This window comes from Amphibalanus amphitrite, unplaced genomic scaffold, assembly GCF_019059575.1.
Source record: "Amphibalanus amphitrite isolate SeventyFive unplaced genomic scaffold, NRLGWU_Aamphi_draft 000246F_arrow, whole genome shotgun sequence".
NCBI lineage: Eukaryota > Metazoa > Arthropoda > Thecostraca > Balanomorpha > Balanidae > Amphibalanus > Amphibalanus amphitrite.
In genome coordinates this window covers 529232-671455 of record NW_024881741.1, presented here as the reverse complement: position 1 = coordinate 671455, position 142224 = coordinate 529232, and the positions used below count along the sequence as shown (strand labels likewise).

The 142224-nt window shown below is 58.0% G+C and overlaps 1 protein-coding gene across 6 annotated transcripts; it reads left to right on the top strand.

Moving 5' to 3' along the window:
• The first annotated feature begins 25183 nt into the window (after nucleotides 1-25183).
• On the top strand, nucleotides 25184-141845 carry LOC122386293 (rho GTPase-activating protein 23-like). Of its 6 annotated transcripts, XM_043375356.1 has the most exons (28): nucleotides 25184-25480; nucleotides 61089-61226; nucleotides 63424-63514; nucleotides 80737-80870; nucleotides 84032-85004; nucleotides 85489-85647; nucleotides 87985-88104; nucleotides 88578-88771; nucleotides 89196-89319; nucleotides 101084-101308; nucleotides 101998-102108; nucleotides 118573-118675; nucleotides 120147-120278; nucleotides 121694-121913; nucleotides 123161-123355; nucleotides 123704-123842; nucleotides 124222-124376; nucleotides 125795-125959; nucleotides 126905-127066; nucleotides 127338-127553; nucleotides 128035-128188; nucleotides 128720-128826; nucleotides 129477-129724; nucleotides 130148-130294; nucleotides 130706-130836; nucleotides 132313-132836; nucleotides 133152-133427; nucleotides 141152-141845. In XM_043375356.1, the coding sequence occupies exons 1-28, from the start codon at nucleotides 25409-25411 to the stop codon at nucleotides 141518-141520; spliced, it is 5784 nt and encodes a 1927-aa protein (XP_043231291.1). In that variant the 5' UTR covers nucleotides 25184-25408; the 3' UTR covers nucleotides 141521-141845. The 6 variants fall into 6 exon arrangements, with proteins under 6 accessions (XP_043231291.1, XP_043231294.1, XP_043231295.1 ...); XM_043375359.1 differs by lacking the exon at nucleotides 85489-85647; XM_043375360.1 differs by lacking the exon at nucleotides 101084-101308.
• Nucleotides 141846-142224: the final 379 nt, after the last annotated feature.

The following is a 142224-nucleotide window of genomic DNA, read 5'->3' as shown; positions in this document are numbered from 1 at the left end:
ACATGCTAACTGTCCACATATATTCTGAAACGGCTGTTACCTGGTTGGAAATATATTCAGATCAGAGTCTAGTGTATTCAGGAATCCTATCATAAACTTTGATCCGTTCCACCTGACCGCCTTCTGGTGGTCTTGTACCAAACTGATCGGGGTGTCCTGAATCTGTTTGACTTCGTTGGAACATCTAACAGCGGGCCATTGCATCGACTTTAGAAAATCTGGGGCTTTTCATTATTCCTATCTTTTTGTCCATAATGTTTTATAACGTTGCCTTGAATGTACCTAAAGGCAGTCAGTTCCGAGAGATATTACGCATTGAACAAATTGATGAAAATCGGAATCTTTATTCTAGTCAAGGTAGAGCCGCACGTAAGACCCAAAACCGGCCGTTTCTCATGCTGAGACGCTATGCTCGCTACACTGACATATAGCTAGTGATATTTATACGGCGTCCGTCCTATTCCTGTTGAAATTCCCACGGCCTTCTGATAAAATCGACATGGACAGGATAAAAGTTAGCCTTAGCTGACCATAACGTGTAAGCTGACCAGGACAAAATGGACATTTAGCGGGACTATTACCGGTCATGAAGCGCTGGTTTTAGGCCACAGAACTGAGGGCCTTCTTGTTCCGTCCGTCCCGATGGCTCTGCTAGCTCCTGTGAGCGACTGTCCAGTGGGCCCAGTGCCCGGTGGTTAGAGCGGGGATATAGGCGATACAGCATACTCCGTGCTAGAATTGACATTGCATACAGGGGAAGGTTTCACTATGAATACGGATTATTATTATAGTAGCATATAATTTATCCGTCGATCGTGGCCGGTGCTGACATGTTGGTGCTGCAAGTAGGTACTTTTGACTGAATGCTTACAGAAATGCGCTGTTATTCATACACGGCTTCGATATTTCTCAACTTTCTGCATATTTGAGCTCGATGTCGATGTTTGCACATTTCAACACCCGATGATCGGTGAGTGTGTCGATTGGGGATTGCATCACTCGGCTGTTGACGGCAGTACGCGACATTCGGCGACACCCTGCGACACTGTACTCGGCGACATTCGGCGACATTCGGTGACACTAGGCGACAGTTGGCGACGGTCGGGCTGGTGCCATTACTGGGGCGACCTTGGCTCGGTTCAACCCCGGACACCGGTTCTTCAGCGGGCTCTCCCTCGCAGCCCGCTGCCGATCCGCAAAAACTGCGACCGAGCAGCGCGGCGCGACCGACCGGCCGACAGGCCAGGGTCGGGTTTGACAGGCGGGGCTGCCGTGTCCGGGCTGGCAGCGGGACGGACAGCCCCAAACGGACACCCCTGGGCTTGAGGTGACGGCTCGTCACCAACCTGGACTGTCCTGCACTCCCGTTACTGTCCTCAATTTTTTTCCTGTCGGCTGTCCTGACTGCCATTGCTGTCACGAGACGGCAGCGGCGACACGCTGTCCTTCCTGTCATAACGGTCACTAGCTGAAAGTGACTCCACGCTGTCGCCCCTGTCACTGGGCGGTATGGGACGGCTAGCTGAGCTCCGTACCGACTAGGTGTACCGCAGCGGCCGCGTCTTCCAGCCGGCCTGTCCAGTTGGCCGCGTCTCCGGGTACTGCCGACCGTCCACCGAGCCATGGTTCTCGGTACGCGCCGTGTTCCCGTTTCCCGGAATATCCCCGGGATTTGCGGATAGTTTGAAGGATTTGTGCTCGTCCCTGTCAGGCCGTGCCGTTGCGCCGCCTTGGAGTCGTGTCAGGGCTGATACTGTTTGGAGGATGACACTGATACTGCAGTGGTGTTTTGCACCGAAGCGCCAGCTTTTTAGAGCGTTGATGCTCGATGATGTCATCATTTTTCAGTGCGGTTTGCACTCAGTGAGTGCATCACTGGTGACATTTCCTGAACCAGTCTCCAGCGTAACACCTCTACCGAACACGCGGCGGCATCTGTAACACCTCTCGCGGTGAACACTCAACAGGGCGTCAGCCGGCGCTCGACTACCGCTGATAGGGCCGCCTGTCTGCGCCGGTCAGAGTGGGGCCGCGGTGCCGATTGGGGCTGTCAGAGTGGGGCCGCGGTGCCGAGCGGAGCGCTAAGAGGAGGCGCGGGGCAGTGGCCGCGGTGTCCCAGGGCCAGCCGGTCGACCCGGCGTCGGCGGCTCACTTCAAATGGCACCGGACGCCGGACCGGGTCCGCCTCCTCTCCGATCGACCGAGCTGGACGGCTGTACACAGGTCGCCGCCCCGTCCGATTCTAGACGATTGACGCGGCTCCACTGCAGTGTACGGATGGGGCGGCTTCCCTGTCTGTCCCGCTGCATGTCCGGAGTGCGAGCGGGCCAGCGGCAGTGCAGAAGGTGCTCAGAGTGGCGGCTTTTTAGCCGACTCCAGCTCCACTTCTGCTCCTAGTCAGGTGGTGACTCAGTTGCTTGCTCCATTTTGCGCGCTCGACAAGACTTTAGGTCTCTGTCTTACGGGCATGCGATAATTGAAAGTTGAAAAGACGATGAGTTGAGCTCTGCTTTTATAATGCACTTTGATGTGCTATTCTAAGCCCTGCTGTGTTATCCTGTGCTGTGCCCTGCCTATAGCCGTACTGTGCTGTGCTGTGCCGGTCCGTGCCTGCCGACTCGGCCGGGCCATGTTGCAGCGGCGGCCTGACGCGACACATTCCAGCGCCGCGCTGGGGCCGGCCGAGTCAGCCGAGTCAGCCGAGTCAGCGACTGGGCCGTCCGCCGGACGCTGCTGACCGCTGACGGGGCGCGGACGGGGCCGGCTGACCGCTGACGGGGCACGGACGGGGCCGGCTGACCGCTGACGGACGCTGCTGACTGCTGACTGCGTTCGGCTGACCGCTGACTGACGCTGTTGGACGCTGCCCCGGCGCTGACTGGGCCCAGCCGCCCGCGGGTCCGACTTGAGGGGACGAGGCGGAACACTCCGAGTTTCGATTCCAATGCTTCCTCTCGGCGAGCCTGAATTCATTACGAAGTTTTTTTAGGATGAGTAGCACCGCCCACCAGTGGAAAACGAAATTCTTAAATAGAGGAATGTCTCTGATATGGCTGTTTACTGGCGTTATTGTCTCAGTGAGCGTGCGACCAAGCGGTGGCCGTTGTGACACTGTGCCGTGTGGCCTCGCACCACGTCACACAGCCGCGACACGGCCGCGGCGGGCTGCGTGTGACACGCGCGTGACGCCTGTGACACGCGTGTCACTCGCGGGACGGCGGACCCTGACACAGTTGGTGTGTGTCCCCCTTTGTGTCCCCGCGCTCACTACTGACCCTGTGGTCGACAGCAGGTGCTAGTCAAGGAAGTAAAACCGGACAATAGCTCATTTACGAAGAACATTACATGTTAACAAAAGGAAACTTACGTCAAATCGTGATGTTCCTTCCCATATGCGGCTCAGTGATTATTATAATTAAAATTCAGTGTGATGTTGGTGGTGTGGACTGTAGTGCGATTCCCGGCTGTGACGCCGGCTCATGTGGCAGACCGGTTTAATCTGTGCCGTCCAGCTGGGCCGATTAGGACGGGATCAGGGTGGGGACAGGTTTATCCCTCCGGCCCAGCGGTCCCGGTGGCCGGTCGGGGCCCAGACCCGCTGTGGCCGACGGTGTTTCATCAGCCTCCAGCACTGCCGGGATAGCCGGCCTTGTCCTGGTGCTCGGCGCTTTCGTTAGCATTCGCTGTGTCACCCTACTTCGCTCAAATTTCCGCCTTTCACGGGTTTGAAAATTTATGATTATTCATTGGTTTTTAAAGAAGAATAGCAGCTCAATGGATGTATGACAGATATAGGTCAGATGTATTTATTCATTTATTCCTCATTTCACAAAAAGCCGTGATGTCACTTTATGGTTGAAGGATGGAACTGAAACAATTGTTTCATCAGCTTCGACATAATAAACACTTTTTACCGTTGTCCATTACTGCCTGAATCTGTCAATTCTTGACAAAAGGCAGTGTCGAACCATTGCCAATTGTTCAATGGCCGGTTTCAATTTCTGATCAATGCTTTTTGTACCTCTACCGTGAACTCTGGAACTAGTGCATCGCTTTTGTTGTCGTTTTTTCCTGCATAGACGCTGGGAATTTATCGTAGTTTGATGTGGTGTTTTTATCCGCCTGGTAGTCGCTGTGATAGCCAACAGCAAACCTACCAAGGCCGCGCCGCTGACTGCCTTTCCCAGCTGACAGGAAAAATACCCAGTTTAGTCTGGACGAGCCGGTTTGACATGCTCGCTATCGCCGAAAGCAGAATAGGCACTAGATTATTGTGTTTAGCCTTCGTTTCTTTTGCCGTGCTGCCGGCCGCATAAGGAGCTGCTCAGCTGCGTAAAAGTGGCCGTGTCGATAATTGCTCTCGCCATGCGAGCGGGGCGCTTTGTTTTCGGACGGTGCACGCACGCCGCGGCATACCTTCGTGACAAAGAGAGCAGCCCGACGACGGCCTTGGTCATGCACGGCCCGCGGAGAGAAAACAGCGCGCACCAACAACAAGGAACTGTCCTTGGTGGCGACTCCTTTCCGTGGTCGGCGTCGCTCTAATGACTCGGGCACGGGATGCGACCGAGTCCGCTACCGGTCCGTTCCGCGACCCGTCGTAAAGCGTTTTTATTCGCTGGTCTCCCTCTGACAGAAGCCGAGGTCGGTATTTTATTGGCCTCCGAGAGTTCGAGTTGCCCATTTACGGCCTCTGAACCGGTGGGAGCGCCCGCTGTTTTCGGAACGGTCCTTCTTGGGAAGTCATTTGGCCACCCGCCGGTCAACAAACAGCTTTATCTTCAGCACTGGAGTGTGTGGTTTTATCACAGTCCAGCAAAGAAGGGGCAGTGGCAGCGGCGGCGGGCACAGGTGTGCACCAAAACATTCCCGGAACGAGGTGCCTGTAAACCCGCCGCGGCCGTCTGTGGTTTACTGGACGCTCTTGTTGGTTCGTGGAGCGCCGCTGCGGTCGAGCAGTGCCCGTTTTCCGACCGCCACGCGAGGGAGTAGTGTTGATGGGAGATCACCATAGCCTGCGGCTACAGAGTGCTGCCGGTGGGCGGCACACACGCCAATTCTCACAGTCGAATCGATAGGATATATCGATAGGATATATGAAGACTCGGCAGTTGCCTCCAGGCTCCAGTGTGCTGGAGGTTTTACCCTAACGTTGACGTATCCAAAGCATGCCGAGTTCAGATACCTCAGACACGGGCTCAGGGACGACCATTGCAGTCGATGCACCCTAGAAGGCTAATTAGTGCCAATACAATCGATTAACGATGGGCAGATAAGCGGACGAGTCATTCCTGGCATACGAATGTGCAGCCAACCGGCGGCGTTCATTAATGGTGCATTGTCGCGTGCATTGCATCAGTGCGATTTGTCCAGTAATGGTGATGAGGGAAATGGCATCACAACCTCAAAACCTCGCCGGTGCAGTTTCGCGGTTGTTTTCGCCGGTGGTGCCGGTGGTGGTCTAATCACCACTCTCCACTAGCCACCAGTTTGTTGGGATAAACTGCACCATTCCGCGTCCGTTCCGATAGAAGTGGTGAGGCGGAACCATGCTGTTCTAATAGGAGTGGCCAGGCGGGTCCCGCCGCTCGTCTCTGGCTAGGTCGGTGACCTGGAGGGTCCGGCCGCGGTGAGGCCGAACCGGAGCTACCGCGACCCACACACGGACCCACGCAGCATCGGTGGCGGTGGCTGGCCGCCGCCTCCGGGGCTCAGACGGCCACCGGGCTCAGACGGCCACCAGGCTCAGACGGCCACCGGGCTCAGACGGCCACCAGGCTCAGACTGCCACCAGGCTCAGACGGCCACCAGGCTCAGACGGCCACCAGGCTCAGACGGCCACCAGGCTCAGACACATTAGGCTACTCGCTCGGGTTGGGGTGTCCCCGTACGAGAGACCTCTCCGACCATTTTGGGTTGATGGCGCCGTGCTTGCAGCTTTGCCGATCTGCAACGATTTCTTCAGTCTAAAATCGGATCTATAATAGACCACGTTTCCCGTTGACAGATTAATACTTAGGTTCTTCGGAATGAAATGTGGCTATGACAGTCGGAAAAAGCCAGCGACAGAACAGAGAGACAGAGACAGACGGCGGATAATAGTTACATCGAAATAACGGTGAACGACAACCAGGAAAATACGGGACGAGTCGAGCTCATATTTTTTAAACAGCGGAGCGCTGGGACGGTGGGCAGATAGCAGAACGTTGTCGGCTGTCGGCGCCGCGGCAGCCCCAGCTCAGAGCCGGCCATACGGAGCCGGTGCGCAGCGGCCGCAGCCGAGCCGGCGTGGCGCCCTCCCGACTTATACGGCAGTCCCGCGGCTGAGGTGACGGACGGACCGCTGTCGTACACGTCCCCCGCCGCTGTCCTCCTGCGGGGGAAGTGTGGACGCTGCCCGTTATGGGCCGCGCTCCGCCGCCGCCCGGTAAGGCAGTGTGACCCGGATCTGAACCGAGCGGGCGGCCGGCCGGAGATTTGTGGGCCGCGCGGCGACTGAGGCGGTTATCTGGAGCCTGGAGGTGATGAAGGGTCCACCGGTGATAGAGCGCCTCCGCTGCACCGAATGACACCAGCGATGGTGGCACAGGGTACAGAGACAGAGATAAGGGGATGAGGGAGTAGACAGAGTCGAGGTGCCTTTTAACTGCCCTTCCTCAGTAGGTATCCTGTAGTCGGCACTGAGTACGAAACCGTTTTAAGAACGTGCAGAGACGGACTAACAATGTGAGCTTATGGTAGTGTAGTGAGTCAGGTAGCTTTGGGCAGTATGGCAGCTTTGGGTATGGCAGCTTTGGGCTCTCGACACCAGCCAAAGTTCCTCCCATGACGGCGTGCCCCCCCCCCCCCCCTCCCCGCCCGGTAATTCCCGTGTCGCCGGTCCGGCCTCCAATGATGCCATCGTGGATGTGGTAATTACCGATTCGCCGGTCTAACTCGGCCGGTGACGCTTTCGCCGGCGGCGGCGATCAGACTGCGTGTCGCCGAAGGTCGTCGTCTCGCTCCGCCGCCGCCGCGCCGCTCGGCTCCGCTCTGCTCGGCTCTGCTCGGCTCCGCTCTGTTCTGTGGACCCCATCCGTCACCGGCCGGACGGCAGAACGCGTGATTTGTCAGACGACACTCACGCCAGTCAGGTTCGGCTGCCTGCATTTGAACAATAGCACGCCATTTTTTTTTTTCTAGATGTGTGACGATTTTATACGGCGCATTGAACAGAAAGCTGGAACCTTTCACTAGTTTTTCTAACTCGTGTATTGCGCAGTCTCGCACAAGAAATGAATAGAAATGAATAGCTTTTTTCTCCGGCGTTCGGATTTTATGGATGTCATTGTACGAGTTTCGCGATTGAATGAGCTCGGGAATCTATCCTCGCTCCCCGATGGGGAGATATGATCGAGCACCTCACTTTCCATTGTCTGGGAAACCTCTGCTGCCCGGCAGGCCGACTGCAAATGTGTCTATTCGCCCCAGCCGCATGATACAATCTGCAATGTTGCAACATTCGGGTCCCCTAATCGCGCCGAATGTAGCTGTGATGCCGGCTCCGCCCGCAGTGCAAACATTGGATGATGTGTGGTCCGCAGTAAATGGTCCACCCCGGGCGATAGGGCGGCCGGCCGGAATTTACGGTCCGGCGCCGGCATCAGCCGCCATAAACCGAGCCCGCATATTATCACACCGCTCTGGTAACCTAGCCGAGACTGGTGTATTACTCAGGGAGGAATTGATAGAGACGTGAGACGTGGAAATAATACATCGAATTAGTCCTTCGATGTTAAATCCACTCCCGGAGATGGCCAGTGATAATTATTTTGTCGCCGTGCGCGATCGTTCGCTGATTTCAGTGGGAACGCCGGGTGCGCTACGGGGCGGGCCGTGCGAACGGACCTGTTTCGCAACATTAGGGCCGTGTCACGCGCCGGCGCTCCGCTGCGGCCGGCCGGTCCGCGCGGCTACTGACCTGGCGGGGACGGTGGGGACGTCAGTGATGTCACGTCACCAGTGATGTGCCGCCAGTGTTTGCAGGGGACAGTCTGTAACGTTAGTGATGTTACTTCAACAGGCAACTTAGCGTCTGCGAACTGTGAGACATCAAATATTGACATCAGACGGGCTTAGTGTGACGTCACTCGTCTGATGACATCACACCTGGTGGCCGGACGTGACGTCACCAGGCAGGATGTGGCACGGCAGTGAGAACGGTGGCACGTTTCGCACCTCGTTAACTTTCCTGTTCTGCGTAACCGGCAGGTTCTGCTGCTGCCTGAGCGCGGGTTTAATACCGGCCGGGACGACTTCATCAGAAAGTCCGCTCTGCGGACAATGAGCTGCGTGGCTGATGGTCCGATTTGTGCCGCGTGATTAATCTGTCCGGTCAGGCGCTGAAAATATCTCCGTGATCTTCTACTTTATGCGAGAGCGGTGTCCGTGTAACCTGTGTGAGCGCTCGCGAAATGACAGGCACCTGTCAGCGGCCTCGAATCTCTGGCTATCTGACCTCGATTGGACTGGGTGCTGGTGCTGCACCTTCGATGGTCGGCGTTTATAATCTCTTCTCGGCTGTCATTTCTGATGACGGGCTACATGGGTTACCTGCGGGGCCGCACCTCGAGCCCCGGTCTCCCGGGTGGCCACCTTTCGCCTTAGTGGGACTTTCTACACGCCATCACCTCTTGCAGAGCTTATCAGCTCAGCTCGCACAGCCGACAGAGGGGTGCGTCAGGATCGTCACGGTTCGGCGCCTCGGCGCAGTCACGGCCGCTGCGCCGGTTAATGTCCCGCCCGCTCCGCGAACGGCCCGCTACCGTGCTACGGCCGTTTGTTGCGTGAGCCGGCGCAAGGTGACTTTGAGGCCGTTACCACTCCGGGGTTTGGTCGTAAGGACGGCGCGTGGTGTGGTTGTTAGCGCCCAGACCAGTCACCACACCTGCCCGGCACTACCGGAGCCCGCCCGCTTCCCCCGGTACGTGCCGGCCAGCGCACGGCGCCGCCACACTCAGTTTGCTTAGCGTTAATGCCCCAGCTAATGTGACGTTAGAGACTCGAGGCGAACGCACAGTCTCAGCCAAATTAATGGCACTGTGAATGATTTATCGGTGAGGAGTTGGACGTGAGCGACACGCTAAGCGGCTGCGTGTTTGCGTTAGCGCAGCTGAGCCGGGGAGGTAAAACTCGGGACGTGAGTGTGTTTGGAGACGATAAACGCAACAGTGCTGCTACTTCCATGGGTATGTGATCCTTTTTTATCAGTCTGATGAATCAATAAATTATATGGTGATTGCCTGTGAGATTTACTTAACAGAAGCGTGGGTGCGGAACATCGTGAGCACTGAACAGTCAACACCCAATTCGTCTTTACTGCCTTAGCCTTCCTTCCAACTCCTTCCGTTTAACCCGTCCCCTGTGACCCATGACCGGTGATCTCGTGACCTGGGCGTCGCTGCTGTCTCGGCTATCGGCACCGTTTGTTTGACGTGAGTCATGTCCGCGTTATCCGCCCGCCCCACCCCTCTCCGGGCCCTCGCCCCTCCTCAGTTCCGCGGCCCGATAGTGGAGGAACGTACCGATGACATCGCTCCGTCCGGCCCACTCGAGTCCGTCGCAGCGGCCGCATTGATTCCGCCGAACTGTGATAGCCCCGAACGGTGATAGGGTCGTCGAGCCTCGATGCCCAAGGTGACGTGGTCAGGTGCTGGGTCGCGAGGACGGACAGACATCCTGGCTGTCCGACGTGATTACTGTTGAACCCACCGCAGGATCCTTCTTTCCTTTTCCAGGCTTCGGTAGTCGGCATGCATTCCACCTTGCGAAGTAGAACTCCTCCTGGCCTTTGCCCACTCGGGCCGATGCTCCAGGTGCAAGCAATCTGTAGTTTGAATATTTTTTTTCTGGTTACTTTTCGTCAGTTAGTGACCTTTGGCAATCACATGTCATTTGTTACCTTCAAATTTATCTCCCTGTTTGGTCGTCCCCCCATTCACTCGACTTCTGCAAGCCGCGGTGCAACCTGCGTCCGTTCATTCAGTAGCCTCGTTCCTCGCCCCGTCTTCCTCCAGTTGTCCTTATATCTAAAGCGGCCCTCAGAGACCAGCGCTCAGCGGCTGGTCCCGCCCCCTGCCCCTTCTGTTCGGGGTCCAGACACCGCCTGTCTGACATCCAGGGCCGCCGGGACGCGGTCAGGGTCGACTGACGGTCCCCCGGCACCGCCGCGCGCCCAACCCGTCATCACACCGTCATCAGACGTCATCAGACGTCATTGCGTGTCGGCGTCCGCCGGTGGACCGTCATTAGCCGTCTGAGCCACCGCCTCCGACTCTGGGCCGCTATTACGGTGGAATTGTTACACAACTCGGGCTGGGGATTCCGAGGAGATGTGAAAATATATCGCTCCGTCATTTGGTGAACTGAGGTGGGGATATTTTGGCAGATCTGATAGGGCGAACGGGGTTTCGGCTGCAAGGTAGTGATAGCTCGAACCAGTCTAGGTCGATAGCAGTAAAGAAATAGGCTAGATTGAGCCGATCCGTAGGGATATGATGGACTAAATTGAGCTGATCTAACTATGTGGGAGAGTTGAGCTGAACTGATGGAACAATAAGCTTGAGGATGTCTGATGAAGATTGGTGGTCGCTGTCCGGCTTCCGATAGTTCTTATGATCAGTTTCATCACCCGCTATTTTTAGACTGACCCGACCTAGCAGGCAGCACGTGACACTTTGGGTTGGTCCGTGTCACCTCACGTCACACTGGGGTCACGTAGGTCAGTCTGGTGGCTGTGGGAGGTGCTGTCTGTCACGTCAGCACCTTACCTTTCTCTCTACTGATCGCAGACCTGGGGCCGTATTCACGTCGATCATTTTCGTAAGAATTTTCTTAAGTTTGACCTACTTCTTAAGTAATTTTTTTTATTCACGTGAACTCCGTCGATAAAAACTTAAGAAGTGTCGACGTGAATACCAAATTATACTTACGAAAGAAAATCGACTTACGAAGTCGACGTGAATACGGCCCCTGGGCACTTACATTGCGCTCTGCAGATTTTGCGGGTCAGCATTTGTGCAGAACTGCTGATTACACAGATGTGTCGTTACGGTACTCTGCTCCGCTCTCCTTTCCTCTCCTCTCCTCTCTGCTCCCTTCTCCGCTCCTCTCCTTTCTCTGCTCTTCTCTCCTCTCTCTTCTCTGCTCCTCACTTCTCTCCTCTCCTCTCCCCTCCTCTCCCCCTCTCCTCCCCTCCTCTCCTCCTGTCCTCTCCTCTCGTCTCCTCTCGTCTCCTGTCCTCTGTTATTTTCTCCCCTCCTCACTAACCCTTTTCTCACCTTCGGGTGTGTATTTGGTCGACGGTTTCGGACCAACATGGCCACCTGTCCGCACCAGACCACCGGCCGGCGACACTCGCTCCGGTCGCTCTGTCCGCTCCAGACCAGTGCGGCGGCCGATACTCACTCCGGTCGGCTCTGTCCGCACCAGACCAGTGCGACGGCCGATACTTGCTCCGGTCGGCCCTGTCCGCAGCGGACCAGTGCGGCCCTGTCCGCAGCGGACCAGTGTGGAGGCCGACACTCGCTCCGGTCGGCTGGCCGGTGCGTTTTTCAGTCGGGACACGCCATCGGCTAAGTGGCGCCATCCTGGACAACCGGTCATTACGCCGGCTAATGGCATCATCGTCACCGGCGCCACCATCGACGCCGACACCGCTGCCGCCGCCGCCGCCGCCATCGCCGCGCTCCGCGTCCTTGGTACCTCTTTTTGCCCGCCTGTTGAGCCTTTTTGCGCTCTATTGCCGCGAATTAGTTCAGGTTCATGAAGGGTAGGCGTCAAATGCTAATCACCGCTCAGCTCCTCTGCTCATCACTCACAGCGCTTGGTGATCGCTCATCGCCGTACCACGGATGGCCGTCTCCCCGCCCACCGCCGCGCCTCGGCGGACGAGCGGCACGGCGCGGTTTTTTTTCCGGCGTGTCGGCCGTTTTTGCGGCTGGGATGACACGCTGTTTCGCGCGCGTCGCACCTGCGGCGTCTGTCCGCCTGTCGCTGGAAGGCGATAACATCGCCCGTCGCGGCGAACTGTGCGTGCGCTGCGCCATGTTCGGCCGGTTATCGCGCACCGTGTGGCGAGCAGGTGACGGGCCCAGTCGGTTGTCACGTGTGCGGCTCCGACACGACCCGAGCCGGCGAATTACCAATGCTGATACGTATCGGACCGACGGAGACAAGCTGGACGGACGGACGGACGGACGGGCAGACGGACGGACGTACGGACGGACGTACGGACGGGTGGACGGACGGCCCGCGCCGTACGGACAGACACTATGCCAAACTGACTACATGCTGCCCCCGTATCGCTGCGCTGCTCCTGGATGCTTTACTACGCACCAGTCGACAGCGGTGGTTTACAACAAACCGCTGCATAAGAAGGGACTGGGTGACGGTGTTGGAGCTGGGCCCTGGTGCGGACGGGCGCACTGCACCTCTGCTGAGTGTTGACCATACTCTGTGTCAGGAGGAGTACCATTGCAGGAGCGTTCACTCGCCACCACCTACGGCATGGTGCGAAGTGCATTGAGCCAAGCCACCACCATACCTATCACAACGGGAGTGGCCAAACACGTCTGAGTGAAGCCACTCCACCACAGCCGAGCGTTACAGAGTGAAACCATGCCTCTAATGGAGTGTTCATTTGTTCAACCAACCATTACTTATTAGCACTACTGCTCAGTGAAGCCACGCCTTCAAAGTGAGTGATCAAGCGCTACTGATTTGACTTAGAACTGCGCTTCCACCCGTTGGCGACGGATGGTCCGTACTCGCACGTTCACTCACGGCTGACGTAGGTACAGCCAAATACACAGACTTGGTGTCGATGAACGCGTCATGGTGTCATGCTGTCGCTGAAACACTTCGCTGACACTCGCCGACACGCCGATGTGACACTCGACATGTCGATGTAATACTCGTGGGCACCTCAGTATGACACTGGGTGACAGTGACACGCCGTGCCAAATCTGTCTCTGAATATCCGTGTTGCTTCATTCAAATCAATTACCTGGCATTATTTTCAGCCAGCGCCGGCAATAATGCAACACGTTTAAATGCTAATTGCCGGTCTATGCTCATGTTGACGTCATTGTGGCGTCATCCTGACGTCACGCTAGCTGAAGCGCGGCGGGTCGTGGAGGCAGTGGCGCACCGGACAGTCTGGGAGTGTCGTATTTCCCCATTGTGATTCACGGACCGTGGCCGGCGCACCTTTCCATTGGTGGGGCATATGAGTGGACTTATAACTGCTGTCGGTATGTGGTCGAGTGTCCAGGTGGGATCGCTCGGTTATGTGAACTGATGGTAAGGGTGCGTAGTTTCCGTGATGAATGTCCTTATCTTTTTCACCGTATCAATGCGTGTTGATGCGTGTTGATTTATCCTTGTTGATTCTCCTTGAGCTGGTGTGTCAGCTCGCACAAGTGATCACCAGCAATAGGTATTGGCTGTTGATGTCGGTGTTCCACCCTGCAGGCTCCGTTGCCGTCCATCCGTTCGGTCTCCGCCCTGGGCCGTGTCACTGGGTTGTGAGAGAGTGGCGTGCAGACGCTCCCAGCGGACGGCTGGGCGGGGGCGGGGGCGGGGGCGGCCTTCACACGGTGTGGCAAGGCTGCCAGTGCCGCCGACGCCTTTGCTGCACCGCGGCGGCGGCGGCTGGGAGCGGCTCCCACCCTCATCAGCAGCTCCTCTGGGCTCCGGTGGCGGCTCGCGGTGGTCCCAGTAGTGGACAGGTGGACGCCGGTGGACGCGGCGCTCCCAGTGGACAGGTGGACGCCGGTGGACAGGTGGACAGGTGGAAGCCGCAGTGTTTGCTAAACGGTGAACCGAAGCTCACCGCGCCACACATGCACACTGCACAGGTGCGCCAACACGTGCAGCGCTACTGCGCATTGCACGGCGCTGCAGGTTAACCGTGTGTGTATGGGCAGCCCAGCCATGCGGATGTCCCGAGGTGTGGCGAGTTCAGATTTTTTTCTGCTGCGGTGATAACGCCAACGGAAGGGACAAAATTCCGTTGACTCCACCCCTCTTTTTAGATTTGTTTGCATTTAAATACGTCGGTAGCTGGCATTGGCATTTCATTTTGAGCTAGTTTTTTATTATTTTATTGAAAATATTATAAATTTAGCTTGAGTATTTAATCTATGTGTGGCTTAGTGCGTATACCTATTGGTGTGATATGAATTCCGACTGGATGATGTCACTCCCAGTATCTGTCGCGTGCACGGGACCCATACCGGACTGATACCGGGCTAATACCGGACTGATACCGGACTGATACCGGGCTAATACCGGACTGATACCGGTGGAATGTTCAGCTGATGGGTGCCCGCGGCACTGTTGATGCTGCACTCCGCACAGCGCCCGGGGGGGGGGGGGGGAACTGTCGGGGTCGCTCCGCCCATGGCAGGGGTCGCTTCCTCCTTTTAGGCGCCTTCAGTGTAATGTTGGATGGGCAGCTAACGATAAACGCCAAGTCGGCACTAAACAGCCCGGTGAATCGACCTTCGCATGACGGGCTCGGCTGAATCCCCGCCCCGCCCTTTGTTCCGGTTTTCCGCCGCTCCCGCCGGCGGTGGTGACCGTCTGTCCGGCGGTGGTGACCGTCTGTCCGGTGACACGCTCTGTATCGGCGCACCGCTGCCGTGTCCTCGCGCACACAGCCCAGTCTGCCCTGTTTGTGGGCATTGTGCTGTCACCGTGTGACACCGCCCTGACCTCCCACGGCGCGCCGACCGGCCGTGCTCATCCCGCCGATACCATCGCTCTCTGAGCGCGACAACGGAGCCTCGTCACCCGACAGCGGGCCACGCCTGGCGCGGACCGAACAGGCGATACGGACCCGCTGGCGTCTGAACTGCGCTGGTCTTTGGAGCGTCTGAGAGGAGCTGGTTTGGTCTATGGAGGGGCCAAGTGAACCTGATCTGCACTGTGGACGGGATGAGAGGGGCTTGTCTGGTCTGTGGAAGATCTGATAGATGGTCCAGCTCGTGGAGGTTTTGAAATGTGCTTCCCTGACTGCGATAAGCTAGTATCTGATTTCTACGGTGGCCTGTAATTTCCCAAGGAAGGCTAAACAAACCGTCAGCGCTGAAATGCCGCCTAGTGCTCGCTGATTTTGCTGAATGCTGATGTGATGCCATCACCCATAACAATCGCCAGACCATATTGGGAAGATAAACGATGAGTTGGGTACTTTATCAGGCCATGCGGATACGGATATAATCCTGACTCCTTATGTGTTTAACCCCATCAAACTCGTTCAGATTGTTGACCTATCGCTAGTCGATGAACTTCCGCAGCATACCGGAGGCTTACCGTATTTGAGGCGGCAGAAGATACTAGATAGGCACTGAATGTTTCTCGACGACTCGTGACTCAGGGAGAAGTGAGTCACTGCCCACCGCCCAGCGGCCTTCAGTGCGCTAACGCTGTCCACTTACACGATAAATCGGTGTTTGTTGATCGGCGCCAGTTGACGCATCAGCTCCCTGATCTAAGCAGTAAGCACCCTATGGTGGTATATCAGCGGTCAGAGCCGCTCATAACCAGCGTGTTCATATCCTTATCGCCAATATTCACTTCAGCTGAGGATCAGAGACAGACGTTTATTGTTGACATGTCTATTTTTGTTCAAACAAACTGCTGTTTGTTTTCCTAATGTCGTGTTATCATCCTTCAGTGCTCCTTTTTAGAAGAATAAGTTCTTCAGTTCCTATATATAGCGGGCGCAGCCGGAGTTTATTCGAGCAACTCTTCGACACCGGCTGATTCACGGTTCAGTTACAGTTCATCTCGTTGATCCGTCTGTGTTCTGGTCTATTTCCGTGACCCTCTCGCACACGCTGGGGGTGCGGCTGCCGGTCTGAGGATGATCTCGGGGTGACCCGGGAAGGAGGCCGGAACCGGCGCGCTCGGGCCGCCGCGCCGCTCGGGTCGGGGACGGCTCGGCGGCCTCCCGCCGGGCAGGGCCGGACGTCCCGGGCAGCCTCCCAGCGGGGCTCCGGCTCCGGCTTCGGCTCCGGCACAGCGCGGCTGATGTGTGGCGGCCCGATGAGACGCCCAGTTAGGCCCCCGTTGCCCGCGCCACTATCACCAAGCGTTCGCCTCAGTTGGCTGTCAGCGGCCGAAACCACTCGCGTCGGTTCGTTTGTAGGGTAGGACGGCCCCTAAAAAACGCACCGACGGAGTGATAACGACGAGGTATATGGTCAGGATTAAGGATATGCAGGTTTGACGAATCTCGAGCATCTGTTAAATAGGTGAGGGTGGGTGGGAAACTTCTCGCCCACTCTCTGCTCCACTCGCCGTCCGTCACAGTCGACGACTGCCGTTCGCGCCTCTCGGCTCTCCTGCCAGCGGCGCGCCCGTTCCTACACTCCCCTTCGCACCACCCCTAGTCAGGGTCTGCCCCGCGTCTGTCGGCGGGGTGATTTATCTGTCTCCGACCCCCGTCTCCCTTTGCTCCGGTCACGTTCAGTGGCGCCCGGGCAGGGTCCTAACCTTCCATAGCCGCGTCGCCGCTATGAGTTGATTAGGCCCCCGTTGCCCGCGCCACTATCACCAAGCGTTCGCCTCAGTTGGCTGTCAGCGGCCGAAACCACTCGCGTCGGCTCGTTTGTAGGGTAGGACGGCCCCTAAAAAACGCCAAATACACCCAATGGAATGAAAAAGTCTTAGGCTAAGCGTCCGCTGCCCACACCTTTCTCGATCTATGCTGAGCAGTTAATGGTTTGACCACAAATCCGGGCACATGCGGAAAGGTTCCCAGTGTGTTCCGCTGGCGATGCCCGGTCTGTTATTGCGGCATGGCTCTTGGTGGTGAGTTTGGGTCGAACCATTAGTTAGTGTGAACCGGGGCGGCGAGGGACTCCCTCCCCCCAAGGTCGGCTCCCGTCCTGAGTCAGCTGTGACTGGACCCCATACTCCCCGCACAGTGCCGCCAGTGACTCACCGTCGACCGGCGTGGGGGCGCCGTGACCCACTAATGGAACGTGACCGTGTTCGGGGTGTTCGTTAGTCGTCTGCCTCTCGTGGCCGCCGGGGGACCAGCGGGGGAGCCGGGTCGTGCGGCGTCGGCTGGTATCAGGTTGCGGCGGGCGGCCCGTCCCGCCGCTGTCGCCTGGTCTGGGATCGTGGCGGCCCCACTGCATGGGCCTCTGTGGCCCCGCGGACAGTACCGGCTGGCGGGCCCGCGGCTGCCCCGGCGTTGACTGTCTCATCAGCCGGTCCGGTGTCGTGGCGGTGCCGGGGCTGTGCCAGCGGCCGGCGGCCGGCTCTGGCTCAACCGATGGCTGTCTTTTCTGACTGGCGGTCGGCGCGGGCGGCCTTGGGAGGGGGGGGGGGGGGGGGAGGGGCGACTGTGGTTCCCGGCGGCCCTGCCGTGTCGTTCGCTGATATTCCGGTGTGTGTGAAGCCATGCCTAGACACACTGCGATCAGGGGGGGGGGGGGGTCCGATCCGATGGTTTTGTCCCCGTGTCGGTCTTGGACCCCCGTGTTCGCGGCCTCGGGGTTGTGATGTTTATAGCCCGGCACGCTTCCCGGCGCCTAAACCGACGTCATCGGTGCTGGCTAAAATGGAATGCCGCGAATCTGGGATCAGTGGCCTGGTTCGCCTTGATATCGTGCTGCAGATTATCTAGTCGTCGGCAGCGGTCCCGTAGACCTATGTTGCGCGCAACTTAGCCGCGGCGTCGGCGGCGGACCCGGTTTACGTGCTCATACGACCGCACATACATAAATGAGGTTTGTATGGCCATGTGGCCGTGAATGACTGCTAGAAAGGTTGTGCATGGATTCCGGTGCTGGATGGCACCGCACGCAAAGCACAGCGCCTCACGAAAAGTAGGAACGGTGCATTGTTAGCGTACTTTAAACGCACCTACCCCTACCTAAGAATCACGTGCTGTTCATGAGGCCTGTGAGCACGGGCGCCGATGACTTTTCTGCCGCTCCGTTCTGGCCTGCGGGATGACGACTTTGCATTGCCAGCGCATATGGGGACTCACATTTGGTAGCTGCTCGCACGGTTTACCGTGGGTGGGCAGGGTTCGCGAAAGTGTACCGAAAATGGAGAAACTGTTTTCTCAGTGTGTGCGGATTGTTCGTTCGGTCTCGTCTGCCACCGTTGAGCCCGGTGTCTCAGACATTGGACGAAAGAAGTTCATAGTCTGTCGATAGCTACATAGATGCCTGTCGAGTTGCAGAGCAGCCGATGCATGACGCAGACCGGGTGTGTATGTGTGTGTGTGGGGTGTGTGTGTGTGTGTGTGTGTGTGCGTGTGTGTGTTAAGCGCAAAGTGGCCGAGGCGTCGGCAGCGGACCAGGTGTGTAGTGTAGACAGAGTAGCCGAGGCGTCGGCAGCGGACGAGGTGTGTAGTGTAGCCAGAGTAGCCGAGGCGTCGGCAGCGGACCAGGTGTGTAGTGTAGACAGAGTAGCCGAGGCGTCGGCAGCGGACCAGGTGTGTAGTGTAGACAGAGTAGCCGAGGCGTCGGCAGCGGACCAGGTGTGTAGTGTAGCCAGAGTAGCCGAGGCGTCGGCAGCGGACCAGGTGTGTAGTGTAGACAGAGTAGCCGAGGCGTCGGCAGCGGACCAGGTGTGTATGTAGACAGGGTAGTCGAGGCGTCGGCGCCGGACCGGATGTATGCGTATGTCGATTTGCAGAAATACGGAGGCGGCCACTTAGAAAATACTTTGAGACCTTTTTACAAAGAGACTCCTTGAGTGCTAAACCGAGCCTCCAAGGTGACTGGTTGAGATGTGTTTCTGCGGCAGCGTATGCCCATCAAGTTGCGTTCGGAAGCGCTTCTCGAAATGCGTGGACTGTTTTGACAAGGGGCATTATCCCAAAGCTGGTCTCTAAGACAAAAAAAAAAAAATGGAGATGCTGTTTTCCAGTCCCGGCGAGAAAAGAATGTCGAGTTGCAGAGCAGCCGAGGCGTCGGCGGCGAACCTGTTGTATATGTATCTACGTATGTATGCATGTATGTATGTATGTATGTATGTATGTATGTATGTATTCACGTCATAGGGCACATCCACGTAATTGAGGCTTTCCTGTACCCTGGAGTCGTTAATATAAAACAAACGGTCAGCTGGGTCAGCATACACATACATACACATACACACACGTGCACCCACATGCACACATCTAACCAACCCCGCCACGTTGCCTCGTCAACAAGTGCTGCTTTATCTCGCTATTGAAGCGGCTCCCAGGCAGGTTTCGTGACACGCTTGGCAAGATGTTATATGAGATGACAATAGCGTGTCTGAACTACGCCTGCCAGGCTCCGATCGAATCGCCGGCGTGACTAAATGGTCTGCGTTCCGTGTTGTACGGTACGGCGGTGAACATCTCCACGAATGACCAGGTCGCCGGCGATCGACTCAGGCTCTGATGTCACTAAAATGCGCTTTAGTAAGCTAAGTGCCTACCGTGTTGCAGAGGGCCGAGGTGACGGCGGCGCACCTGGCGCCTGTAAGTTGCAGAGTAGCCGAGGCGTCGGCGGCAGGCCTGATGCGTGTGCATGGGTTGCAGAGTAGCCGAGGCGCCGGTGGCGGACCCGATGTGTGTGCAGGGGTTACAGTGCAGCCCAGGCGTCGGCGGCGGGCCCAATGTATGTGCATGAGTTGTAGAGTAGCTGAGGCGTCGGCGGCGGTCCTGATGTACTTACGTGCAAGGGTTGCAGCGTAGCCGAGGCGTCAGTGGCGGACCTGATGGGTGTGCGTGAGTTGCAGAGTAGCCGAGGCGTCGGCGGCGGACCTGATGTATGTGCCGTTGCAGAGTAGCCGAGGCGTCGGCGGCGGACCTGATGCATGTGCGTGAGTTGCAGAGTAGCCGAGGCGTCGGCGGCGGGCCTGATGCATGTGCAGTTGCAGAGTAGCCGAGGCGTCGGCGGCGGACCTGATGTATGTGCCGTTGCAGAGTAACCGAGGCGTCGGGGGTGGACCTGATGCATGTGTGTGAGCTGCAGAGTAGCCGAGGCGTCGGCGGCGGACCTCATGTATGTACGTACGTGCGAACATGGGTGGAGAATTGTTTTCAAAGTTGGTATGGCGCCAGTTGCTTGAAACAATACTATCGTATTTTATTCTTATCAAACTGAAATCCTTAAATTTCGTAGCTTTTACCCTGAAAAGTTGGTATGGCATTGTCATACCATCTTTTAAGTTGGTGTGGCGCGTGCCATGCCTGCCATACCGTATTCTCGACCCATGCCGGTGCAGAGTTTACGGGGTGGCTGAGGCTACGACGGCGGGCCTGATGTGTGTGCATGAGTAGCAGAGGAGCCGAGGCGTCGGCGGCGGACCTGATGCATGTGCATGAGTTGCAGAGTAGCCGAGGCGTCGGCGGCGGACCTGATGTATGTGCGTGATTTGCAGAGTGGCCGGGGCGTCGTCGGCGAACCTGATGTGTGTGCGTGGGTTGCAGAGTAGCCGAGGCGTCGGTGGCGGACCTGATGTATGTGCAGTGCAGAGTGTCAACTACGGAAAATCGGAATACCGATGCCAAACCGAGTACCAACCTAGGGTGCATTATACCAACAAAATACCGAACACATTAGGAATCAAATACCAAGTACCGAGTTGGTATCAGTATGGTTTTGGTATACCGAAAAGTTGTATCCGAGGACATCTCTACTGCAGAGTAGCCGAGGCGTCGGCGGCGGACCTGATGCATGTGCGTGCCGAGGCGTCGGCGGCGGACCTGATGTATGTGCAGTGCAGAGTGTCAACTACGGAAAATCGGAATACCGATACCAAAACCAAGTACCAACCTAGGGTGCATTATACCAACAAAATACCGAACACATTAGGAATCAAATACCAAGTACCGAGTTGGTATCGGTATGGTATCGGTATACCGAAAAGTTGTATCCGAGGACATCTCTACAGCAGAGTAGCCGAGGCGTCGGCGGCGGACCTGATGCATGTGGGTGCCGAGGCGTCGGCGGCGGACCTGATGTATGTGCGGTGCAGAGTAGTGACGTCAACTACGGAAAATCGGAATACCGATACCAAACCAAGTACCAAACCTAAGGGTGCATTATACCAACGAAATACCGAACACATTAGGAATCAAATACCAAGTACCGAGTTGGTATCAGTATGGTATCGGTATACCGAAAAGTTGTATCCGAGGACATCTCTACTGCAGAGTAGCCGAGGCGTCGGCGGCGGACCTGGTGCATGTGCGTGCCGAGGCGTCGGCGGCGGACCTGATGCATGTGCGTGCCGAGGCGTCGGCGGCGGACCTGATGCATGTGCGTGCCGAGGCGTCGGCGGCGGACCTGATGTATGTGCGTGCCGAGGCGTCGGCGGCGGACCTGATGCATGTGCATGAGTATGTATGTGCGTGAGTTGCAGAGTAGCCGTGGTCGGCAGCGGGCCTGACGTATGTGCAGTGCGGAGTAGCCGGGGCGTCGGACGCATTGCAGTTGCAGAGTAGCCGAGGGGTCGGCGGCGGACCTGATGTGTGTGCATGAGTTGTAGAGTGGCCGGAACCAGGTGTTTTGTGTGTATCGCGTCGCAGGTTGGGGTGCCGCGTTGCACGACCCTTCAAAGCGTGCCTACCAGGCTCCCCGGTTTCCTTTACGATTGCGTGTGCGCTTAATATGCCTCTGAATAAATGCGCGTCAGTCGCCGGGGAACCATCCTCATGGTGGCGCCGCGTCGGTCGCCGGGCAACCATCCTCGTGGTGTCGCTGCCAAGGAACCGCACTCCGCTGTACGTACCCCCGAGCCGTGCTCGATACGCCTCACCTGCCGTGCCGGCGTTAGTGTGCCTGACCATAGAATCCTTGTAGCCGTTGGTACTCCCCACAGCTTCCCTGGCTCCCTTCTCGCTCGCTCTCCGCTCCACTCGCCGGCGGCCATGTCGGCGTGAAGGAGTGCGTGATCAGATAATCCTCGTAAACGTTGGCACTCCGCACGGATTCCTTAGCTCACTTCTCGCCCACTCTCTGCTCCACTCGCCGTCCGTCACAGTCGACGACTGCCGTTCGCGCCTCTCGGCTCTCCTGCCAGCGGCGCGCCCGTTCCTACACTCCCCTTCGCACCACCCCTAGTCAGGGTCTGCCCCGCGTCTGTCGGCGGGGTGATTTATCTGTCTCCGACCCCCGTCTCCCTTTGCTCCGGTCACGTTCAGTGGCGCCCGGGCAGGGTCCTAACCTTCCATAGCCGCGTCGCCGCTATGAGTTGATTAGGTGTGATGTGTGGGGGCTCGCCAGAAATGTGGGCTGGTCGTGCAGCCCACTGTGGGTCGGCCGGCTCACGTCAGAACAACACTCTGAAAGTGTACATATTTTGGTGGCGATGAATGCGTAGAATGATGACTGCTCTAGTTTTGTACTCATCAGCATTATTTTGGATCGGGAAGTGCATGTTTTGCACAGTTGAACCATCACTCGGACCGGACCCACGCGTTCCCAGATCTTGACATCAACCTCCGTCAGATAGCCAGGGTCCCATAGTCTGAAATTGGACCGTCGATATCAGTCACCCGCCGTCTCGGGAGCTGATACCGCACCTCACCGGGCGCCGCCAGCTCGCCCTTCCCACCCGGTCCGCGCCCCTCCCCCTCCCCTCCCCAGCTGACCTCTGACCCAACAGATGCGCCGGCGACGTGACATGACGCCACCAGCGGCAAAAACGGCGCCCGGGCCGCGCCGTGGTCGCCACCGGCGCCGATAGCGGGCGGCTGTGTTTGCCGTGTCTGCGGGTGGCGCCGGGGGCCGCTCAGATAGGTGCCGGGTCGGTAACAGCCGCCGACTGACAGGAGACACAGGGGTGGGGCCCGCTTAGATGCTCGCGGATCGGTAACAGCCGCCGACTGACAACTAGGGGACGCAGCGGTGGCGCCTCGGCCGCCTCTGAATGACCCAGCTAATGATTGCTCGTTGATGGATTGATCAGTATATCGGCGCGCATGCAGGCATCGGATGTTTACCTAAGAATTCGAGCAAGAATTGCTTCGTTATTTTTTATGAGCTCTTGTTTTCATGTTCTCATTTTGTTCTTACGCTGCCCTTGCCGCCACCATTACGCTGCTGCATTCCTACCCTTTCCATCTCCTGCCCAATCCCTCCCCCCCCAAGTGCCACCCTCACTCTTGTAAGATGGACTGCTCTAATGTTTGCTCAGTCAAGCGCCGGTCGTGCCTGATAAGTGAGCTCATCAATCTCCCTCTAGCCTGGCCCCTGTGCCGGCGTTTTTGGTCTCGGTAGCCGCGACAGGTGACGAGTCTGTTTATTGGTAATTTGTTTACTGCGCGCTTCTTATCGGCTGCTGCGATCGGGGATCTGACCGCGGGTATGTGGGTCAGCGCTCCCTGGTCAGCAGCTCGCGCAGAGGCGGCCTGCGGGCGGAGGAGGCGTGGCCGGTGTCTGACAGGGTGGGAGGCAGGGCCGCAGGGCACCGTCTGATTGGGTGGGGGGGGGGGGGGGCGACAGGGCTCATCCTAATGGGGTGTGTGGGCCATTGTCAGCGCTGCAGACTGCCAGCGGGGATGTGACGCCCGATGACCGATCTGGCATCACCATTTACCGGCGGCAGTCCTCAGGCAGTTGTCTGCAGCGTATGCAGGGGAAATGAGTGAAGAGGTTTGATTTTTGGAAGCGTACGAACGGTGCAGCGCTGCTCTGCGGGACTACTGCGCTCTGCGACTGGGTGACCTTCCCCGTGGCTGGCTGTCAACGCACATCACGGCTGTGCAGTGTGCACGCCGTCAGCTCACGCATATAACGGGCTGATGCCATAACCGAGGCCGGGCAACTCACGCTGCAGTGGACTCATAGTGCCTATAGCACTGGTGATCGGCGTGGCACATGCTATGCACGCTGGGTACACTGGTGATACTGCTAACGCTTATACCCACTGGCGCCGGTGCTGGTCTCTGTTGTATTCCGAGGTCCGTGGTCGGTCGGCTCTATCGGCAGACCGTACTCCGACCTTGTGGTCTCTCAGCCCGCACCGTGCCGTGTGGGGAGCGGACTCTGACCGACCGGCAAACAGGGAAACCTAGAGACCTACCACCGCCGTGGCCAGCCTTTGTGTCCGCGCCGAGCTGGGACGGAAAGGAAGGGGTGGACGGCTGCTCAGCTGCCGGACCAGGAACTCCTGCGTTCAAGGATGGATGGACTGGGGAGCTGAGAAACTGGGGCAGTTCAATGGGTTGTGTTGGGTCGGGAGCCGGAACCAATGGGATCGGAAACCGAGACCGGAGACCATAGATCTGGACATCAGGGACCAATGGACCGTGTCTCGGGGACCGGGACCGCGGACCGCGGACCGGCTGGTCTCCGGGAGGTCGGGCCGGTTACCTCGTCTGGCGCGGATCCGCCGCTATCCGGCGCCGCCAAATGGAGCAGAATTAACGGGGGAAGTGGAGCAGCCCGGCAGCGGGCGGCGGACGCGGGGACGGCCGGTCCGCGCGCCGTGACCCCGCCTTGGCCCCGTGACCCCCCGTCTGGAGGGCGGCCGATTTTATGGACTGATTGATGTGGAGTTGGAAGCGGCCGTGCCGAGGCCCGAGGGAGTGACGCCCGATAAAAGGGGAGGTCATCTTCCACGGCTCTGCTGCATGAATGAAGAGCGTCACGCTTCTCTGTGTCGGCGCCTGTGTTCGATTCCCGCTGATGCCTTGCGATAAATCCTCATTAAACCATGCCGTAAAAGGTGCAACCTCATGCGAAATTAATTTTGCACGACAGGCTATTGTGGCATAATGTGTGCCGTTATCTGGTGCGGCGGGGGCAGGGGGGGGGGGGGAGGGTCGGCGGGTGCAACTCAGGGGAGGGAGGACGGGGCAGCTGTGTAGGTGCGCGCACATGCGGCCCAGTTGGCCGGCTGTGGGTCGGGGCGGCGCCGGGGCGACTGGGCCGGCCGTTACCTTTCCCCTCCCCCTGCCCAGGTGTGTAGGTCCGGCGCGGGACGGTTCACCGCCCTTTGTCACCCCGCCGACCAGCTGGGGCCGGTGGGACCAGCTGGTGGGGAGGGGAGGGGATTCATCCCGCCGCGCGGCCGCGCAGTACCGCGTCTACCGTCCGGGCCGCGCGGCACGGCTGCACTGAGCGCCGGCCGGCGGCGCGGCGCGCTGCGCTGAATACCCGCCTCATATCTGTGCTTACTTTCCAGATAGGGCCGGTGTGCCGGCGCGGCGGCAATGTGTCGGAGGTGGCCGCGCCGTGCCGGCTGATGGAGCGCTGCTGCCGGATCTGACCGGACCCCGGCGGAGCGGAGCGGGTCGTCGGCCAACCCAGTGACCAGTGAGAGAGGCGACGGCAGCGGCCGACCTGTGCTGCAGTGGAATGAGTGTGCGCCTGTGAACGACGCCGAGCGCGGCCGACAGATCACACGTGAAACGATGGCCGGCCTGACCCAGACCGACGACTACAGCGACTACGCCTACAATGGAGACTACGAGTACGACGGAGGGGTGAGTACCCGTAGTCACTTTTTCATAGTCGTTTGTCGAAGCTCATTGCCTCGGTGTCGGCAAGTGTGGGCCTCACACCGTGATTCTGTGGTCGCGGCCAGCCGGTTCCCTGGTATTTACAGAGCACATGTTTTGCTGCAAAGAGCGACTGTTTCATCATGCTGAGAGGGGATATTCTGCACCTTAGCGATCGCATCCCAACGTGAGGCTGCCGTTTTATGTAAACAATTTACAAGATGGTCCTTGTCTGTCGAGCTTTGAGACCCCACCTATCGAACAACAATTTCGGGAACTGAGTTGAAACCCTGAGCACTTGTTTAGATTATCTTAAGATCGTCTACTGGTAATACCTACAGTCTGTAACTACAGTCTGTAGGTAGGTACTTATTCGACGGTTTCGGATTGCGGCGCTGCGGATATTGTTGACATTTCCATCCAAAAATTTAGCTTTTGAAGGTTTAATGTGATCGAATGTCGAAAAGCAGTTTGAATATCAAATAATCGTCTAAAATATTTGGATACCTTTATTGTAACAAAGGATGGTCCGTAGATGCCGACAGACTGTTATAGTCTCTCGATTATAATTACGAGCGAGCGAGCGCAGCGAGCGAAGCGAAGTCTTTTCAATATAGGTAACGGAAAAATCTCAACAGTTCAATTCCATTGTAATTCAGCTGTTGATAGCTGCATTCAACGCATATTGAAGTTTATTTACCACCTTAGTACCTACTTTTGATCATCCAATTTTAGCGTTGGAAGTTACTCGTTCAATATATGTCTGTCTATGAGAGGCCGCGTCGGCTCTCGAGTGCTGACCTCTGTGACCTCTGTGACCTCTGTGACCTGGGTGACCTGTGTACCGCCTCTTACACCGACTGACGTCATGATTCGTCCCGCTGACTCACCGACCGATGGCCTCTGTCCTGCCTCGAGGGAGCCCCTTGACCGGTGACCTGCCCTGATATTCCACCGTCACACCCGTGCTGACAGCGTGATCGCTGACCCTGCCCCCTCCCCCGGGCCCGGGGCACCCCCTGACCGGGCACTCTCTGTCCTGTCTGTGAGTGTCACCCCCGTGACCTCTACCTCGCCCAGCGCGGTTACCAGGCGCCCGGGTCTGTCCCACTTGTGACAGAAGTATCTGGGAAGGGCCACACCCGCCGCGCCGGCGGATTGACCGCCTGATAAACCGGGCACCACTCTGCGGCTAATGGTCGGACGCTCGGACATTAGTGGGCGCCGGGCCGGCGACCGGCGCCGTGACACCCCGTGACGCCCCGTGACACCCCGTGACACCCCGTGACACCCCGTGTCAGCGTGTCACATTGTGTCGTGTCATGTCATGTGTCAGGGCGTGCTTCCGGCTGGGTGTGGCGCGGCGGGGAGCTGTGCAGCAGCCGCTCATTGGGGGCATCATAACACATTAGCCGGAGGGTTTCTGGGCTTCAACCGGTGCAGATTATCACTGGAGCCGAGCTCAGCCCATCATATCCGAGCCGCCATCATTGCAGGGGAAGTATGACGAATATTCGGTGCTTCCGGAGTAGCGAGAATTTAGGTGTGCGTGGTTACAATGCAACGGATTTAGGCTTCGGACTTCGCACCTTTTTGTGGTGTATAAAGTTTTACAAGTTTCCAGGTGTGGGATTGCTTCTTTGCATGAAAGTATGGGATTTCGCCCGATTTTTGTCCCTGAATCCGCCGCTGCTCACGTGCTCGGCTAGGTATCCTGGCTATCGGTATGGCACGCTCGCCCCGGGCGCTATCTGCCCCCGGGGCGAACTGACAGTCGCGCCGCGAGGGTCACCGGAGGGGGGGGGGCGATAGCGCACACCGCTGTCGACAAACATCACATGATAGCGACTTATGTGAACACTGAACTGTGCAAACGGGAGCACGATCAGTCGTGTGAGACGTGTAGTTTCCATCAAATAAGAGTCAATGAGTGAAATTTGATCCTGTTCATTATATGTTGACAAAAATAACTGTGCATTGTGCAATAAGGTAACCTAGGAATAAGCGCAATGCGGGGAAATTTGTAGGGGATATATCGCGCTGAAAATGAGAAGCCATTAATGCTATCAGGCCTGTGTTCTACTTCTCTCCTTTTAAGAATGCGGCGCGTTTTCATGCCTTCAAAAGGGCTGCTAATTCGCGATTTCCTTGTGGGATTCTGTTTGACATTCAGGCGTTAGGCCGGTGCCTAATCTCTCCAATCATCACCCGGCCATTCCACTGCGCCGCCCCGTCAAATGAGAACTGCGATCCATCCATTGGACCGTGCCAGCTGTGCTAAAAGGGCCATTCGTCACATGAGGCCACCGTTTTCCAGTTGACGCCCAGGCCCTGCGCCGCCCCTGCCACTATGCGTATCGGGTGCGTTTGGTTGGTGTGCTAGCTCGTAAAGTAAAGCGGCCGCCCTCACCTTCGCCCCGCGTCAGCCGCGCGGCAACACGCGGTCTATCGACGTATCGATCGCTCTGCGTCACGCGGGGCGGTCCTCCCTCGTGTCCGTCCCGCTCCCTGGGACCCCTTCCCCTTCCTGCGACCCTCGGCGATCACTACCGTGTCGCTCGGGGCCGGTCGGGCTCCCCTTCGTCACTCCCTTGCCTCGCTCGCCGGGTGGCTAATGCTCACCGAGTGCAGCCAGTAGGGGTGCTCCTCAACACCCGTCCTCGGCACCCCCCATCCCCTTCAGCTGCCCGGATTGGTGCCCCCGCAGGAATGCCCGCTGCACAATCAGCTCACGGGTATAAGTGGTGGCCTCCGCTGAGCCGACGGTCAACTTCCGCCCTCCGTCGTTCCCACGCCCCCTCCTTATCCAGGGGATCAATGAGCATCCTGCGGAAGGGAGGTGACAGTCTGAGTCGCCTGTTCAACGGCTGAAGTGGCGGTGTTATATAAGATAATGCTGACTTACGATTGGCATTTGGAAGCCTCTCGAGAGCTGTTCTGGCCCATCAGCTGATGGCTGGCCTGTGTTTGCTGTTAGTCCTGTAGTCCTCAGCGGAATGGGGTGCGGCGATTTCATCAGCACTGGTGTCAGCGGGAGGCGGCGCCTGCAAAAACCGAGCCTGCAGGCTTACAGGGACACCCAAAAATGTGCCGCCGGTACCGAGGAATAACTGAGAGTGAATGTAAAACAGATCTGTTTGTGAGTGCTGGCGTGCCCGGCCATGTCACGACACCGGAGTTGGTGGTCCGTTGAGGGGCCCGTTGACTGCCGGCGGTCGACGGGCTGGGACGGGCTGGACTCCCTGGTCTGGGACGAGCTGGACTCTCGGGCTGGGACGGGCTGGCCGGCCTGCTGAGTCGGTGTGGGCTGACGGGACCCTCCCGAGCGGTGGTGGGCCGGGGCTCTGCCGGGTGGAGGTGACCGTACCCAGGTGACCGGGTACTGCTGCGCTGGCGATGTTGTTTGGACTGCGGCGTCAGTAGCAGCCGAGCGAGGTCAGGTCGCTGAGACCGCCGGCCCGCCGGCCGTCTCCCCTGCCGACCGACACTGCTGGCCTCAGCTCCGCGTCAGCAGTCCGTGCCCAAACAGCCGGTGGTGCCGGGGCGAGGTCCGATGTGTCGCTGCCGGTGCCGCCCACAGCCCACAGGCCGGCGGACGGCGGGGGGAGGTCCACCACCCCTTATCAGCGCCCTCCGGAGCGACCCGGATCGCCCGACTGCGGTCACGATAGCTGATAAAGACGGCGACGTAGGATCAGGCATCTGCAATACGTAACTGCACATCCTGGTGGGTTCTGTGTAACTAAGAGGGATTTGGATATGTCAGGAGTGACTTCCTTAGTATGCACTGGATGGGAACTGGGGGATCATCTTAGTGTGGTCAGATCTGGTTTGTACGAATATTGGTTAAGTGGCAATGCGATCACGGCAATGCGTTCGAGATAGATCACGAGGCTTGGCCTCGTGATCTATCTCGAACATTCGTTGATTATGCAGGGTGCTCGTAGGCGTGATATCGTTCCCCTTGAACGGAAAGCCCGACTTGTCATGTATTCGCGTGTATCATGACACTCTTGTACCTGTAGGGAGTTTTGCGCTCAGATAAGGTATCATGCACCACCGATAGTCTGCCTGGTAGTCCCGGTAGCTTTCCGTCCACCGCCGCGCTGACCGGGGCCGTCACGGTGGATGCAGACCGGCCACCGCACCCCAGGCCCCAGTCCGCCCCGCCAGGTGTGTACCGACGGCTGCGTGTGCGTGCGTGCCAGCGCGGCGCTGCGCGTGGCGGCGGCGGCGCGCGTGCGGGTGGAAATGGGGCGGAAACGGGCGCTGCGAGTGTGCAGCCCGAAATCGGTCGATCGCGGATTACACGTTTACACTCGACCGCACCGGCCGATATGACGTGTCTCTGCCACACTGACTGTGCGCGGAATACGGACCACTGCGGACCTGGCAGACCACTGCGGGCTCGCCGACTTTCCTGCCCGGCTGCCGGCGACGGCGTCCCCCTGTTGGTTTCGCAAGCGCGCTCGTCGGCTCCGGTAAGCCACCGCTGACGATCGGTGCGCAGCGAGGGTCGACATGCGAGCTCCGGGCCAGATGTGCGTGCGGCGGCCGGGCCGCTCGGGCCGCGCGCCGGTCGACTCCGGTGTATGTTGACGCTGCAAGGCCCGTGTTTGGGCTGCGCTGTCAGTCGGCTGCAGCGGCCGTCAGAGCCGCCGCGCCGGCAGCCACCAGAGACGTTTGTTGTCGCTGCCGACACGCCAGTCGACTGCCATTTCAGCGCGGCGCCACCGAATACGGCGCAGTGGCGACGGACGCGCCGCGGCACGGCGGAGAGTGGCGCAGCAGCGGCGAACACGATGGAGACGTGGGGTTAGGAGGACTGGACAGTTTGTCTGTGATCCGTCCGGCCGAGCGCCGCGCCGTGCCGGTCCCGAACGGCGGCGGATTACACGCTGTTGTGTCAGTCGCCTGCAGAAGGCGGACTTGTCTCGAGCCGACACTGGACGGCTGATCCACCCGCAACGCTCCGTGCTGCATCCTCGCCGAGCGTCGGCCGCCGCCGTCTGACGGACGTGCAATGTTTAGCTGATGTCACCGCGCCTCTGCACTCTGACGCTGATTTACCGCCTCACTTTCGGTATGCAAGGTGATTCGATTCAAATTAGTGGTAATTGGTTTACCTCGGACGTGTCAAAACAGCTGGTTTCCGCCGCTGTGTCCTTGGTCTGCTATCTCGGTGTAATCGAAGATCGTCCTAATTACCTGTAATGGTTTTCGATCGGGCCGATTTCTCCCTATGCGGGCCGGCCGGCGGTTTTGGTAAGCGTCTGACCGGTGATCACCGCCGGGTGGTCGGGGATCATCGCGCAGCTCCGCCCAGTTCTGATGGAGAACTCCCATCCCCGGCCCGCCTCCTGCGCCGGCGGCCCGCTCCCCGGGTAATTTGCCAGGTAGTCTGGCGGCGCTCCGGGGGGTCGGTCCTCCCCACACGGACCCTCCGGCCCCCGCAGCGCCCCCCGCCGGGTCCCGCTGGGCCCACCAGAATCGGGGCGGAGCGGGGAGGATAATGATGATGACGCCCGGCTCTGGCCGCAACGCCACACGCCTCTGACCCGGTCCCGACCGACCTGGGACGCAACTCCTAACCGTCGAGAGGCAGAGCTCAACTTATTGGAGCTTGTTCAGTGGGTGTTTGTGAAGTTTATCGTGAGTTTCATACAGATTGTTACCTCTGATAGTCAATCCATTTATGGGCTTGAAGCATTTCTATGAGCACTAGCGAGACTCCAGCCTTGATCAGATCTCGAGCAGCTTAGGGATGACGTTTTGTGGGAACAGTTTTTGCACGAAGATCTGATAATCGTGATAGCGGGGCTCACCTCACCTGCACTCATGTCTCTGAACAGTGTCACCTGTCGAGCGCAGCTACATTGCAACATGAATGCAGCTTCCATGTCTCGACCCACTTCATCCAGCTACGCCGGTCGGAGCGGTGACGTGTCTGACGGATGAGGCGGCCGCTCCTCCGCGCCGCCCTCCGCCCTCCGCGCGGCGCCGTGTCACCCGGGGCGCGCCGTGTGGGTGGAGTGTGTGCCGCCGTCAAGGTGAAGGACGCGGCTCGGCCGCCGCCGCCGGGGTGGCACGGCACGGCACGTCCGTCCGCCGTCTGTGACGCACGTGGGGGCGGGCGGCGTCGGCCCAGGGGCGGCTGTTTGGCTCCCGGAGGCAGCCGTACGTCCGCTGCACGCTGACGCGTCTGCAGTGATGCAATCGCAGGCCACCGGCGCAGTGCGGCGCTACCGCGACCGCCGCTGCTGCCTGCCATCGCTGCACTCGGAACTGTGTCCATGACGTGTGTGCGACTGAGGCAGACGAGAAGCCGGTCTTTGAGCGTCCATGTCTGAGTTCCGCTCAGCGTTCAGAGGAGAGGGATGCCTGCAGCCTGCAGGGGAGTGGCATCTATGATTGGGTCTGGCTCACGTCAGCGGTCTACCGGCGGGCCGGCCTAGTGGGTGGTCCTGCAGCAGATTTTAACAGCCCCATTCACGCACCGACGCGATGGACCCGAGGTGGTCCCCGCACAACATCCCGCTAGCTGCCCACTGCTGGCTTAGCCTGGTGCATCAGTAGTTCGTCCAGGTCCGCCTGAGCCACCATTTTTTGTTCCGCCTCTGATTCTCCCTTGGCCCTTGTCCTGTGCTCGTGTAGTGACCTGAGTGTGCCGGAGACGTAACTACTCCAAGAAAGGACGCATCACTCGTCTGTCGTTGTAGGGCGGAGCAACTGCCCGCGACACCCCAGGAATAGTGGACCGTCCGTGTACGGGCGACGTGGGGTCAGAGAGGGAGAGAGCAGAGTCCGGACAGCGGCGGCTGGCTGGGTCACGTGGGCGCTAGTTTACGACCTGTGGCGTCAGAGCTCCTGCGACGATGTGTCATGGGGGTTCGTGGGAGTGAACCGGGACGTTGTTCCGAGCGTAATGGACGTGTGGGGCGCACCCTAAGGAGGGTGGGTTGACACAGGGTCAGTGGGCTTCCGGGCCTAACCGCACGTGTAACCCAGGCTGGCGACTTTGAAGAGGTTGGCGACGTTGAAGGTAATGGGAGGAAACCTGCTGGATACGGATTCAAGTCATGCCGTGTTTAACTATCAGCTTTCCTTGATTCAACCTCCACGAATAGAGAATGGATTGAAGTAACACGCTCAAACAGGTGAAGAATGTTTCGACTAACAGAGCACGGTCTGGCAATTTGTGCGACAAAGATAAACGTTAGCCGGTCGAAACGAGGTAAAGTTTGTCGTGACGTTTCCAGGGAGCACGTAACGGGAAAATCCGCCACGGTGTCGCCCCTGCGCACCGAGAGAAAACCTTGTCACGACTGTCCCGCGGGAAATCCGCGGGCCAACGCCACGCTCGGGTCACGCTGATGAGGTACGAAATCCGAAGCAAGCTTGACCGGCACGCTGACTGCCCAAACAATTTGGGCGGAGCAAAATAAACGCGAAGTTTGACGCAGGCGAGTCGTTTGACAAGGCCATATTGTGTCGTTTTCGCTGCCCTGGAATGAACAAAATCCTTGGCGAACGATTTTGGGGCTTTGGCATGCTGACTTGTGTTTAGTGTAGGCACTGACGTTGATGATATGAGTAAATTGGCCATACGACGTTCCTCTGCCCAGAAGTACCGCTGTTTCTAACAGCTCTTTATTACCGTTATTATGCCAGTCAGAAGTCTAATGGGCTGATGCCACATAAGCGTTCCAGTCGGGTGCAGCTGCACACATGCCGCCCCTCCGTTCTCCGTCGCCAGTCTGGGGCTCTGGCGGAGGTCGGGACGGTCGCCAGGCGGATCAACACGGCCCCCATTTGCCGCTCTATTTATGTCCGTATTGGTCGCGTTAGTTGGGCTCCTGCAGCTCGTCTCAGACGCCCAGGCGGGGCCGTGACGAGTGACATGTCGTGGAAGATAGATGGTGTCACGCGCCGTCTCGCTGCAGGGAATGTGGCATTCCGACGTCACCCCGCCTGCACGGCCAATTCCAGCCGTTATCGGGTGAGACCGAAATGTTCTGTTTTGCGCAACAGGAGCGCTGCACTCACAAGGGCGAGGCATATGAATCTGCCTTGCGTGTGTGGCACCGTCAAACCAGAGAGCGGCTCTTGCAGGTACATTCGTATACATAATGCAAAACAGCTCGGCTGAAGCTTTGACGTCCGGTGGTTTTTGTGGCTGGATGTTTGGGTAACAACGTAATCCTGTGGACTTAAGTCGACCCGTTGCTGGTACTTTCAGGCTACAAAGCTGTGCTCCTGGCATCCGACACCTGTGGTGCCTCCACACTGGCCCGGAAACCGCTACCTTTCCTGCCCCTCTCACTGGGTCCCTGCGATGCCGCGGTGCAGTTTATGCCTACGAGGAAAACTGGTCGAGCGGGCACCGCGCTGGTCAGCCCGCCGGGCGGTACACCGAGGGTCCCGCGAGTGCACCGGCACGCCGCCCCGACCACATTTTTACCCCGCACTAATGAACGCTGCATGTTTCGGTCTCTTTGGCAGCCAGTGCGGGACCTACGGTGCGCGCTCGGCGTTCCTTGCCACATTACCACACAAGCTACCTGGTGTGATGTGGGGGACGAGGACCAAATGACCGCCTGTGTGCGTGAGGAGCTGCGCGCCTCGCGTTCTGTACAGTTCACAGGGCAAATGCACCGCATTGCGTGCGTTCCGTGCGATACAGCGGACTGAAAGACGTGGACAGCTGCAGTGGTGCTTATGTCGCCACTGGTACTCCGGTGTCGTTACCGGTACGCTGGTGTCAGCAGGGACTGGACGCGCAGTGCCCGCCAGCTGGTCCTGGGAAGGGTCGCAGCCGCCATCATCAGCCGCGAGGTGCCGCCAGACTGGCCCGGTATCTTCCTTTCCTGTGCCAGCGTCCGTTTTCCGTCTGCTTTGTTCGCGCAAAGTACCACAGCCAACGCAAATCATGCGAATATCCCGTACAGTATGCGGGCGGTTGTGGGTTCTCCGGTCCTCCAGACTTTTTCGCGCTCGAGTTTTGTCGTTAGAAACCGCTAACCTCCAAAGGTCTTTGTCTGACAGCTGTTCCGCCAGTCCCTCCCCTGAACTGCTCCATCGTCGAGTCCTTGACCCCCTAGCTGCTGCTGCCGCTGCTCATTGTCCTCTACCCATTGTCGACGTCCCATACTGGCGGTGGCGGCGGGAGGTTGACAGGCCCGCCGGTTGAGGTCGACCTTGTTCCCGTGCCGCTGTCATTGAGCTTTGCCGGTCGGCTGTCCGGAAATCTGCGGCATCTGAGTCGGATCGGCGGCGGGCGGTGCGCGATCGCTGGAAGGTCGGCTGATATCCCGGGCCGGGGCTGATCAGTGTGGACATCCCCGCCGCTGTGTCGGTATTGCACAAGTCACAGTTGTCAGCGTGCTGATACTGCTGCAGGCTGCTGCTGTGTGTTTCTGTGCAGGAGCGGTGATGATAGGCTCATCAAGTCGGGTTCAGCTCAGTTGGTAGAATCGTAGTATACCAGTTGCGACAGACTTTGGGGTCGCCATATACCGTGCACTTTATCATCCAAGATTGGTATTGAGATGTAGAGGTGATGTAAACACCATATTAGTGACTCAATTGGAATCGCTCTGAAAAACTGAAGAGAAAAGTGTGCGAACTTTAAAAGAAAACGTTCTTGCGCCGCTCGCAAGCGGTCTTGCAGCGGCTGTCGACGTTTTTCACCTGTGATTAGGCGAGTCCGACCCGCGTTCCCCAGCCAACCGGAACCTTGTTGGATCACCTGTCGTCCAGGTGTACTGCGTTGCCGAGCGGGTCGGCGTGAAACGGCCCCAGACGACTCGACCGAGCGTGAGACTCGGCGCCGATACGAGATCCGGCGATGGTTATCGGGAGGTGTGACCGCGGCCTTAGCCGGAGCACGACTCTCGGCGTCCACGGCTGGGGCCGGGACCCCACGCTACGACCTCGTCAGCCGGACTGGAGGCGGATTACTGCCGGCGCCTTGTCCGAGTGGCTAATTAGCACCCTCGGCGTGTCGTTGATCGGCCGTCTCGGGCGGCTGACCCGGCGTGTCGCGCCCGTGCACCGACCGGTCAGCTGCAGCGCTGGGAGTCCGCACCGGTCGAGCGCGCGTCCCGCCGCTGTTTTTGGTGGCGGACGCGATTGTATCGGTGCCGGCCGGCGTGTTTCGCGTTTTGCCGTCGTTAGCGCCTGCCGGGCCTCGATTGGCCGGTGCCGTATGTGATTTACGACCCTGGCCCGGCTCTGCGGGACGCTCCAACCCGTTCGCCTCCGGAGCCGGCCTCTCTTGCCCAATCATCATGATGGCGCCGAATCCACCGGTCCGCCACGATATGTATGGCATGTCGGCGTCCTGCTTCGCCCCAGAGACTGAGAATGCCGGCCGCCAGGGCTCGTTTTTCTGCCGCCCCCTGCTGCTCCCGATGAGACCCGGCGACGAGCCGGTGGCGGCTTCTTTGCGCGGCTCTCGGGCGTGCCAAAGGGCAGGCAGGAGGTGGACGGTAGGCGGGAGCGACCCCCGCTGTGAGAGCAGCGGACGTGGCAGGCGCGCCACCTGGTGCTGATCAGGGTCCCCTCCTGTCGCCACCAGGAACGGTTACCGGGGGAGTGGAACGCACCGGGTGGCCGCCCGGCCTGCACTGCGCCGGCTTCTGGGATTAATTTGGACTGGGAGGGGTGGTGGGAATATCCAGACATTGCGGTGGCTGACAATGGTCCTTGTGGTAGGATTGAAGTAGCCATATACTCTTGCATTCTGGGGTGGCTCTTTTCATTACTACATATCAGCAAAGTGGACTGTTATGGTGTACGGGAATGAACGGTTTGTCATACATTGAGAGACAGCTTTAACATTTAAAACGATAGCTGAATGCTGCGCCTAGCCACCACACAGAAGAATGTCAGGCCTCGGTCTCGTTTGGCTAAACGCTGACCCCAATTACTCGACCCTCGATTGGTGTTCATTGTCGATCTAAATCGCCGGCCTCGGCATCTCCGCCCGTGTCTATTGATTCGCTGTGACCTCAGCTGAGCCCACGGTGCGCCTTCACGGTCCGTCGGTCGTCCTCAGACGCGCGGTATGACGGCTCACTGAAGCTTGGTGCGGTTCGCTGCGGATCGCCAGCGATCGCTGATGGGCCCGACGTTCGACTGACGGGGCCATTGAGGCTCTGTTGGGGCCACCATACAGCCGTCGGAGCTCGCTTTCCGTCCTGTGTGAGGTGTGGCCGAGTTGTCAGTGCTGCGGCGGGGGTGTGCCTCCCTCCCCAGCGACCCTGGTGCACAATGGCACAAAGCGCGGCGTTGGCCTGGAGGCACCGGGGTGCGCTCAACGTTCACCGGAGTACACAGTCTCAGTGGGTGGCTCGGACAGCTGCCGCGGCGGCACGGGTCGTTGTCCCGTCTGAAACGGTCAGCGATCCTCCCGGTCCCCTATCGGCGCCCCTCCGTCTTACCTTCCGTCGGGGATCGCCATCACAACTGTTTACTACGTGCCCGAGTCAGATGGCGCAACTGTGGTAAAATATGCTCCACTAATTCTGCGTGTTATTGAAACGCTTCCTGCGATTTCGCAACGCAACGTTCAAGGGCGATTTGTGCGTACTGAGTGGCGGGAAAATTGGGGTAGGAAGTCGGCTTGTTTGGGTTCTGTGCCGTGGCTGTTTGGGCTGGTTCGATCAAGCGTGGGCGCCCTCCAGCGCCGAAGTTTGTGGATCGTATGTCGGTTATGGGTTGTTTTCTATCCATTATCCCAAAGCTCAGGTCGATAGGCTGATCGAACTGTCCGACGGAGCGTCCCCAGCGACTCGATGCTAACATCTCTGTTCTCGATAATAGGGACGTAGCTTGTTGTCGGCGGCGCTACCTTGTTAGAGGCGCAAGTGGACTGGAAATATCGAGTTGCCGTCAATTAATTCGTTGCATGAAGGGTTGTCGAGACCGATAGATCACGGATCTCTCCGCTACGATACATTGAAGGGTCTGTAATCTATAACCCGCCTCAGTTAAGCATTTCTTGTTTATCCTGTTGTTACCATTCACTTTAACTAATGCTTTTTTAGATGTAGATGTAGATGTAGATGCCGGCTTCTTCCACCACAGCCGGTCTGCGGGGAGCGGCTGAGGTTTCGCGACTGCACTCTGATGTGACCTGGCGTCGCCGCTCCTGCTGATCGCCCAAAACGGTTCGTGACGGGGCTAATGAAGCCTCGCCACTCTGCCGTGATGAGGCTAATGGCGGATCGTCAGCGGCCCGCCGCCGGGCGTCATCGGCGGCGTCATCAGTGTGTCACGGAGTCATCAGGCGTCATCATCCGTCTTCAAGCGTCATCAAACTCTTTAGAGAGTAACGACAGCTGTGTTGGAGGCAGACTAACCGGAGAGCAGGCACTGCAGCGTGCGGTCGGCTTTCCTCTGCACGCTGCCGCGGGCCGTTTGGCTGGATGGCCGCTGTTTGTCATTGTTTTCTCTGCCACTTGTGCTCACTCTGATTTATTTCCCCTTGTCAGACGCTGCCACTGTTCGGCTAAGCACTAACCAGGGCTAAACCTTGAGGCCCAGTGAAAAGTTGTGGCTGATGTGACAAAACTCCAGTTGCATTGTCTGTTGCTGAGGTTCCAGTGTGTCGTCAGGAGACGGACGCCCGGATCTGGGTCTTGTCCAGGGTGTTTTGCCATGTTTGTGGTTTTCCGATCCTGGTAACGAGTAGCAGCACCATCCGCTCGGCCCGTGCTCTGTGCAATGCCCGTGCTCAGCCCGTGCAATGTCTGCACTTTGGTCGTGCTGTTCTTGTTCTTTCCGTGCTCAGCCCGTACCCAGTCTGTGCTCAGTCCGTGCTCCTCCCGTACCCTACCCGTATTCTTCTGTACTCCGCCCGTGCTCCGCCCGTACTTTGTCCGTGCTCTGTCCGTGCGCCCTCCGTGCCCTCCCCGCCCTTATTCTGTCTGTACTCTGCCCGTGCTCCGCCAGTACTCTGTCCCTGCCTACCTAGTCTGTTCTCTGTCTGCACCGTGGCCGTGCCCTGGTTGTCCCTTCCCGGTGTGCCGTGCCGCGGCTGTGCCGTTGTATGCCCGACGCCCGTTTTAGCGCGTCGTGGCCGTGCCCCGGTTGTCCCTGCCGTTTACCGTGCCCTGTTGTCCCTGCTCGGTTTGTCGTGCCGCGGCCGGCTGTCCTTGCCGTGCCGCCGGTTCCTGTCCCTGTCACCCGACCGGCCGGTCAGCTGACGGTGTCGTCGGCCGGCCTTTTTACCTGACGCGACGCGACCAGGCGCCGGCCGTGTCCTCCTGGCGAGGCTGGCCGCACCTGTATATACCGAGCACCCCGCACGGGGCGCCGGGACTGGAGCTGGGACGGCCGACCAGCGGCGCCACTCGGCGGACTGTTCCTCTAAACTGTCCGTCCATCATCAGCGACTCCCGGGCCGCCGCAATCACAGCCAGAGAGCGGCAGGTGCATTGTGCAACCGCAGCTTGAATTACAATTAGGTGAATAATTCAGATGGCCATTAGAGATAATTTGGAACGGCCGCCGGCAGACAGGTAGCGGCGCCGGCCGGGACGCTGCATATGCAGGGCGGTCGGCTGCTCATGACTGATGGGCGGGCTCAGAGCTGGTTTGTCAGCGCGGGCTGCCATCGATATCGGTGCATTTAATATTACTGAGGACCATGGCGGACGCTGTGACCGTTCCACATGACTGGTCCTAGCCGCTGCGACGGGCAGTCAGACTGACTGCTGCCCAATGACTGGCTCAGACCTCTGCAGCTTGCAGTCAGACTGACTTTTGCCCATGACTGGCCCAGGCCGCTGCAGCCTGCAGTTGGGCATTCACTGGGGTCTGAGGCCAATGACTGGTATTGACTATTGCCCATGACTGGTCCAGACTTCTGCAGCAGCGGGCAGTCGGACTGACTTCTACCCATGACTGGCCGGGGGCCGGGAAAGTTCGGAGCCTGGTGCTGCAGCTGGAGCCTCCGCCGTCCCCGGGTCCGCGCTCTGATTGTTTGCATCGTGCAGCCTGCAACCGGGCCGTGCTGGGAGCAGCGTTCATTATCGGTATTAGTGCTGGTAATGGTAGAGAGGTAGCCCGTCGTCCGCCCCATGCGGCACTGACCGCGCCAGCATGTATATGGCTTCTTACTTCCGGGACATCGGACGAATGCATGCGCTTTTCCTGCCGCTGAGCTTTTCACTTTGCTCTTGTAATGGAAGCTCAGTATTGCAGCCAAACATTTTCAGCATCCGCGACCGCCCTCAGGTTCGGCTATTTCCACGCATATTCATGGCATTTCTATTCCTGGTTTCTTTCTGTCATGAGCGATGTTCAGAGCTGACCTTACTCATGCTGGGAGCTGTTAATTAATTACGGTACAGCAATTAATGGTTTGTCGGCGTCAAGCGCTGGCCGAAGGGGTGTGGTCGACTGAGTAATTCTCTCCGGTGACTTGCATGGGCGACGGCACGCTCCTTCTGGTGAAACAACAGCAGCGGACCGGCACTGCCGAGCCCCTTTCAGTTGGTCTCAATAGTTGGTAGTTTGTTTGGAAATTGGTTGGGATGAGGCGGAGAGGATGGAGCCTGCCACACCCTCATCCGTCACCATTCCAACCATGCTAAACGTTCCGCTTCTCATGCACAGAGTCTGCACCCATTTCGTCTGCTATCCGTCCTTCCAGCCTTCCATCTCCGTCCATTGGTTCGTCCATACGTCCGTCCGTCCCCCGCCGTTTGCTGGTCCATCCGTAATCAGTATGCCTGTCCGTCGGTCGCCTTCGCTGCTCACATAGCACCTCTGGTTTCGTGCCGCGCCCGCTCAGCCAGTCAATAAACAGACTGATATCTCCGCAGCGCCGCCCCCGTCGCCAGAGTGACGTCATATGTCTGCTGCGGTGACGTCATCTGTCTGGTGAGGTGACGTCATCTGTCTGCCATGGTGACGTCATTCATGGGTGACGTCATGAAGGATGACTAACTCGTCAACTGTGCAGGGATCAATGCCAACTGATGAGGACGGTGCTAAAGTCACAGCCCATTCAATAGCTCGTTTTTGTCGGCGTCTGTCGGGTGGAAGTGGAAGTCCCCGGGTGATCGGTTGTATGCGTGGAGCGCGGCAGTGCTGAGGGGTGTTTTCTGCGAGGGTATCTAGTGCCGACTGTCAGAGTACCCACTGCTAAAAGGGTGCCGATAACTACCCAGCCCTCCATCCTGTCACTCTCAGTGGTTTGACCCAGGTGCTGTCAGTCACTGTCAGTTCTCGGCTCGGCGTCTGTCAGGTCACCGTCGACATTCTGACTGGGCCGCTGTCAGGTCAGCTCCGACAGTTTGACCTAGGGCCAGTCCATTCAGCAGTTGGGATACCCTTACACCTCAGTCATCGTAATCTGACCCAGCCCATGTCAGTTCCCTATCCGCAGTTTGTTGGTTGTCACCATCTAGTTACCTCCACTCCGGGTCTGTATCGGCCCTGTTGGCGCTGTATCGCTACTCCCGGGACTACACAGCTCTCCCTGCAGCCCACCGACAGCCGAGCTCCCTATACGCTCCACTGACCGCCGGTGACCAGTGGGTGACCGCCGGTGACCAGTGACCATCGAGCGGCCGCGGCGCACCACGGGCGAATATTCAGCGCCGCCGCCGCTGCCGACGGCGCCGGGCGGCTCTCACGTTAGCGCGGTGTCCGGTTATGCTGATGGTCCCTGTTCCCAGAGGTAATTGGCGGCATGTTTATGCGGTTTCCATGTGCCTATCGGCGCTCTATCATGCAGCGGCGGCGGCTACTATGGAGCTCTGGAAATGGTGGCGACATGGACCTCACCTGGCAGTGGCGACATGGTCCTCTTTTGGTGACCGGTCGCCGGTGCCCCGGCCGGTCGTTCGCCGAGCCTGGTTACAGCCCTCCCCCTCCGTCGCTTTGCCAACAAAACCATCGATAGCTCAATCAGATAGCTGAGGGCGAAAATGTGTAAAAAAGCGAAAGCAAACAATCACAACACGTAGTCTGAACTATCGGTCATCGATTGCCAGCTGGTGACGGCCAACTGGGACTGCGTCATCGGCCCGCCCGTCGGCGTCATCGGTCCATCCGCCGGCGTCATCGGCGGCTGTCGGTACCGCCATCTGGCTGGCCGCCTCCCTCGTCGACTGTATTGCCGGAATGTCCGGAATTCGGCGGCGCCGGTGGCGGCCGGGCCGGATTATTTCGGGACAGAATGGTCCCCCCAGCGCCCGCTCGACACCCTACCCCGTGAGCCGGCGCCACAAAGGGGTCTTTGTGGCCCCGTCCGCGCCGAACGCCGGCCCGCCGGTACTCGGAATCCACCTGTCGGTGCCGATGGGGTCCGACGAGGGGTCCGTCCTGCCGACGAGCGCGCCGCGCCGCCGGCCGCGGTCGGCGCCGCCGCTGGTTCCGCCGGCTGCCGACAGATGGCTCTGGTGTCGATCGTCGGCGCCGACGCTGGGGCGGGTCGGGAGTCGGCGGCAGCGCGGTGGTAATACGAGAGTAGCGACCGGAGGGAGTGGCGAGTGGCGGCCGGAGCGCAGGAGGAGCGAGGTTACAACTCAGGTGAGTGACGTCCGGTGACCTCAGCTGACCTCAGGTGATCTCATGTGACCTCAGCTGATCTTGGGTGACCTGTCAAGTGACGCTATGTTGCTTATAGTGAAATCTTGGTATCTCAGACGATAGATGACCCTTATCATCATCAGGTGGTTTGGTCTACCGTAGATAACACCGGGTACTATTAGGTAACCCGTGCGACTTCAGTTGACCTGGGGTGACCGGTAGCTGACCTGGGACTCCCTGTGCGATCCCAGAAGGTTAGGATAGAATGTAGGACGTAGGTGAACCGTCGAGATGAGTCATGGGACTGCCAAGTGAGGTAGGGATGCCCCGGACCACCGGAACGCAAACCCGCAGCGTGTGCGAGCCGTGTGACGCACCAGGCTATGTCCGGCTTGTCAACGCGTTGGAGGGTTGAACCAGTCGGCGGGCGACATCGATATCCTCCACTTGGGCCAGTGAGGGAATGTTTTCAAAGGTGCAGTGGCGATCGTTCACTGATGCAGGCATTGATGTGAAGTGGCGAAGAATGAGCAAGTAAAGCGTGTAATCTTCTAACGACATTATGTTGAAGATTTTATATTGATGCAGTTAGATTTAGCCGTCTCTGCCACCTATAAGGGTGTGCCTTACTCTCACTTTTTCGCCAGTAGTGACCTCGGTTGACCTCTGTCCCGGCCTGTGCCCTGTCGCGCGGCCCGTGCCCTGTCGCGCGGCCCGTGCCCTGTCGCGCGGCCCGTGAGCGGCGCGCTGCCGGCCGTGAGAAGGCCGCGCGGTGAGGCGGTCAAGGCCGTGGGTTCGGTGCTATCTCGGTCCGTTTGCCGGAGCGGGTACGGCAGGCGTGGGAAGGCACTCCACTCGGCTCCCAGCAGAGTGCTATTCATAGTGCCGTCTCTAGTGGGCCGTCATCCGGCGGCCGCCGTGCCGCCAGTCAGCGCCGACATCCGTCACTCGGCCAGTCATTGTCGGCGCGTCCGTCACGCCGTCCGTCATCTGCCGAACGCCACAGAAATAGCAGCACTCTGTCTCCACCAGTTAATTTTTAGCCGGCCTCAATTATAGAGTGAAAACGAGACCCTCAAATTGGACTCGTTGAGCAGGTGCTGGGAACAAATTTAGACTGGTCAGAGCCAATGTTGTACCCGACTTCTAATCGTGTCTCATTCATCCTAGTTAATCTTGCATTGTGTTGTCAGAAATCTCTCAAACCTTTGCCAGGATTAGCATGGAGGATGACTTCAGGTGGTGGACCGACTTCTCGCCAATGCTGCGTGGTTTGGCCGGTCGCCGATTTTTTAACCACGGGGAGGGACTTTCACCGGTGGCGACGGTAGCTCATTAGCAGCTCTGCAGGGGTCGGAGGCTGTGCCGCTCGGTCCAGGAGAGATCTGGTGTGGCTGTCACTGCGGCTGTCATGACAGGCGGCAGGTCTGCCGGCGCAGAATGCCGGCACCTCTCCACAAGGAGTGTGACGCTGCGCGGCGGCTTTTTCTGACACGACCCCCTCTGAATGAATCGGCAGTAGCCTGGGGCCCAACCACTTCAGTCATTTTTGTTTGTAGACGGGGTCGGGCAAGCGTGTCTCTTACGGTGTCTTTCCTCGTCCCTCTCTTCGCATGAACGGGGAGTCGGCGCCGAGGGCACTGACTCGGCCCGAACGTGGCTCACCCACGGTCCGATCGCCGACGCTTCCTACCCTACGGACGGACCCCGTGGTGGTCCCGGGCCCGTGGCGTGTCCGATCGGTCCGAGTTTGATGTGTCGGCGGCGCCCGATACAACACAGGCTCCGATGATCGAACGTCGTAATCATCTGCACGAGGTAGTGTGGGTCACGAACAGAAAACCCACAGACACAGCTCTGCGGTCATGGTGGTGTGTTTCTGGGATGAGTCGGTCGACACTGAACAGATTCGCTCCTTTGTTCGTCGCTGTCTGTCTTTGGCAATGAAGACTTTGATACCGTTAGCCCTGTGTTGCAGCGGCGATAGTGTTTGTAATAGTTTGTGCTCCATCTGCGAGCCGTCCAGCCGGCCCCAGTGTATGTGTATTTGGCCGCGCTGGGTCGTCCGTCAGTCGCCCGCTGGACGTGCCGCCCGGCATGTGTGAGCTCACCGCTCAAGTGGGGCTGACTCACCGAGCTGAACCGCGACCGGCCGGCTCGGCTGATTGGCCCAGTAATGTGGCGTGGTCGCTGACGGCGCCGAGGGGACCGCCGCCTCCCACACCGCCGCACCCGTGTGCAGTGATGATGGACAGTGCCGCATAACTGGCACGGAGGGCAGCGTAGTTTCGCACTGCGGACTTAAGATAAGCATTATGCTCTACATAGTTGCAGCTGCCTGTGATGATATAGAATGACACCAAACTGGGCATGACATAATCATGAGGCTGTCATTAGCTCCCAGCGTCCATCACGGCCTCCATGCACCTGCGGTAAGACCCCTGACCGATGGGAACCCCCTTGGCTACAAACACAGGACATACAGGTCACCTGCAGGGCACCTGCATCGCTCCCCCCACATTAAGTCGTGTATCCTGGCGACAGATCGCCACCGCCGCCGCCGCCGGTACTGGCGGTGTCCCGTCCGGCCGACTGCGACCCGGATGGTCTGCATTATTGAGACTCCGGCCGGACCATCACACATTGATTGGCCGGTGCCCCGGCGCGGCGGCGCGGGCGGCAACACAACTGTCGCTGTGTGTGCGTCCGTGTTGTCTGTTTCCAGTCTTTTTTCGGTATTTTTTTTAGTTTTGTCTTATAAGCAGTGGCGTGTGACTGAGCGGAATAGCATGATCTTTGATCAATGATCAATGATTTTTAGGTCTGTTGAACATCGGTTTCATCGCAGAGTTTGGAGCTGATCACGTGGATGAACTGCATGCTCTGCCTACGCTCACATTCGTCTTTTTTCCTGGTCCGGTGCCAGGTCTGTCGAATGCCATTTTGTTCCCGGGCAGGATCGGCAGTCGCCCGCCACTTATTCTCGTCCAAATGTCATGTTCCTCAGAAGCGATTCTCACTTAATTACGGGACCAAACGAGCATTCCGCGACATGTCGACTCGTTGGCCGCCGGCTGGCCGCAGCGGGGAGCCCTGTCGGACCGTCATCAGTCGCACCGTCATCAGTCATGGTGAGGTCACGGGCGTCATCGGGACGCGTCGGCGGCGGCGGCGCGGCGGGTGGCAGAAGGTCGTCCAAGGAACGGGCCGCGGACGACAGAAACATACCGAGAAGATGTGGGGCTGGGTATCGCTCGTGACGATGCTGGCGCAGAAGGAAAGAATCTGAAATGAAAGACATTTGAGTACAAGAATTTAAACCAGTATAACGCCTTTTGGGGCGACTAACGGAGCGAGCGAGAGGGTGAGCCTTGCACGTGCGAAATTTCGAGGGGGTACCTCCAGCTGACTTGTGCACGGCACCCTACTAACCGGTCTCTAGCGATGTGCCAAATTTGAGCACAATCGGCCCAGCCGTTCTCGAGATCTGGAAGCGGCACCCTGCACGTGCGCACGTGCAAAATGGGTCCCAACTGACTTTTGCACGGCACCCTACTAACCGGTCCCTAGCCATGTACCAAATTTGAGCGCCATCGGTTCAGCCGTTCTCGAGATCTGGAATCGACCCCTGCACGTGCGCACGTGCAGCAGCACCTCAACTCTGGCACATGGATATGCATTGCATAGTGGGTGCCTACCTACATGCCAACTTTCAGCGCAATCGGCCAAGTAGTTACCGAGATATTGCAACAATTGCAAAAGTGACACCTCTTCGTTTTGCACGTGGCACGTGCATAAGGGGTCACCCACATGCATCGGGAATAGTCCAATACTTGGTAGAAGGAATGAAGCTACCCTACAAAAATTACCGCATGTAAATCGGTCAAGTGGTTGCTGAGATATAAGCCTCGCAAAAGCGTCCGGCCGGCAGGCCGGCCGGCCGCTCATACTCAGAAATTTCCGTTAATCTAAGGAAAGACTACGCTCGCTTCGCTCGCTCCGTAACACGCGACCGAAAAAAATGAACAAGATATTTTTACCTGGCTCAGTACCTACTCCTGCAATTATATGAGTTGTTGATTTGTGACAAGACTGATCATAATGCCGCAACCATTCTCTGGGAATAATCACGGAATTCATGTCACAAAAAGTGTCATCTGGGAATGTATGTCGAGGACCTCAGCAGCGCTGTTCAGTCTTCTCCCGGGCGGCCGTCCAGCCGGTGGGTGGCCGGTCCCAGTGTATATTGATAGACGCCGGCATTCTGTCGCCCATCAACCACGTGCGGTCACATTTCGACCCGCGCACCACGGCACGCGGCACGTGGCAGTGGCACGCGCCCCGTTAGCCGTGCTGTGACCGAAAGAAAGTGGCCCGTCCGGTTCTGCCGAGCGTATGTGTCGCCGACTGATTGACTTGGCATGTCGTCGGCTTGGGGAGTCCACGGCGGTTCTAAAAAATCCATATTGATGAGTGCAAGAAGTTGTGAGCTAGTGATTGACGGGACAGTCGGGGGAAATTTATGCATCACGCACGTTGTGTTCTCGCTAATCCGAGCACACGAGCATATTTCTTTAGATATCTTTTTCCGGCTGCCTGTCGTCGCATGCACACCGGTGCAGATTTATTGGATCCTTGCTTATTTTCACCTACGACGTTAGGCAGTAAAACAAATGAGGCCTTTGCTCCACCGATCACGGTGTGGTGAGACGCGATCCGTGTACCGTTACTACCGCTTCATTACGCGAGTCTCCAATGCGACTGTTTGGTGGCATTAGGGCCTGGCTCAAACCGGGCCGGCTGCCTTTCTAGGCTGGGTGAGCTGCCATTGGGCGCGTTTCTGGCCTCGGCGGCACTTGGACCATGGTGCTGGTGGAAAAGCGTCCGACTGGGCTGCCTGGTGATAACGGGCCGTGTCGGGCCTGGGTGCGGGGCCGCTACGACGGCTCCACGGCCCACCCCCTGCCGACCGGACCGCCGCCCCCGACAGAGCGACGGCGTGCGACGGCTCTATCGTGGGGCAGGGGTGTCTCCAGCGGTGCCGGCCCGCTCACCGGGGTCTGGTGGTGTGTGGAGGGCCGAGAGGGGATTTGTACCACAGCTTGGCTTCTCTGCCGGCGTTTCCACTACAATTGCACTGCGTCAGTAGCGCGCTTGTAACTCGTTCATGAAGCCTTATCAAAGCAATGAAATAGTCATAAAACATAAATCGTCCGACTTTCATTAATTAATCTAATTAGGACCACCGATCTGGTTGATATATTAGGCTTCAGTTCACGTTTTTACACCGCTTAGACATATTAAACGGCTTTTTATAGCTTTCTATAACTGTGACGGCGAACTGTGATAGTAGGCAATAATGTAACGAAGCGAGAGCGAACCGGCTTGTGGTTTTTTGATGTGAGTTGAATAAGGTAGGGTGGTCATGAAATGCTGCTGGTGCGAGTAGCTCTGTTAGTTTGGATGGTGTCAACAGAAAGGTCAGTCTCGTAAAATATAATTGGATATGCCGTAGCTCATCGCATTGCGAAACCACGCCAAGCGATGCGGTCGCGGCAGATGTATGTGTGTGTATTGTGTACTTGGAATTGGAATCCTGTCCAGTATGTCAGGGAGTTGCGTCCTGTATAGTGTAGGTATATCCAATGTCAGCGGTCAGCCGTTTTTGCCCAGTGGCCGATCTGCGGGTCACGCCCGGTCTGGAGGTCCCGTCTGTACATTGAGGTCAGCTGATCGCAGGTCTGTGTGGGGTACGCCTGTTACATATCACACGGCCCCCCGACACTCCAGCCTCGCCGCTGTTTATTGTGATAGCCCGCTGCCCGCTGGGAGGGATCTGATCGTGCGATGTTTTAGCCCCGGCGAGGTAAAGGGCCGCTGGTCGGCCGCTGGTTCCGTATGGACGGACCCAGCGCGGACACAGCTGAGAGCTGTTCTGTGCGGCCAATAGCTGTACAGAAGGGGAGCGTTATATAATGGCGATTCGCTATCGCAGCCGGGGGATAGTTTGTCGGTGAAATCGGCGACCTTCACAGAGTGTTATTGTTACCCGGTCGTCGGTATGTGGTAGGTGGCCTTAGCAGCTGACTTACACTGAACCCGGTGGTGGCTAATGATGTGGAACAATAATAACGCTGCCTTGAAGTCCTCTTCTCCACACAGTGTGTTTTTACTCATCCTTTTTAACATGAGTTTGTTGATTGTGAACCGGGAAATGATGAACGAGGATTTTGTATCGCTAGTTGCTGCATCGTTACCACCAATCAAGTGACCTGCCATCTCAATTTGCATTTAGTGCCAGTTCAATCATCCAACCAAGCATTCCAATTTGTGAACCAGCTCTGCCCTCGCTGCCGCGGCGGTCGCCAGGATCGGGCTGTCACGAGCCCCGCCCTCGAACCCGCACAGCCGCCGTATTCACCAGGCCCGACGCCTGCCCGCCGTGTCCATCGGGCGGGGGCGGCCCGACGCCTGCTCGCCGTGACCGGTGATTGCTCCTGTCCGGCGGATAACCGATCGCCGCTGAAACTGTTTGTCCGAGACTCCGGGCTGAGCCGGCTGAGGATCAGCCCGGAACGCGCCCGAGTCTTAGCCCGATACCTACGGTCAGAGCGGAGCCGGAGGGAGAGGAAAGGAGGGCTGGGCAGAGCAGAGTCGAGGAGGGCAAAGAGGATATGGTCATTGCACTAGACGATGTGAATCTGCAGGGTGGGGCGGGGCGGGAGCGCCTGGACCCACCCCACGGCCCTGCGGTCAGTCGTACCCCGATGTTTACACCACACCCCTGCCGCCGATCGACCGCCGGCCGCCGGTCTGTGATCGGTGATCTGTCTCTCCTCCATCAGTAGCCTTCCCGAGTCGGCGGACCGTGGCGGTGCGGTCCCCCACCCGATCTGTCAGCGCGGTCGTCCCGCCGGCCGCGGATCGCGTGCCGGCCCCTGAGGAGACGTCGCGCTGCGTTAGCTGCGATAGGCGTCATTTACATATCGGTCGGACCGGGTTACCATCGCTGGCGGAGCGGCAGCGGCCCTCCCCGCCACCGTGCACCCCGAGCCGGAGCGATGGCCTGGCATTGTGAAGGACGAGGGAGGATGGAAGGCGACTGATGGGGGAAGGAGACCGGGCTGGATGACTATGTGTGACGAAACAGCAGCAGCAGTTGGTGATGACACGTGACAGGTCACCTGGAATCCGACTGACCAGATGCAATTTTCTTATAGATCATGTGACCAGCAGTAATCATCAGATCGACCTTCTCTGCGATGGAGAGGTAGTGGACTAGCCCGTATGCTCACCTACCGCTCAAAACGTGGACCAGCGATGGGTGTTTTACCGATCAGGATCGGCGCCAACTCTTCCCCTCCACGCCCAATATGACCTCAGATGAGGCCGATGAACCGACCCGACCCGAATCCCATGAATACTGAACTTCTACCGACCAATCCACTACACCGCTGAGGGACTAATAGCCCGGTTTCGAACTGGACCTAAACGGGGCTGAATCTCTGGCCGTCGGGTTCGGCGCGGCAGCAATCGCGTTAGTTCCGCCGCGGAGTCATCAAACAATCGATGGCCATACATTTCTCACCGCTCGAGGGCGCGATGGGTGCCACCTCGGTGACCCGGAACTCGCAGCGCGTGGTGTCCCGGTAACTGATTGAAGGTTTGGGGTGTGCAGACCCCTGCCATCGATACGAGCTCCAGGGACAGGGCTCAGCCACAAGACCTCAGACACCGCCGGTAAGACACCGCGGGCGATGTGCGCGGGTTCAACGAACCAGCGTCGAATTACGATCTGACCACATCGCCCTGAACCTGCCCATGTGCAGATCGACACATGCGTGCTGCCGACACGCTCAGGCAACCGTTTGTGGTGTGTCGGAAACGCCGATCATGATACTGGCTTCTGGTGGCGTGCTCCCGTAACATACCTCCGGACCACGGGCGCATGGGCCGTGTGATTTGGATACGATTCACGGAAATCGTCCGTGTAGTCGGGAATCGATTGAGTGCTGGACGTTTCCGGTGTCTGATTCTAGGTGTCGTCCATAACTCGAGCTCTCGTTTTCTCTGGGACGGGACTCTGAGCTGCGTTGGGGTCACGGCTGAACCGAGTGTGACTTGGTCAGAATTTACCAGCGGAGCGAGCCAGCGTACAGCGCCGCCCGTACATTCGCTGCTTCGCTAATCCTCAGTGATGGAGACTTATGAACCGAGTTAAGACCGAAGTGCTGGCGGTGACGGCACCGGTACAGAGCCGCTGACCCCAAACCACAAACCTCCTGACCAAGAACTACCTGGAATGATCCGGAACGGAGTGAGACTGGCCGCCGGGTGGTTACGAGTTGGCTCGTCTCAGCGGTGACTCGTGTCTCTTCCTACGACCGAGCTCCGTGGGCCGACCTGTCCACTCGGGTGGCAAGTGGAAAGCCCTGTTCCGCTCTACGGGGAGACTGTCGTTGGCCTGAACTGACTCCTTCCGGGCTAATGGCGGGCGGTGTCGGTGGATCGTGGCGGCGGTAAATTGGGAAACCTGAGCCTCAGCGGCGGACCACTCTGTCGCCCAGCGTTCCCTGGTGGGTCGTGAGGTGTCGATCGCCGCTGTCAGCGGTCCGTGAGGCCGCTGCTCGTGACAGTGACTCGCGCGCCGGGCGGAAGCGGCGCTCACCAGGCCGGGCCCACCGGTAGCCGGGGATGACAGCGGTGGACGGGCAGTTCCGCGCCACCGGGCAGCGGCATCATGCCGGCCGGTTGCAGGCGGCTGTGGCCGGGTCGGTGACCCGCCCCCTCCCCGCCCCCACCGCCGGCCGCTCCACCATTCATGACTGGCACAATCGGCCGAGCGGGTCGCGCCGGCCCGGCCCCGGCCCGTTCAGCGGGGATCAGCGCCGAGCCGAGCCGGATGGACTCGAATTTACTGCGGCGCGTCAGTTTTTGCCGCCCGCCGCCCGCACATGTTTTGCGCAGTAATTGGATTCAGCCGTTAATTTAGTGGTGCGCAGACGTGACAGCCATTCACGCCGTGCGCCGCGCCGCGCCGCACCTCGCCGCAGCACGCCGCGCCGCGCCGTAAATCGCCGCGCCCCATTGCGCCGCAATCACAAACAGGGCCCCGGCGGCTTGCCGGAGATAGGTGGAGGCCCTCCGCCGGGCGAAACGTCCGCCAGCGCCCCAGTGTCGGAGCGGGAGGCGGCGACAGCGGCGCGCGGTGGTGCTCAGTTCCGTGGTTATGTAGGAACACCGTGCTTGGAATCTGCTAGCCTCCGGGAGATTAATTAACTGTGACCTCTCGCACTTATCACCAGGCGCTGGTGACATGACCTCTATTCCCTGTTATTGGGATCGGGTCTCAGAATTGACGGCGCTGTGACAGCCGCGGTAGTCGGGCACGCCCAGCCGCGCCCGCAGCCGCGGTGGGGTGTGTGTACGAGTATATGTGGTCCCCACCTGTATCGGGACACGTGTGATCCGCCAATGCGTTTGCCTCACACCGTTGATGCCTATGTTCATGCCGTCTAATTTCGGGGTGGTCCCTCTCATCGCACAGCGCGGCCAATCTGTCCACACTTTACAGTCGCGGTATAGGAACGGTCACAGACCTCGCTTGTCATCCGGCTCGAGACCTTCCCGTCCCCATCTTCGTCTCCCACGCCGCTTCCGCCCATCATAATTAGGTGAGGTGGTGGCCTGTCTCGTCCGCTGAATCCCGGCACCGTCCATAGCAGGGATTACTCGATATCCCACTTCGTACTAAATTCTGCCTCGCTGCTTTGGCAATCTCATTTTGCCATGTTGCTCTTGCAGAAAGTTCCAGTACCACACTAGCCGTCTGTCTCCACGCTCCCGGCACCACTCCTCCTGGCGCCCCATTCCGGCTGCCCTTCTCCCTGACTCCGTGGTCCCGGTACCACACAAGCTGTTCCATTCCGTGCCGCCTCGTGTCTGCCTGTTTCCCGGCTCCCGGCACCGCACCGGCTGCTGTCGTCACGCCGGTCAGTTCCCCGATATCGCGTGTGCTGCGGTCTGCACGTGGCCCTGTCCGCTGCGGGACGTTTTCCTCGTAGAAAGGCCAGGGCGAATCAGCAAGGTCTGTTGCGGGGCTGCCGCCTGGCTTTCTCCGTCTGTGATTGTGACTACATCGGTGCCCTTGTCCCTTTCTCTATCCATATCCCTATTCCCTGCCTCTACTCCTGCTTGTAACCCTGCCCTTGCTCCTGCCTCTTGACTTTGTCTTTCTTCCAGTCAGTATCCATTTCTCGTCAGTCGTCTCTATATGCCCCTGTTCCTGCTTCAGTCGCCGGTCATACCTTTTTCCGGCCGTCGCGGGGTAGCGATAATGCCTTTGATATCGGCAGCGGCGTCTCCGGTGATTGTCATATCGGTGTGATAGTTCGACAGCGGGACCCGGGATGCCTCCAAAGTAACCGGACTCTGGTCCCGCCTCAGACTGCTGACTCAGAGTCAGAGACGGTGCTCGGTCGGCGATAGGTCGCCGGGAGGCAGCCCGGTCGTCGGGGCTGCCTGCGCGAGCGATTGGGGTGCTCTGTGTCGCTCGTGTCAGATGGATCCCTTTTTTTGTGAGCGAGCAGAGGTCCAATTTATATCGAGGCGTTGATAGGAGCCTTGGCGTCTCCTTTCATGGAGCGACTTTGGACGTATGAGGGAGGAGACTGGGGGATTTGTATGAAAGGCGGTGTGACGAAGGAAAAACTCGCCTCCCTCGCGTTTATCAATCCCCGCTGAGACTCGGTGCGTGGCGGGAGGGGAGGGGAGCTGGGTCGTCGCGGCGCTGTGAGAGCTGAGGTGATGGTAGCGATGATAAGACGCAGACCTTGTCCCCTAACTGTCACAGAAGAAGCTTGAGAGGCGGTCATGATGCGCCTTTGATTGGTATCGACAGGAGTTAATTTTCTGCTACACGGAGCTAGGCCATTGATATCCTCATTTAGCCATTATCGTGTGCAGCGTGCGTAGGCGAGAACCATTACAGATGGAAGGCGCAGGCAGCGCCGGTGTGGGTTCCCAGAAGGAAAGATGAGAGGCGCAGACAGCACCGGCGTGGGTTCTCAGAAATAAAGATAAGAAGCGGAGGCGAAGGCTGAATGCGCTATCAAATGATGCTATAATCACACATCCTGTACCGTTATACATTTGCTACGGTTAGTTGTTTTGCCGGTTGCCTGTTAGTGGCTATTTCTGTTTGAATGCTGGTTTTATTCGCTACAGTATTACGACGTTGCAGCTTCTGCAATCTGGCGACCTAATTTGACATTAGAGCACTGATTCTATAGGTTAGTAATCCATTGTATTATCCTAGCGGATTTGCTCGGTTCTATCGCGATGAGACACCACTTTCAGTTGGAGACGGGCGTCCGAAGCGCCGACCTCTCCGTCAATAACCCCCGGGCCCGTAGCCTCCACACGTCGTACACCCGGGCCGGCCAGACACCGGCGCTGGGTGCCGCTATCTCACCTGTACACCCGACCACCACGGCGCTGGAAAGTGGCTGGCCTTGGCGCCTTCGGGAAACAGTTTGTGTGACAGCACAGAGTGGCGCACGCCATGCACGCCGCGGCGAGCCGCTGCAGGTGACGAGCCGAGCGACGGCTGGCCTGGCGCCCCTCAGGATTCCGTCAGGGGTCCGTCCTGAGTCCGTCAAGAGTCCGTCTTTTACCCGTGACAAGTCCGTCAGGAGTCCGTCCTGGGTTCCCTGAGGAGCCGTTGCTGTCTGTCAGGAGCCCGTCCTAGGTTCCGTCAGGAGCTCCGTTCAGTGTAATGTAGTGAGACGACACTCAGGGGTCCGTCTCAGTGTATCAGAGGCGTTCCGGAGCGCCGGGATGGACCATTTTGGGTGGACCTGCGGTGACTGACGACTGCTGTCGATTCCGGAGAATGTCGCCAGGTTTCCGGACGGATTCAGGGCGATGTCAGCCGAGCCGCTCTCCAGCGCTGGTTGTGCGCTGCGTTAGCGGCCCGCCGGTCCACCAGTCTTTGGAAGGCCGGTCACGGCGCGGATGGACGGCCGCTGCTGCCGGCGCCCCGTCGGCCGTCCATCTGCACGGGGCGGTCAGGGTCGCTGCAAGGGCGCCGCCGGTCCCCTTCAGGGCCGCGGCGGCTGTACGGCGGCGGCCGGAGAACCGTGACGAGGTCGGCGAGGTCGTCCTTTCCGGGGCAACACCAAGTACGGTGGGGGCTAATCGCGCTGACCGTATGAGGCCGCGTGTCAGCATTGTTCCGGTGCGCAGGTATGGAGTGTGCGTATAAATCAGGCTCAGGCTGGCGTCCATTCCAAGTGGCTGTATTGTGGGACCGAGTGACCTCGTGCCGTAGTACTCCTGGCGTGTCGTGTGGGCCCGCTGCGTCTCCGTCCACTCTGGTCGGACGGCACGCGACACACGGCTCCGGCCTGACCACCTCATCTGCATGAGAACCCGTCCGGGTCGGCCGACCGGTCGGCCAGGTGCACTATATCCCGTATCGTCGCGGACCTTTTCGCCGCGCTGTGCTGGCTATATCCTTCCCGGTCCGCCGGCCGACAGCTTCGCGCAGCCGCCGCTAGGTGGTAGACCCTGTCTGGCGTCGAACGGCCGGGTTAGGAATAGAATCCACCAGCTTTGCGACTATTTGGACTTGTTGAGTCGGAGCAGTCCATGCTGTTTGTGATTCTTCTGTTCAGGCTTAGTTCTCCCTTGTCTGCTGACCAGTTCCGCTTGTGTCCCTTCTCGGTCAGCCTGAGTGTGTCCGTTGTCTGGCCCCGTCCGTACCCACTGCTCCGACTTACGAGCCCGCCTATGCTCGCTGTCCGGTCAGCGGTGGGCGACGCCGGTGCCGATGGCGGTGGACACGCCTTTCCGGCTCCTGGCCGTCATCAGACTCTGATGACGGCTCTGACTCTGGTGACGGCTCTGATGACGGCTCGGCGGAAGCGGCGGCTCGTCGAACGGCCGACAATCATCGATCATTAGCGCGTCAGCGCCTGTCTCCGCTCCAACCGTCGGGACGGCACGGTGGCCGGGCACGCTAATATAGGACACGAGTGGACATGGTGGACAATTATGGACACGGCGGACACCAGCGAACACAGTCAGCGCGGTGGACGGACCAACCGTCACTCGATGTGATCCGCGGCCGCAGTGTCTCCGTTGATTTGGTAGGGCTAGCCAAAGGTTTTCCAGACGTTTCTGTCCCCTCAGGAGCCTCTGGTTGCTGCTCACGACTGCTGCGTCGCAGTGACCACCAGGAGCGCCTCTTTATGCATCAATGCTTGTACGATGTTTGCCGCTGATTTGCCTACGTTTAAAATTCATGGATGGCCGCGACTGGTCATTCTCCAGGCGCCATGAATAGTTCAATCGGGAAGGCTACAGGCGTGGAATGATCAAAAAGGCATCAGCAAGCACTGCATTGATAGACACGGATGCGCCAAGGCTGCATCAACATTTTCCAGACACGATACCAATGTTCTTGAATTGAGTCAGGAAATTCTTGAATTGTTAGAGAATTAGTGTCCAAAGTCGTCTCATGCAATTCATTTCGGTTTGGGGCGGCTGACACATTGCCGCAGCCCGCAAACACACCTGTAGCAGATACGTCTAACCGCTCTATTTCTGCTGTCATCACGGGCGTCGTGCCTCCTTTCGATGCTCCTTTTGATGCTGCCGCCGCTCCTCGCTGTGACACATAGGTACTCGATCGTGTGTGCCTTGGTCTCCGCCTCCGTCGTCTGCAGCGGCGGCGTCCTGCCGTCCCGGCAGTCCTGGTCCCTGGCGTGCCGGGCCGTCTGCCGCTCGGCCGTGCCCAGCTGGCGGCGTTCTTTACGGCGTGCTGCCAAGGACGATCACAACTCACCCCCCCCCCCCCCCGCCCCCGGCACGTCCGGGGTGAGCGCGCCGCCCGCCGTAGCTGCACCGCTCGCGGGTACTTATGTCGGTAACGACGACCCTAACATCGGTACCGACGGGAGCTCGGCGCGGAGGGCTGTTTTCCTCCGACCGGCGCCCGCCCGCGGCTCGGCGTCCGTTCTGACGAAACGGGAGCGGTAGGACCGGCTGTTTGTTACTGTTGCAGACCGTTGAGCTGTTTTTGCGGTCGTTTGTCGAGTTGGTTGTTCATCCTTTCCTACCAGCGCTAAGGAAACACTCAGACGTGTGTACCGATGAGTGCGGCTGCTGCTGTCGGCTGAAGCCTGTGCCGGCCCATCGTCTGTCTCATATTTCCTCTCTCCCGTCGCTCTCTTCTCTTTCTCTCGCTCGCTCTCGTTGCTCCCATCTCTCCCATCGCTACCGACGCTGCTCGGAACAGCCCCGGGCCTAGTCCTATGTTTCTGTCGGTGGGCGGCGCTCCGAGGAGCCACCGACGGGTCGCCGGTTCGCGGCCAGCTGGCCGCATTCCTGTGTGTCGGTCGACGCTGCCCCCTCCCCCTCCCCCGACGCACACCGTACCACCGGCTCTGCCGCCCGCGTTAGGAGGGAATAGAGCATCTACATATGTGTGTGCCGTAAGCAGGATGTGTGGACGATAAAACAGATGGCACCTAACATGCATATTGTTTGTTGCAGTATGCATCAATGCTGATCACACTCTTTCGCATTACTTACTGCACATCTCATCCCGGAAACCTTCAGCTGAATCTGTGAAGTTTTGTTGAAGCCTCTGTTATCAGCCTACCGAGAAAACGCCCTTGAGTTTCCGACCCATCTATTAGAGCCCTCGGCGCGGCCAACTGTGTGAGTGATGACGGTAGTTCTTTTCTGCGCGTCGGTTCCTTGTAGCCGCCCGGCCAGTGCCGCCTGTCTCCGGGCGGCGGGGGCGGGGGCGGGGGCGGCCGCTGACATCTCCCGATAAGGCGCTCGGTGGATAACGAAGACGGATGCGCCGGCCGCGCTGTTCTGTTGTCCGCCCCGGCCCAGTGCGCGCGGCTGGCTGGGTCAGTCTCAGTCCGCGGGCCCGCGGCGATGGTGTGTGTGTCGCCGGCGGCGGTGGGACGTCCGATCCGCCCGGGGGTCACGCCGAGGTCACCTCCAGTTGACCCCGCACGTGCGCCGTGACCTTTGTGGGTCGGAAGGGCGGCAGCGGGCGGACCCGGTGAAATGATGGCCGCGGGAGCGGGCGGAAATGATCACTTTGACTGCTGCCGGAATGGTGCTCGGTGGGCGTCGGACCGGCTGTTTTCGCCCGCCGTGCCGTGCCCGCTGTCGGAACGTGGTGGGTGACGTCATCCAGGGTGGGACGCTGAACTGTTGGGACAGGGTGCTGGGCAGTAGGGTAGGACAGGTGGGACACTGTACTGGTGGGCTGCTGGTGAGGACAAGGGACTGAGTGATAGAGTAGGGTTGGTAGGACGTTGCGTTAAGGAAATGAATTATTACGGACACGTAGTCTCTCGTCCTTTTTCGTCTTTCCATTCGTTTCATTGTGCATCCTTACATTCCGATCTCATCACGTTGGCACCGCCTCTGGTCTATCACCTGCTTCGGTCGGTGCTAATTAGGCCGTACCAGCTTCACCTCGCGACTTTTCACTGCCTTGAGTCCAGAGGACTCGCATATGCGTCGCTTATGAGTCGCATTTGCGCTGGATTCGCCGAATGCTCATCAGGGACCGCCGCCGGAGGTGTCTTCGTCTACGGAATTACGGATACCTGCGAGTTTCCTTGTCGTGACGGCTTTGGGGGACGCTGTCGACCGGTCTCCTCAGCTCCTCTGTTCGCCGCACGGTGCCCGATGACGCACGACCGGCGTGATGACGCCGCCGCGGCACCGGCCGAAGCCCCGTCCGGTGACGGCATTCAGAGCCGCCGGATTACATTGAGAGCGGTGGGATTAGCCGGCCTCGCGGGCCCGGCGCGGTGGTTCGCTCGGCTGGCCGACTCACTGATCTGCGCGACGGGGAACAGAACGGGACGGACGGCGACGCGCCGACTGGAGCCGCCGGGAAGGGGAGAGATAACGGAAAGATGTGGGTCATGGCGGCCGGCAGGAATGTGATAGGAATCAGCGGTAGCCGGATGAAGGGATAAGCCGCAAACGGTCGGACGGGAGCGACTGCCGACTGGTTTAACCGCACGTCAGAACCTGGTGTATGTTAGCGTCTAATGGTAAGCGCACACGCTAGGTGCCTTGGAATGCTGGAAGCCTCGTCGATGTCTCTCAGTATCATTGGTCTTTTTATTCGACACGAGCAAGGGCGGCTGAATCTGCGGGGCGCCGCGAATCGTGCGGCGCAGCCTAACTGCAGGCGCCATGAGCCGTGCGGCACAGCCTACCTTCAGGCGCCTACCGCACTGCCATCTGTCGGCCGAATTATCGGTCGGTCGGGGCGCGCCGCCTCTCCGCCGTATGAACGCGTGCCGCGGTGTTGGGCGGTGGATTCCTGGCGACTTGTGTCGGCAGCTGTCTCACCCTACTCTGCACGACTCACCGACCGCGGAGAGGGACGGGTGGGGGCATTTCTGGACGGTTTTCAGAACTGGAGCGATGACGCTATTCGATCGGCGTGCTGTCGTATGTGCCATGAGAGATAAGGAGCCCGCGAGAGTTGGCATATGATATGGGAAGATGCAGGACGGCATCGCCATCGATAGCTACCGGCGAACTATCCACTTGGCATTTGTGGTAGGAGTAGCAAGGATCAAGACTCCTGTGAAATTAAAAACCGGCCCTCTTCATTGGTGTGGCGTGCCCACCCAGCTTCCGCTCCTTTCCTCTCCCCTTCCACCCCTGCCTCTCTCCCCTGTGACCGGAAGGCCGAGCCACAACAGCGGCAAGGCCGCGCTCTGCTGGTGGTGGCACAGTTACGGCGGCGCGGCGGTGACGTCACCGGAACAGGGTCGGTGACGTCACTGGACCGAGGTCACGTCGTCGCGCGGCCGGTGCGCGGTCTGCAGGGCGGTGATGCACGCTCTCCGCGCCCCGCAGCAGTGGGACAGACCCCGGCGTGTTGACGCGGCGACCTCGACACAGACCGTGCCGAGACGACCCTCCGCTCGCAGGGCCCGCCGCTGCACGCGCCCGGTGCGCCGCCGCGCGGCCTGCGGTGGTTGTGTTTGGCCGGCTGCCGGCGCGGCGGGAAGACTGGCACGGGGTGGAGGGACGGACGGCCGAGACGACTCCGGACTGGACAGGCAACACGCCCTCAGTGGCCGCCGCTGGACACGGGAATGCAGCGGCGGATGCCAGAGCCGTCAGCGGCGTGCTGGTGGCTCCGCTCCGCCGCGGGGAAGGCGCCCGCTGCTGGCTGATGCTGCAGCTCGCGCAGTGAACGGTCCGCTGACTCGTCGATCACCATTGATCATGCGATTAACCGCTGGACAGTAGCCGGATGACTTCCGTCAGCCACGCGGGCTGCCCCGACTCAATCGCTGTGTCCCTGCTCCTGCTCTCGATGGATCGTGAGCTCGCTCCCAAGGGTCGATTGGTCTCTTATTTGAATTGGTCCCAGGCTGTCTATTGGTCTTTTCGTTTAATGTATCTTACGGCTAAACCTATGTGGTTGCTGCTGCCCGTCAGATTTGCGCGACTCACGGTACCGAGCCCGAGTCATAGACGTAGGCCAGAGTCGCGGACCGCTGTGTCTCACAGACACTAACACACAGACACTACCCGCTGGCGTCCTTCGAGACTCTCCCAGCCACCGGCTAATGGGCTGGTATTTAGCGGCGGCTGATCACCCGCACCGCCACCTGATCAAATGACGCCGGGACTTAATCAGACACGATGAAAGCGGCTTAGGCTGGCCTCAGCTCGTGATGTAGTGTTGCTGTGCTCGCCGACACGTCGGTGGTGTATTTTTAGTCTCGACATAAAACTAATGGTTATAGCTGCATTGATGATAAATTCGGATTGGCTTGGCCATTTTGTGAATTTGTGCTGTAAACCAGTTCGATTGTTAGGACTTAGGATATCTTGGCTTCACTGTAAGGGCGCCTGGTATATTGTATAAATTGCTTCACGGGGCGTAAATGTCACTTTCCTTTTCGATTCCCTCGCCAGTCTCTGTTCGTACTGTCTCGGCCCATCCGTATCGCAGGTGTCAGGTGACAGGGGGGGGGGGGAGGGGGTCAGGCGCACCTTCTATCCCACGGTTACCACCGGATTTCATCTCTGGCTACTGAGCACTGGTCTTTCCCTTGGTCAGTGGCCGCAAGTTAATTGTTAACTGAATGACCAACGGCAGTTCATTGGTCAGTGGGTCGGTCAGAGGGGTCGAACCGGACATGGACCCCCCTCGCCCCCCCCCGCGCCGGTTGGGCCAGGTCAGCGGCGTGCTGCTGACTTCACCACCCCCTTTGATGACGTAATGCCACCGGCGGAAATGATGCTATTTCTTGGTCCGACGGGAGTATCGTAGGGAGATATACGGGGAGAAATGGCCAAGAATGACACGGCTGTTTGATCTCCTTGGCAGGAGCTTTGTTGTATTTGTGTCTGCCGTAGCCTGGATAACTGGAGCGCGGCTATATTTACAGCTATTATTTCACCGGAGTGGAGAACGATCTGACAATGGCCTCGGCTGATCGGGCCCGCTCAAACAAGCGCGTTGTTTTCCGTTTTGCCATAACACAATTATCATTACCTGTCTGCGGGTACTGACGTGGTTGTCGGCGTGATTTCCGCGTGCGAGCGGTAAACAGAGCGCTTGTTCGTGTGACCTCAGTCAAGGTCAGGTGTAGGGGGAGGGGGGGGGGGTGCTGCAACGCGCGCTGCTGCAGAGTGGCCCATTAGGTATCGGAGTGGGGGGGGGAGACAGTAACTCACTACTGCCTCACGCACGCCGGCGGCGGGGCGGCGGAGGGAGGGGTGGTAACGGGGTCTGCTGCCTCTCTGTCTCTCCATTGGCCCTCGAAACCACCAACTCACGACAGACCTGGCTGCCCTCCGTGTCACGGCCAGCGGCGAGTCACGGTGACCAACTTCGTGACTAACGGTTTCGATTAATCCGTGTAAATCGCTGTACAGTAACAAGTGACCAATGCCCAGTCAACTGACCTCTGTGCTCCCTGTGCTGTGTTCCGTGAGCTGACGTCTGTTCTCTCTGCCTTTTCAGAGTCTCGCTGCCAGCGACGCCACCGGCTCGGGCGCTGGTTCGGTGCGTTACCGCCAGGTGGTGCTGGAGCGCCGCTCCCCCAACGAAGGGTTCGGATTCACCCTGCGACACTTCATCGCCTATCCGGAGGACGGCGAGGTCAGAATGTGTGCCACGCGGCCAGAGCAGGGACGGGATAGGGGGGGAGGGGGGTTTGAAGGTAACGGAGGAGGGGTTTGTAATGTGTCTTGTGCCGCTGCTCTGCTTTTGTAGCTATTGCAGTATAGGTTTTCGATACACGATTATCGAAATGTCTAGGTTGCTGCTTACTGGTTGATAGGGTATTTCCTTATTTCCTGTTTGTACATTTCACGAATTGTGGTACATTTGAGGGTGATTATTATTTAAATCACCTCCCGCCTTATGATTTGACTCTCACCCCACCTAACTTTGTTATTATTCACCATTAGTGGTGTCAGTTTCAGAAAATGTATGTCCAATGTCCGTCCAATTTCCAATGCTTACGTGAATTGTCCGTCCAAAAATGTCCAAGCCAGCCATTTGTCCAAAGATGTCCGAAACCTACGCAATAGTTTACACTCAACATTGCTATTCAATCTGGTTTAAATGTACTATTGCGAGCTTTAATGTGTTTTTAATTTTTTAATTATTATTTAATTATTTAATAATAATTAATTTTTTAATTTAATTTAATCATCTCAAAAGCTGAGCTTTCTATTCGCCAATCGGTGTTAAACACGATTGCTTTATAAAAATGCTGAGGTGTAGCAAGTGATTGTCCAAAGATGTCCAACGCCTGCCGTCATTATCCAACCGAATTCCGAATTGGACATTGGACAAAATCGGAATTCCGAAGATTCAAGTTCCGATTGACACCACTATTCACCATATTGCCAGCAAGGATCCATTCGGTAGACCTCTGTGTGCAATGGTCAATTGATACTGTACATAATACATTCAATTCCTAGCCGTCCAAAATTCTTAATTCACTAATATATCTGTGTCGGATGCATAAATGGATGTCGGAACATTGTTTCTCAACTTTGTTAAGTTTCCAAGCATACGTTTTATACCTACAGAAAGTTCACATTCAGTATTGACACGCTGTCAGGTTTGCTTGCCTCGTTATGAGCGTGATAAGAACCGAACATGCTAGCTCTGGCGTGAGGCCGAACTTGTAGAGCTGGAAAATTTGCTCCATCACTTTTGAGAACTCCTCGACAGCGCGCACCGATACCCCCCATCCCGGGGGACATCACCGGACCCGTCCCCGATATCCGCCGCCGTACCCCGGAGCCCGTGCAGCCCCTGTCTGCGGCGATAGTCCGTAGCGGATCGCACTCCGTCTGCTCAAACACACGGCGTCACCGCGCTCCGCTATCTCTGTGGCCGAGGGTCGCGCAGCGGTGTATCGTGCTGAGGGCACCGCCAGGGCCGCGGGCCGACTCAGACCTACCGGGGCTGATGATTCCCAAACCGCCGAGGGCTGTGTTTAGGAGGGGGACGGAGGGGATGTTAAAACCGCATTGGAATCGCTTTGAGTCATACCTAGACTCGGCGGCTGTCTATGATGGCCTATCCTCTGTGCCAGCGATAGATCACGGCAGAGTTGCAGCCCTACCGAGGGTGCTTTTTACTGTCAGTGTGATTTGAGGAAACCTTGCCCCTGTCCCTTTGACGGACGTATGATCCACCAACCGTGCCAGTTGCTTCATATTTAGCCACTGGGCGTCATTAATTCATGTGTTCATTTTGTGGAACTGAGCGTCAGTGCGGGTCTGTTTCGTTTGACGCCTGTTTCGTGTGGCTGCTGTTCATTTATCTCCCCGCGGCCGGCCCACCAAAAGACTGGCACCGCTGAGTCACAAAGGGGTCGCGCATTGAACCCGCGCCCGGCGGCAGTGACCCCGCCTGAGTCACGCCAGTTGGCCGGCCGTGTACCCCAACTGACGTCACTGAGTGGACACGTATGACGCCATGGAGTCACCCGGAGATAGGTCATGGAATCGGTTCAACTAACCCCACCGTAAATCGTCTGTTTTGACTTTTGTGTCATCGTTATCCCGATGTTAACGTCTCTTCGCCCTCGTTGTGAGTTAGCTGTTCCGGCAGCTGCTGCTCTGACCCCGTCCCTCTGAGTCTGAGTGTGTTCTCGTGTTTGCATGTCGGAGTGGAGCCGCTCTGACTCTGCTCTGACCGTTCTGCTCTGATCCTGTCCCTCTGGGTCTGACTGTGTGTGTCCGTGTGTTGGCAGGTGGAGGTAGAGTCCGCCCTCTGACTCTGCTCTGATCCTGTTCCTCTGGGTCTGACTGTGTGTGTGTGCATGCGTCCGCAGGTGGAGGTAGAGCCGCCCGGGTTCCAGGAGACCATATTCGTCAGCAACGTGGCGCCCGGCGGGCCGGCGTACCACGCCGGTCTTCAGATTGGTGAGTACCCGGTCATCCGTCCCGCATCGCGCTCTTTATTGTCACTGACACATGACGCTTTCATCGCGTTTAAACATCATTTAGCCACAGATGGAAATGTCACCTGGTAAAATATGCTGGGACTGTTGGGTGGGACTTCGTATGTCATTTAATGTCTAATATTGCATAGGTGTTGCCGCAAAAGTAGGCCCACGTAAATTGGGAATTGGTGAGTTTGGAGACAGCAGGCATCTAAATAGCAACTTTCGAATTATTTTTATGCAGTGTAGCTTGTGATGCTGCCTTTTGGGATTTGTCTTCCGAACTGTTTGGGATTTAGCGAGTAAGATATGGACGCTCTTTCTCGTTTCTATATGCTTTGCTGAAGCCGTATCTTGGTCTATTTTGGATTAATGTGATCACGTTTCTGCAACGCTCTTCGTAAATTAATTTGATGTAATGCCAGCCATATAAGCGTGGTTCGGTTCCTACATTTTCTCGGCGTTTTGATACGAAAATAAACCCAATTTACTGGCAACTTGTCTTCGTGTGCTCATCTTGCTTCATATATTGGCTCAATAAGGTGTAGCGCAATAAGCGTCTCGGTATTCTTTGTGGTGCAATATGAATCTGTATGTGACATTTTTAGGATCGCCGCAATCCACATGAGTGCATTCTGTTCATCTTGTGGCTCGCGCTCGGTATGGGTCATTGATGCGTGAATATTGCTGTATGCAGCGCGGCGGGGCTACTCCATGGCTTTTTCTTCGGGCTCAATAACTCGGGTCAATGTTACGCAGTATCTCCAAGCAAGCAGCGCACATTATTAGTGTCGACACAGCCTCTCCATAACTGACGCCGAGCCTGCGGGCATTGCTCGGGATGAGTAAGATGCTGGGAAATGCCAGCAGGGATGGGGAAAACAGGTGCTCACAGGAGGTTGCGGAGGTCTCAACCCGTATAATGCAAAACACACCTGGGTCTTAGCTAAAACCCGCTGGAGATGATGCCTCAGTTGGGGTTCGTTAATGATCACTCGTCTCGCTAATAACTAACATCTCGTGTCGGACTGCTGCCCTGCCATCCATTTCGTCAAAACTACATAGTGGTGCTGCATTTGATTGATCTATATGTCTGAATGGTCTATTCGTGGCGGCTTTTTCCATGCCAGCGCCCCATCGCGTCGGACTCGGCACTCCGCCACGCCACGTCCAAACTCTATTGGCGAGCGCATTTAGCGCGGCGGTACCGTGGGTGACCGACCGGGGACGCACCGGTAACGACTCGTGTCGGCGAGAGACAGCCGTCGTATCGGCAGAAGAGAGAGACAGCCCCACCGGGCCGGCAGAGGAGATTGGCTCGGTCAGCTCCGCGAATCGGGTCTGCGTCGGAGCGCGACTCCTCTCGGCTGTGTCGGCGACTCGGCGGGTGTAAGAACAGCGATGCTCGGCCTTCTGTAGTCCAGGTGGATATGATTTTATCCGCGGTATTCCTGTCTTTTCATACGTGCCTGCGCTATCTGGTGTCCTCAGTTTGCTAGTTGCAATGGTGGGAGCCCGGGGATGCCGACCTGGGGCGACCGACTGATCAGTGACCGGTGACCTATGACCGGTGACCAGTGACCGGTGACCTATGACCGGTGACCTGTGACCGCGGTGACCGGTGGCGCCCCGACCTGGCGCGCGGAGCAGCCCGCCGTCGGCTGGCCGCTGCAGCCGGCGGCATTCCAGTGCGCTGGTCGTCGGCCATTTATTTCCGTCTGCATTGCTGGCGTCGCGGCTCGGCTCCAACACCAACAGGGTGCGCACGGTGCCGGCGGCGGCGGCGGCGGCGGCGGCGGCGGCGGCGGCGGCGGCAGTGGCGGCCCGGCGGCGGCGGCGCGCGGTGCGACGGGCGGTGTCGACTGCTCTGTGAGGAGGCCACCATCCCGGGACACATACAGGTGAATGGGGCGGCCGACTCTGCCGGACGCGGGGAGCGGGGCGGGTGGTGGAACCGGCCGCGGCGGGGTGCACTGAGTAACGACTGCGACGACTGTGGACTGGAGGTGACTGGAGCTCACTGAGACTTACTGGAGCTGAAGGCATCTGACTCCGAGTTCAGTCCATCTGTTCGGTCTGGACGATTGTCTCTCTTGTTGAGTTCCAGCGGGCTTTTTTAAGCTCTGCCCATCCTATCGTATTTCGACCTCTCCCTGTTCCGCAGCCGTGGTCGGCTGAGATGACGACGTGCCGTACTTTCCGAGCCGGACTCGACCACCAGAGGAGACTGCCGGTCCTCCTTTCCGTGCCGCCGGCCGAACTCCCTCCCTGCCGGCCACAATGGGCGATCGGGCCCGGCTCGGCGGCCTGTATATTTGACCTGGCGGCGCCGGCAGCTGGCGTATACTACCGACCGTCTGCTGATCACCGGTCGCCGCTCCTATTTGATAATCAGTGGAAGGACTGGCTGACTTCCCACCTGACACCGGGCCATCCCTGGACCCCGGTGTCAATCTGGATTGATCTGGAATTTTGCTTTGAAACGTTGCGTCTGGACTCGCGCTACTGAATGTGCTTCACTCTGAGTCGTGACTCGTCTCTCATGAACTATGGCACGAGCCTCCTTCAGTCTTGTTCAACCATTGCGGCTATTGCGAATAGTCCCAGTCGCTCTACCGACTGGAAGCTTCAGTGAAGTACTGCTGCTGTGGTGCTCAATAACCCAGCCATGTGCAGTCAGATGTGCTGACGTGGCTACCAGCCGTTTTCCTTTCAGAGTCCTGCTCCTGTTTATTGGAGCGTGCGGGTATCCCTAGCACCCAGCACCCAGCTGTCCCTTGGAAACACAATGCATGACGCTGCATCACGCACTCTGCACAGCTACGTTACCTTTCCTGATGTGGTGACTTTCGACCTCCGTTTCCCACGTCTCTGCCGACTCGGAGATAGCGCGTGTACACTGAGGGTGTCGAGTAACAGCCACCGTGCGTACCGGCCGCGGTGCCGCCGGCAGCGCGCGCCTGCCAGGACCTAATTCTGGCGCGAGCGAGCCCTCCGCGTGACGTCACCCACACCCGCTGGGACCAAGGAATGACGTCATACACACGGTCACGGCCCAAGGGAGAGTGACGTCACTCACACTATGGTCGATAGTCACGTCATACACACGACCCAGGGGGAGTGACGTCTTACTCGTCCCATGGGGCAGTGACGTCACAGGCGACAGCTCCGCTGCCCAGGTGTGGAACCACTGGAAGTGGATGACGGTTGACGGCTGTTTTATTAGCTCGACCGTGACATTTCCAACTTTGTATATCGATCGGGCGACGGTCGTCTGGACCTGAGTCGATGACATGACAGGGTTGAACTGAGTTGGGCGTACCGAGGGACACTGTCTTCTGTCGACCGACGGAATTGCGAGCAGTCGAACCTCTGTCCTCTGCGGGCTGGGGGCGGTCGTCACCTCCGCCGCGGCTGGTGAACTGTGGGCGGTGTGCTCTGAGTGAGCCCGCAGCAGCTCCAGTCCAGACCGGGGCCGAGCCGGCCGGAGTGTCGACCTCCGATGTCCGTCCGTATATCGGAGCTGACCGTTACCGGGCGCGGAGAGCGCCGAGACCGAATCCAAACGGTCCGATATGTGCGCGCCTGTTTGTTTATCGACCTCCGGGAGGGCGGGCTTGTGGTTTTGGGGAGTGGGGCGGACAAGATAGCGGCGACTCTGCTCTCTCGAGCTTAGACTCTGAACCACACGATAGGTGCTGCAAGTTGCAACACCCACAAAGGGCTGCTGTCGGTTCTGAACGACTTAAATAGCTCAGTGTGTCGCAGATCCTTGTCATCGTCAGGGATTAGCAATCGGCTGTATCTGGCCGGTGTCGCAGTTTGGGGTGTTATCGGAGCTATTGGTGCGGTCCGGGTTATGATTGGGTAGGAGCCGCTAGGTGAGAGGCGATACCCCCGAGGGCGACGGCAGAACTGGTGGACTACAGTCTGATTGGACTGTGCGCGCTGGCGGACTGAGGAAGCCAGTATTCGCTGGTCGCTGGTGGTCGGTTTGACTACGTCTACCAGACTGGCTGGACAACTCGTCCGGTTGGTCCACTGGACATCTCGTCTGGTAAGCAGGCTGGACGTTCTGTTGCTCGGTTGCCCACTGCCCAGTACATACCTCGTCCGGCTGCTCGGTTGGACAGTATCTCGTCCGTCGCACAGTGTGGCCGAACACCAGTTTAGCGCGAATTTAATCCCAGCGCCGCTCGGATCCACTGAAAATGGTTCTCTGGTTCCAAAACTGACACTTACCCCTCGCCGGACTTATTGGTTTTCAAAATACGCGCCGGCCGAAGGGGTGGGGGGTTGGTACGACCCCCGTCGCTGTTTCGCCCCTGATGGAGCTAGAGCCCCGCGGAAAAAAAACGAGCGTGTGCGCCGTTACGAGACGCAGCGACTGGTATCCGATTTTAAGGTCTCAGGCCAACCTGTGACCTCTGAGGTCAGGTCAAGTGAGCCAGGCGCGGATTCATTTTTTATTAATAACTTCGCGAAAAAATGCCGCAGAGCCGCAATTTTGGTATCATCATGTTCGCCTCACTCAGGCGCGTCGAATGGTATACTTTTTGTTCGGCTGAAGTTAACTTAAGGTGTTGACCGTGGGTCAAGGTCAGGTCAGAGTCCTCCATATCACGAAGTTGGTTGAAGGAGGTCATGTTGTATATCATTCGATTCGGCAAGTCTTCCTGAGTCCATTGGTGGCTTTCTCGACTCGCTAGCTCAATTTAATCGGGAGTTATTGACGAAAAACTCTTATTACCCTAGTGACGTCATAAATGACGTCACGTAAGACCAACAATGCATAAGTGAAGCATCGGACCTTGCAAGGAGTGCATGAAATCACGATTTCGTGTGCTTGAGATAGTTTATTAAGCTGGAGCCTGTCCGACCGCGCCGCCCCCGACCTTGGTCAGGTCACATAGGGCGGCCGACTAGACATGTTCAAAGCTGAGTTGACGGCAAATAGGCAAAAACTGGCAGCTGAAACTTGCTCGCTTATGTTCAGAAAGGTACGGAGAGTTCAGCCATGCCCTATTCGTCATATCCATTTTTATCCATTTTGACATTTTTCAACTTCTTTATTAAATACTATCGTGAGAACGATACACATGCAGGGCTCTTCTTCTAACTCATTAAACTCAAAAACCATTCATTGAAAAGCTACCATGATAGCAGAAACAGCTTCATCATGAATTGTGCTATCCGGTGATATGCTATTTTCTCATATATCTTCTCGAAACTTCCGTAAAATTTACGTTGAAAACTGGACATATTTATCAGTACCATAGCCCGATTTTAGGAACCGGAGCGTGGGTCTACTTTCGGCAGGGATATAAGTCCTCAAATGGTAAAGTGGCTTAAAAATAAGGTTCTATCCGATAACTTCAGACAATTTCCTACCCACTGATAGGTATAAATAACAGTTTATCGAAAGTCGGGTTTTTGATTAAATTCGCGCTAATCTGGTATTCGGCAAGACCGTGCGTCGGCTGGGTTGCCGTGCGTGCCGGGTATTTCTGGCACGGTCCGCGGTGTTTAGCTAACAGAGACGGCCGGTACTCCCGGCGGGCCCTGCCCCGGGGGATATTCCGGGTCGGCTTCCTGCTCGACTGGTTGTACTACAGGTGCGTGTGAGAATATGGCATGGACAGGATATCAAATTGTGTCAAGTGGGAACGCTCTCTCAAAGGTTGACATCGATTTATTACTCTCATTGCGTGCTGCATGTCCATTGGTAGGCTCACAAGTGGCTCATATTAGGTCGCCGTTCCCGTTAACGGTTCGCTCCTTTTAACCCTCGCATGTGTAGGGGGGGGGGGGGTCGGATGGACCCCCCCCCATGGTTTTTCGCGAATAACTCGCGTAAAAAGCGGCCGATCGCGACGAAACTTTCAGTACCCTCACATTGATCAGTTTTACACCTACCCTGAAAATTTCATGACCCTGACCCAAATGACCTTTGACCTGTGACCTCTTTTCCGAGACCATGTTTGGCCGGAATCGCGATTCTGCGTATGTCGGCTCGCATTAGCCGCGCGTTTGCAAGCTTTTCGTGGTTTCAAACGTTCAAACATGTGATTTGATGTTGCTTCCATGCATTAGGGTGGGTGTCAAGGTCACCTGAAGGTCAGGTCAGGTCATTGACCTTTGGTGACCTCGGGTGACCTCGGTTCACTTTTTCGAGCTGTACATGTTTCTAGGCTAGTTTTTGGAGCTGAATTCGAATTTAGCAACCATTTGAACATTTACGAAGTAGTTTTGGTGCCTTCGTAACATGTTACGAAGCTGTCAGAGGCGGTTGACACGTACTACGAATACCCGTCAAGACGCCTACTGGTTGACCTGACCTGACCTGACCTGACCTGGTCTAAATGCTTAAAAACATCATCTGTGATCAAAACTAACACGATATTCGTGATCAGCACCCCGAAAAACCCCTTAGCAGCCACACTTTACGACTTTCTAACAGGTCCCGATTTTCCCGACTTTGGGTCATTGACCTGACCTGGAAGGTCAACCAATGACCTAGGACCTTAAAATTGGGTATCATCGGCTTCCTCTCGTCACGGGCAACACGCTCGTTTTTTCCGCGAAGCTCTAGCTCGATCAGGGGCCAAACGGCAAGGGGGGGGTCCAACCGACCCCCCCCCCCCTACACATTAGAAGCTGGAAAACGCCGCACACATGCGAGGGTTAAATTGTTAAATCCCATTCACCTGGGTAGCCCAGTTATTGGCTTCCTGTTAATGAAGTGGCGACATTTAGAATCGGCTCTGTGACATTTGTAGCGCGAGTCGGCGCGGCTAAATTGGTTAGCGATTCCGCCTAGCGACCTTCCGGAGCCGGCGCGGCGCCCGGTGACAAAAGCGTACCGCGCCCCGGGGCTTTGTGTCGGCCCACACTGCAAGGTCTGCGCTGCCGGTCGGTCGTTCAGAGTCGGTCGGTCTACCGGTCGGACGTTCGGTCGGTCGGTTGGTCGTTTAGAGTCGGTCGGTCTACCGGTCGGACGTTCGGTCGGTCAGCCAGAATCGGTCGGTCGGACTGTCGGTCGGTCGGTCTTATAGAGTCGGTCGGTCGCTTGGTCGGTCGGTCTATCGGTCGGACGTTCGGTCGGTCAACCAGAGTCGGTGATCGGACAGAGTGGGACGGTCTGTATGTTGGACGATCGGACGATTGGTCGGACTGTCGTTCGGTCGGTCGTACAGAGTCGGTCGGACTATCGGACAGTCCACCGGTCGGTCGGTCGGTCGGTCCGACTGTCGTCCGACCACCTGTTGGGCTCCGCTCACACCCTCCGCCCAGTTCTCTGGGGGAGTGGGGGGGGGGGGGGGGCTGGCCGGCGTCGGCCCGCTATTTCAGGCGCTCTGGGGTGGTGCCAGCTCCCTCTGCCCCTCTGCCAGCTCCCTCTGCCCCTCTGCCGGCGAGTGTACGGCCCTCTGCCGCCCTCCCTGGCCCCGTGGCGGCCCAGACGGCCGGCATGCCCGTCACGCTGCCTCCTGGCCTGGCGGGTCCAGCGGATCTACCGGAGCCGGCAGCCCTTCAGGTGGCCACAGCGGGCTCAGCTCAACACATCAACGACCGACCGATGTTATCAAAGGTGGTAAACATCTGCGAGCCCGACCAAAGTGTGAAAATCGATCGGCACTCGCAAAAATACATACCTGTCTGACGGAAAAGTAATCGCTACTCGTTTTTTTAATGTAGATAAACTGTCAATATTTAAGCTGATAGGGATGAATCAAAATGCCAGTGAGCGCTGGGTTCGACATTTGCGCGCTGTGTCAGTGAATTACTGGAGGTTTTGATGGACGCTTGTCGTTTGGGACAAGCATGGGCCCAGGTGCTGACGAGACTGATGTCACCTCTGATGTCTGACCTTATGTCAATCAATGCGAGTGGTGTCCTGGGTCGTCAAAACAGAGGGTTGATCAAGCTTTGAAGACCTCCATGTCATGTCGCTAGTATTCAATCCTTTATGAATTTGACTTTAAATCATGACGCGACCGTTGTCTGACGGTTGTTTGTAGCAATATGTTGGCCGTGAGAAGAATTGCATCCATTCGAAGGCAAAACAAGAACAATCATCAAATTCAAAGTAGGATCCATCGTTTTTATCGGCACTTTGAAAAGCGGGCCAGCTTAGGGAACCTCCCGGACCCGCCGTTGTGTGTCCGCCGTGTGAGGTTCCGCGCTGATCCCCCCCCCCCGCCCGCCGTCCGTCGGTCGGTCAGAGCCGGCAGTCCACTCGTCTGCGGCCGAACGGGGACGAGCCGTCAGTGGCCGATGACCGGTGTCAGGTGCGCGCCCGGCCTAATGGGCCACCCTTCAGCTCTTATCGGCGCCGAATGCCCCGCCGCGGCCGTGACGTCACCGGAGCGGGCGCTGACGTCACTGGCCTGCACGGGGGACGGTCGGCGCGGCGCGGCGCGCTGGCTGGGGGCCAGGGCGGGGCCGTGTCTCTCACACAGAGAGTGTGTTACACGGGGTGTTTTCTGCTCACCAGTCCGCTCCCACCGGCTGGATTTGCTCGGCAGGAGACCGGCCGTGTCGTGGTGTTTCGTTTAGTGAACTGGCGCCAGACCCATGGGGGGATGTGCCGAGGGTGTTCCTCTGCCGGGTGATGTCCTCCAAAGGGTGTGACATCATGTCTCGGGACTGTGCCGAGCTTGTCTCGCGTTGGCCCGCGCCGCGAAACAGCTGCTGTGGTTTATTTGTGTTCTCCATTCATTGTATATGTAATGGCACGGAATCAAAGGACTGGGCGCCCTGTAAACTGAGACTCTACCAGCGCGGCGGTGCCGCTAACTGGGCCGGCGCGTTCCGTTTCCATCGTCTCCGGGCTGCGGTCGCTGAGCCGGCCGGCTATCTCTGCTCTCTGACGCCGAGCACACGCCTGTCCGGTCGGAGGTCGTCCTGAACCAGTTGGCACGCGCCGGCCGGTCACGTGAGCCGCCCCCTCCTCCCCTCCCCCGACGGCACCGACGGGCCGCGAACCGGCGGCCTTGACCCATAATGGACCAGCTCGGGATGCTTAATGAAATTCCCCAAATTCCGCGCCGGTCGCCGGTACCAATACTGCGCTCTGAAAGCCGCCTGAACTCGCTGAGTACTCACTATTGTCAACGAGTAGGTACCCACAATAGCCCGGAGTTGATGGTGTCTTTGTCGCTAACAATGTCGGTATGAAAAAGTTGGTGTGCTGTATAGCCCGGATCTCGGAGATAAATATCCAGTGCGCTTGGATCAGGGACCGTATGGATCGCGGCCTGCGGATAAGATGTTGTGTTCTCTATGACAGGGGGTAGGTAGTGCGTGGCATTATGCTTACTGCCGACTCTGTCTCAGGCAGCGAGCGGCGGTGGGCACTGGGGACCTCCAGATCCCTGGACAGTGGACAGCCGGTGCAGGGGACACAGCGTATCCGGCTGACCCCGACCCATATCCAGAACAGTGGCCGTCACACCTTCCCCCTTCTGTCATCTCCTCTCTCGTTCTGCACGAGCTGGTTATTTCCCTCCAGCACATTGCAGGCTTCTTTGGGCTACTTTTTCTATTCCAGGATCTGGGCAGCCTCTACTTTCATATGCCGCCCGTTGATGGCGTGCTCATTACCGGCAGCCGCCTGGCAGACCCCCCGGGGGTGTCCTCGGCTGCTGCTGCGCCCTCAGTGGCTTCGTCGCCCGTCCTGCCGGTGTATCCCCCGAGGTCGTATTCTCGGACTGCGGCGCTCATTAGGGGACACACTGCCCGCAACTGTACCCGAGTCGCCATCCGTGCCTCGGCCGAACGCACCTCAGATTGGCGGTGTCGGTGGCTCGTTTGGGAGTCACCCGTCGTGTCGTTAGCTCACGGTCCGGTGTCGTTATTTCACGGCTCGTGTCCTGGTCGTTAGCTCACGGTTCGTCAGCTCACAGTCTGTCATTAGCTCACGGTCCGACGTCGCTAGCTCACGGCCCGTGTCCTGGTTTTAGCTCACAGTCTGTATGATTAGCTCGCGGTCCGTTAGCCCGCGGTCCATCGTTAGTTCACGGAATTGTCATTGGCTCACAGTTCGTGTCCTGATGCGAGTAAGTCGCGCCTAGTAACAGCTGAGTCCGCACGCGGAGCGCGGCCACTGCGGGTCCTCCGCTCGCCGGAGATGTTTTCCGAGCCACTGGAGCGATCAGAGCTGTCCTCAGCAGCCGGAGAAGTGGTCGGAAGTGGTGTTTTGTCGGCGTGCGGAGACGGCCGGCCAATAGGCGCCGACGAACGACTGGTGGTCAGTGTTCTAAAATTGGATTTTGGTTGGGTGTGACGATGATGACCAAAAAATCTAGGATGAGAAAAAAAAACAAGTGAAAACCTATATCACTTTCGCAATAAAGGCGTAACGCTACGCTGGCTGATAATAAAAGAACATACCATTCCTGACCACCAAAACTAACCGAAAAAGACGATGCAAATAGGTAAGGATGATATACGGCAGAATTATAACTTCAGCATCTGATCGCCAAGTGTTTCGAAATCCGTCCCATTTTATCCCAACCTTTGTGTTTGATTGAGACTAATGAAGTTAAGAATCACCCTTGTCTCTTATACAGCTAAGAATGAATACCTACTTCAACCAGTGAGATTTCATTTTCCTCACAAGTCAAAATACATTGTCACAATTGAATGACTGTCCAGTGGCCATCCTTCTCCTAGCCTTAAATCAATGCCTTCCTTTCCGTTTCAGATGCAGACAGCAGATATTACCGTCAGCATCTGCTAAGTTCCTACTCATGCTTACTGGCACGGATCCAGGACGGTCCTTCTGCCTGTATATTTCTCCTAAAGATCATCCGCGGACCTCCATCCTCGCGACGCCAGTCGCCATCATGCGAGCGAACTAGGTCTTTAAGAAGCAGAAGATGCAATGATTCTGTTGAAATCTGTTGTCATATCTTAAGGAGGGTGGGGGAGGGGCGGGTGAGGGAGCTCTCTATATATGCAGGCTTTGGTACTAGTGCCATGTGGAGAAGTTTTCTTTCTTTTTTAAGCAAAGGAAGTGGGAAGGAACCTGTCGTTGCCGTTGCAAAGGGTATCATTCTGTCGTCCTGTATTATTGATTTAGTGCAGTTGACTCAGACTGTGTAATGCGTGAGGCGTGGTCATCATTGTGACACTGTCACTGTCATCTTAGGTTATCATGATACACTGATGGGCAGTTTGTTGACGTAACTGATCGCTATGAAACCAGAAACCGTATAACTCATGTGTTCTGGCCTCTGGGACGTTTTGTGCCTACTACAAGGACGTTTTGTGCCTACTACTTATCACGTCAAAGGTCATTTGGGTCAGGAATATGAGATTTTCAGAGTAGGTGTCAAATTAATTGACTCGAGGGTCCTGAAAGTTTCGTCGCGATCGGCCGCTTTTTACGCAAGTTATTCTCGAAAAAAACGAGGGGGTGGTTCGTTCGACCCCCCCCCCCCCCTATACGGGCGAGGGATAATTTATTAAAAAGCTAGGGCCTTCTTAATCCCATCTACCAGCTTCAGAACATGTATTGGGCAGATCTGGGAATACCGTATCTTAAATTTATCCCCTAGAGGTGTGCCAAGGTATCCTTTCATTCATCTTGGCTTTCCCTCGGCCGAACGCTTCGTGTTTAAAAACCTTTAGAAACTAATTGAAATGAATAATTGGCGGTAAGATTATTGCAAAGGCATGAAAAATTAACGTAAAATACATCATTACCGGTCTTATAACCTCATTTCGCGTATGAAACCTGCCAGAGTCCACAGAGTTTCATATTCATCCCTAGGGTGTGCCAGGGTGGCGTGTCAGTCATCTTGAACCCCTGCCCGACCCGACGCCTCGAGTTTTAAAGACATCTAAAAACTAATAACGTAAATAATTTGTGGTGAAATTGATATAATATGATCAGAAAAGAACGCAGAATAAATTAGTATCGGTCTCAAAACATTATTTTGCCTATGAAACCAGCCAGAGCCCGCGGAGTTTTAAATTCATCCCTAGGGTGTGCCCAGGGTGGCTTTTCTCAGGCGAGGTCTCGCTGCTTGTCCTGATCGACCTATCGCGCTGTTTTGACGTGATCGATCATGGAGTACTTTTAGAGAAACTCAGACTTTACAACATCGACACTACGTGGTTTGAGAACTACCTGCGTGGACACACCCAACAGGTTAAGGCGAGGGATTGTGATGCAGTGTTCTAAAATTGGATTTTGGTTGGGTGTGACGATGATGACCAAAAAATCTAGGATGAGAAAAAAAAACAAGTGAAAACCTATATCACTTTCGCAATAAAGGCGTAACGCTACGCTGGCTGATAATAAAAGAACAATCCATTCCTGACCACCAAAACTAACCGAAAAAGACGATGCAAATAGGTAAGGATGATATACGGCAGAATTATAACTTCAGCATCTGATCGCCAAGTGTTTCGAAATCCGTCCCATTTTATCCCAACCTTTGTGTTTGATTGAGACTAATGAAGTTAAGAATCACCCTTGTCTCTTATACAGCTAAGAATGAATACCTACTTCAACCAGTGAGATTTCATTTTCCTCACAAGTCAAAATACATTGTCACAATTGAATGACTGTCCAGTGGCCATCCTTCTCCTAGCCTTAAATCAATGCCTTCCTTTCCGTTTCAGATGCAGACAGCAGATATTACCGTCAGCATCTGCTAAGTTCCTACTCATGCTTACTGGCACGGATCCAGGACGGTCCTTCTGCCTGTATATTTCTCCTAAAGATCATCCGCGGACCTCCATCCTCGCGACGCCAGTCGCCATCATGCGAGCGAACTAGGTCTTTAAGAAGCAGAAGATGCAATGATTCTGTTGAAATCTGTTGTCATATCTTAAGGAGGGTGGGGGAGGGGCGGGTGAGGGAGCTCTCTATATATGCAGGCTTTGGTACTAGTGCCATGTGGAGAAGTTTTCTTTCTTTTTTAAGCAAAGGAAGTGGGAAGGAACCTGTCGTTGCCGTTGCAAAGGGTATCATTCTGTCGTCCTGTATTATTGATTTAGTGCAGTTGACTCAGACTGTGTAATGCGTGAGGCGTGGTCATCATTGTGACACTGTCACTGTCATCTTAGGTTATCATGATACACTGATGGGCAGTTTGTTGACGTAACTGATCGCTATGAAACCAGAAACCGTATAACTCATGTGTTCTGGCCTCTGGGACGTTTTGTGCCTACTACAAGGACGTTTTGTGCCTACTACTTATCACGTCAAAGGTCATTTGGGTCAGGAATATGAGATTTTCAGAGTAGGTGTCAAATTAATTGACTCGAGGGTCCTGAAAGTTTCGTCGCGATCGGCCGCTTTTTACGCAAGTTATTCTCGAAAAAAACGAGGGGGTGGTTCGTTCGACCCCCCCCCCCCCTATACGGGCGAGGGATAATTTATTAAAAAGCTAGGGCCTTCTTAATCCCATCTACCAGCTTCAGAACATGTATTGGGCAGATCTGGGAATACCGTATCTTAAATTTATCCCTAGAGGTGTGCCAAGGTATCCTTTCATTCATCTTGGCTTTCCCTCGGCCGAACGCTTCGTGTTTAAAAACCTTTAGAAACTAATTGAAATGAATAATTGGCGGTAAGATTATTGCAAAGGCATGAAAAATTAACGTAAAATACATCATTACCGGTCTTATAACCTCATTTCGCGTATGAAACCTGCCAGAGTCCACAGAGTTTCATATTCATCCCTAGGGTGTGCCAGGGTGGCGTGTCAGTCATCTTGAACCCCTGCCCGACCCGACGCCTCGAGTTTTAAAGACATCTAAAAACTAATAACGTAAATAATTTGTGGTGAAATTGATATAATATGATCAGAAAAGAACGCAGAATAAATTAGTATCGGTCTCAAAACATTATTTTGCCTATGAAACCAGCCAGAGCCCGCGGAGTTTTAAATTCATCCCTAGGGTGTGCCCAGGGTGGCTTTTCTCAGGCGAGGTCTCGCTGCTTGTCCTGATCGACCTATCGCGCTGTTTTGACGTGATCGATCATGGAGTACTTTTAGAGAAACTCAGACTTTACAACATCGACACTACGTGGTTTGAGAACTACCTGCGTGGACACACCCAACAGGTTAAGACGAGGGATTGTGATGGGAATGTTAAATTCTCAACTTCCCTGCCCATTACCACAGGAGTCTATCAGGGAACATCGCTCGGCCCACTGCTGTTCTCAGTGTTTTCAAATGACCTCGCTCTGCATTCTCACGGAGCATCCATCTTTCAATACGCGGACGATACACAGGTTTTAGTCTCGGGCCGCAAGCAGGACATTCATTCGCTGATTGGTAGGATGGAGCAGACCCTGTACGCGTTATCGACATGGTTCTCGACGCATTCTATGAAAGTGAACGCTGACAAAACACAGTTGATGGTTTTTGGAACAAAAGCTATGCTGCGAAACTTTCCAGAAGTTCGGCTCAACTTCGGCGGGTCAGTTATCTCCGAGTGCCGGACAGCGAAAAATCTAGGACTGGTTATGGACAGATATCTGACTTTCGATTCTCACATTGATCAGCTCGTCAGAAAATGCACTGGCATGTTACTCGCTTTGTCCCATGTTAAACACTGCCTGCCGCCCGATGTCATCGAATTACTTGTGATGTGTCTGGTCATATCTCATATACGATACTGCATATCTATTTACGGCACTTACGGACAGGCTCAGAGACATAGGATTCAAAAACTGCTGAACTTCTGTGCTCGGGTAGTATGTGGCGTACGAAAGTACGATCACATCTCGGCGAAGTACAAGCAGCTCGGGTGGCTCAATGCCGAACAGCTGATACTGTATCATCGTATGTGCCTCATACATAGGGTGCGCACCACTGGAGCCCCGGTCGGCATCGTTGAACACCTGGTCACAAGTAACCATCAGCACAGCACCAGGATACGCGGTCTGCTGCAGCGGCCGAGTGTGAAAACAAACGCAGGTGCTCGCAGACTATATTTCAGCGGCATTGATGCATACAATAAACTTCCGCAAGACATTCGCGAAATGGGAATCACCAGATTTAAGACTCGAGTGACTGACTGGCTGCTGCGTGACACTGGTTAGGTGCTGCCGGCGAATGTCAGAGCGGGTGTTGAACAGTTTGTGTGTGTGGTACAATCGCCTTTCGTGAGTACCCTGCTGCATTGTAAATGTGTTCATTTTACCTCAGGTGTGTTTTATGTATATCAAGTTTCTATCTTATTGACGCGCGTCTCGGAATAGCCACCATGGATGTGGAAGGGTCGCAAATACATGTCTATGTCTATGTCTCATCTTGGACCTCTACCAGGCGCGACGCCTCGAGCTTTAAAGTCCTCTAGAAGCCACTGACGGACATAATTTGTGGCGAAATTAATGCGATAGGATCAGAAATAAGCGCAGAATAAATTGGCATCGGTCTCAAAACATTATTTTACCTATGAAACCAGCCAGAGCCCGCGGAGTTTTAAATTCATCCCTAGGGTGTGCGCAGGGTGGCTTTTCTCATCTTGGACCTCTGCCAGGCCCGACGCATCGAGCTTTAAAGTCCTCTAGAAGCCATTGACGGACATAATTTGTGGTGAAATTGATACAATAGGATCAGAAATGAATGTAGAATAAGTTGGTACCTGTCTCATACCCCTATTTTGTATATGAAAGAAGTTAGAGCCCACCAAGTTTTAAATTCATCCCTAGGGTGTGCCAGGGTGTGCCCAGCTGACTGCGGGTCCAAAGATGAAAATTTTGTAGGCGTATCCTGCGCAACTTAGTCAAAAGCGAATTGCAGAGGTAGTGTTTAATTTGCGCAAGCAGCGGCTCATCCGTTTTGCGTTGGCAGCAAACCACTAATCATAGTTGTTATGAATATCCAAAAGCATTTATTCAGAACACAAGCCTGGTTTTTACAAACAGTTGAGGTGATCAAGGTCATTCAACGCATATTTGTTATTAACAGCTGGAAGTGTGCAAGGTTATTTTCTTTCGTTGTCAGTCAGGGTGAGTTGTTGGGTTTGTGCCTTGATTTCGCTTTTTTTCATGGAAATTATGTATTATGTAGCAAACCTATAAGTTCTGTCTATATGGCGCTGCTAGGTATATCTGGCAATCTGGCTGTTAATTGTTGAGCATGAGTTGAGCATTTTTCAAAGATGAAAGAATTCCAATTTACCTGGTTTTGGGGATGAAAATATTTTACCCATTAGGTGTGATTTTCCACCCAAAATTTCCAAAAATGGAACACTGCTGGTGGTGCGCTGCACCCACTTGGTTGCGATGACCTCAGTTGACCTCGCCGTACAATTTGTAGCATTTCGACACTACCGGATGTGCGTTTCAGCCCACACAGCAAGCTTTCGCGAAATATTTGCACAGTATCACCAACTGTCATGCATTGTGGGACGTGAAAGCAATGCATTTAGCTTCACAAATCCTAGCTTCTTGGGACTGGGCCACTAATTTTGATGCCGGTTGCGTCTGCAGTTTGGCAGCAGTGTGGACGTTTCTCCCATGAGATCATCAGCCAGCGTCTCGGGAGCAGCCACCACTGCGGCCTCCGCTGACGGGTGACGGGGTTACGACCTCAAGGGTCCGCCGCACAGGGACGTCGCGGCCGGGGTCAAGGGAGCGCCGCGGCCGGCGCGTGCAAGGTCACGAGGTCAGGCGGCGAGCCCTGCGGCTGGGAACTGCCGTAGGTGTCGTGTGTTGGGCCACTCATTGTTTTAATGTCGATTTAGGACGGTGCGAAGGAATAGTCCTAATTAGGTATTATGCTTACTCCTAGTTCCGTTTCCCATAGTCAGGTTAACGGCTCTCGTGACGGACCCACGGTGTTTGTGTGGTTCTGCGCCGGCCGGGTCAGGCTCAGCGAGGCGCTGTGTCGCTCTGCACCGCTCCGTCCTGATGGCTGTCCTCTGTCCTCTGTCCTCGCTCCGTATTGGCTGCCAAGGCCGTCCGCTGCGGACGGCGCGGGTTTGGTGCTAACCTCTGCGGCGTGGGACTTGTGCGACGCGGTAAACATTTGGAACCGAGTGGGGAGTTTGCTGGGGGTGGAGACAATGGTCCCATGGATCGTGTTGAGCAGCAAGTGAATTTGCGCTGTACTCTTGACGTTTGCCTCTGGGTGACCCGTCTGCTCCCTGCGTGACCTGTGTGACCTGTATGTTCTCTGTGCGCCCTCAGGTGACCTGTGTGTGACCTGTATGTACCCCGTGCGCTCTCAGGTGACCGTGTGGTGGACGTGAACGGCCTGCCGACCTGGGACCTCAGCTACGCCGACGTCGTCTACCAGGTGCAGCTGAGCGGGCTGCGGCTGGTGCTGAAGGTGCAGTCCAGGGACGATGACGAGATACAGCGGGTAAGTCGGCGGCGACGGCAGCGGGGCGGGGCTGGGGGGGGGGGGGGCACGCTGGGGCCGCCTGCTCGAACGCCAGTGTTGGAGTGTACTGAGAAGAGCACGGGCATCAGCTATGATGGGATAAATTATTGGGAAGGGTCAAAACAGCCAGAGGCCATTCGTGAGGCTGAATCGACTGCGAGGTCTTGGTTCAGGGACCCCGACTGTAAGGGATGACGTGGCTCAAGGTGTACCCATGGGGACGCCCCCTGACGTCCGTCCGCCCGGCGGGACAGCTCGCGTGGCTCGCGCGGCCGGGAGACGTTGCGTCAGGCCGGTGGCTGGAAGGGGACGTCCTGCTGGTGGCTAGCCAACTGTTGACCTGCTGTAGGATGATGAAACCGATGCCGCCACGGTGTCGGGTTCTGATGTATTTTCGGGGTTCACGGCTGCTGAAACAGTGTACCGTTGTTATGTGCGCTGGGAGGGATGTGATGTGCCGCCAGACTTTTCCAAGTGCGTCCTGTGAAGTATAGCATACTCTGGCTGTGGAGTGTAAACTAGGATAGCTTCGCACAAAGTGTCAATCTAAGGACCATGACATGTGTCTTAGCGTGTGCCTACTCTGTGATAACTTCGGCACCTCGATTTTCCTGCCTCCGCTGCCGTTTACGGCCTGCGGTTACCGCTGAGACGTCCTCCGGTTTGATGCCGACCCACCTCTCTGTCCCACTGCCCCCACCCCCACCTGTTCCTGTGACCCTCCCGCACCGCGCTGGCGGGCCGACCTGCCCGCGAGGAGGCGGCCTTCACACACGAGGCGGCGGCTGTCTGCGCCGGCTCCTATAGTTAGCCGGCGGCGCGCCGTACGGAGGCGGCTATTTATACGGTGGCGACGGACGGTGGACGGCGCGTGTCCGAGGTGTCACCCGCCGCCGCTGACGGATGACGGCCGACGTCGACCGTGAACCGCCGCCGCCGCCGACCGCCGCCGCGACACGGCGTCCTCCGACCCAACCGGGCGCGCGGTCGGAGACGTGGAGCTGGAGCTGGCTGGTCGCCGTGAACTGCGAGCTGGATTTGGTTGGAGGGTTGTGGAGTGTGCATAAGCTCAAACCATTGAGCTGGTTTCGAGTGCTTGTGTTCGGACGCGAGTGGCGAGCGTGATTTCGACGGAGTGACGCGGAGTCTGACAACGGCGACGGGCGGCGGCGCTTGTCTCGACCCTCAGAGGCAGACGTCTCCTGTCGCGACTCTCAGACGTCTCCTGTCGCGACCCTCAGAGGCAGACGTCCTGTCGCGACTCTCAGACGTCTGCTGTCGCGACTCTCAGACGTTTCCTGTCGCGACTCTCAGAGACAGACGTCTCTCTGACCTGGCCACACCGGCTGACGTCAGGGTCAGAGATGCCGGCGCTTCGACCGTTATCGGTGTGGACAGGGACGGAAAATAGCCGCCGCCGCTGCGCCGCCGCCGTCGGAGAGGAGGCGGCCGGGGGAGTGGCCTGTCGACGCTCGGACCGTCGCGCGCCGCCGGGGACGGCGGCCGACGGCGCGGCGGGTCGGTCAGTCGGCGGCGCGCGGGGCTCGGCCGTACGGCTGCACGGACTACGGACCGAGCCTGTGGAGAGTGACGGGTGTCGGCGGACACCGCGGCGCGTCTGAACAGACTGAGGCCGCGCGGCAGGACGTGCGCGGTGGCCACGAGGCCGGGCCGCGTCTGGGAGAGGCGAGAGGCGCGGTGACGATCGGTGGAGTGGAGTGGACTCGCCGGTGGCGTGCATCTGTGGACGGTGGTGAAGTCGGCAGCTCTGTGCCGTGAGCCGGTGTGCTGTACTCTCAGCTCAGTGTGCCGTGACTGGCCGGCCCCGTCCCGTCTCAGCCCGGCGCGCTGAGACGCCATGATGCCATCGGAGCCAGCCCCGTCACCTCCGGACGCCGCCAGCTCCGCCTCAGCAGAGGTGACAACTTCGACCCCGACTCCCACCCCAATTTTAAGCAGGTCATATGTGCCCACTTACATGACCTGACTTGACTCCTCCATTCTTTTAGGTTTCCACAATAGCGAGACTCATATCACGACTTTTCCTCGATTTCGACCCTGTTTTGGTCTTCGATCCCCGCCCTAACTCCGGGCCCGTCCCGCCGGTCCCGTGCCGCTTGCCCTCGACCCGGTGCGCCGCTGCTGCGTGCGGTGTTGGCCGGATTTATGCCGTCGTTAGCGCCGGCCGGTGACGGGCACGACTGCCTCTGATGTGGTCGGCCGTCTGTCTCACCTGGGGCGTGAGAGGCGCGCGCCGCAGCGCCGCGCCGGCCGGCTGGGTTTCAGGCTCCGGTGTCTTTGAGGTGTGAGTTGTGTCGGTATGTCGTGTCGGCCCAGTGTTGAGTTTGGCCACCTCTGCTGCTGCTCAGAGTGCGCTGAGTTGTGGGTACGCGTCTATCTGGCCTTGCCGTTGTCGCTGTGGAATTTCGAACGCGCGTTGTTCTAATTTAGCCTCTCTCCCAGAACGACTAAACCCAAGTTTCATTTGAGTTGTGTCACGTGTACACAAGTCTAAAATCGTTTTAGTGTGCTTCCGCTAAAAGTGTCTTGTCGATAAGCTGCCTTCCTCATTATTGCTTCAGTCATAGATAACACGATTCAGTAATGTACTCATATCCCCGGTGTCCGGCCGTATCTGATTCGTGTCTGTCCTGTTCCGCCCTCCCTGAGGTGTTGAGTGGTGGCGGTATTTCTAGCGCCCGCTCCGAAACTGGCCCTGTCCCCGGGCGGATTTATAACGAACGTAAAAAGCGCGCCGTGTCGACTCGGGTCGCCGCGAGCCCGGTGTCTCTGGCCCGCTGCCCGGCCTGCTATGTCCCCTTCCCCCCTCCCCACTCACTCCCTGTCCCTCTGTCTTCTCCTCTCTTCTCCATCTCTGTCCATTTCTCTCTCCTTTCATTCTTCTTTCTTTCCACTCGAGTTTTTGGTATTTTCTGGTAACATTTATCGTCTGTCTGATTGTGATCCGTTTCTGACGATAAAAGCTGCGCCATCGTGAGTTTTCCCTCGGTTTTCTTATTGCTCTATTCGTCACGTCTGACTCCGTTTTCATCCAGGTATCTTTGTTCCTGGTGCACTGTGTGACCGTATTGCTCTGTTTGTGGTGTGATCTGTGACCGTATTGCGCCCCTGTCCGGCAGAATTGGAGCGAGTTTGCGCACCACCCGGCGTCCAACCTGAACATCATGAAGCCGTTCTCGCATCTGCCGCGGCCGCCGCCGTACCGGCCGGCCGGCGGCACGCCGCTGCCGCTGGGCGCGCTCAGCCAGGCGGCCGTAGCCGTGGCCACGCCGCACCTCACCTCGGACGACAGCGCCAGCCTGAACGGCGAGCGGTCCGGCTCGTCCCGCCGTCCGTCCACCCTCTCCATGCCGTCGCTGCAGATGCCGCCCTCGATGAGCGGTAGCGCGGCCAGCGGTCTGGGCAGCGAGCACGCCGACACCAGCGACCCGGTCGTGTCGCGCATCCTCAAGGACGTGGAGACGAAGCAGCAGTTCCTGCGGCAGCCGGCGCAGCAGTGGCCGGCCGCCCAGCCGCAGACGCCCGTCGTCCGCGAGTACCACGTCAACCCGGCCCGCTTCCCGCGCCCGCCGTGGCCCCCCGAGGCGTCGGCGGCGCCGGCCGGCGGCGCGCCCCGGCTGCGGCCGGCCGGCGAGCAGGAGCGGCGCCGGCGCTGGCAGCGCGGCGAGCCGGCCACGGCGCCGGCGGGCCGCGCCGGCCAGCCGCCCGTGTTCCCGGCGCCGCGCGGCACCTCGCTCTCGGTCAGCTCGAGCACGGACAGCCTGAGCTCGCTGCCGGCGGGCGTGCCCAACGCCACGGCGCGGCCCTACTCGGGCCCCGAGTCGGCCTCCTCCTCCTCGGGCGCGCCCGAGTACGTCCAGTACGACGCCGTGACCCAGGTGCCCCGCGCCAAGGTGCCGCCGCCCGACCACCGCACGCACATCGTCTCCAAGCGCGCCCGGCAGTTCGAGACAGGCTGCGTCGACAACGACACCTTCTCTGGACCTAGTGGCTACCGGAGTGAGCTGAGCCTGATCGCCGAGCCCGGCAAGCGCGCCAGCGTGCGCCGGCGCCGAGACGAGTTCGAGCGCGACCCGGACGCCTCTGATTACGGTAGGTGGCGCTGCCGGCGCCCGGGGCTCACCGAGGCCGGCGGGCGGTGGTGCTGGGACACTTCTGGCCCGTCTGTCCGTTGGCCTGGGTTTGTTCGGACGTCCCTCTCACGTACTTATTCCGAGTTAAACTAGCGCGCATGTTTTCAAGTTGTACGTTTTTAGTTGGTCGGTTTCGTTATCGTGCGATGTCTTGGGTTTCGTTCTATTTGGTCACGACTTTTGTGCATATAATTTCGTTTATCGTGCGTTGCACATATGCAGTATATTCCCAATGCCCTTGGTTCGTGTATTAGTTCGTGCCGCTTGGCTTGAAGTCCGTGTGTACTGTAGATTCGATCTGCTTGTCGGTCTGTCGGTTATGGGTCCCCCGCCCGTCCGTCCACTGTGGACCGTCCGTGGTCGGTGCGCTGTGCCCCCGGCCTCCCCGGGCGCGCCGCGGACCTGGTGTGACCGCTCTGGCCGCCGCCGGCCGCCCCCTGCAGGACACCGGCTGCAGAGCGTCATGTCCGACCCGGAGCTGGACGTTACGTGCAGTGGCGTGCAGCGGCGGCCGACCGGCGCGCCCGAGCCGCGTCAGCGCTACCGGCGCTCCTTCAGCTGCGACGGCGACCGCTTCGTCTCCAGCCTGGAGATTCTGCTCAGTACGCGGAGGGACGGGGTAGTAGGGGGAGCTCGGGGGCTTCGCCCGGTCTGGTACTGGGCTCAGACGCCGCTCGCAGGCTGCGGCAGCGCCGCTTCGTAACGCTGTATGCTGATAACGCCTCCCAGAGCTACTTAACCCACCGTGACGCTTTGATAACCAAACGCAGCACTGTCCGCAATGGCAACTGTGGGATGGGTTTTGAATGTCCACGGATATTTCAGCCTGCCTCTCCAGTGGCGACTCTGTAGAGAATGCGACCAAGTGTTGTGCTCGACTTTAGTAAAAATCAAAGTCTTCAAGTGTATTCCGCCGCCTGAATTATCTGCGGCGGCCGTGACCTGTAACAACACGCACGGCTCAAGTGTGTTCCTTGTTGCAGGCTAAAGCCGGATGCGCAGCAGACTAAAAAGTGTGAACGTTTTCGCATGTATGCGCCGATCACGCTGAGTTCATCTGTCCTGCTCCGCCATCAGTGTTTTAACCGATTAGTGTTTTTTTTCCGATCGTGTCTCCTCTCGGATCGGATCTGGATCCTAGATATCTCCTCACATACTTCCTGCATGTTGGACGTCTGAACTGTCCCGCGGCTTCAAAACATGCGCAATGCATCTGTACTTTCCGTTACAACACCTAAAGTCGGTTTGTCTGTCCGTCCGTCCGTCCGTATCCCCCCCCCCCCCCTGTCTCCGTCCGTGTTCCCCGCTCCTGTCCTCATCTCACCGCGTAGCGCGTCGCTGCCGCTGTCCCGGACGCTGAGCCAGAGCCGGCGACGAGTCGGCGACGGTCGTGTCCGGCTCATCATTGGGTTATTGACTGGCCGGCCGCTGATTGGACGTCAGAGGTCCGGGTTATTATCCCGGCATTGACCGTCCTTCCCGTTATGACCCCCCCCCCCCCCCCGCCCTACTGCACGGCCCCGCCCGCTGCCGCTGACCCACTAATGCTCCCGCTAATGCATGCCCGTCTGTGGCTGATTGGAGAGGGATATTAATGTGCCCTCTGCGAGATATGTCTGCTCTCGCTGGGCGTAACAGGTTTGTTAGTATTGAAGTGTCATCGATCACTTGGCATTGTCGCATGGGTCGTGTGTTGTGAAGTCGTGCTAACGAGTTTTGCGGCGTGTCCCATTTGTGAGGGGTGATTTGGCTGGGTTTATGTCCTTCGTGATACTGCAGCTGTAGTTGTGAGGCTGTTTCCTATTATTAGGACGGTATCCTTGGGAACGCTGTGTCTGTAAAAGTCTGGCGAAATTTCAGACTGTGGACGCTTTTGTGGCTGCGCTATCAGCCAGTGTCTGGAGGCCGAGAAAATCGCTCTATTGATTACGTTCGGAGGGATTTACTGGTCTTGTTTGGCCACAAGAATAGCGCTCGGATAGATTCAATCAGCAGCGCGCGGCCAGTAAGCCTCTTTGGGCGGATTTGATGTAATAGGTGCTGCGCGCTCCGAAAGGTCAAAACTACCGAGTGACGTCAATGACAGCAGTTCTTATGAAACTCTTACGTTAGTGAAACATGTTGCTGGCAGCCATAGTTTGGGATGGACATATAAATTGTTATCGAATGACCAAACATTATTATTTGACATGCAAGTCGAGTTTAATAGTTTGTTTTGAAATCCCACATTAAATATGCACACTGCATTCGCATGCCTCTAGGTTTCAATCTCTGCACATGTTTACAACCAGGAACTAGAGTCAATCATTACGTAGTTGCATATTCGGAATGTTTGGCTCGTTAATGGTGCCAAGAATACTACGTTCTATTGTTTGTGTATGTATCCAATGGCAGTGGCATGCGCCGTTGATGTATCCCAGCTCCTTTAGTTGGCTATCAGCAAGGCTTTACGTTCTTGGTATCTGTTCGTGGAAATTTGAGACCCTTAGCTCACCAAGTACCAATATGATAAGGCCTGCTTGTTTTTCTTTGTCGATTTACCATTAATATCGCCGAGCTTAATTCCCGTAGTCACCTCTCTGTGATGTGTCTCCGCTGTACAAATGTCTGCGGCTCTCGGAACCGGCTGCCGGGCGGTAACAACTGTCTGGGCTGGGACGGCTGTGCGCCGCAGTTCCTCGATCTGACCCCTACCCTCAGTTGCCGGCAGTGGGTTGTGGTGATAACGTGTGTGTACATAGCTCTGACAGCATACCCGCTGGCCTGTCTGCCGCTAACCTGGTGTGGTCAGTCGGGACGTGGGTTTGCTTAGACGGATCAAATATGACCAGAAAAGACCAAATGTGATCTGAGATCTGACCTGAATCTGCCTTTGCCCTGACCTTTGACCTGTGCCCTGACCTGTGACTGACCTGCACGGGTATCGGCGCCGTTCACAGAGACGTCGGGAGCCGAGGAGGCGCCGCGCCGCCCGCCCCGCAGCGGCATCGGCAACCGAATGGTGATCGTCGGCGGGCCGCGACTGCACGCCGAGCCTCTCAACGAGGGGCCCTACCGGGGTACGTACCGCCCCTCTGAGCCCTCTGAGCCGCTCAACGAGGGACCCTACCGGGGTACGTACCGCCCCTCTGAGCCGCTCAACGAGGGACCCTCTGTAGGGTCCCTTGCTATTGCGCTATGCGCCCGGTGGTGCTGCGCTGCTCCTCTCCGTGCCGCCTCTCTTGTCTGATGCGTTTGAATGGCCATTATTGCTGTGCCTACTTCTCATAATTGTGTTATGTTTGGAGGGCGACCTCCTTTATCACCCATTGCTGCTCACCCCATTGACCTGCCCTGACCTGTCCTGCCCCCCCCCCCCCGCCCGCAGCGGACGGTCCGCAGAAGAAGGCGGTGTATTTTCTATTCACACTGCCCTGACCTGACTCTCCCCCCCCCCCGCAGCGGACGGTCCGCAGCAGAAGGCGGCGTGTTTCCGCACTCTCACAGCTGACCTGACCGGACCTGACCTGCCCCCCCCCCCCCCCCCCCGCAGCGGACGGTCCGCAGAAGAAGGCGGTGCGCCGTCGGCCGGAGCCGGAGCCGGCCGAGTCGGCGGCCCCCAGCAGCTGGCCCTTCTGCGCCGTGGACGCCGCCGGACGGCCGCTCTCCAAAATCTCCGAGGCCGAGCAGGAGGCCTCGCCGGAGAACGAGAGGAAACGCAACAGCGCAGAGATCATCGCCGGAAAGGTGCGGATGCCGAGGGAAGGGAGGAAGGGAGGGGGTCTGCGGCTGGCGGGGATGGGAGGGTGGAGGGACTGCTGCTGGATGTGGGGAACTGCTCGGTTTGCGATCCTTCACATTGACCTCTTGATTGGTGCAAAAACCTTCCAGCATCTGTGTGGAGAAGGTTTCTATAACACTTGCCTCACCGCGGGAGAGGGACCTTTATTGGTGTTTCTAGGAGAAGATTCTCATTGTTTGCTTTGTTTCCTGCAATATTGCATTCTGAGCGAAACTATGCCGAAATAATTTCTAGCAAGCAGCCTAATGATTGTTTTCATTTTTTAAATAAGTATGTTAGTTGCATGACATAGTCGGCTGGCGAACTTGCTTGGTATATGCTGTACGGGTCTCTCCACGAACTTCAGCTGACTTCTGTCCTCACCCTCAGGTCGAGGAGAAGAAGCACAAGGAGTCGATGGCGGCCGCGCTGCGGAGTCGAACCCAGCACCGCGCGCTCCGGCAGCCCTCCTACATGGCGGCCGTGCAGACGCCCACGCCCGAGGCCCGGCCCAGTGAGTACCGACACCTGGCGGCGGTGGCAGCAACTAATGCTTGAGCGCGGCGCCGCGGGCCGAGGCGTGGTGCCGTCAACAATAACATGAGATAAGACTCATTAGGTGTAGCAGGTGACTGGGCGTTGTCAAACAGGATTTTTGAGGTTACATTGAGTTGCCAAGCTCGAGAATTCCCTGTGAGAGTAGTTCACAAATTCCACACTCATCGTTCATCGTTCCCAGCATTCATTTCTCGAGTTTCCAAATGCTCTCCAGTTCTGTGTGGCGCTGCTCATACTAGCCATTTCCACGAGCCATTTAGCCATTTCTGCACTTCTTCCTCGTAGTTGTTCGGTTTGGAGGCGGCGGCACTGTGTGATGATCGTGAGGCGTTGATGAGTCAAAATGGGGAGAGCGGCCGAGCCAGCTGTGTCGGTGCTTCAAACGCCGTCCAGCTGGGAGCCGGGTCGGACAGGACGCACTGTCTGACGGAGCTGGGTCGGGCCTGTCGCACCGTCCGTCCGGCCGGGGTGTCTGCGGCTCGATGACTCACTGAGAGACACGATAATGCAGCTCTTTCAGCCGCCGGGCCGCCCGACCGCGCCGGGTCCCGGGGACTGGCCTGTTGAACTGAGGCGGGGCTGGGCTCCACAGGACTGGGGCGGGCCTAAGCTGGGCTCTCCAGGACCTAGGCGGCCTATTCTAGGCTGGGCTCTGTTGGACTGAGGCGGCCGTGAACCAGCTCAGTGAGGAGGGACACTTCCTGGTCACAGAACCCATGGCCAGTTGTGGATCCGGCGCTATCACAGGGGCCCGGCGGTAGTGCTGGATCCAGCCCTACCACAGGGACCCCATGACCGGAGTGGATCCAGTTCTATCGGACGGCTGTATGTGCCATGTACCATGGCCGGTGCAGGTTTCCGTCGGAGACGGAAAATCGAATCGACTTCACGCCTCTGCAGCAGCTGGATAAACAGCCGCCCGCTCCGTGCAGCTCCACAATGTAGCACTCGAGTACGGTCTGTTTGTGACCGGGATGTCACTGGAAATCAGTGGGACGTGTTGTGATTGGGCGTCGGTCGGGCGCCGGTACCAATGGGAGCAGCCTCCGCGCGGCGCTGGTGCGGCACTGGTGCGGCACTGGTGACTGACGGTGGACAGTGGGTCGGGTGGTGATGTGGTGTACGGCCGGTGGTGCTGCGCTGTAGCTCTCTGTGACAGTGTTACACCGTGACGGTGTGACGGTGACCGTTATCGTGACGAGTGAACCGGACGGGAGCTGACACGGCCCGGGGTCGGTGAAACGTCCGGGGAGGCTGGGGACGCCACCACCGCCCCGTGGCGACCCCGTGGCGAGTTGGCGACTCTGTGGCGACCCCGTGGCGACTGTCGTCTGGTGATGGGGAGCTCTGTCCTGCTGGCTCTGGAGGATATAGCCAGAGTCTGGACCGCTAATGGGCAGCTCTGGGCCGGTAAGAACACGCCTCACGAAATAGCGTCACGGCTACGGCTCTAGACACCTATTCGTCATCGTGAGGGCGTCATGCCTGCGGAAGGCACGCTGTTTATTTGGTGAAGTGACACGGGTAATCACCTCCGTCATCTGCCCTGCGACTGTTCGTCCCCAGCCAATGTTGTGTCGTGACGGCCCGTCCCCAGCCGGCCGTCTGTCGCGGCGGCAGGTCCCTGCCGGTGTCCGCAGAGGTAGCTCTGTTCGATTGGTCAGTGTGGTCGGTGGACCAGGCGTCGTGAGATGGGACGGCGATGGTATTCATACGAGGCCGACTGACTAGTCTGATCGGGAAGTGGAGTCGGGGTGGCGACTTCATTCAGAAAGCAGCTGCTACTGCCGGACAATGTTTTGGGGAGATGTGTGAAGAGATGGGAGGTTCTTATTCAATTTCAGCGATGAGCATTTTTCTATATTAAGAAGACTTACCACCGCTCTCATTTGTGGCAGACAGGATTTCCGTTGATATAGGAGGGCTATTTTTTCACCAGCACGTTGGTGATAAAGGAGGTTAACCCGCGCCCTGCTGGGGGTCCTGGATTTCCACGCCCTGCTGGGGGGGGGTGTTTGAACACCCCCCCTTGTAACTCGGCTCGTGGGCCACGTAGCGATACGCGGAAGGCGGCGTTCGAAAGAGCGTAAAAAATAATGACGAAATCACTTCGGTCAATTTTTTGGTCAGGTCAAAGGTCAGGTCACCAGAGGTCATTGAAGGCAAAATTTCGCCGATTTCCAGGTCGAATGTCGAAAATTTCCAAGAAGCCAACGCATAACTCGGGAACCAATAGAGCTACAGCGCCGCGGAAAAGCGCATTCGATAGCCCTATTAACGCCCTTTCTGAGTAATTCTCTCAGATTTGACCTAACGTCAACGGTTTTGCCTGCAGGGGGCAAAAACTGCAAAAATAGCCGATTTTTTCGAAAACAGTTTTTCTGTAATAACTTTTGACCCAAGCCTTGTACGAGCTTACTTTTACCGGCATCGTGTTCCTCTCGTCAAGACGCATCGAATGAACTATGTCTTGACCTTGAAAGGTCAACTTGAAAATTTGACCTCAGGTCAAGGTCATGACCTGACCGGAAAGGGTCATGTTGCATATCAGTCGATCCGTATCGTCGAGCTGAACACATCTAAGGCGTTTTCATCGCTCTAGCATGCCTCTATCAAAAGTTATTTGCGAAAAACTGTTAGATACCATTCGTGACCTAAGATGACCTCAGGGCATAAACAAGGGTCACGGACACCATTTTCAAGTTCAGTGTGTCTAAACCACTTGTAATTCGGTGTTTGGGAGTGTTTATAATGTCTTTCATCCAAAAGAGGCGCATTTCAATTTTCTCCCATTGACTTATAATGGGGAGGTCGCAAAATTGACCTGACCTTAGGTCATCGATATCAAAATTCTGAGATATACATTTTGTACATGCTATTGCTCTTAGCAATCGCTGAAAGTTTCAAAGCGATCGGTCACTCGGTGTAGCTATGACAGACATTGAAAGTTTTTATGAGGTGAGGTCACTTCAAGTGACCTGGTGACCTGACCTTGAATGACCTTGGTCTGAAATTTTCACAACATGTGTAGAATTGATGTATGGTAAGGTGTACCAAAAACGGCGGCGCTCCGCGCCGCCGTTTTTGAGATATTCGCGAAAAACCACAGGGGGGGGGGGTGTTCAAACACCCCCCCCCCCAGCAGGGCGCGGGTTAATGGGACCATTGACCTGCTGGTTCCGTAACTGTCTCGACCCATTTTAAACTCGACATGGTTTTAAACCAGCGAAAAGGCCAAAAAAGGTCCCGAAGTGGCGGTGTCGGGGCGCCGGGGTCCGGTCGAAACCATTGTGCTCCTCCCGGCTCGTGTCAGTAACGACCACTGTATCGGCGCTGGGGCGATCGTTACAGACTCGGCAGAGACGGCTCCGGTCCCCCGGTCACCGCCAATTAGTGGCGCCGCTTTCTCCGGCCGGCCGGCCGGCTCGCCCTGACCGTCGGCCGCGCCGTATCTGTCACCGGCGCGCGCCGCCCGTCTCTGCTGCGCCGTTTTTGCGGGCTGGGTGACGGCGGCGGCGCGCCCTTGGCCTCATAGTCAGCCGCGGCCGGTCGGAAGGAAGCGGGGGCGATAGGGAGTGAAGCCGGCCGGCCGGGGCTCGGAGGGTGGACTCGGTGGGGCCGAGCGGGGAGCAGCGACGGGTGTAATGAGGCCCACCCAGGCCGACCTCCCCGCTGCACCGATGGCCACCGATGGCCCCGTGTTATCTCAAATAGCAGCCCGTGTTTCGTTAGAACATCTGTGCATTTGTGAAATTAATGATTCACTGGGTAATCGCGATGGCCAAGCACCGTCTCGCTGTTTGCAAAGGAGCAAATCGCTGTTTATATTCGCCGATAAGGTCGGGCTTCACCGGCGCCTGGTGGCCGGGGCTGTCGAGGGTTCCCGGAATCCACATCATTTATCGGACGGGGCTGTCAGTGGCCCCAATGTTAACCCGCCGATGGCCGGTTTGCTGTTTACGTCCGATATCTCGCTAGTTTGCAGGCTGGTTCCTGGCAGTGCGACCCCGGCGATACTGTCCGCCGCAGCTCCCAAACTGTAGTTCCGGCGCTCGGCATCTTATTTCTGTGCCCAACCCGCGGGTAGTGACTCTTCGACTGGGCTGCAGCCGTCCCCGTGTGTCTCCGACTCTATCCCGGTGTTCCGCGGACTCTCACCTCCCCGCCCCTCCGTCCATTGAGCCGCCCCACCGGGCTCTGGCAGACGTTTGAGGCGCGAGACACACCTCCGCTCGGGCGGCGCGGCGATCCACGCTGTCGGCCGGAGGAATTTCGCCGGCCTCCTGGCGTGTCAAGGCGGCCTTGGGAGGCCGGGCCGGGCCGGTCCGACTACGGAGCCGGACCCGCAGGGGCGGGGCGGGCCGCGCTGGACTCGGAAATTCGCACCGGCAGCGGCGGGCTCTCCCGTGGCAGCCGCGCTGGCTCGGCCCTGCTCAGTGCTGGATGGATCACCGGTGTGTGGTGAGAGAGGCCGTCCGTCGCGCCGCTGTCGGTGTCGCGCTCTGCTCCGCTGACTGAGCTCCGTCGGCCGCGCGGACCGTGTGCGCGCCCGTGTCGGCCCGCGTCCGCCGCGGCGGCGGCGCCGCGCCGCGTCAGTCCCGGCTGCGCCGCGCACGCCGCCGCACGCGTGTTGGCGCCGCGCGTCGTCGTCTACGGTGCTCCGTGCGGTGCGGCGTGTACTGTGAACGCATCGTCCGGTGTGACTCGAGCTGAGACTGCGTGGAAACTGTGATGCGTTTCGTGTCGGTGGCGCTGGACGTGCCGCCGTGTTGACTGACGCTGCCGTCACCTTGGAGAGCTCCCCGGGAGCTCGGTGCGCGCGCCGCGCTGTGTAAGAAGCGCGGTGAGCTCCCTCGGAGCTCTGTGGGCGCGCCGCGCTGTGTAAGCTCTGTGAGGTGACGCTGGTCGAGGAGATAGGGCCGGCGGCGCGGGCGCGCGGCGGGTCCGCCCCCGCCGCCGACGCCGCCCTCCTCGCCCATGGAGCGCTGGCGGCGCGGCGCCTCTCTATGGAAACGTCGTTCATCGGTCAGTGAGTGGCGTGAGCAAACGTCTGCCGTGGCCGTGGCCCCCCGACTCGTCTGACCCTGAATGAGAGTTTAAATGTGATTGCTAGCAGGGGCAAACGGGTACCTACATATCAGCGTTCACGCCGTAGCCGCTGCTCCTCGCTAAGACTGGCGTAATCAGGGATGTATTGGGATTTTAATCGTATCATTTTCAGGCCAGTGACTAGGTAATGTAAAGCTGGAACTTCCGTTAATTGACGTGAATGTGAGGGGAAGTACGGCAGGACCGCGCACTCGGCACTGTCCGCCTAGATTTCCTGGAAGCCCCGGCATCACGCCACATTAGTTAGTTGGCCTGATGGCCTAAACCGTGCACTTACGAGTTGTCTCTTCATATTCCATCTGCGTTCCTCTCTTCTCGATATCAGTTTCCGCTCTCAAATTCATTCTCTTCCTGCTCCAGATCTCTGCTTCTTCCCGCTCTAGATCTCTGCTTCTTCCCGCTCTCGATCTCTGTCTCTGCGTGCGCTCGATTTCAATTCCTCCCTCATGCTGTCAATCCAGGATCCGCCGTTCGATACGAAATTCGCCGAGCGATGTGGGCTACTGGAGCCGACAGATGGGAATGGCGATATGCAGAGTGACTCGCCGCCGCGGCAGTCGTAGCGGCAGCAGCGCTGGCCACTGCCGGATAGCTGCGCACGTCAGGGCGACGAAACCGGATTGGACCGAGGATAGGAAAGCAGTAGGGCACTCCAGACTGCATATGGAACACCTGGTGTGTTATCTGAGGATACCAAGCTGGGAGCTCCACCGGCCAATGCAGTTAGAGGTTGTCTGCTTGTGCGACGTTGAGAGCTGAGCCTCACTGCGAACTGGATCGGAGGCCTGAGAGTCACCTAAACACGCTGGAACTGGGCGTGATGAGGGATGATGTGCCGCCAGCCGCGCCTGGTTCACCCGTTTGCTGGGCGTGCTGTCGCTGGCCCGCGCCTCTGCGGCACTCTGTTTATTGTCACGGTGACGCCCCGCTCAGGAAGTGGTGCGCCGCGGCGGCGCGCGCCGGGCGGCGGGCCCTGGTCTGGCGGTACACACGGCACGGTACTGTCGTGGCACAAACGACGCAGACGGCCACGGGCCGCGTCACGTGCCCCGTGTCGCGCCGGCCGGCCCACACGGCGCCGACCTTGGCTAGTTGGGTGAACCGGCGCGGCTGGACAGTCTGCACTTGCAGGCGATCTCTGCTGGCGGCCGGCTCAGTCGGCCGTCGGTGACGGTGGGATGTGTGTCCGTCTTAATATCGATGCTATCTCAGCACTGTCAGGTGCACTCGAACTCTTCTGAGAGGAAATGGGTCTCCAGATGGATTGCGGGAGACATCAGACGAGGTGGGCTTTAAAACCTACACGAGTTTAGAGGCCACGGTAACGGCACCTGTGTAAAGCTTCATCGCTGACGTCTCCCTGGCGCCATCCTCAATCTACCGACATGCGCTAGTTCTTCGCCGCCCTCATCATGGAACATCCTTTGCTTTCGTAAAGGTCTTCCCTTAGTCACTTCTCTGTCAGTCTTGCTCAATCTTGCTACTTTCTGCCCGCTTGTCGAATGGCGGAAGCGAGAGCTATGGTCGGAGAGACAAAATGACGGACGGAAGGAATCCTCCCTTCCGCCAGGCCGCATTCCGCGTTCCGGTGCGGTCGTTGCGCTTACAGCCGCCCATTGTGTGAATCATGTGGGCCTGGACTCGACATGAGCTCTGGAACTGTTTGGGGTGTGGTCGGACATTGGGCTGATCCAGACACCGGCTGACGCTGCGCGGGGCGCGTGGTTTCCACCAATTGTCTGTCACCGGTATGACATTGGTCAGACCCGGCGCTGTCTGACTCTGCGCCGATCCGACTGATCTGCTGATCTGGGGCCTCCAGGTGCCGCTGACAGTGACCGACACTAATCCGACTCTGACACGACACTGGCCCGATGCTGGGCGTACCCGGCACTGGCAGGCATGTCACTGGCCAGGGACCGATTTAGGTTTCAAATTCTTGTTCGATCTACCAGCCAATCCGTCATCGTGAGTTCCTTTTGCTGCTATCGCCTCCAGCCTTGATGCGAATCGATTGAACGCGAAGGCCTTCTGGGAGAAAGACGTACCTATCTGATGTTTTGCCATGAATTGAAAACTTCCCGATGCCGGAAGAGTGTGTATCGGTGACCAGATCGCCCTTAGACGTCCATCGCAGCGACGTTGACCGTGATGAACTTGTCGGCGTCGCTGTATCGGAGTTGGCGGTGGCGTTTACAGGTTCCCGGGACCCTAACACAGCCGTACATGGCCGCGAACGTGTTTGGGCCCACGGGGAAGTGTGGTGCGCAGCTGTATACATGTTGCAGGCACTTTAGAAAATCAGTCATTTTGTAAAATGCCTAGGCATTTTACAAAAAGACTGCTGTTTGAAAAATGACTGAACGCAACCAGGCTTTTTTCAAAATGGCTAGCCATTTTACAAAATGACGAGGCATTTTGCAAAATGCCTGACCAGCATGGAACGTAGATCCCACTACAGATACTATGGCCAACAGTTTTTGGACGTCTTCCTATACCCTTTAGGTACGTGTTCAGCCTGTAGCTGATCGATTTGAAGCTCTGTGATGACGACAATGCTGAGTAACGACCAGGTTGAGTTGCAGACTCGGCTGTAGCATAAAGCATTGTTTAGTTAACGCCGTAAACGCTCTCTGATCACAATGAATATTAAAGCAATAATTAACAAAACACGATTAATTTTGTTCTGTGGCAACAGCTTTGAGTACCTACTTGCATGGTCCCAGTTAAAAATATCAAGCTCCACATCGGGAGAATCATCACGTCGCTTGGCGTAGGACGAGAGCGTTGGTTTCAGAAGACACTAACGCCTAAGTGTGTGGGATCGAATCCTCGCGACCTCTAACAGTTTTACAGATACAGGCCGGCATAGGGCCAGTCGTTTGTTGACGCTCCAGATCGATCATTTTAAATCCAGCAGCGTCGCTGACGTGGGGGTTGGAAATGTCGCGGGCCTGCACTTCTCAAAATGAGGTAGGTATGGACTTCCCACTGCTGGACTCCTCTGGTCATGATGCTGGACTCCTCGGTCCACCTACACGCTACCAAAACTTATATAATTAGGTACTCGTATCTACAACACGCTGCTCAGTCATTTTGTAAAATGGCTAGGTATTTTGTAAAATGCCTAGGCATTTTGCAAAATGACTGGAGAGTCAGTCATTTTGTAAAATGCCTATGCTTTTTGCAAAAAGCCTGGAAAATCAGGCATTTTGAATAATGCCTAGGCATTTTACAAAATGACTGATTTTCTAAAGTGCCTGCAACATACATATTTCGCAGCGGCGAGCGTCCACCGGGGGCCTCCTTATCAGGACGACCAGAAGTCGCCCGCATACCGGCGCCGAATACCTAACTGGAGCGCTAGTCCCATCTGTTTGGACGGCACCTTCCGGGATTGGGGTCGGAACGGCTTGGAGCGGGTGCGACGCTGCTGATTCCCTTATATCGTGGCGCGATGCGGGTGGGCCACCGGGAACACTGCAGCGCGGTATATCGAGTGGGCAGATCGCCCCCGCCGCTGCGCCCCCGTCAGCTCAGCACGTGGCGGCCGCGCAGGGTCACGGGGCTGGGCGGCCGCCGCGGGACACGGCTGGCGGCCGGCCTTATTCGGGCGCCGACAGCCTTGGCCGGCCGGGTGCTCGGTACACATGGCGCCGGGTCTGCCGGCGCGCAGAGCGGCCCGCGGACGCCGTGCGACCGGCGCTGCTGTTTGCGGCCGGCGCGCGGTGTGGACCGTGCCAACCCGCAGCGGGGTCCCACGCGGCGCGGCCGACACCTTTTCCGCATTGCGTGCCCGAATTCCTCGTGGCCTGGTCGGAGCGCCGGCTCCTATCGGTGCCAGATCGCTCCGGCGTCAGGGGTGGGCGCGGAGACCGACAATTTCTTCGTTCGTCTCCGTCGATCGGCCGATCCAAAGCGTACGACTGAGTGCGCTTTGAGGGCGTCTCCTGGGCGTTCTCAGAAAGATCGCGCAGATTGCCCGCTCCCAAAGCTGTAATCGAACCTGTTAAATTCGGTATATGGTAGTCAGTTATGAGCTATGACTTATTCATCTACATTAATCTAACATCTCGATCTCGTTTGCTCGTCGTTTATGCATACACTGTGCGGTGTGGCGCCGCTCGTGTAACGCCCCCGCCACGCGGTGGCCGTGATGCTGGCAGTGCTGCCCGTGTCGATATCGGCAGCAGCTATCGGTTATGAGCGCGGAAGTGTATACCTATCACGCGGTGTGGGCGCCTGCTCTGCCGGCCGCTCGGCGCCTCTGCGGACCCTCAGCGGACCCTGCCAGTCGTGTGTGGGTTGAACCGGAGTACCGCGGTTAGACGCCGCGCCGCGCTGCGGTTACCGGCGGTTACCCGAGCCGCGCCCCGCCGCGGGCCGAGCGACGGTTAGACCCGAACCAGTCGCTACGGTCTGTAGTCTCCAGGCAGACTCGTAGTGTCCTGCCAGGCTTTCTCAGTCAGTCACTTTCAGTCTCGTGTCGAATGTTTTTCCAGCTTCCTGTATCGGACCGTGCAGCGACCCCCTCCACCTCCCGTTCGGATGCCCAGCCGGAGCTGCCGCCGTGACCGTCGCTTCTCGCCATCTCCGTCGTCTCGGGGTCGCCTGTGTTGGTTTTGGTGGACAGGTGCCGAAGCTTTCCGCCTCCGCGTCGTCTCAATGTCGCTCGATGGGGGACGGTCCGGTCACCCTGTTCTGGCCGGACGGACGGACGGCGCCGTGAGGAATAACACTACCCACGAGCGGGAGGCCGTGCTGTTTTTGTTAGCTTATCGCCAGTCCCCCTGGGAGAGACACAGACTCTGTCCGGGCTAATTTTGACGGTGTTGATGGATCACCAGGGAACTGCGGGGCCGGGACGACACCCCTGAGGATTTCCAGAGCTCCTGGCGACCGCGGAGACCATGGAAAACAGATCATCGAGTCAGGAATGGAGGGTGCGATGTTTCGAACGGATTTCGGGGATAGTGTATGAGGTAGTGCCGGGGATAGTGGCCAATAATTTTGGTCATAATAGTGCCAGAACTAGCACTTACCAACGCCTCGGCAGTTCCTTCGCCGGTTCCCCCGTTCTGACACGCTGGACTGACGCATCACATCATTGCAACACACATCCGCGATGTCGGACAGCGCGAACATCGCTTAGCCGACCGATACGGCCCATTGATGGCCTCTGACACGGAGGCGCCCAGTCCGGCGCTGGCCGGCCGCGACGCAGTTGGCCGTGTTGGGAGCGGGACGGGCCGAGGGCAGATCGCCGGGGTGCTGTGCCGGGGTGGCCTGACCTGGAGAACAGAGAGGTCCCACCGACAGGGGAAACCACCACGGCCAGATGCAACTGATCTGGGTGACCACCGCATGTCTTCCTGGAGTTGTGGGACACTTTGGATTGTTAATGTGGCTGGATGCACGCGGTTTAGCACACAATGCGAGAGGCCGACGCCAGGTAACCCCCGCTCCCGTGATACACATCAGCGGAGTGAGGCTTCGGACCCGGTGCGTGGAATGGAGGGCCCTGGCTCTCGGACCGACCTGCATAAGGCTCGCCCTCCAGTTTTCATGATCTCTTTACTGAAAGCTGGGGCTGTTCCAGGTGACATGTCAGCATTGACGATGTCACCAGAATACTTTCCTGGCTACAGGATGGAGGCCGAAGCTCAACGGCGTTCCTTTCTCGCGGACGATTACAGTGCCGGTGCCCCCGCCCGGGTCTATTGCGTTCCAGTGAGGCGCGGGTCGCTGGTGTCCTTCCTGTACCAGAGTGAGACGCGGGTCCTTTCGGGTCCTTTCCGCTGTGTTGCCGCGGCGGCCGGCTCATCGTTGTCCGCTCGAGCCCACAGCCCGGCGGTAGCTGCGGAATGTGGACGTGATGTAATCGCACGCCTGTCGCGCCGCTAATTGGCGGATTCAGTCGCCGCTGATTAGCCAGAGTGAAGTCAGCCGGACGGCGGCTCTACTGGTCATTGTTGTCTCTCGGTCGCGCCGGACCGGCTGTTTGCATGGGGGGAGGGGGCTGGGTGGGGAGGGGCTACAGAACCGATGTGGAGGAATTCGGCAGAGATCGCTTGAAGTGCAAATTCTAGCGACACGCCCGTTTGGGACTGACTTACGGTCCTGGAAGAATCGGCTGTTTTGTTGGACACAGTTGTTTCGGTTCTGGATTGAGAACTATCCGTAGTCAATCGATTCCTAATGGTCATCGAGTTTGGTCAAAGAACATGCCTTTTTAGATGGTTACATAAAGGGTGGAGTAAGGGATCACTACAATAGGATGAAAACAGGTACCTAAAGTGAGCATCACCTTCAATGGCACCTAATCACAAAGCATCCTCATTGTCATCTAGGTAGCTGATGTCTGAGGAGATAGATACCCACGTCCCGCAGGTAGCTTAGGTGTATCAGCTTCGTGTGCTTAGTTCGCCATGTTTGCATGCGTGTGCTATAGTCGCCCTATTGATGCCTCATTTTTACATAGCCTAGCTACGCCGCCGCGCGTTTTACGTTGCAGTTGTTGCATTTTTGTCGCCCTCCCTGCTTATTTTGGTCGAACCCGGCGCGACAGCCGTGTGACGCTGTGTGTGTGTCTGTGTGCCCGCGCCCTGTAGGCCCGCCAGTGGTGGCGGATGGTGCCGCCGCCGCCGGCCCGGCGCCGCTGCCGAGTCCCGGCGACGGGCCGCGGCCGCGGCGTCCCGACTACCTGCCGCTGACTGCGTGCCACCGCGCCGAGGCCGCCCCCGCCCCCGCCCCCGCCGCCGCCGACACCGCCCCCGCCGCTGCCGACGTCGCCGACACCGCCGACACGGAGGACAGTGTGCTCGCTGGAGACCCAGGTGCGCCCGCTCCTTCTCAACCACTCGGCCGCTGGCTTTGATTTGTCCTCTCTTAATCAATCTCTTGCTTTATGTTTTCGATCTTGTATATTTTGCAGCATATATTCATTTTTGGGTTTCTAACATGGGTTTGGATAATTTGTTGTTTTGTTTTGTTATGTTCTTCTACGTGTAACGTTGCATTTCTTTTTTCTTCTCTTTCTCAAAAGATCGTTTTGTTTTACTTTTCATATTTCTTCGTTTATCGCTTTTTCTGTTTTTTTTTTTTTTGTCCTGTCCGTTGTCCGTCAGCTACCCTTCCGTCTTTCCTTTCTGCTCTCGCTGACCTGTTGGGAGTCTCCTCGGTCTCAATTCTTCCATCCTTAACACTTATCTCGGGGTCCAGACATCGCCTCCCGCCTTATGGACCGCAGCCTACTGGTCACTGGTCACTGAGCCGGGGCTGTGCGCAGTATCACTCAGAAGTTGAGACGTTGCACTTGAACAGCGCACCAGCCACAGGCCCCAGTCACCTGCTCCTGATTCGGGAACTGGACCTTTTGACTGTGGCGTGACTGATTGTGGCTTTATCCCCAGTCCTTGTTCCGTCCATCCATCCTTGACCTCCCCGTTGCTAGGTGAAGCGTCAGGCGTTAGACGTGGCTGACTGTGACTGTGACTGAGCCGCCCCCACCCACCTCCTTCTTCAGACACCAAGTCGCCGCCGATCCGGAGCGCAGCCATCTCCCCGCCGCTGGAGCCGGGCAAGACCAGCACGCCCAACGCGCTGGCCAACGCCGCCCGGCGACAAAAACCGTTCGGTGAGTACCTACCTACCCCAGAAAGTCTTCAAAGCCACTTTTACCACAACTTCGACCGAGTTTTCTGAAAACTACACCCCGTACGAACGCCTCGCTGAATGCCCGCCTTACGGCTGCCCCGTACCGTGTGCCCGTACCATTGCCGCTGGACGGGTGGCGGCCGTGCCCCACCTGGCTGACGGTTGGTCGACCGAGACTCGACAACGTACGACGCTTCCTCGTAGATACATCCATAGCGCAGCGGAATGGCCCGCCTAACGGACTGGCAGCTTATTGTTAGTGTGCAGTCACCAACAGATGAACCAACAGATGAACAGATATCCTCTTACAGGAATGATTTACTGTAACAAATCCGGTCCACAAACCACAAAACATTCAATGAAGTGATTATGAACTGCTCCAACATTGATTTCCTTTCTGAGCACGATCAAATTGGTCATTTGCTGGATGCAGAGATCTTTGATAAGCTGTCTCTGATGACGATTATCTGGAAACTATCGCGATGGCTGAACTCACTGCGAGTTTATATATCGTGAAGTGACATCACCAGGCATACTTACGGGCCGCAGCAACATTGTCGCGGTCTATGGCATGACGTAATTGGATGCGTCTGTGGGCCGTATAGTGTAGCTGGTGCTGTGATGTAAGCGCGGTCTCCGTGAGGCGCCCCACGTCTCCGCCACTGCTGCCGGGGCCGGCGACTCGATCCGCCCGGGCTGTGGGTTTCCGTGGACGGCCGCCCCTCCCCTCTCCGTCGTCCCGCTCTCTCCTGTCTCATCTGTCTCAGTGTGCGTCATGTTCCCGCGCGCGGTGGGCGGGGCGCCGCCGGCCTGTGTGCGTGTTTGTTTGTAGGTACGCCGCAGTGTTGCGTGTCCGTCCGCCCTGCCTGTCGATCGCCGCGCGGCGCACACGACTTTCTCTCTCGGTCCGAACGTCTGTCCCGGTGGGTCGGCTCGTTTGTCGTGGTCTGTTCGGGGCTGTGTTTTATCTCTGTGGCTGGTTTGCTGCCGCTCGCCGCCGGTCGCTGGTCTCTGGTCTCTGGTCGCTGGTCTCTGACCGCTCGCCGCCGCGCCTGTCGCTGGTCTCTGGTCGCTCGCCGGTCGCTCGCCGGCTGGTCGCTCGCCGGTCACTCGTCGCTGGTCTCCGGTCGCTCGCCGGTTGGTCGCTCGTCGCTGGTCTCTGGTCGCTCGCCGGTCGCTCGCCGCTGGTCTCTGGTCGCTCGCGCGCCGCCGTGGCCTCGACACCTCTCGCTCTCCGTCGCAGTCGCGTCTCCGGGCGGCGGCGGCGGTGGCGGCGGTCCATTTTGGCCATATAAGGCGTGCCGATCCCACGATACTGCCGATGGGCGCGCGGAGGTCGGCGAGAACGACAGAGGCCGGCAGAGCAGCGGAGGAGGCAGACAGAGCAGAGAGGGACGGGAGAGAGCGCGGGAGCGGTAGAAGACAGGGCTTGGTATAGGTGGTTAGAGTTAGATGCAGAGGAACATGAAGTGGATTTGTATTGTGCTGCAAAGGGAGGGTGCTTGTGGCCAGTTAACGATGGTGTCCGTTGATCAAGTGACCCGATAAGATTGTTTATCCGGCAAGGCATTTATTTTTAAGCTCTATGCCTCAATCTTGGCGAGCATTTGTTTTGAACGCTTCGTATTATTTCGTATTTCGTATTTTGGGGTAAGTTTCAGTTGCCGTGACCTTTGATCTGAGTGACTCCCGAGGGACAGCGCTGGACTATTTTTCCATGTTCACCTCAGCTGTTTATCTGCACCACTCATCAGGCATGACGTGATGCTCCGTCATCATTCTGCCTCAGGCCGTCACCCCGCCCGCCGGCCGCTCAGCCTCGGGTGGCCCCCGCCCCGCCATGGTCAGCTAGGTGTTTACGCTGGACCGGGCGACAGCGGACGACCGGCGGCATTCCGCAGCGGGCCGGCGCCGGCCGTCGGTCGGTAGTGTGACGAATTGCACCGTTCGGTCGGCCCGACGGTGACGACGGGCCGCGACTGAGCCGGGGTCTGTGTCAGAGAGCCGCCCGGCCTGCCGAGCCGCCCTCAGCTCCCCGCTGCCGGAGAGGCGCGTATTTACAGCGGCGCCTGGACGTGCCGTTAGTCACAATCAGCGCGGCATTGTGAGCTGCGGACGGCCGCTGAGTCGCCGCCGTGCCGTGCCGTCGGTGTAGCACTGACGTCGGTGGCCGGCGGCTCGCAGCGGAGGCAGAGAGGCGGCCTTGGGTGTTCGGGTCGGGTCTGCTGGGGTGTTCGGGTCGGGTCTGCTCAGTGCTCACCCCTCCAGGCTTCCTGTCTCCCAGTCTCCCCTGCTGGGCCGCACCGCTCTTAATCGCTCTGTCTCTCATGTTGTCTCCCATCTCCAGGATGGCTAAGCTCGTCTCTCGAGTCTGATTTTCCATCTCCTTAGCTGGATTTGGCGTGCTTCCGCCTCCGGCCGGCAGTATCACTGCGTCACGACTCACGCGGCCGTCCGGCGGCCGACGACTGGAGCGGCAGATTATCCGAGTAATCGTCATAGCTCGTCTGTGTCTGCCGCCGACCATTACCCTGTCTGTGACGTCGACTCTGGCTGCATCCACGGCGCCAGCTGTAAGGACGGGCTGGGGCGTCGGCGGCCTGCCAGCTCGCGTGCCGGACACCGTAAGCTCAGTTTATATAGCACCGGGAATTCCAGTCATGTCCTGATCGGTAATCGGTACAAGCTTGATGAGCTTACGCGGCGCTACGAGCGGAATACTGGTACTTTTCCGTCTGGAGTTTCAGGGTCGCCGGGCGCAGCTCGGCGCGGCTCGGCTCTTTGACGCGAGTGCGCGAGATATCTGATGAGTGCCCATACGGCGCGACCGCCGCCGGCCTTTCATGACATTTCCTGGATCTTGTTCAGTGTCGGCGGACATGTCCTCGGCTGGGTGCTGGTGCACGCTGCCTTGGCCGGCTCACTGACCCTACTGACACAGTGAGGGAGCTGGACGGCGGCTGCTGCAGCCGGCCGCCCCGCCGGCCGCTGACGGCGCTCGGCGACTGTCGAGGAAGTGGCGCCGGCCGCCCCGCCGGTGCCTCTGACGGCCACGCCGCCGCTGCCGCCGCCGCCCGGAAGCGGCCAAGGCTGCGTGTGTCTGCCGGCCGGTGGCAGGGTCGGCCAGTCGCCTCTGCGGCCTCACAGACGGCCAGAGGTGCATCCTGCCGGCGCGGGCCGCTGCCGGGCGCGCTGGGCAGCGGTGGCAGGGCGCTGGGCCGTCTGTGACCCGTGTCACACCGTGTGACTGGACCTCTCGCGGTCAGTCAGGGACGGGCCGGGCCGGCTGCGGCGGCTCGGACCGCCGACAGGGCACTGGCGGGACTCCCGAAGGCTGACTCCATATCGGGCAGGGCCGTGAAAACGGTTCGGCCTGCTCGGCCTGATGTAGGCGCTCTGAGGCGGTGCCCCGTCCTCCGTTCACGGCCTGTGGAAGGTGCGGAGTCATGTACTCGGTGCCCCCGTGAGAGTCGAGGGGATGGACTGAGGCCGGGCCGTCACGAGAAGAGTTTCCTGTGTCGACAGAGTCTTGAACTGATCGTTATTGTCCTTTTTAGAGGTGCAGACGATTGTGCCGTTTGCCAAGTCATTATCCTTTGTGTTCGCTGCGACTGACCCGTTTGTCGTCTACTGGACCGGTTTTTTATGGCTGGTCATAAGACATTTTCGTTTGATGTTCAATGCAACCTATTTATGTTTTTATCAAAACAGCAAACACGCGCATTTGAAAATAGCGATGTGACCTCTCAACACATCGGGGATTTTATCCGTTTATTGGTCTCAGTTCAAAGACGTTGCTCGGATGCGTGCTGAGCGACGGTGCGGGTAATGGTTGTCGGGCCGTGTGGTTCTGTCGGTGTCCGGACAGGTACCGACCGAGCTGAACGGACCGTGTTGTCTCACTCCGTGTTTGAAGCTCAGTCCCAGTCCAGTGTGTGGTCGCGCCGCGCAGGCCGACACATTCCAGGGAAGTTGTCTGACACGGCGCGGCGACATTGCACGCCACCGTGCGGCGAGGTCAGCCGAAAACAATGGAATCGCTGCACTCGGGAGCGCAGATTCAAGTTCAAGATCGACAAAAGGACCGGCTCCGTGGCATGGAGCGGGTAAACAGAAATGCGCTGGCAGGTACTCAGAGGGAACTCAGAACGGAAATTGTCTCTGCCAGAGCGCCGTGGAGGAATGTGAGCGCCTGTTTGAAGATCAGACCGGGAGCGGCCTTCAGTGAAGGCTTCTCTTGTCCCATCCCCCTTCCTCCCGCCTCTCTCTCTCTCTCTCTCTCTCTCTCTCTCTCTCTCTCTCTCTCTCTCTCTCTCTCTCTCTCTCCTTCTCTCTCCCTGCAAGTGAACCTCCACAAGTGCAGTTACTCCCACGTCAAGTAATGCCAACGCCCAACTCAGTAACCCAGCTGCGATTCGGCGGTGCGCCGCCGGCGGGCCGTCCTCGGTCCCCGGTGCCGTTCTGATGGACCGCCGCGCCCCGCTGTGTCTCCACCCGAACACGTGTAGCTCAGTTCGAGCTGTCCTCCGCCCGTGTCGCACCGACCGACGAGCACCTTCTCTCTAATGGTATACATCGCGCCGATGTTTGTTCTGTGTGATGAAGTGGCACAGTTAATGGCCGTTTCGCGACGGAGAATTATTGCGCATAATCGGCGACCGCTGCCCGCTGGCCGGGCTCATTTGTCACCGTCGCCAATCACGGTGCGAAGTGTGAGGGTGTTTATTGTGACTGCCGTGCCGGCTGACCGTGTTTGCCGAGGAGATGTGGCCCTCAGTGGCCAGCCTGTCTGGAGCGTGGCTGGACTAACTGGCGTCGGGTCAGCTCCCGTCGCTACTCCGAGAGTGCACCAGCACCCTTTGAAGCCCCGGCCGGCCGGAGCCGCGCCGCGTAGGCCGCGGATGTGGTCAATGTGGCGCAGACAAATGCGACGCAGCTCTGAGACGTATGCGGCGCAGACGGCGCGGTCTATCGCGGTGTCCGGTCCGCCTGGTCTGGAGGGCCCGGTTTTTATCTCAAACCGGACATCCTGTGAGCCAGCCCTCCCCTCCCCAGTTCCCTGCGGTGAAGCGCACAAAGGACTCCAATGCAGATATGTGTCAGCGTAGCGGTCCGTGATGATCCCGTTCCGACTCCGAGCTGAGCTTCGGTGCGGCGGTCGGCTATATGACACGTTTTATATTCACCACAGCGAACGATGCTGAAGCAGATGGGACTATCTGTAAATGTCATGTGCGGAATGTATAACCATTCTAGTTCGGGAGTTGCAAGCCATCTAAATTCTGGGCTCATTGGTTCTGGAATGATCCGTTTTATTTCATTCATTGAGCTCACGTTTCGCCGACCCCGTGTGTCCGGTATGGCAAGTTGTGTCGATTTGCACCGTGCACGTGAAGTTGCATTGGACCTCCCCCCGTCTCCCCGTGCAGCCCTCCCCTCCCAGACCGACCGGGCGGGTCGTGCGGTGCCCCGGCCCGTGTCTGTCTGCCATTCACTCCCCGTTACCCATTGAGCTGGCCGAGCCGCCCAGCCAGCCATGTCGCCGACTGGGCTGGAGCTGTGTCACTCTGTCGACGTGAGAGGAAGGGGAGCGGGTGAGAGGAGTTCGGCGCCCTGTCGTGATCGCCGAGTTTTGACTCTCACCAGCCGCAGCTCGCTCTGCCCGGCCGGTGACCCCACTGTGTGTCACCACAGCGGCACCGGTGCGGGCCGCACTCCACCGGCGACGATTTGGGGAGGTGATTACACGTCGGTGCTCATGTTAGCCGGGCGTGCTGTGTTTGCCCGCCATTGTCTGCCTCCTGGCGACACCGTGTGGTGGTGTCACACCCGGCCGCTCTAATTCCCCGGAATCGGTGCTGGCGCAGTTACGGCGGCGGCGCCGGTTCCGCGCCGTTCCGCGCGGCTCCGCGCCGGCGGACTCTGTTCCGCTCTGCGGCGGCCGGCGCACCGCTCTGTACCGACGCTGCAGGTGCCTCCCTTCCGGGCCGCGCTCCGGGCGGCGGCGGGACGACACCGTGATTCACTGATGACGCCCGGTGACGCCCGTCATCGCCGTGATATTGGTGACGGCGTCACCGCCGCCGGCCTCCGCCCGAGGTCTGTTGGTTGGGACTGTTCGGCTCAGATGCTTGTACAGGTGCAATGGCCTGATTGTCATGGTCTGGTCATTGTTATGCTATTGGGCTTGCACCTCTCATATAATGCAGGGAAAACTGATGGTAAACTCATACAGCGTATACACTGGTGAATCAGCCGTGCTGACGTGAATCGAGGAGTGTGACCTCTCGTCCCCTGCTGTACTGACTACTGGCTGAGCGGCCCTTAGCTGTACTTTACTGTCCAGGCGCTGCCGTGATATCATGTCAGGCCGTCCGTGTTCAATATCTGGACCACCGTCACCGCGGCCCTCTGAACCCGGCTGACCGGTGACCGCCGCGCCGCTCGGCCGCTGTTGTCCTGTCCCGTCTGTCACCACTCCACGGAGCCCCCCTGTTTGTTGACCCGGTTTGCAGCGGCCTGCACGGGCTGTCCTGTACACAGAGCAGCGGCAGCACGCGACACGCGACTCGGCGCGGCGCGGCTGCCCGGCCGTGTCCCCTGGGCTGCGGACTGTGGGCCGGCCGGCGCCGGCGCGGAGGCCGTGTTGTGGGCGCTGCACGTTTCCAGGCTGGTCTGGTGTTTAGTCTGTGGGACGGTGGACCGGTGACGCCGGCGCCGCGGTGGTGACGGCGGTGAAGATGGTGAACCCGGGACTCGCCCGTATAAATACCGCCCGTGGCCGCCGGACTGGCGCGGGCAGTGTCTCCGGGGACGGGCGCCCCTGGGACACGGAGGGGCGGCACGGGGCGATGATGGATAGTCGTCATGACGTGAGCTCAGGCACGCGTGAGGTCACGGCTCGTGAGGCCGGGTCACGCCCCCACCACGTGCCATGGAGGCCTGGCTGGCGGGTAGGACCCGGTGACAGCGCCGCGGTGGGTCGGTCGTGACCTGTCACCGGCCCCCTCCCCCCCCCCCGTCACCGCGCCGTCACTCCCCCACACCATGGGACGGCGCCGGTGGAGATACGGCACGGCCGGCACCTGTGATCAGAGGGGTCCATGCCGGGCGGCGTACCACTATCTGTCCCGGCCGTCTGCGGGGACTGACCCGGCAGATAGACTGAGTGACATCGGCGACTGAAGGGAGGTGGCGGCGGCCGAGGCGTCATCGCTCGGCTGTGGCAGGCTGGCGGCCGTCGCGACGGCATGGAGGGACACTGCTGTTCAGAGGCAGTGCCAGCGCCGGTCCTGGGACGACTGTTTTCCTATGTGGGACCGACACAAACCTTCAGCCGGGAAATGAGACGTGATGTGTGGTGTGCCGACTCCGAGAGCACAGTGACACGGCGAGTTTCAAAGTGGAGCGGTTGCACCTGACAGCGTGTTGCACAACGGGGAGAGGCGCCCGCCCACCGCCGCCGGTCCGCCGGGCGCTGCTCGGTCCGCCGGCGGTACGAGGGGCGCCCCCCGGCCGCCGCCGTCTGCACTCTGCAGTTGCTCGTCGGGTGCGCGGGCGGCGACACCGGCGGTCAGCGCGCTGCGGCTGTCAGTCCTGCTCGGAGTGGTGTCACCGCCGGACGGGTCGGCGGGCGGACGGCGGAGCGGGTCACCCGCGGACTGACTGAATAGGTGCTCCGTGCGGACTCTGCATCGAGAGATGTTGATTTTGACGGTAGTGGATCAGAGCACGAGTTGAAGCTGGTGATGGACTTAATTGAAGCCTCTTACGCTCTACCGTCGGCGACTATGGCGGACTGTGCTATGAGGGACTCTGAGCCGCTGTGTTAGAGTGCTGAGCCTGAACTGATCTTGTCTCGGTGAACTCTATGGTGGAGTCGGCGTGTGCCTCCGCCGCTGAGTGCTGAGCTGGACTGGGGCTGGACTGGACTGCAGCCGGCGGCGGTGTGGTGTCGGCTCCGGCCGACGGCACGGGCGCCGAGGTGGACTGGGGCTGGACCGGACTGCAGCCGGCGGCGGTGTGGTGTCGTGGACTGCGGCCGGCGGCGGTGTGGTGTCGGCTCCGGCCGACGGCACGGGCGCCGAGGTGGCTCTCCGCAGGCGCTCGTCGTGCCGCGCGCCGGCGCTGTCGGCGGACAGCAGCAGCAGCAGCTGTGACAGCAGCAGCAGCAGCAGCGGCAGCAGCAGCGACTGCAGCAGCTCGGGCGCCAGCGACATGGTGGTGGCGGCGGCGCCGCGCGCGCGGCCCCCGCTGCGCCGGGTGGTCTCGGAGGGCACGGCCGGCGCGGCGCGCATCGCCTGCCTGCTCGAGTCGCTGCTGGTCACCGCGCAGCGCTCGCCCTCGCTCATCATCAGAGGCAAACTCGGTAACGTCCCGCACCGCGACACTGACCTGCCCTGACCCGCCACCCCGCGATCCGAGCTCCCCGGACCCTGCCGCGGGAACCCACCTGTCGGGGGCGTCTCGGGTGTCGCTCCCCGGCGCGGGCACGTCTCACGTCCGCCGTGCGCCCCCAGTTTTTGTCGGTGCTGCCGTTCTTGCCGCGAGGACGGCCCGACAATACAGGGTCGTCAGCGCTGTTTGCACGCGCGCCAGTGAGCTCTGAATCACCTCTCTGCCGAGGTCCGGTGCGGATGTACGGACCAATGGATGGGAAACGGGCTACCATCGATTCTCAGCAGAGGGACCTCGCCCTAAGATGGAATAGGACTGCAGGATCTTTATAGATTATAGAGCTTCTCTTCCATGCGAGAAAAAAAAGAGGAAGGTTTTCGGCACTCATATTTATTGGTGCTTCCCCAGAGCCGTGTTACGGCATGTGAGTTGATGGACATCGTTTCATTGTGCTTCCTCAGTCAGTAATGTTTATCTTATGAGCCCCAAGCATGCATGTAAAAATTCCCGGCCTGAAAAGTGGCAGACGTCATTGCAGCGATCCGTCTAACGAGTCGGACAAACACTGCAGCAAACTGAGCCTCAACAGTCTACATGGCACGGGTCCGGGAGCTGACCTAAGTGTAGGCGCCTCTCTGTTCCTGTGGATGGGTTCACCGGAAAACGGCGATGGGAACTAAACCCATGACGGAACTAAACAAACAACGCAACTAAACAACAGTAGCTCGAGTCGGGGAAATTTTTTTATTGGTTTAGTGTCATTCGTGCTTGCGAATGATGAAGAGGTCAGCCGACATGAGCCGCATTGCTCAACTTCCCTATTAGCCTCACATGTCGGGAATTGAATTATGACGACGCGCTGCCCACTTGTCTTTGACGACGGAGGAATGACAATACCGCTAAATGTTTGTCGAATGTTTCTAGATATGGGAGTTACTTCAACAATTAACGACATTCCCCAATGGAGATCTGATAGGAATGTGGTTAGAATGGACTCCAGCTGGCCAAGACCATTGAGATATTTGCGATTCTTGGGGCTCCATTAGTGTATGCGAACACGCCGCGGCCAGCACGATTCGGAGATTCTCTTGTGTTTACCATGAAGTCTGTACGGAGACGTTGATCTTGCATCTGTTAGCCGAACTACCTTTTCTGCCTTCACTGTTAGCCTTCTCAATCGCTGCCCCGCAGTTAGATCCTCTGACTTCCTCCAAGATATCTGTCTACTGGCATCTCCGCTGGCACTGGGTTTTCTGGACTCTCAGGCGGTCTCTCTGCTGACCTCTCTCAGCTCTCCAGTCTGCTGAAGTCGGCGGCTGACCCGGCGCGGCTCCGTCGGCCCGGGCAGGTCCGGCCGGCCGGCCCACCGCGCCGTCTGGCCGGTCCTCTGGCAGGCCCGTGGGCGGCCTGCGCTCCATGTATGGCCGTCGCGTCGTGACGGCATCTCGCGCTGACCGCTGGACGGGCTGCCGGACAGAGCCGCTCACGACTTGGCCACTTTCGGAATGGACGGCGATCCGGCTGAATGTTGATTGTGCGAGATTCCGCGATTGTTGCCGTCCCGTCGTATCGCGGCACGCTTTGCGGTCGTACAGACGAAGCCAGGTCCGGGTGGGCCTGTGTCGCCCGGCGCCATGCCAGCTCGGCGGGCCGGCCGTTTGATCGGTCTAATTCGGGTCTGGCCGACTGTCGGGCTGAAGCGGCGGTAATTGTGCGGGCGCGGTGCGGGACTGTTTCCGCCCGTCTCGGCCCGCGCCTGACCGTGACTGTGAGTTCAGCTGCGCTGCGTCAGCCGCCGCGTCGGGCTCGTCACGCTCGGCGCCGCTGCTGACTGCCTGCCCGACTCTAGGAGTGGTGCTCCATAGCGCTGAGTGGGCTCAGGTGCCGATTGGAGGGCGAATCCGGCTACGTACCGGCTGCCGATGGTTAAATCTGTGCCACTGAGCAGCGAATGATGATAGCTCAGTCTGAGTCGCCACGGCCGGTACGGTGGTAGCAGTTACACCTCGTTTCTCGCGGTATGCTCAGGCCAGCGAGTTTTGTTTCAGCCTCGTGTCACAGGCCGGTGACATAGCCCCGTGTCACAGTTCGGGACCTGTCGGGCGGTTATGGAGCCGCCGTCGGCTGGAGTGGTCTGTCTCGGGATTGCCATGCGCGTCTCAGACGCACGCCTCCGTCGGCAGCGGGCCCGATGTCAAACCCTGCCTCCCCGAGCCGGGCTGATGTCACAGGACGCTGCATTACCATGCGCCGCGCCGGACCGGGCAGCTGCGTGGAGGCAGAGCGCGCAGTGCTACTCCGCGAGAGGCGCGCTGGGCTGAGCCAGCGCAGCCTCGAGGCCGAGCGCCGTCTCCGGATCTGTCTGAGATTAGGTAATGCCCCGTGAATGCCGCCGGTTCGCCGAACTTTGCCGCAGCGGGCAGCGTAGTCCGGATCTGTCTGATGGTGGAGCCGGCCGGGAGTGTAGTGGGAGGGATAGCAGGACATGGGGAGCTGAGGGGCGCCGGGCCGTGAGACGAGGGAAACTGTGAGTCGTGAGCCATGGCGGGATATGAGCCATAGCGAGACGACGACGGTTTACGATCGGACTCGCAACTAGTTTGACTAGGTTTTGCACGGCAATTTTTCGACTGAGGTTGTCTTGGAACTCCATTCATGCTCATGAGATTGATTCATGTGCTTTACAGTGAAGGGTATGTGTAGCGATCTTATGGGCATATTGTAATCAGTGCAAAGGTAATGTGAAGGCTTGCGTGAGAAAACATCTCAGCTGGACTGGCACGTGTCTGTCGGCGTGACCCCTGGACGTCCCCACCTTTAACGGACGGCGGTAGTCGGACCGGCCCAGATCGGTCGGTTCCAGCGCGTGGCGGTGCTAGGCCATGTCGGCCGTCAGCCCGACACGGCGCCATTACCATAGGGCTGCTGTCCGCGGCGGGACGACATCATAATCGGACCGACCGGCGCGCCGCGTTGCATCAGACTGTCGGCGTGGCGCCAGGAGCACAGGAGTAGCCTGTCGACAGGCGGCATGAGTGAGCAGCCTATAGGCGCCGGGTACCGTTGTCCACGTTGTCACCGGGTGGGGCGACTGCCGGGGTCATTCCTGAGCATCTGAGCGGGATGATGGAACGTTAACTCATCGAGACGTGCCCGAACCGCCGCTAAGACGCCTTGCGACCCGCTGCATCCCACCACGTCGCAGCCAGCCGGTCTGGGCTCGGCGCGGCGCTCCCAGTCGACGAAAATGGCGCGGGGTGCGCCGTCTCCTGCCATCCGCCGCTGGTTGTCTCAACTGATCCCGGCTGTATGTCAGAGAGACGCCAGCAGCACTCCCGCAGTTCGATGAACTGCACGTGGCCTGTGTGCTCTGACTTGAGCCCCCACGATTAGACAAGAATGCATGCCAAGCCGCCCCAGTATGGCATTGAGGCGACGCAGCGGCGGGCTCAGTCGTGAATTATTGTTTTCTGTAGGTTTGTGGCCTTAGTTGCTGGCCAGTGGCCATCAATCATTGTTACGCAGTGGATTTGTCGGACAGCCGGCGTCAGTCAGCTCTGTGACCGCTGCCGTCCTGCGTTGGTGTGGTGCAGAAGCTGAGCTGCCTACGGACCAGTGACTGAGCGCGGCTCCCGTCCACCAGTGGCTGAGCGCGGCTCCCCGTCCACCGGTGACCTCCCCTCGCTCCACTCCGGTGGCCGGCCGGGCCGGGGGCGGACGGGACGGGACGGGAGCAGCCCACGCGGCCGGCGTCTGGTGCTCGCCGCCGCCGCACCGCGGCAGACAGCCTGTCGCCCTTCGGAGCGGGGCGGGCCGGCGCCGCGGGCCGCGGAAGAGACGAGAGGCGGCCGCTCGGAGTGGACCACCCGCCGCCCCCGCCGCCGCCGCCGCCAGCGCTGCTCCGCGAGCCTACCGGCTGCACATCGCCAGCGCTCACTTCACGGGGTTATGTGTACTTAGTAATGAGTAATAGCAATTACCAGTGCCGGGTCTAAGCCGCCGCTCGGCAGTATCATCTCGGGGATATATCGGTGACATGAGGCGTCTGATGGCGCTGATGACGTCAGTGACGTCTGATGATGTCTGGTGACGCAGGCGATGACCCGGAGCGTCTCGTCAATAGCGGCGCTGTCCGATGTCCATAATGCTGACCGCCGTCGGCCGCTGCCGGAATAGAGCTGTAATAGTCTCATAACATCGGCAGACACGGCATTATTGGATTGGTTGGCCTTGGTCAGGGAGACTCGATAGCGTGTCTCGCATGAGGATCGACTCTCTCTCTCTCTCTCTCTCTCTCTCTCTCTCTCTCTCTCTCTCTCTCTCTCTCTCTCTCTCTCTCTCTCTCTCTCTCTCTCGCTCTTTTCTCTCCCGGCCTCCTGCCTAACAGCGCTCCTTTGCGGACGCTGTGTTCCGTATTTCCGCCTCTATCTTACCATCGCCTATTTAATGGGGCTAATGGGATTAGCATCGTTAATGGGACCGGCTGATGGGCGGCTGATGTGAAAGGAGGCGTGGCCGCTCTGCTGTGCTCGCTCATGGCAGAGTGGTGTCGGGACGGACTGTGCAGTGTGCAGGCCCGATGGACCGGTACACTGGGTCGAGGTCCAGCTCTGTCGGACTGTGGGCTCCGGCCACGGACCGGGCGGTCCCTCAGAGACTGCTGCTGCCTCTGGAAATTACTGGAGCGGTTCTACATACTGTAGCTGATGGATGCTGATTATGATAATGTGCAATGATAAGATGGTTTTATGTCTTAGAAAAGTGCTGATTAGATCGCCTGATACGTTTGAAGCTACATTAGAAAAGAGCATTAACGTCCAGTTCAGGATTATGCTCGTGGACAATGAGATGGAAATACGATCAAGTGACCGTGGAGAACAAATAGCTCTCGATTCTGCAGCCTTTTCTCTACACTGTTTGATGACGGGCTGACAAATTGATCACTGTGTTTCGATCTATTCATCTGCGGCGCTATCGGATTGATCGACAGCGGTGCCCGGTCACTGTCGGTGTATCAAGATGGCCTTGCTAACGGACGCCGTTTGGTCATGGTGGCTGGCCCCTTCCTGTTGGCAATGTCGCCGACGGAGGCCCTGACAGTATTTAGCGGAGAGGGCGGCAACGTTCGAATGAATACCAAAACTTTGCAAAGGTTTGTTATGATTGTCGGTTTGCCGTTGTTAGCAATGCATTCTATGCTTGGATAGCTATTTTGTTTAAACTACACGATTTCAAGTAGGATTCCAATAGGTAATTTGTTACTTTAGTCGTGTTTCCGGATCTGACGCCACTGGTGGCCTCGAAGTGACGCAGCGCTTGCTCTGGCACGGCTTAAAACCATGACTAACGCTCGCAGAAGCCTCATCAAGTGAGCGGCCGACTGGCCGTTTGGGGCGTTCTTACGCACACCGTTCCGTATTCGGGCTGTGCTGTGCGCACTCTGCGTGCCTCTCCGACGGCCCCGCGCCGCGGACAGCCCCGACCAGCCGCGACGCACCGTTCCCAGAAAGGCCGCCGCTTCTGCGAGTCTGGTCTGGGGTGCTCCGTACTGGGCTATCGTAAACCCATCGGCGGGTGGTGGCGCGCACTGCAGAGCGGCGCGGAGTGGCGCGGAGTGGCGCGCTGACCCGGCCGCCGGTGACCTGGTAACGCCTCCGGGCGTGGCGACCGACGACAGACTCCCAGCGGACGCTCCGCCGCCGCGGTACCTTCTCACCGGCAATGGTGTGAGAACGGGGCTTTTTCGACAACCGCCGGCCGCCGCGGCTCCACAGACGACTCGGGAACCGCGTCACGCGCCGCGCCGGAGTCGCCGCGGCGCGCCGTTTTTGTCGGCAGCGCTGGCCGGCCAGATACAGAGCCTGGGGTCACGTAACTGGATTTCTGACGGTCAAATCGAGCCCAGATCGCTGTGGCGATACGGCCAATTGGGTCGTTCACTTCATTGATTCTGTCGAGATGCTCATTTTTCTTTCGTCCGCTTCCTGGTTGCCCAACCGTTGGCGTGATCGTTCATTGTTGAAATGGAGACGGCGCCGACTGGTTATTACACCATGGCTGACTCCGAGTCGGGTCATTTTGTACCCGATATCGATATATGATATCGGCTAATGATGCCACCGTGTGAGCGGCTCTTCTCGGCACGGTGCCGCCGGACGGAAGACCGGCCGCGTCTGGCCATCTGGGTCGCGGCGGCCGTTACCGCTGGCCCAGCGCGGGCACCGAGATGGAGCTGTCCGATTGCCGCCCCCACTGTCACGTTCTGTCGGCACCCATGGCCATTGAACTGGCTGAGAGCGTGACGGAGCCGGGCTGACCGGGAAGGTCACCACGCCACGGCGCAGGGTCAGAGCAGGTGACGTAACGCCATGAAAACGTCGTGACGTGATGTTACAGTTATGCCGAAGTGGTACATCGATGTCACTTTTCGTGACGGGTTGCCGAATGTGGCCCGGGATGTGTCTTTCGCGCAGTTGTAAGCTCGTGATGCTGGCTGGCTCAGCCGAGCGCCGGCGGTGCGGGACGGCCGCCCACTCCTGCCTGCGCGGCCGGTCGCTCGGTCGGCCGGCAGGGCGGCCCGCTGGCGGCACTGAGCCCTCCGTATGCGGGGCACGCGCGACCTCTCTCCGCCGGCCGCACGTCCACGATATGATAAAGGCGTTTGACGCGTCGCCGCACGGCCGGCTCCGAGGAAAAACTGCCGGCCCGGCCCCGCCGGAATGGTGCGCGCCGCGCCGGAATGGTAATCTGGCGCTGTTGCGCGGCGCCGGCGGCCGGACCCGGTCTCAGGAGTCTGAGATGTCGACACTGTGCCGGCTACCGGCCGGCGATAGACGGGAGCAGGGCGGACCTTTGAGGTGCCGCTGTCAGTCCTGGTGCCGAAACCCGGGACACGCCTCTCGGATAGCGGCGACAGCGCTGGTGCCGAATCCCGGGGAACGGCGCGATGACGAATCGAGCAGGAGAAACCCCATCGAGCGCTCACTTTACGCAGAAGGGTGACACGCTGTCACTTTTTGCAAGGTGCTGGTGTCAGCGGCGGCGGCTCACCGGACAGTGATCTCTGTGGATCTGGACGCCGCGGATTGCGAGTGCAGCTCCGACTGGTGCTGAACCCCTACCCGGTGCCGGGGCCGCCGCAGCTGGCGGCGGCCCGGCACCGACCGCTCCCGTCTCGGAGAGACGTTCCCGACAGACGTGACCGGCACGGCCATGCGGCTCCATTGCGTCAGAGAACATTATCTGTGAGCGCCCGTCCATGCAGGGAACGCCGCGCCGCGCCGACATGGTAAATAGACGGCGGCCGCCGATGGCGCCCATATACGGATATTGGTGATTTCCGGTGGCGCTCACCGGCACCCCCGGCCGGACCGGCCGGGGGTGCCGCCCACAGGTGCGCCTCGTTGGGCCGCTCCCGTGTGTATGTGTGTGGTCCTGGGAGCCCCCGAGATCCCCGGTCCCTCAGCCCGACACGGACTGTCTCCCGACCGCCCCCGCATCCCTCGGCCGCGGCCGGCCCGTCGGCGCCTGTCACGCTGCTGTATATCGGTGTATATCGGCAGTCCGTGTGTCGCGCGGCTCCGGACTCGAGTCGTGGTTGTGTATGCAGGCCAACCGCCGTCCATTGAGAGATGAGCCCGCGGACGGACTCCATGCTGAAGGGCAGGGGAGTCAGTCTGGTCAGACAGGGGCCAGAGCTGGTTTTGGAGAGCCACTTACCCGGCTGGCGAAGGCGTTCGGCGCATATGGTGCCCAGACATTATAATAAAGTCGGCGCTCTCTCCTTCATTTTCATTCATTCATTTTCAAGCCATGTAAAAAGACGTCTGATGTTGATGCCTGTTCATGCCTTTTGCAGCAGTCCCCGCGCTGCTTTTCGAGACCCGGTATGTGTGTCCCAATATATTATATATGGTATAACATCTGGTCTCTAACCGCAGTGCGTCGTGTTTGCAGTGTCGCCAGTCGCTGTGTCCCTACCTGAGTTGTTGCGCCCCTACGTCTCGTATACCCGCCCTGACCTGACCTCTGACCTGTGTGCCGACAGCGGCCGGCGGCGAGGATGACCCGGACCGGGCCGTGCGGCGCATCTCCTACATAAAGGCCACCGCCGGCGACGGTCTGTTCCACACGGGAGGAAAGGAGGACCGGTGAGTGACCTGACCCGGCGCGCCGTGCGGAGGTGGGCTGACCCGACCCGGCCCGGCGGGCCACTCGTTAGGTAGCCGAGTGTGCGCGAGGCCGGCAGGTGCGCCGGTTCCAGCTGCGTGCAGCTGTGTGACTACCACCTGTAGCGGTGCCTCTCTGTGTGTGTATGTGTGTGTGTGTGTGTGTGTGTGTGTGTGAGGGGGTGCCGGTACTCCCGGCCGGCCACGGTGTGATGTAGGCCTCCGTGGGGACCCTCAGATAGTTATCGGCCGACTGTCACCGACCTCTGTGTACCGCGCAGCGCGGACTTTACCGTATGTATGTAGTCTGTGACCGGGTGCCGTGTGTAGCCTCTGCCCGGGTGCCGTGTTTAGCCTCTGCCCGGGTCAGCTGTGTAGATGTGTTGACCGGTCTCCTCCCTTCAGTTTCTCTCTCTCGTGTGAATTGACTACTCCGCAGGTGGCCGCCGGGGTATGGCCGTGTGACCCCTGTCAATGACCCCCGAGACCCCACCTCACCTCTGTGGTGACGCTGTGTAGCCTCTACTGTAAAGCCTCGTATGTGACCCTATGTAACCGACTCAGCCCACGTATAACATTGAGGCTCACTGATCTCTGTATTTCTTTGTAAAACACCGAGTCTACTATGTGACTCCGCGTCGCCCTGTATCTCTGCGTCTCACCGTAACCAGTTTGTGCCTCTGTGTCTCACCTGTCTCACGTGTCTCTCCCACGTTCTGTAACTGACCGTGTGTGGCTGCCGGCGACCCCTGTCGCCCGCTCTGTGCTGACGGTCTGACCCAGCGCTGGCCGCGGGCGCCCTCAGTCCGCCCCGCCCGGCGCGACCTCTGCCTGTGTGAGCCGCCCAGTAGCCGCGCTTCCGCGCCTCGGCCTTTGTTGATGCATTAACGCGCGCTGTATTCTAATACTCTCCCGAAAAGGTATGTGTCCATAATGTACCCGAGTGGCTCCTCTGTCAGCCGCCGCAGAGCTGCGGCTCGTCGGCATTCCCCGGCTGCGCTGCGCTGATCCCCGCGGGAGATTCCGACCCCGTGTCGCGCACATATAGGACTAACCGGCCGACCGCCCCCGCCCCGCTGTTGGGAAGTGACCCCTGGCGGCCGCTGCGTGCCCCTCCCCGGCGGCAGTAGCGGCCCCGTCGGTAGCTGCTCAGTAGTAGCTCCCAGCCGTGTGCCGTGTGACACGCAGGATGCTGTGCTCTGTGTTCCTCGTTGGCTGAAATCCAGTGGCCAGTCCTGCTGTCAGTCCCAATCCCGAGTAGGTCTCAATGTGCTCCTATTTCGGACTAATCCCTTTCTGTCTCTGGTCGGCTGTCCATTTAGTCACCCTCAGTCACCACTCACCAATGCCTAGTGACTATCCTCATCCTCACTCCTCCGTCTCGATAGCCCATCACCAGCCATCGTCCTCAGTCCAGAACGGTGACGAGTGAACCGTCTGCTTCCACCAACAGTAAGCCCGGCAAGCTTTCTCTGAGCTTCCAACCCGATAGGAAGGCCAGCGAACTGCCCCCAAAGGGACGCATCCAAAAGCTCCGAAACTTCTTCGAGGAGAAAGCCCAAAACCAGTTGAAGCGCCTGGAGCGGTGAGGGTGGCCGCATGCGCATGTGCTGTTCCCGCGCCGTCGGTGTCTGTGTGCGCGTGCGTGTCCGTCTGTATGTCTGTCTGTGTTGGTGTGTAGCGCGCCGGCTGGCTCGGCGCGGTGTGAGCACGGCTCCTCTCTCTGTCCCTGTCCCTGTCTCTCTATCTCTCGGTCTCTCTCACCCTCTGTCCACTGACCCTGGAACGCCCGGCCTTCCCGCCGACGGCCGCTCTCCAAAGCGGCGGCGTGGTTCGTCTGATCGGCGCCAGAGTGAGCTGGTCGCCGTGGCTGCTCTAGACTGTGGTTTGAGTTGAGTGGGCTCTGAGCGCGCTTAGCTGTCCGAGCGGTGGTCAACATAACCTGTTTTGTCTATTTTTGGCGCTCACACGCGTGTCACGAGTACTAGTTGTCGATGTCACTAGCTCTGAGTGCTGGTTCCTGTCGCGTTCCGTCGCGTCCCGGCCGGGCTGGGCCGACCGCCGGCTGGGCCGCGCTGCCGGCCGACCGATGGTCCGTTTGTATATAGGCGGTCGGCGCATGGCGGCTGCGTGCAGCCGGCCCGTCCCACGGACCGCTGGCTGCGGTAAACTGTCCCTGATGAGCGGCCAGGGGTCGTACAGTCGCGGCCGACAGCCGGTGATCGGACACCATCAGGTGGGGCCTGATGGTGGGATCAGTGGGTCATCCTGTGGACCCACCGGGCACCCACGGGAACCCACCAGTGGTGGCTGGCGACGCCGTGAACCTCACCAGAACGTGTGTCGTCTGTATGGAACTAAAATGGAACACGAATGTGCTTATGAATGCATTCAATGCATTTATGCGTCCGGTTAGTTTCACTTGAAGCTCCTGCTAGCTCGATGAAAGTCGGAACATGCAGGTCTATGCTCACAAAGTAGTTTAGTGATAACTTATAGGCAGCGGATTAGAATTTAGAGCGTATCTAGATTTCACTTTAGGCAAAACGCTAGCTGCATCGCTGAATGGATCATTCCGCCGTATGGAACGCCCGTTTGATCGTCTACCGTCCATCTGCTGATACCGTGCACTGTTGTACAGAGGCGCATGTGCCCGTGTATTCGGCCTCGGACGCCCTCCGGATGTCTGGCCTCGGAGCGCGCTCTGGGCCGTCCCAGCTGCATGGTTGTACTCGGACTGTAACCGATTGGACGTAACACCGGGGATGTAACCGGGGCGGTGCTCGCATAGGAACCGTTACCCCAGTTTTCAGTCCACCGATGTGTATGGAAAACGTGTTACCTCTCGCTCCCGGTGCCATTTTCAACTGACTCGACGAGCTGCTGTCCGCTGCCCGAGTGTGTTCGGTCTAACCGCCTCCGGGCTGATCTGACCCCGCACCGACCCTCTGTTACCCCGCTGACCCCTGTGACCCCGGCTGACCTGTGTGACCCCGGCAGGTCGGCGTCGACACGCGGTCTGAAGCCGTCGTCTCCGACGTGGCCCAGCTCGCCGCCGGCGTCGGGTCCGGCGGCCGACGCGACGCGCGAGGGCTGGCTGCGCGTCAAGCTGGCCATGGTGGACGGAAAGCGCGCGCCGGACCGCTCGTGGCGCGAACTGTGGGCGGTGCTGCGCGGCGATGCACTCTCCTTCTACCGCGACCGCAAGGAGGTCAACCAGGTGAGGTCACGGGCTGAGGCGGGCGGGGAGCGGCCGAGGTGGGCTGTGGGGGATTGAACAAACGGGTTCGTTTTGCTTCCAATACTTCATTTTTCATGTGTGTGTTTTTTCATACGGTTTCATATAACAATGAATATTTTTCATTATCTTGCATTCGTAGGCGTTTCCCCATCTCAGATCCTGTCTGATGACCTTTCCGAGCCGAACTGAGGTCTTCGAATCCCTCTGCTCTGATCCTGTCGCCGCCGCGGCGCCGCTGGAAGCCGCTTTTGTCGTGGAATTCCCGCCTCTGCGGCGGTCAGAAACCGTTTCCGGCGGTCACACGCCACCGCAAAGCCGGCGTCAATGACATAACCCAGCCCCGATTAGGCCATCTTTGTGAGCAGCTCAGGGTGCTGGATATGGCGCACCTCTGCTGTGGCCCGGCCCCCGCTGCCCAAACGTGGCGCGATTGTCGCGCGCTAAATCGCTCTGAAGGGATAAAATTGATATGACAGGATGGCTGATGAAGGTATCCCTGTACAGCCTGGCGGCTGCCGTGACAGACAGTCATCAGACGAGGTTTATACGCGGCTGGACCAACAAACGCAGACTGAATGTCGGCAGTGTGTCCTGTGTTACGAACCGTTCAGAACTGGGGTGGATGGATCTTCGAGGATGTATCCGACGCGGCTGGGAGTGCTTACGGTCCAGTGAGGAGAAACAAACAAGCAGCGAGACTTAGAGGAGCGAAAACTGCACAGCCAGCGGGTCGCACGGAACTCAGTTTGTTTCTGGCTTGATGAATAACTGCAGGGGCTCCCTGTTCACGTCAACGTCTCAGTAAAACTGGAGTACGGATTTCTCTCCTCTCTTTATCGCTGCTCTCACTAAGCCACTAGGATCCACTCAGGTTTTGTCATTTTCCTGTTGGTCCCATGTAACCACATACCCTATGAACTTCTGGCCCTAGTGACCCCGCAGACCCCTATGACTCTCAGACTCCCCGCTGACCTCTCTAGCCCCTCTGCTCCCCCGCTGACCTCTGGCCGTCCCTGGGTCCCCAGACGCCGTCCTCGCTGGAGGAGCAGCCGGTGCACAAGGCTCTCTGACCTGTGACCTCTGACCCCTCGCCTCTGGCCCTCCCCAGACGCCGTCCTCGCTGGAGGAGCAGCCGGTGAACGTGGCTCTCTGACCTCTGACCTGTAACCTGTGACCCCTGACCTGTGACCCCTGACCTCTGACCTCTGACCTCTGACCGCCCCCAGACGCCGTCCTCGCTGGAGGAGCAGCCGGTGAACGTTGCGCTCTGTCAGCTGGACACGGCCGAGGACTACACGCGCCGCAAGAACGTGTTCCGCCTACAGACGCACACGATGTCCGAGTACCTGCTGCAGACGGAGCACGTGCTGGAGCGGGAGCGGTGGCTGGAGGCGCTGCGGCCCATCTGCCAGCTGGTCCAGGTCAGAGGGGTCGCCGGAGGGCAGGGCGGGAGGGGCGGGGTGGGTCCAGTGGAGGTAAATAGCTTGGTCATCGCTGCTTGTCGGATTTCATTTTGGTTTCGATTGTTGCGCCCTGTTGGCTGTTGCTATAAGTGAGAACTACAGTGACTGCAGTGGTGTTGTGTTTAGCTGCTAGATCTACTGTTCAGCGTACCTTTTTGGGATCGTTTTTGTAACTGTGCAGCGCGCGCTGGTACCAATATGCCTTCCTGTCGGCTGTCTGTCCTACACTGCGTGTGTCTGTGGTTCCTGTCTGTAACAGTGTGAGTTCCTGTCTGTAATGACGTGTCAATATGACTCCGCCGACAGCACGAGGACAGCTCGCGGTCGGTGAACGACTCGACCCTGCTGAGTCCCTCGTCTGTGATCCGAGCCAAACTGACCAACCGGCAGCGGTCGCCCACCGGGCTGGCGCCCCACCCCAAACCGCGCAAACAGAGCCAAACGAGTGAGTGCGCGCGCTGAGGGGAGGCGGGACGGAAGGGGGGAGAAAAGACATGAGACGGAAAATTGCTGTATTTTGCAGGGGGTATTGTGTCAGCAGCGTATGAGCTGCAAAAACCCTGCTTTTATGGACATATTATGTGTCGTAAAGAGGAAGTATCTAATCTATCCCTCTGCAGTCGTGTAGCATGCTCAATGTATCCTTAGATCAGTCAGATTACACCACAAACTGGATTTCGGCCGTCCTGCGAGCCCATCATTATGGCGAAAGGAGTGGCGGTTTCGTGTGACATAATGTGGACAGAAAATAGCCAAACACATCCGTTCCGCCCCGCGCCACTCCGCTCCCCACTGACCGGCTGTGCCCGCTCTCACGTCCGCAGCCGAACAGATGAGCGACTCGCCAAAGTCCAAGTCATGGCGTGGCCGTATGAAGCGGCAGATTATGAAGATCCACCCGAGCTCTGCGCAGATGCCGCCGGCCACGGCTGCCCCGGATGGCGCCACCCTCAGCGTGCCACTGGAGCAGTGTCCACCGGTACGGCATGCGGGGTCCTCTGTGTCTGTGTGTGTTTGTGCGAGGCGGGGGGGGGGGGGGAGGTCAAGAGATTCTGCAACTGCTTCGGGGCTGTGTGTTTAACCTTTCTTGTCCTGTTTTAGATTGACTCATTTGCTCAACATTTTTAAAACGATCTGCTTTATTTAATCTCGATTGACTTTTTTATCTTTACTATTTTTATCCAAATTATGACTTCGTCCAGCCATATGGATGTAAGCAGGTGGTCCTCTCAGCCCGGGCTCCTCCCGGCGTGTGACCGGTGCGCATCAGACGGTTTATGGGTGTTTGTGGGTGGGTTTATGTCACCTCTGTATCTCGGTGTAACCGCTCACAGTAGGCAATACGCGGCGGCCGGGGTCCTTTTCGGGAGCGGCCGCGCGGTCGACACACCCCGGCACATAAATCAACATTATCATAATCGTCGGGAGAGGGCCATGCGACGGCCGACTGCCAAATACGAGCGGGCCGAGCCGATGTTGGGACAGATAGGCCCAGAGAGGAGACGAGGGCGGCCGGCGGCCGGCGGCCGGCGGCCCTGCATACAGGATTGACAGAACCGCGCAGATCCCATGAGACATGGCGAAATCGCCAGGTGCGACGGTGGAAACGGCAGAGAAGCCCTCAGCTGACTACAGGTGTCTTATTTTGAGATAATTGAACATTGTTAGCAGTTGTCACTCAAGCTGAAGGTAGGTGATTACGATGATCAATTTACCTGGTCTTATCTCAGCCACTTGGAAGACACTCGGGGGGGGGGGGGATTCACGGATCAGATAGACACCTGTTGTGGCGCTAAGACCTCTGTTAGGCGGCACTCCTTTCCGGCACCGTCTCCGTCCCGAGGATAGCCGCCACACACCCTGTGATTAGTAACTCGGATCGGCGACATACCTGCTGTGGCTGATTGTCACTGTTTTGACGGGTGTCTCGTTAAATATGACGGTTTGTGGTATTAGCAGCACCTGAGGTGACGTGTTGCGTGCCACATCAATTATAGAGTTGTTAGGGGCCCTCCTTGTGGATATGATGAGCGTCCTCTCCCACGCTTAAGGTTTGACGAGTCTCTCTTTCCATTTCCATTGAGAGAATTGCTTTGCTCCCTGGGGTAAAGCTTTTTTATGTTTATGTTCCACAAAGCAATACTCTGATTTCATAGAAATGCGCAAGATGTCACGCATTCTGGCCTGGCAGTGATTTGGTGCCACGTGACGCGTGACGCCTGGCGTAGTATAAGTGACCTTGCAGTTTTTCTTCGTGACCTGACTGACCGTCTGTGACCTCTGACTGACCCTCTGAGTCCTCTGACTGACCCTCGGTGACCTCTGACTGACCCTCCGTGACCTCAGGCTGACCCCGTCTGACCTCTGGCTGACCGTCGGTGACCTGCGTGCCCGCAGAGCGAGTCGAACCCGTTCGTGCCACGGATCGTGGAGCTGTGCACTGGGCTGGTCGAGAAGCGCGGCCTCGACTCGGAGGGCATCTACCGCGTGCCGGGAAACAACGCTGCTATCAAGAGCCTGTCGGCGGCCGTCAACCGCGGCATCTACGAAGTGGACCTGCAGGTCAGCGCTGCTGGTGCAGACCAGGGGGGGGGGGGGGGCTGTGTCGGTACTCGCCAGGGACACTCGGTCGGCGTGGTCCTCTGATGAGACCTCGGAGGGATGTGGTCCTCTCCTTAGGACCGCGGAGTGGCGCGGTCCCCACCGCGGGACCGCGGGACCCGGTGAGGTGCCGCTCCTTTCCTGCCGTTCGTCGAACGGTGTTCTATGACCGAGCGGCGTCGTGGTCGGTGTGACAGCTGGGGATGCGCCGACTCCATATCGGGCGGCCGTCCCATGCGACAGGGGTTATTTATTGGACATTATGGACATTGTCATGGGCGGTCGCCGACTCGAGAGCGACTGATAAGAGTGTATTCATGCGATGTTTGCTTCGGGTCGGGGCACATTGAGAATGCCGCGGAGGGTGGCGCCTCATTCCGCCGAACTTTGCCGTTTGAGTGATTGCAGTACTCCAATACCTGGCTGATTATGGGCGTATGACGTTTTTCACTCGGTGTTCCAAGAGTGAAACCTTTATCGCCCGAGTGACGTGGGGCCTGAGATGACATTAATGTGTGACTCCTGACTACAGAATAACATTACGTTGTACGATGAATCGTCGAGCGTCAGCGCCGAGGAAACTGAATAGCCTGCCGCCTATGAATGTTGTGGTCCTCAGATGGAATAGAACGTGGCATTGCAATATGATAACCAGTCTCATTGTACGGTGCCCTGACCTGAGCTGACCTCTGACCTCTGTTGACCTCATGGTGCGGTGGCCTGACCTGGTCTGACCTCTGACCTCTGTTGACCTCATGGTGTGGCTCCCTGACCTGGTCTGACCTCTGCTAACCCAGGCTGACCCGCGCTAGTCTCAGTGTGTGCTGACCTGACCTGAGCTGACCTCTGACCTCTGTTGACCTCATGGTGCGGTGCCCTGACCTGGTCTGACCTTTGTCAACCCAGGCTGACCCGCGCTGGACAGACGTCAACGTGATCTCGTCGCTGCTGAAGCTGTTCCTGCGCCAGCTACCCGACTCGCTGGTCACCAGCGAGCTCTACCCCAAGTTCATCGACACCAGCAAGATCGAGGACCCCGAGCGGCGGCGGCATCTCCTCAGGGAGCTGGTGAGTGGTGCGGTGCGCGCGGGCCGACCGGGGCCGCAGGACGGGCCGCGACTCGGCAGGGCGGGCGGACATATTGAGTTCGCCACGGTGGTGTGTGCTTCGAATGAGCGGCAGACTTAGCATTGAGCATTTAATAAAAAGTACTTAGAATGAGCATTTCGCTGCCCGTTAACCTGTGAGTTACTGTTGTCTTTCCTTGCCTCTTGCGGTTCAGCCACGACACCCGTTGACCGTTTCTGACCACCGGTCTGTGTGTCCGCCCTTCCGCCAGGTGAACCGGCTGCCCGACCACAACTACGAGACGCTCAAACACCTGCTGCGGCACCTGCGGCGCGTCACCGACCCGGCCAATAACAACAAGATGGACCTGAAGAACCTGGCCATCGTGTTCGGGCCGACGCTGGTGCGCTCGTCGGACGACAGCACGACGGCGCTGGTCACCGACATGTCGCAGCAGTGCGGCATCGTCAAGACGCTCATCAGTGAGGTCAGAGGCGGCGCGCGGGGACCGGGGGGAGGGAGGGAGGGGGCAGACCGGGAGGGGGAGGGGACCGGGGGAGGGAGGAGGGACTGGAGGGAGGAGGGGGCGCGGGGACCTGGAGGAGGGAGGGGACCGGGGGAGGGAGGGGGCGCGGGATTAGAGACTCGGCGGGACGAGAAGAAATGGACGGTAGAGTTGAATCATCTGAAATGGGGTGGTGTAAAATGTGGCTGCGTATTGAGTGTTAAATGTCAAATTGAGTATTTTTGTGACCGACTAGGAAGACTGTTATTAGATTGGGAGCGGGATGGTGTACTTAAAAGGCTTCTCTGTAATATTCGTAGCATGAGCACACGAGCGAAACAATGATAGCTTACAGGACACCCAGGCGTGTTCATTAGCGTGTTCCAAGTAGTGAGGCCGGTCAGCAGCTACTGTCGGGAGCGGTCGGGCCCGTGTGTGACCGTCCCGCCCCTCCCCCTACCAGCTGGACTACTACTTCCCGCCGGAGGAGGCGGACGAGACTGGCGACGACCAGCCGCCGCCGCTGCCGGAGAGCTCGCCGCCTCTGTCGGCCGAGATCCTGGACGGACCGGCGCGCCACGCGCCGCCCCTCTTCAGCACCGCGCATCGGCTCGACAGTGAGTGGCGAGCGGGGAGAGAGCAGTGGGAGGGTGCGGGGGGAGGAGTGGGGTAGAGGTGACGGGGATAGATGTTAGAGGCGTAGCTAGGTGTGATCGATAGGATGGACGAAGTCTGGTCGATAGTGTATAGTTACAGCATCAGCTACAATTGAATGTAGATTATTAGTTTTGTGTCTGGAGCAGAACGAGGAATTGGATTATCAGAGTGCGTGATATTTTTGGAAGCCGTGATTTTTTCCGTAAGCCCAATATCGTTCTTTCGATTGATGAGATTGACATGCGGTCGCGAAATAGACATATGAGGTCGTTTTATCTGCACATTGGATCGTCTGTTTATAGTAACATCCATTACAGTCTGAGCCTGTTAGTCTGCTCCCTGTGCTGATATTGTCTGGTTGCCGGCCGGTCCGTCCTTTTTTTCCGCGTCCCGGCGGTATTTTTGTCGGTAGCTGAGTCCCCCGACCGCGCGTGTCTGTCTGTGTGTGTGTGTGTGTGGGAGGGGGCTGAGCGGCCGGCCATGCTCCCCAGACGGCCACCACAAGGAGCTAGTGAGCAGTATCATATCGGCCGCCAGCCGGAAGGTGCAGCAGCAGGACAGCCGCTCGGAGCGCGACGAGACCGGCTCCGAGGTGTCGGTACGTACGGATGGGTCGCCCTGACCGGCGCTGAGGGACACACCGCGTCCCGAGAACTGACCGCGGGACACGGTACTGGTCAACACAGCTGGGCTCGGCCCTCCGCCGACCCCACACGTACCGCGCCACATAACTCTGTCACGACCAGCAGCAGTTGATCGACATTTTTGTGTCAGATTTTATGCATCTTTCCTTACATTAGTAGTGATTCGCGTGCATACGCTAGTCAGCAACAACTTGATCATAGGTGGAGAATTGTGGTCAGGCGGGGGTGCTCGGGCGCAGCAAATCCGCCGCCGCCTAGCGGTGACCTTGACCTCCGCCGCCTGCCGCGGCTCCAAAGCCAAGCCGGCGTGGAATTGGGAGAGCTCGAGCACCCCCAGTCCAGCACAATTCTCCACCCGTGAACTTGATCCTGTGTGCCTTGCCTCGCCTATCCTCCGATAGCCCTAATGAAGCCCCGTTTAGGACGGCGCCGACATTCGTGCTGTCCACAGCAGCTGTCAGTGACATGTTTGTATCATCTAACGGATAAGAGCATTCATATTTCATGGTGGACTGGAGTGTGGAGTGTGAGATTTCGTGAGTGCTGACTGTGTGTCATTGCGTTTGATGAGTTCGGAGCGTGACGGTCGTCCTCGTGCGCGCAGGCGGCGCCGTCCCTCGTCGGGCGACCCTCCGAGTGCAACAACAACCAGCTAAAGCCGGCACCTTCGTCCTTGTACGGAGCTGGCGCAGCTGAGACCGCCCCCGCCGCCGCCGCCGCCGGCGGGCCCGCCCACCGCGTGCACGTCATTCCCATACGGCTGGTGGAGGAGGCGCCCGCCGCCGCCGCCGCCCCCGCCCCGGCGGCAGCGGTACCCGGCTCTGCGCTGAGCGCCGCCCGTCAGCGACTCAGGTGAGGGCGGCCGACACGGGCTGACACGAACGGACACTGACACTGGGACGGGCTGACACTGACACTGAGGTGGTCGGGCACGGCTCTGACACTGACAAAAACTCTGACATAGATCTGAGACTGCAGCGGTCCGCGTCGCGGGTATGGGCTCATGGTATACCATATCATGGTATGGTATGGGCGGGTATGGGACAGTCACGGGGCGGATCCGTGAAAAAGTTATCGATTTGATAATTTGTAAGGTTTTGAGTGCGTGATGATTAGTACACTTTTCTGCCCATTGTTTCTTGCTTTGAGTGTGCATCGAGGCGCGGTTGCATACGACCCCCCTCCAGTCGCGCCACCACACCATCTCCCGCCGCGCCGGTCGCCGCTCGTCCCCTCCCGCGCCGCTGACTGACCCGCCTGTCCCGCCGCGGTCAGCTCGGAGTCGGCGTCGGCGCCGTCTCTGCCGGTGACCGAACCCGCCGTCCAGGACGACACGGCCATTCGCAGCTACGCCGGCCTCTCGGAGACCACACAGGAGCGGATACGACGGTTCGAGGAGGAGACGCGAGCCATGCTGCAGAGGTGAGCGACGCGTGCCGCCGCCGCCGGCTGGGCGCGCGCGGGGGTGCAGGCTGACTGGAAGGGAGGGCAGAGAAGGGAATGGTAGACAGAGGAATGATACGGATAGAGGGAGGAGGGCGAGCGGTCGATGGGTCGCTGCAGACTGGAGCGTTAGAGTGGTGCCGAGAGCTGGTGATATTTGTTTCGGTGGTATTCGTAGTTCTCATGAAATTCACTACGTGGCGTTTTCTTGTATGATTTAAGCCAATTGATTGACACAACTATGGCTTTCAACTCTGATAATTCGTCATTGTCTAGCTGACTGAAGTGTCCGTTCTAACGTATATTTTGTGTGACATCCCCGGATCCGAGTCAAGCACTGTGGAACATGAGCGGTGACCTGACCTGAGCTGACCGTGTCCCTGTGTGCAGGGACAAGCTGCGGGAGCGTGAGGCGCGCGACCTGGACCTGCAGCGGCAGCGGATAGAGCGCGAGTGGGCGCGCGCAAAACAGGACCTGGAGCACCCGGACTTCCTCGACGAGCTGGCCGACAACCCGGCAGGTAGGAGCGCTCAGGGGGACGAACGGAGGGGACGGGTGGGGGCTGCAGCTCACCGGGCAGGGCGCCGCGCTGGGCAGTGGTCGCACTCGGTCAGCTAACAGCTTCAGGCCGTCAGGTGGAGGTGCCGTACGCCTGATTTTGGTTGTGGATACTACTTTATTGGCGGGTCGCAAGATGTGTGTCATGTTTTACAGGGTGCTGAGTTGTTCAGTAATATTTGTAGATGAAACTTGAGAATGTCTCTTCCAAGTGCCAGTCTCGTTTATTTGACAGTCGATATTTGTCTTACCAGCTACAAACGAAACCTCAACAATAACCAACATCACCATGCTTACAATACAATTACTCAAACGCGCGAATCTGAATCATCCAATCTTCTCCGGCTTTGTCACTTTTGTCTTCTGTCGCCGTTTGGGCGCAGTCGTCGCTCTGCCGCTGGCTCGCTCCTAGCCTGTCCCCCTCTGTGCCCCGTAGGCGTTTGGTATCCCTTTAGCGGATAGCGGCGGCTGCCGCGCGCCGTCGGTTGCGCTGTCTGCGCCCAGGTGACGTCATCTCGCAGGATGTGCGCATGTGCACTGTGTCGTGTGTGTGCCCCCTCCCTCTCAATGGCGTGCGCTCTGTAGGGGAGCAGCGTGCCGGGTCCTGGGGGCTAACGTCGTGCCACGGCGGAACACAGCGCCGCGTCCCTCTCGTGTGACCCGTCGGGTTTTCGGGGCGTGTTTTTTGTAACCGTCTGTCCGGGAGTGGTTTGTTTACTAACGCTTACACGTCTTAGCGGTGCCCGCGTGCTTCCGTGGTGTCTGAAATGCACACGGACCTTAATGTAGTGGTTCACTATTGCCAGTACATTCAATAAGCTAACGGTGTGACATTGACTAACAAGTTTTTCGTGGGTGACGTATTGTGCATTATGTACTTTTCTTGACATTGTTATGCATTATTTATCAGCTCTAGTGGTGTTTTAATAGCTCAGTACGTACTAACTAGCCACACTTGCTGTCTTTTCCAAGAAATACCAGTACCAGTATTCGTCCGAGTGAAGCAGTCCTAAGTATCCCCTCGCGAGTTAAGACAGCGTCTTAGCTACTGTCGGCTAAATGTCAACTGCTCAAGTGTTGTCCATAAACCGTATTCGGCTGCACGACAGCGTAAATTATTCGTATAAAGCACCGCTCGACCCAGAATAGTGACAGCTTGGCCCAGTTTTCTTTCAAACCTAGCTTTTTGACCGGGGGTTTATTCTTACAACGTCAGATTAGATTCGTAGCGCCACACGGACGATATTTTTGCGTGTCTGAACATCAGGCTCCGCAGTGGACCTGGTATCGGCCGCGGCGGCTGGCGGCCTCTGAGTAGTACCACCGGCTGCCCGCTCTGTGTGTGTGGCGCAGAGGCCTCTGACCGTCCCCGGCCCACTGCCCGGTCTCCGCCGGTGTGTGCTCCGTCCCCCCGCTGACCGGAGCGTGCCGTTCGCAGTGGTGGCGCGGCGGATTGCCGAGCTGTCCACCAAGCTGCCGGGCCTGACTCCGTCTGCGGCCATCACGGCTGCCGCCGCCGCCGCCGACTCTGCCGACCGGGACGAGCGGCTGTCTCTGGCCTCCGAGAGCGCCGAGCGGCGGCCGCCGTCCGCCTGGGACACGGTCAGCTCCGGCTACTCGACCATGTCGTCGGCCGGCACGGGGCCGCGGCCGAGCCGGGCGCGCGCCGACTCTCTGCCGCTGCGGCCCGCCGCGCCGCCGGCCGCCCCGCCGGCGCCGCCTGCCTCCGCCGAGAGCGGCGCGGCGCCCCGCGAGCCGCGGCGCGCCTCCGAGTCGGGCGAGCGGTCCCGGTGGCTGGCGGCCAGCGGCCGGCTGTACCGGTCACCGCGGCCGGCGCGGCGGCGCGGCTCGGCGGAGGACCTGACCGCCTCGCAGACCAGGAAGGTGGAGCTGAAGCGCTCCGAGATGGCCCTGAAGGCGCGGCCGGCGGCGCACCGCGGCGGCTCCACGTCCAGAGACGAGGTGAGGAGCGGCGCGCGCAGCCGTCTGCGGGCGGGGCTGTTTGGGGAGGGTAGGATATGACAGAGCGTCAGGGAAAACGCTAAACGCTTGGATTGTTGTAGTTGATAACGGTTTCAGTCGCTGCAGAAAACCAGTTTCCAGTTACTGACAGACATTGAAATGCGGATGATCAACCTTAGAAACGCAACTGTGTCTAAATGTAAGACGGTCGGCTCGCCGATGTCATTTCGTTCTATACGCCGGGCCTGTGGAGCCGTTCTGGTCTCGTAGTGTGGGTAGCCCGTTTCTAACGGCGCCGCTTGCCGCTGCCCGCAGAGCTCCTCGGCTGACGAGAGTGCCGCCGTGTCCCCGGCGCCTGTCGTCTCGGCCGGCCCGCCGCCACCGACGCCGGCGGCCGACGCGGCCGACGCCGACCCGCTGGCCGCCCACGAGAGCTGCGACATGGTGGCCTCGCTGGTGCAGACGCTCGACCAGAAGCTGCAGGCGCTCGGCGGCCGGACGGCGCCCAGTGAACAGCGCGCGGCGCGCAGCAATGATATGTACCGCGACCCGAGCCTGCACCGCAGCTACAGCGCTAGCAGCCAGCTCCAGGTCAGCCGACACACAGACACAGACACACAGACACACAGACACAGACACACAGACACCGCGACCCGAGCCTGCACCGCAGCTACAGCGCCAGCAGCCAGCTCCAGGTTAGCCAACACAGACACACAGACATACACAGAGACACAGACATAGACACAGACACACGGACACAGACACAGAGACACAGTCACCGCGACCCGAGCCTGCACCGCAGCTACAGCGCCAGCAGTCAGCTCCAGGTCAGCCGACACAGACACACAGACACAGACACAGACACAGACATACAGACACAGACACACACAGAGACACAGACTCAGACACAACAGACACACAGACACCGCGACCCGAGCCTGCACCGCAGCTACAGCGCCAGCAGCCAGCTCCAGGTCAGCACACAGACACACAGACAGGGGCACATACAGACACAGACACACAGACACAGACACAGACACACAGACACAGACACAGACACACAGACACAGACACACAGACACAGACACACAGACACAGACACACAGACACAGACACACAGACACCGCGACCCGAGCCTGCACCGCAGCTGCAGCGCCAGCAGCCAGCTCCAGGTCAGCAGACACACACAGACACAGACACAGACACAGACACACAGACACAGACACACACACGGTGACCCGAGCCTGCACCGCATCTACAGCGGGGTTCCGGACAAAAAGTCAAATGATAAAAGGTAAAAGGATGATTAGTCAACAGACATTACGTCAAAAGCACGAAGTCAAAAATCTTAAAAGTCAACAGGTAAAAGGTCAACAAAGAGGAAAGTCAAAAGTCAAAAAGTCAAAAAGGATAAAACGTCAAAAGATAAAAAGTGAAATTGCCAAAAAGTCAATGAACAAAAAGCCAACTAGCATAGAAGTCAAAAGACAAAAAGTCAAATGGACATAAGGTCAAAAGACAAAAAGTAAAAACGGCAAAAAGTCAAATTGCCAAAAAGTAAAAAGAACAAAAGTCGAAAGACAAAAAGTGAACAGGACATAAAGTCAAAATCCAAAAAACCAAAAGGACAGAAAGTCATAAGGACAAAAAGTCAAAAAACAACAAGTCAACCGGGCATGAAGTCAAAATAAAAAGTCAAAAGTTCAAAAAGTCAAAAAGACATATAGTCAAAGTCCAAAAAGTCAAAAGGACAAAAAATCAAAGGGACAAAAAGTCAAAAGGACAAAAAGTGAAGAGGACAAAGGTCAAAAGACGAAAAGTCAACAGAACATAAAGTCAAATTACGAAAAAATCCAAAGGACAAAAAGCCAAAATCCAAAAACTCAAAAGGACAAGTCAAAGAGACAAAGTCAATGACACCTGGATCATCAGTCATTACATACATGAGATAACATTTACAAACAGCTGTACACAATTAAGCAGGATGCTGCACAATATAACCTGCATCATTGGACATTGAAGCGAGACTGCCTCCATTGCACGACTGATGGGGATTCCCATGGCCCGCAACCGCGACTCAGCTGGTCACACGGGCATGCTTGGCTGAAATCTGACACACATCCGTTGACACGTGCTAGGTGCGAGCTCGCTCGCATCGTAAGGTTGTCATGAGGCAGCGTTACATGATCCTTCGAGACAACTGACTGTCCCAGGCGCAGTTTACTGGAATTATTTCAACAAATATAGTAGCCCGGAATGTTATCGATACGAAAAGTTTCGCTTGTTCAAATTTCCTATATTGTGTAGGGAGACGTTTCTCATCAATTGATTCCGTCACGGGTTCTATTAGCGATTTCACACTTTTATTATAGTTCAAGCGTATTGTATGGTACAATTGGCACAATAGTAAAGCGCGTCGTTTCTTTTAACCCTATTCCTGGCGGGCTCCGCCGGGACAAGAAACTGGCGGGGGGGGCCGATTCGGCCCCCCCCCCTGAGATCTCGAGAACGAAGCAAGATAGCGACAAGCGGTAAACGGCATCGGATACGCACGGCCAAGATCTACAATTTTTATTAAGGTCATTTTCAGGTCAGGTCAAAGATGACGTCACAGGGGTCGAAAAAGTCAAAATGGCGACGCTAGATATGGAGAGTTTTTCTCGAATAACTTTCGAATTAGTCAAGATAGGAACAAACTAAGGGCATCATCGTGATCCTCTCGTCAATCCGCATCGAATGATATATATGTTGACCTCGAAAGGTCAAGGTCAAAGGTTGACCTCAGGTCACGTGACCTCGAGGTCATCATGTATATCATTCGATGCGTCTTGACGAGCTGAACACAATGAGACCATCCACGCGTCTGTATCTTGTTCCTGTACGGAGTTATTGGCCAAAAACCTTTGGTGACCTTTGATGACGTCACATGACCTCACAGCTGCCCAACAGCAAAATAGACCTCAAGGTAGTGAAGGTTGATCGTATATGAAGTCATATATGGTATATGGGGCCATTCCGACCCGTTTTAGTGGTAAAAACAGGGAGTTGATTTTTCCCCCATTGACTTATAATGGGGAGGTCGCGAAATTGACCTGACCTTAGGTCACCGATATCAAAATTCCGAGATATACAAATTGCACATACTGGTACCCTAACTAAACCCTGAAGAGAAGAAATTGATCGGTCAAAAACTCTAGCTCTGGCGTGATTGCAAACTTTTCTGAGGTAGGGTCACCAAACCGCCTCTGGTGACCTGACCTGAGGTCAGATCAACTCAAAATTTTCAGACATGTTGCGTAGAAGCCTTTTAGGAAAAGTCAGAAAATTTGAGCTTCCTAGCTCAACGCGTTTGGGAGAAATAACCAAAAAACCTCAGGGGGGGGGGCTCCTGAGGCCCCCCCCCGCCAGGAATAGGGTTAAATCACCGTTCCATGCTTCTATCCTCAGGATACGGAAATCCTTCTCCACGCCGCAAACCCCTCCGGGTTGGACAGGCAACTTTATCTCATGCGGGCTGCTGGAGCGGCACCGCTGCTCCCGAGGGAGCGCACCCCGTAGCCGGGTGCAGTGAGTACCTTGGGGCTGATCGGCCTGTCCTTCGGGATGGGCTCAGCCCCGGTGACTCACTAGGATGCCTGCCCAGACCAATGTCTCCCCCTAATTCCTATCATCCTTCCGGCTCTGAAATGGTCTAATTGGACCGAAAGGGCCTAACCCAACCATTAACCAAACAAAACAAATTTCTTTTAAATAGGTGGAAGTTGGAACGAGAGGCAATGGTGTAATTGTCGGATTGTCCTGCCTTGAAAGGAACGCTCATATCAGCATCAACAGACAACAACCTGTTAATATTCACGGACTGCATACAATTAAGGTGACCAATTTTCATCGAAAGGTACGGACTGCATACAATTAAGGTGACCAATTTTCATCGAAATGTATAGGTCAATTAAGTTATCGAGATGCGATTGCTAAAAACACAATTTTTTAGGACCTCGGAGCTGTGACGTCCAAAGAGATGTGACAAGTATAGCGCATTGTGGCCACCAGTTACTGTCCCTCTCCTTCATCTTCGCCTCCGCCCTACGTCTCCTTATCGGAACTGCCCCCCCCCCCCCCCGCCACCAGCAGGCACAGTACGCCAACTTTATATAGATAAGTTCACATTCCCAATATACTTTTTAAAGCAAAGTAAAAATAGGTAGGAGCGTTCTTATCGGTAGTGTCGGGGCACGCACGGGGACGCGCCGAGACTCTCTATGCGGTGCAGCCGGCGCCCAGCGGGCGGCGGCCGGGGATCAGGTGGCCCGGCGCGGGTCAGTCGCCGACCGGAGACGCGGGCTGCGGCGTACTTGTACCGACTTAGTTAACGACTGCTGTTGAAGACTACTTTTTGCTGTTGACTACATTTTGCGCATCAACTTTTCGCGCACCTATAAACTATTTGCTTGTTGACTTTTTGTGTGTTGACTTTTAGCGTGTTGACTTTTAAGCATGTTGACTTTTAGCGTGTTGACTTTTAGCATGCTGACCTTTCGCGTGTTGACTTTTAGCGTGTTGACTTTTAGCGTGTTGACTTTTAGGCGTGTTGACTTTTAGCGTCTTGACTTTTTGCGTGTTGACTTTATGCGTGTTGACTTTTAGCGTGTTGACTTTTAGGGCGTTGACTTTTTGACATGTCGGCTTTTTGTCTCTTTGACATTATGTCTTTTGACTTCTTGCGTGTTGACTTTTAGCTTGTTGACTTCTGGCGTGTTGACTTTTTGGCAGGTTGACTTTTTGTTCATTTGACATTTTGTCCTTTGACTTCTTGCGATGTTGACTTTCTGTCTGTTGACTTAATGTCCTTTGACTTTTTATCCGTTTACTTTTAACGTTTTGACTTTTCATCCGGGAATCCTACAGCGCCAGCAGCCAGCTCCAGGTCAGCACACTGACACACAGACAGGGGCACATACAGGCACAGACACAGACACACAGACTCAGACACACAGGCACACAGACACAGACACAGACACAGACACAGACACACAGACTCAGGCACACAGACACAGACACAGACACAGACACAGACACACAGACACAGACACACAGACACACAGACACATAGACACACAGACACAGACACACAGGCACACAGACACAGACACACAGACACAGACACACAGACACAGACACACAGACACACAGACACAGACACACAGACACACAGACACAGACACACAGACACAGACACACAGACACACAGACACACAGACACACAGACTCAGACACACAGGCACACAGACACAGACACACAGACACACAGACACAGACACACAGACACAGACACACAGACACAACACAGACACACAGAGACACAGACACACAGACACAGACACACAGACACAGACATACAGACACACAGACACACAGACACAGACACAGACACAGACACACAGACACAGACACACAGACACAGACACACAGACACAGACACACAGACACAGACACACAGACACAGACACACAGACACAGACACACACACGGTGACCCGAGCCTGCACCGCAGCTACAGCGCCAGCAGCCAGCTCCAGGTCAGCACACTGACACACAGACAGACAGACACACAGACCCAGACACAGACATACAGACACAGACACACACAGAGACACAGACACAGACACACAGACACCGCGACCCGAGCCTGCACCGCAGCTACAGCGCCAGCAGCCAGCTCCAGGTCAGCAGACACACAGACAGACAGACACACAGACCCAGACACAGACATACAGACACAGACACAGACACACAGACACCGCGACCCGAGCCTGCACCGCAGCTACAGCGCCAGCAGCCAGCTCCAGGTCAGCAGACACACACAGATAGACTGGGGCAAATACAGACACAGACACAGACACACAGGCACAGACACACAGACACCGCGACCCGAGCCTGCACCGCAGCTACAGCGCCAGCAGCCAGCTCCAGGTCAGCACACAGACACACAGACACAGATACACAGACACACAGACACACAGACACAGACACAGACATACAGACACACAGACACAGACACACAGACACAGACACACAGACACAGACACACAGACACACAGTTACCGCGACCCGAGCCTGCACCGCAGCTACAGCGCCAGCAGCCAGCTCCAGGTCAGCAGACACACACAGATAGACAGACACAGACACACAGACACACAGACACAGACACAGACACACAGACACCGCGACCCGAGCCTGCACCGCAGCTACAGCGCCAGCAGCCAGCTCCAGGTTAGCCAACACAGACAGACACACATAGACACCAACGCACACGGACTGGGCGCAAAATGACCTCAGTAGTCGGCGCGCCCTAAAGCCCCAATAAACAAATAACGGACAGAAGCACGCACACACGGGACACATACAGACAAATATACACACCTAGCCAACCGAGCCGACAGACACACGGGGTCAGACAGCCCGACGAACACATACGGAGAGACCTGGGGCGGGCAGAGAACGGGCGCTGCGCGTAATACTGGCGGTCGGAAGTCGATTGACAGTGGAAACGAAAGTAGCTGTCACCTCGGATCATAGACCCGGGAACAGGGGGGGCAGCGGGGGCGCTTGCCCCCCCAACTTGAGAGCCGAGGGGGCGGCGCCCCCTCAACATTGATGCAGCGAGAAAGGATCTTTCCTCCCTTTTTCGAACTTCATTCCTTCTTGTTTCCTTTATACAACTAAACATCAACACACGGCATTTTACCTTGCCATCTGAATGGTTTCTGCTGATACAGTATCGATTTGACAACATGCTATTGTCATCCCGCTTTGGTTTGGGCCTGACCTTGGCCATAAGTTTGGCAGTCCAGATTTTATACTGGACCATTTTGAGTCAACTTTGAGAAATACGTAAAGCACAACGGTGGTAAAATCGTTGCTATAGGCGCTATAGGTATATCACAGTTAACCCGCTCCGGGTGTGAGGGATGGGTGTGGGGCAATGCCGTGCACTGACGTGGCGCCCTTGGAGGGCCGGTATGGGATTAAAGCACAGCGACACTAAGGACTTATGTGGTGCCTTCAGTTACCGGTAGCACCCTCAGAATCACCAGCGTAGGGCCCTCAGAGCCGCCGGTAAGGGGCCTTTAGAGGCACTGGTGTGGGGCCGCGCATGCAGGTGCCGGTGTGGGCGCTCAGAGGTGCTAGTGTGATTCCCTCAGAGGCGCCGGTGAGGGTCCTTACAGGCGTTGCTGTGGGCCCTCATAGACGCTGCTGTGGAGCCGTTACAGACGGGTGTGGGGCCCTTAGAGGCGAGCTGCTGACGCGAACCCTCTATAAGCCGGCAGGAGGTCTCAGTGACCGGCAAGTGGCCCTTAGGCCGGCAGAAAAAGTAATGTGGGGTCCTTAGAGACCGGAATGGTACCTACTGTCAGACGCCGGTGGGGCCCTCAGAGACCAGAGTCACCGGTGTGGGGCCCTCAAAAGTCACCAGTGGGTGGCCTTTAGATGCACAGGTGCTGGTTGGGTCCTCAGGGTCGCCGATATTGGGCTTTAATAGGCACTGGCCACTGGTGTAGGCACTCAGAGTTGGGGTGTGAAACCTTCAGAGACACCGGTGTGGGCCCTCATAGGCGCCAATGAGGGCCCCCACAGTTGCCGTTATGGCGCCCTCAGAAAAATAAGTGTGGGACCATCACAGGCGGGAAATGCCCCTAGAACTGGCCCCTCATAGGCCGGTAAGAACTCTCAGAGGCCTGTAACGGGCCTTTGGAGACCACCGAGGGGCCCTTAAAGGCCGCAAGAGGCCCTCAGAAGCCGGTGTGGGGCCCTTATGGAGATCTTAGTGTGGCTATTTAGGGCCCATGAAGTGCTCTAACGAGCCCAATGGGGCCATTCTGAGTCGAAATATGGCCATCGTTAACCCTCAGCAGTCAAATGGCGCCGCAGGGCCTCTCGGACCCGAGGGTCCCTTTGAACCCGGTGTGTGTGTGTGTGTGGGGGGGGGGGGGGGTACGTGTCCCCTTAGACCTCTAGCAACGCCACTGTTTCATATGCATCTGTCAGGTATTTTTGGCTCGCCCCCCCAACTTGAAAATCGTTCCCGGGCCCCTGCCTCGGATATCCTAGTTCTTGGCTTATACCATTACGAGTATGTATATTTAGGTGCATTCTTGTATGGCTTTGTCAAGTTGAAACACTATGCTTCCTGTGCTAGTGCCTGCGGGTGGTTTGTGTCTGTCGTCCACTTCGTCGGGTCATCCCAGCCCTCTCTCCCTCTGCCCGCGCTCCCTGCCGGTTTGTCTGACCGCTCTCTCCCTCTCCGTTCACCCGCAGATGATGAACGGTTCGGCTGGCGGCGAGCGGTCGGCGCCGGCCGCACCCACTGTCCGCTCCGCGCCTCGCCCGGCGCCCGCCGAGCTCACCAAGAAGACCATGAAGCGCTCCATCCGCCAGCTATGCGACCAGTTCGAGCAGCGCGAGACGCCGCGCTCTGCGCGCGCCGCTCCCGGCTCGCCGCGCGCGCTCAAGCGCCGCCACACGGTCGGCGGCTCCAAGGACATTGACAAGGTGGTGCGTCTGGTGCTGGCGGCCAGCCGCGCCGGTCCGCCGGGTCCGCCCCGGCCGGCCGTGCGGCCCGCCTCCTGTCTGGTGGAGCTCGACCTGCTGCCGCTGCAGCCGGTGCCGCTCGAGTCGCGCGTTTGAACGGCGCCCGCCCGCCGCGCGGCGCCCAGTCGCTCATTAAGCATATCACAAACATACACACACATACACACGCTATGGGGCCGGGTCGGTACGTGATAGCCCGCGGCGCCGGCCGGGCCGGGCCGGGCCGGGGCGCGGCGCCGTGCCCAGTGTCAGTCAGTCTTTCGTTACGTGTATGCCGTGTCTGTGGGGTAAATAATTGGTATGGAGCGGCGCGTCGCCGTCCCGGGCATCGGCCCACATCATCTCATCATGCTAGGTTTTGTACATTGCTAGTGTTAATCGTCCGTCAAATAAAGGATTTTATACAGAAGGTGCAAAAAAATGCGTTTGTGGTGGGGTTTCGGGTTGAAGAACGGTTGTTCGAGTGCCTTTATTTCATGGTATATTTTCGATGGTAGTCTGTCGAATAACATAGCTCACAGGAGTTGGGATGAACGCCAACGCATTGTATCTACGAGCGCGTTTTTGAAAAGTGAATATGTGCGTTACCTAGTTCAGGGCTCGCAATGTCTTTCTTCGTTGTTAAAGCTGAAGCTGACTGCCTTTTCGTCAGTCGCTAAATGCCAAACGCCTTGCTGACAAAAAAGTTTGCAACTGCGTAGTGTTATTTCTGATTAGCTCATCTGATATTGATTCGTTGCTTTCGCCGAGGATGAACACTGTCGTTCTCAGGCGATGTATGTAACTTACGTGGAGTTCTC

Excerpts from the sequence above, each read along its gene's own strand:
- LOC122386293 (XM_043375356.1), top strand. The coding sequence starts at position 25,409 with ATGGCCGGCCTGACCCAGACCGACGACTACAGCGACTACGCCTACAAT. Across the intron at positions 88,105-88,577 it reads CAACGAGGGGCCCTACCGGG|CGGACGGTCCGCAGAAGAAG; the intron begins GTACGTACCGCC and ends CCCCCCCCGCAG. Across the intron at positions 123,356-123,703 it reads CCATCTGCCAGCTGGTCCAG|CACGAGGACAGCTCGCGGTC; the intron begins GTCAGAGGGGTC and ends CTCCGCCGACAG.